The sequence below is a fragment of the Mytilus californianus genome, unplaced genomic scaffold, assembly GCF_021869535.1.
Source record: "Mytilus californianus isolate M0D057914Y unplaced genomic scaffold, xbMytCali1.0.p SCAF_6, whole genome shotgun sequence".
In the NCBI taxonomy this organism is placed as follows: Eukaryota; Metazoa; Mollusca; class Bivalvia; order Mytilida; family Mytilidae; genus Mytilus; species Mytilus californianus.
In genome coordinates, this window is record NW_026262712.1 from 118,477,780 (window position 1) to 118,621,958 (window position 144,179).

General features: G+C 33.1%; 1 protein-coding gene and 2 long non-coding RNA genes across 3 annotated transcripts; all 3 read left to right on the forward strand.

The window, feature by feature from the left end:
• Positions 1-26,988: 26,988 nt before the first annotated feature.
• Positions 26,989-77,056, forward strand: LOC127704959 (uncharacterized). The gene is made up of 2 exons (XR_007983590.1): positions 26,989-27,152; positions 75,771-77,056. It is a non-coding gene; the product is annotated as an uncharacterized LOC127704959 (long non-coding RNA).
• LOC127704958 (uncharacterized) lies at positions 41,904-47,389 on the forward strand. The gene is made up of 3 exons (XR_007983589.1): positions 41,904-41,972; positions 42,833-42,951; positions 46,594-47,389. It is a non-coding gene; the product is annotated as an uncharacterized LOC127704958 (long non-coding RNA).
• Positions 77,057-84,047: 6,991 nt separating the features above from the next.
• Positions 84,048-127,147, forward strand: LOC127706744 (gamma-aminobutyric acid type B receptor subunit 2-like). Its single transcript, XM_052211404.1, has 16 exons — positions 84,048-84,234; positions 100,676-100,813; positions 103,770-103,940; positions 105,583-105,690; positions 111,108-111,173; positions 112,147-112,344; positions 112,869-113,099; positions 114,332-114,392; positions 118,247-118,330; positions 119,470-119,620; positions 120,251-120,377; positions 122,773-122,880; positions 123,538-123,660; positions 125,493-125,825; positions 126,333-126,438; positions 127,137-127,147. The coding sequence occupies exons 1-16, from the start codon at positions 84,103-84,105 to the stop codon at positions 127,145-127,147; spliced, it is 2,148 nt and encodes a 715-aa protein (XP_052067364.1). The 5' UTR covers positions 84,048-84,102.
• The last annotated feature ends 17,032 nt before the right edge of the window (positions 127,148-144,179 follow it).

The window sequence follows — 144,179 nt, forward strand, 5'->3', positions numbered from 1 at the left end:
GTGTTGATGTTTTCAGACTTAATAATAATTTGCAAAATTTTAGATGTACTCTTTCAATTATGTTATTATTTCCATACTTCACAACCGTACATTAATATTGCTTTCACCATTTTATCAAATAATTTTAGCTGACTACATATAGAAAGATTATGTAGACGACCGATTCTTAACACTTCGTAAAGAGCCTTAGTAGCCTTTTCTACATTAAATTGTTTTGTTTTATTAAAATTGCCTGTTCTTGTTAGAACTATACCCAAGTAGTTAAATTCATCAACGATATCTAGTTTTTTTTTTTCATTAATGAAAAATTGAAAATTACATGATGGTCGTCTCCTTGAAAAAACCACGACCTTTGTTTTATCAACATTTACTTTTAGCCTTCATACATCTGTGTATTCTAGGAAGCAATCTAAAAGTTTTTGGAGTTCAGTTGCGGATTCGGCCATCAAAACAGTTTTATCACCATAAAGAATTATAAAAAGTTTTAAAAATATGTCAAGTTTTTCTTCAAGCTCTGTTAACACTGATTGTTGGCCCTCTATAATACAGGTTTGCAAAAATGAATCAAGATCATTTAAAAATAACGACAAAAGAAAAGGCGATAAATTTTCGCCTTGTCTAACCCCGTTACTACATGGGAAAAAATCAGAAATTGAATTGTTATATGAAATACATGACTGAGTACCTTAATATATATATTTACAATTACATTATACATACATCCATTCATACTATTTAAAAGCATTTTATACCACAGTGCAACTCTCCAAATCCTGTCAAACGCCTTTTCGAAGTCGACGAATGCGCAAAATATTTTTTTCTTTTTTAATTCTAAAATTTTAAACAATGAATGAAATACAAATAAATTATCAAATGTTGAATAACCCTTTCTTAAACCTTTAAAATCATACATTCTTCGAAGAAAAGATGTAGTCGCTCGCATTAAACTGCGGTAAAAAGTTTCCAAATACAACTCAAAATGGTAATAGGTCCAACATTTTTGGGGTCTAACTTTCTACCTTTATTTTTGTCAACAGGCTTAATGTAACTAATTAGCCAACTGTCAGGAATAATACCAGTGCAAAATATAACGTTAAATAATTTTTCGTATAATTCAATGAATAAACCAGCTGTCGACTTCATATATTCATTTATTATACGATCGTCCCCAAAGGTTTGTCATTTTTCAGGTTTTTAATGCCCTTAAGAATTTTGAAATTCTCGTGTTTAAATTTTCATTAAGCCTATGAACATCCTTTGGGTTTAGAGTTGAAATATTTACATTTTCTTCATCATCTGGGCCGGCGTTTTTGAAAAAATCGAAAAATTTGGTAATAGGGATGTCGGGTTTGTCTCTTTTTTTCTTCTTTTGAGTTATTGGATCTCAATATGTTTATTTTTTTTAGCCATTTTTCTTCTATGTGCAATAATTGCTTTATCTAAAGTCTTTTTATATTTTTTCTCCGAAGATTTCATAATTTGGCAGTTTTGTTCTGATCTATTGTTCTTAAATTTCCTTTTGAGCTTACGATAATTTTGGCAAGTAAATTTACAATCACTGTCAAACCAATCTTTATCCACTTTTACTGGCTTGTTTTTAGATTTCTTCGAACCACTAGTTTTAGTAACCCAAAATGTAGCCCTGGCAGAGTCCAAAAATAAGTCACACATGTCATTAACAATCAGGTTCAATTCATTTTTGTTCTTATTTGCTTTAACTTTATCAACCTCGTCAATTAGAGCGATAACCTCTTCCACATCTGTCCTATTTTTGAGATCACCCCCCAGTTTTTGATGGGGTTCGTGTTGCTTAGTCTTTAGTTTTCTATGTTGTGTCATCTGTTCTATTATTTGTCTATTTGTCTTTTTATTTTTGGCCATGGCGTTGTCAGTTTGTTTTCGATCTATGAGTTTGACTGTCCCTCTGGTATCTTTCGTCCCTCTTGAAAATCCAAAGTTTTATCATTGACCCATTTTTTTATATTTTCTGGACGGTTACGTGTATCTGTTCCAGCATTTAAACACTGATTACTTTCAACAGCTTGTTTAGTGCTCGCCAAAGTTATTTCTAATTGGGAATGAACATCAGAATATAAAGTGGAAAAATCAAGTACATGAAAATAAGTAAAATATTTTAACAACTCAGCACTACTTATACAATAATCTATAATACTGCTATTTCTACAGTTAATTTACCATACTGTCTATCGTCCCTAATTCTACCACTTACAATAAATAAATTGTTTCCTTTGCATAAATCTAACAATCGTTTCTCGTATCCATTGATTGAAATTCTGGATAGTTCAATCTTTTTTTAGCAACAGAACAATTTAGACACAAAATATTTATATCACTTCTAAAATGTACATTTTTTGAAGTCTTTAAAGTATCACTATAGTTCGAAGTTACATCTGTCAAATGTTGGTTATGCTCTCCATGGAATTCCTATAGGTGAGTTGATTCACTACTTGGACTTGACCCAGATCTTTGTCGTTTGTAAGGTCGACCGTTAGAATTTGCTGGGTCATCATTATGTCTCTGAACCCTCCATTCGGATGCCCTCTGTGCTGATCATCTATACTGGTATTAGTTTGTTCTGTGATAACCTGATAACGAATTGTTCTCCGTCAATAAATAATTTGTCCCGTACGTTAAGTAAGATGTTGTAGGATTACCTACAGACAATTGATTTTGATATGTTACCTAGAATTCATCTGATTACCTAAAGCTGCATGATCATGGGAAATTGTAGGCTCCTCAACCTATACCATAACGTCCCTAAATATACATGATTACAAATATATCAAGGAATTTTCATATGTTAAAAACAGGCAGAAGACACCAAAGGGACAATAAAACAAAATCATAAATCGAAAACAATACCTTTTAGAATAATATTATGTCGACAAATCTTACTGTATATGAGGTTTTATATGAATAAAAGGGACCTATGTAAATGATAATTGTTACTTTGTAACATGACAATGCTGTTTTATAAATCTGTTGCAATTAAAGCTCTTTCCGAACTATCTAATCAACAGTAATGATACATATCTAGTTGTGAATTAATGTCGATAATCATGCTATTTGATAAATACATTTGATTTTATTCTTTGAAAGACAGTTTTAAAACAGTTAAACGCATATCCATAGTAGAGCAAGCATAATTAAATGTTTTACACCACTTAAGGTAAGAGGTACGTAAATGGCTTGTGCAGCGATTTTTAAAAATGTAATAATAAATGCAAGCAAAAATTTCTGAAGTTTCAGTATAATATATGAACTTTGGTGTTCATTGTTTATTTTTATCAAAGCGACGGTAAATGGTAATTTTCGTGCAACGTTTTTGCAATTTCTACTTCACATGTTTTTGTGCTTAAAGCTTATTATTCACCATGTTTCGTATAAATTGGTGAAAAGCAACATGTAAAGCTATTTTGATTTGTTTTGGTTTTTTTTCGCTCATCTTGAAATTGCAATTCTGCTTCCCGTTCGTCCTTTTTCAAGGCACCTCTCCCCTTTTACGATTTCTTATTCAATCTTTTTTCGTCTTCCCTCTACCTCTTAGCTTGTACTTTCAGCTTCTATTTATAGAACGCATTGCGGACGTGAAAGAAGCACTGTAAACAACGGTTTTGATAGTATTAGCATGAATATCAAATCAAGAACATTAAATTGTTTTTCTCTTTAATGTCGAAAATTGAATAGTGTTTCAGTAGTTTTTGGAGACGAATTTATTTCTTTTAATGAGGGTAGGAATGCCCTTTACCATCAAGCGTCAAACGGTCATTTTCGGCTACCGTTAGCGTCAAATTGGTTAGAAAGTTATCGTGATTCGTCAAAGTATCCTTATCGTGATTCATCAGAGGTCTCAAATAATTAACCGTTACCGTTATTTTTGGAAAGAATTTAACGTGATTCGTCAAAATCAGTCGATTATTTTACCGTCATAAAGAAAGTGTTCATTTTATCGTCATTCACCAAAAATTAAGAGATAACTGTATTGTATTTGAAGCTTTGCGGACGTCCATCGGTAGTTGTACTGTCGCAAATACCCGTTTACCTGTCTCCGCTACGCGTCGCCAGGTAAACTAAATTTGCGACAGTACAACTACCGATGGACGTCCGCAAACCTTCAAATACAATACAGTTATCTTTATTCTAATGCAAAACAAGTACATAGTTCGATTCCAATAATTATTTTAGTGTAAAATTTTCATTAAAGAAAATTCCGCGAAAAGATGTTATCTTCTTTGGCCCCTAAACTAAGTGACGTCATATGAATGCTTCCGGCGTCAAACGTAAACATCGGGCGTTTTCTGGCTTCTTGGCCGCTTCAAAATGTAATAAAATTTGATAAAAAGAAGATTTCTAGATGCAACATGTGAGTTTTATTGTTATTATTGTAGAAATTACAAGTCAATACATTCCGCAATTCAAAATGTCGGCTTCCTTAGTTACAGACAAGGAGATAGAGAATTTTACGCTTGCTGTCATCCAATCAGAACCATTGCTACAAACTAATTGCATTAGAGTTATCATTAACGTCATTTGGCCAGATTTTTTACCGTTATTCGTTATGAAGGTACCCCCATTCCGACCCTCTTTTATGGAACTGTATAAATTTACGTTGGAATTTCAAGATATGAAATGAAATTAAAAAAAAATCCAACGTTATAGTATGAGTTTTAATTTATCATATTGGTGCATATTGGATCATATTGCGTGCATATCCCTTTGAGCGCCGAGACGTTGTTTTTTCACATTGTTACGTTGCCATACCTATTTGAATGACGTTACTATAAACGATACGTAACGTAACGTCAACACATTACCTACAAGCACATGCACGTTATCCTCGTTAATCGATTAATTGGACATCTCATACATTCGGGGAAATTTCCAACATCCTCGGGACTAACTTTTAAACTTGAGTACACGTAGCGAACCTTGCGTATGTTCAGTGATTTTTTTTATTTTCGGGTTAGAAATCGAAGTTATTTTATTTCGTTTCAATTTCTTTTTCTAGAACACTATAAAAAAAACCGACAAAGGGATTCAAAAGACGAGCAGTGTTCTCAATTTCTTCATAGTTGGCGCGTGTCTGGTATTTTCTAAAGCACCGTCGATAAAAAGTCCGACTTAACACTTTGCACATCACCACAAAAATCCGGATATATTTTTTTTATATAGCCTGAACTGATATTTTTTTTTTTTGATATTCAAGTCAATATTTTACATGTCAAAGGCATGCGAAGTTCTATTAATTTCGCTAATTCTTTATTTTTTTATGCAATATTTGATGTCTAAATTTTATGTTTATCTGTGGTTCAAACTGTCTTGACCTTTTTATGGAGTAAGCCGATTTTTACAGATAATATTTAAGTGTTATGAACTTTAGTCCAGTAAAAAACACAATTATAGGTACAGGTTTAAGAAATCCTTTGTTGTGTTATGTACATGTCCGACTTAAATCAGTTTTGTTATTAAATGAGGCCTGTCGATAAAATTATTTTCTATTTCTTGTTGCGATCATTGACATCGAAAATCTGATATAAATCCCTTTTTCATGTGTGTGATTTAGGCAGATGATGAGAAGAAACTATCTAATCATAGAGACACACTCTTTTTACAAGAGTTTATTAAGGAATTTCGGTAAAATCGATATGGCCCCAAATGCTGTAACTATTTTACTTCCATTGCTTCCTACTTTATGATGTAGTAACTATTTTTCAAAACTAGTACATGGTTAGTTTGAAGTATGAAATAAAAGAGGTAATGGTACCAATAGTTTACCCCAATCATAATTACGGACGATGTACTTTCCTTTTGACTGTTTTATTCTTTAAGTTTTTGAATTTGATTTGATACATGCACAAACATAATCACAAACTGGTTACTTTAAAAACCCTTCTCCAATTTTAAAAAGAGATGCGGTCTCGGTATAAATGAGACTGTAACTCCAGGACACAAACAATTAACAAAGATATATAGAGGTCAACTTACAGTCTTAAAAGATAGTCAGACATTATACGATATTTCAAACACTAAAAGGCAAAAGTATACATAGGTTGTGAATAAATCATTAGAGACCACTAAAATTTGCTATCAGCATTCATTTCCTAAATCAAAATATAGCAGTCGGATATAAACGAACACAACCGCTTGGATTTTTTAAGCCAAACGAAACATTTCTTACAACACTGTGGTCTTGGAATTACAAGAAAGGTATCATTATATTTTTTTATACTTGTATCTCTTTTTCTTAGCTGTATTTGATTATCTTGATCTTTTTCATATATAGTCATACGAAGTAGTTAGATTAGACCTAGTAACGGAAAAACAAAGAATTCAAAGTGATGACATACATGTAGTTTAATAGTTTTAATGGATCAGATGGACTGAAAAAATCTACATGCTGTTAATTACTTCTGTATATGAACAAGTTCGTATATCAATTTTGTGTGTTGGATTTGAATTTTCAATACTAGTATTAGCTTGTATGTAACTTTTGCATAGAATCATGCACTGCCGTCCGTGTTTATATTGTTGTTTTTTTTCTTTAGCTACCGTTAAACAATTTTGGTATGCAAAGTGTATGCCATGATCAAGTATTAGAATGATAAATAAAAAATTCAGGGTATGATTTGGCTTTTCGCAGAAATTTTTTTAGAAGACATTGTCGAAATTATTGATAAGTTTAATATTTTGGTATTTTTAATACTGATGAAGTCAACATATGTTTAACCCAACAGCAAATGGGTAAGTTTCTCAAGAAATATGTTGGGAAAAATAGTGCATTCAAAAAGAGATATTCCCGAATTCGACCGACTTTATCTGCCGAGCTAGCCTTCTAAATTTGAACAAACAGTTTTTATCGAATATATTTACAGAAATCAAACTGTAATAGCAATTATCGAACGATTTGCAATCTGTAACACTTTACATTGTGAAAATCGGTAAAAAAATCAATGGTTTTACTGCAAAACGTTATCAGTAATTTCAAGTACCTGCCACTTTTATACGCATAAACGTCACAAACAGCACCAGTTTTGATGACGTCATTTGGATAAACTTTACAATTTGAAAATAAAATAACAATTGTTTTTTTTACAGTCAACCATGTGAACTAATTTCACTAAGTTAATTTGATAAATAAAGGCATAAAAAGTCTATAATTGGAGTACAGCGTGTGTAAAAATTTGCACGTTACATCTAAATCGGTTTTCAATGCACGAAAATGCTAAATATTTGGGACTTATAGGGTTAATTTTGATAAACAGAACAAAGTCAGTTATTATTCTTCAAAACTATAATGGTTTCAGCAGTGAAATGATGTTCTTTAAATACATTTTTAATGGTTTGTGGGTTCTGCTAAAAAGCGACAAAAATGTCGTTTTGGCATGCTAGCGGTAAACGACAAAAATGTCGTTTTGGCGCCGAAAGGGTTAAGCGTGTGTTCAAATTTTACTCAATTTTGTGTTCACGGCCCACATCAACATTGAATTTTCTTTTTTTTTTTAAGTCTCTGATCTGACAAAACATATCATGTACAATAACTACACCCGTTGGTAAATGTTGATGAAGTGCATTGAGTACAGTTCCATCGTACTTTTTTTTTCGTTTCGTTCTGACATCTTGAAAATATTTTTGTTCTGGTTTAAGGGAGATAACTCTCATAACAACGAACGTAATGTTTCCCGTTTTCCGCTAGAAGTGCTTATTTACGGTCCTCTCACCTTAATTAGTTTCTGTTTTTATTTATTGTGATATTCATTTTGTCAAAGTTAAGCTTTCATGATTATTTGTATATGTTACTTGTTACACAGTTTTAGTTGTAGCGTTTCAGGATTGTATTTTTTATTTTTGTTCATTTGATCCCATGAATAATCATACCACAATCTCTCATTATTTTACCGAGATCACAATTTGTTTAGGCTGGCATATTTTATCGAAATAGTCATTTGACGTACTGTTTCACAATACTAATTGCTTATAATAAAATCAAGCTTATACAGACTTGTTCTATTGTTTTCACATCAACTGTTGCCTTTGTATGCCTGGACTTGTGACATTTGAACTTTGGTTTACTGACGTACTATTTCCATTCTAGCAATGTCACACAGAGTAAATAATTCTTCAAATGCTTACAACTCTTAAAAAGACAAACTATACCCTAATCAATTTCAATGTCACATCAGTCATTGATTGGTAGATTGTTTCAAATTAAACTAATCATCAATTATATGCAAACAATTATGCTTTACAAACATGAATTCGATTACAATTTCGATTGTTCGAAATTTGTAAGTTGAATATTATGTTTTTCAAATTACAAAAATCTACATCACTATAAGATGAAGTGATATTGCTGATGTCAAAATGTATTCTATTAGCAGATAATACAAATGTAAATTAATTAGAGTTGCATGCCTTTGTCAAAATGTATATAAATTTAGTACTATGTCATTGATATATCTTTTAAAAAATAAATCCTTTTTAATGCATTAACTCTGTTCAAGGTCTTATCATCTGCGGTAATAACATGTAAAGCTCAACATATTATACGTTTTACAATCAAACATTACGGGAAAATAGGAATTCATTGAAAAGGGATTAAAAGTTCTTACTGATATATAAGTAATGGAAAAGAAGGCATATGATGTTTACAATCATGATATGAAATTCCCACGCATGCGTGACGAACAAACTAAAGGCAAAAATTCCCACACATACGTGACGAACAAACTAAAGGCAGATTAACAGAGATTTCATCGGTTTCTTTCTATAGTTATAGATGACACATGGTTGATACAATTTTTCATTGACAATAAACCTTGTTTCCTTTTTAACTGAAATATATGCATGCCATAGCCACAGGAAGATGCAAGTGACTACACAAGAGTTGAAAGTGTGACATAAATACTAGTTTTCAGCCATGCATCATCATCAATTTAAAAAAAGAGACCTAAATATGTGGCATTTCTGCTTGTCTATGCATTTTTGATTGCAAATGCGCAAGGATAACGTTGAATGCAAGAATTAATTGCGCAGAGGTTGATTTAGCGAAAGTTTATCAGAAATATATCTGAATCTAAAAAAAAAACAATATTTCGAGCCATCCGGAAAAGCACTTGTTGATTTAGATTTTTTTAAAACCTATAGTATTTCTAAAGAAAATACACATGCATGCTTCTAATGTTTAAGTTTATGTAAGTATACAAGGAGTAGGAACAATGCAGCCATGCTGTAGTAGTGTTTGCAAGATACGAATTAATTTTTATAGGGTTTTTTTCACATTGTGTACTTTCGTATCTATATATTACTTAATTTATGGTTCTACGGAAGGTTTTGTTTATGTCTTTATGTTTTACTTTACTGTACTAGATTATATTTACTATAAACTACACAAACGTTTTTTATCGGCGTCTGTCTAAGATCTAATTATATGTCTATTTGGATTTTTTTTAACTTAGCTATGTTTTATGTCTAAGATGCATATGTTTGCACAATTTTTGCTGTTGGATCCCAATTTATATTTACGTTAACTTATTGTGTCTGTTTGGGTTGCTAATGTCATTTTAATAGAACTATATACAACTGCAATACAAGTGGGCGGTTTAGCTAGCAAACAAACCGGGTTTAACCCATTTTTGTTTCAGGAATATAGCTGTTCGTTTCGTTGGTTGATATAGTCGAGCGTTTGGCTTTATCAGCTTTAATGGAATCGCCCTTTTGAATTTACCATGGAGTCCGTTATTTTTGTTATTTCATTTTTAGAACACGGTATATCGCATCAACGGTGGTTCGGTAATGCCATACTTACTTACTTACTGCCCTTTTACGACATTGGCTAGGGTATATTGTAAGTTACATTTTCTACATAAGGAAATGCATGTACCAAGTAAGGAATATGACAGTTGTTTTCCATTCGTTTGATGTTTTAGAGCTTTTGATTTTTCCATTTTATAAAGAACTTTCCATTTTGAATTTCCCTTTGAGTTCGGTATTTTTGTTATTTTACTTTTTACAACTTATGAATAGGTAGTGGACGCTACAAGAGAAATTATAATTTGTCATAGGTCTCAGTTTTGAGTGGTCAAACTCGCAAAAAATCAAATAACAGACATTGATATTTAACATACCTCGTCTATGATGTGTCCTTCGTTTCATGTTCTATTGGATATATGAGACACAAGTTGTTTTCTTATAATCTTTGGAATCTTGTATGAACTGTACTGCAGATGGAGGCAAGTAGGCTAGCTGTGATGCTCAAATGAATATCAAATTAACATTTTGTTCGACCTTATTCAAATTCCTGTAATTACTACTTGAATTGGTTTATTTGTATTTAGAATCAATGTTATTTAGACTAAAAATTTTCCTTGATCCTTTGATTAAAATGTATATGTTAGAAATATTTATCTAGAAGAATCAATGTATATATAATATTCATAATGAGTAATAGTAATGTAGAAAGCAGATAAGTCAAATATTTAGATTTTTTGGAAATGGTTTTGTGAATGTGATTGAAAACGTTCAAGTTCTAGTATATACAACGATGCATTTGAAATGATCAAAAACAGGTATTAAATAAACAACAATCAAAGACAACAGAAGCTTGGAGCAATACAATTTGTTTTATTAGGTTTTTGATTTTCAAATATTTTGGTGTCGACCATAACTGAAGTGAAATAAACTATTAAAATGAAATACGCGTCCGTTGCATTAAAAATTAGAACCGTTAATGTTATTCCTGCAATGCTGAGAGTAATATCAAGTTACACGTCCGGAGACTCTGAGATAATCCCCTTTTTTTTTTTTTCCTTTTTTTTTGGGGGGGGGGGGGAGGGGGAGGGTGTCTTGTTGCTCAGTCTTTATCTTTATATGTTGCGTTAATGTATAATCTTGTTTGTCTTAGATCGTTTATCGTTTTTTTTTTGCCATTGCAGCGTCACTGATGAGTCTCTTGTACACGAAACGCGCGTGTGGGCGTGCAATATTTTAGTCCTGGTATCTATAATGAGTTTATTATCAATAGGAAAAATCAAATTCCAAGGAAATGATATTCTACAAAATTATGTTTTTAATCTGCAGACTGAATACCTTTTCAAAATATACAATAAATCAGAATCAATGTTTTTGTGTGTGTGTGTGTGTGTTACTTCTTTACATTTTCAAGTGGAAAACGGATGATATCGGCAATCAAGAACCAACATGTCACACATATTTAATGTCATATCTGAATTTATATATTTTCCATGCATTAAGAGATGAAATCGTATATTCAAGGATAAAATGATACACCGAAAACCCATCTGTTTCATTAGAACGGTCATTAGAACCAACCATATGTCAAAAAAGCAGTTCTAATTAGACAAATAAGAAATATTTATCATACCGTACTTTCCTGTCACATACACACACTCATTTAGTATTTGTTTCAACAGATTCACGTCAACTGGCAAGACGTTTTTGATATGCATTCCTTATTATATTTTACTGTGTGTCCTGGTTTTTTACAGTTATTCATGTTCTATTACTATACAATAAAGTTTTAATCTAGACTAATGATACTATGTTTTCTGTACCTTCAAGTAATTTAGAAGTAAAACGTAATGTCAACAACATAATAATAGTTAATGTGCCTTCCCAAAGTCCTGAAGTTCATCGGGTGATGTGTTTGTTATAGTGTTTTTTTTTTTTTTTTTGGTCTACAAAATTAAATGTTTTTTTGTGGCAGATACGTTTTGGTATGGTAAACTCATCAACAAGTCGAGACTTTTCCTTTTTCATTTCCCACCACTCGGTAAATACTATTTCTGGTGGAATGATTTATAAAAAATTTTAATCATCAGTTGATAAATTTAGAAAATATTAAAAATAACTAGGTTCCAAGCTCCCTCAGGTAAAGTTGGTCTTCGATCAATTTGTCTATTCTTTTAAGATCCAATTTTGGTCATATAGCTGCTCATGTATTCAAATATTAATACATCCTTGACTTTAGGGGTTTGACCTTTCTTGATAAAGGTAAATCAACCCGGGTTTGTAGTTGAGCAACACGACGGGTGCCACATGTGGAGCAGGGTGTGCTCCCGAATTAGACTTATCCCCGGGTTTGTAGTTATTATTAGTTATCAAAGGTACCAGGATTATAATTTAATACGCCAGACGCGCGTTTCGTCTACATAAGACTCATCAGTGACGCTCAGATCAAATAGTTATAAAGCCAAACAAGTTATAAAACATACAGATGAATTCAATTTGAAATTTGGTTTTTGCATTTATCGTTCAAGAGTAATTTTCTGCATGTGATGGTATATATGATCGCTAGATTGTTTAATTTGTGTTTTTTTAAATTTTTTCACCGTTTAGGTTTGTTAATATATTAGAAATCAGCTCCTGGTGGTTTGATCTCTTTATAAACCCAATCACTGGTTAAAACTTACTATATCTAGCCAGTACAATGTCATTATGTTATCACTATTTATTCCCTAATGAATCAAATTCGATGTAAGAACTCATTACTATTAGTAAAATATTTTTCTAATTAGATAAAAGCTTTGTAAAAACCCATAAATTGGCAAGTGTTATGAACTAATGTTTTTCATTCGTAATTTTTACCAGATGGCATTCTTGCTACGTACATTGATGACAAACATGGATTTGTAGCACTGGGTTGATACCACTTTTCTTGGACTACTAGTCATCGAGGGTATCAGTAATCAGCGTTTCGGTATTCTGATATGATTTATAATATACTTTTCTTAAATCCTCAGTTGATATACTAGTATTCAGAAATGATTAGAAACTAAGATTCCAGCTCCAACAGGCAACGTTGACCTAGGGTGGCTTTGTTCTCTCCCTTTAATGTCCCTTTTTATCATAAAGCTCCTTAAAAGTATTTACACATCCTTGGATTTTAATGTTTAGGGGTTCCCGGTAAAGCTTAATCTAGAAACTTCATTGTTAAAATGCTGTTGATTTTACAAGGTTTGCTTTTTAGTATTTTATTCTTGATATTTTGGCATTTATTAATATTTCTATGTGCGTCTGTCTCGTTTTGTGCTACATATGGAAAGCTGAATGTGATCTTATGTATAATCACGCTAAAAGTACATTTTCTTGTAGATTCAAGATTGATCGTTAATATTTCTATAAAATCAATCGATGCATGCAATTGTTCTATCTATCGATTTTTCCAAAGGAAATTTTTGATAAAATTATTTAAATGTGACAATGTTTTGTTTGAATATTCAATTAAAAAACATTAAAAGATAAGAGTGAATACCAAAGAGGGCGCAGGGCGTTTGAGACTTTTTATCTGACAGGACATTTGCGCTGCTTCCCCGCTAAAATAACCTCTAGTCGTTTAACCTTAACTAGAAAAAAACCGCGCGAGCGCGGCTTGAAGACTACTTGAAATGCTTATGGTGATACACAGCTTGGGTTCGTGTTTCTCAAACTGTTTTTATGCACTGATGCATTATGTTGATAGTTTTGATTAGTTTGTCAGTTCTCCTTCCATAGGAGTTTGTATGTCCAATTAGTAGCTTCTGTCTCGGTGTTACACAGGTGCTCCAAGAACGGAGGAAATAACTCAGAGAAGAAGAAGACAACCTAGTGGTGCTAGTTTGTAGTATTTTTTTTTTCGAAATTCGAGTCAAGTTCTGTCTCTGTGTGATGCGGGTGCTCCAAGAACGGAGGAAATAACTAACAGAAGACAATCTAGAACTCTCTGATGATTTAAAACATTTCTTCAGTGGTGCGAGTTTGTAGTATTTTTTTTATTCGAGTAGTGCGAGTTCTGTCTCTGTGAGACACGGTGCTCCGAGAAAGGAGGAATTTTCTAAGAGAAGAAGAAAACAATCTATTGATTAAACACATTTCTTCGAGTTTGTTATATTTTTTTTTTTTTTTTTTTTTTCAGTGTTGCCAGTTTCATAAAGTGATGCAAGTTGTAATAATTAGTGAGAGTGTTTGAGTGGTGCGAGTTGTCATAAATTGAATACAAAACCATTTCCGCCTGCTTACAAAACGTAAACGGTAAGGAACCAGCTACGGAACTTTATTTGGGGTTTAATTAATCAAGCTAAGCTAATTAAAGCAATTACTATATGAAGTTATAAAATACATTACATACACTAACTATTTATTATAATATGATACTTCAGACGAATGTCGCCACGGGGACAAACCGGCTAAAACATTTTGGGCTACAAAAAGTCGAATGAGCATGCGCGAATTTGGATATTTTCTCAAAAATGGCGTTTTCTGCGGAAACATTTATACGTCATATCACAAATATTTCCGACTTTGTATGGTTTCAGAGGAGTTGCGGCTCAATGAAATCGATCTCTTCCTTTAGAAGTATAGATGAGTTGTAATCATTGTGTCAAATGAAAATTTCTTTGACGTTTGTTAGTTCACATTTAGGAAGTTATGAAACCTGGACTTGTTTCAATTTGTGAAGACCAAAATTCAATGTATAAAACGACGGATGTTTACGTTGAAGAAAGTATCATTGTTGTTATTTTGTAATTTCCATGATAATTACATGTTCTAAATTTGCAGAGTTTCTAACATAAAATGACATACCATTTATTTTTTATTTCCATCAATATCAGAGGAACAGTCATCCGACAGAAAACCATTCAATTAGATATATTGATTAGACAGCACAGAAGCTTAGAATTGAAAGAACTTTGTTTTAAATATTGGACAACCACCAGTTAGGCCAGATTACATGAGCCGTTCATTCTGTGGGCTACAGTCAGGTATCAACTGAGTCAGACATGTGATTAATGTTCGTGTCCTATATGTTTTTAAAATATTAACTTTTACCTCTCTACATATATATGTATTGTGTTGTTGTTTGGACATTTATTGACTATTAAACTTCTGATAATATGACTCCGCCTGGTCAAAACCTACGTTCACAGAGCTAATATAATGAAGAAGGAAATTAAAACAAAAAACACCGAAGTTGTCATAGTGCTAATGTCTATTTAAATCGCAAACGTATCGCAAATACATAAATCAGTTCCACAGACACTACAACACTTGACTCCTCTGAGAAACTAGACATGCAGTCAAAGATAAACAACAACGAACGAAACATGGTCTAGATAGTCCAGTTTTAGAAACAAAAAGGATTTGGGGTATCCATCCATTACAAAATCAGTGCATGCTCAGCAAAAATCACACAAAAAGCAAAGGAACTGCGCTTTTATATTTGTTCTTCATCTGAAAGTTACGTACAATGAGGCCTTCAACATGCAGCAAAACAAAATCTCACCTCATTGCAAGTTTAAGACGGCCCGTGTACCGGTTTGAGCGAAAATCTTTGCAAATAAATTCGGGTAGACTTTGTAAGATGTAACACCACTAGAAAGTCTGAAAAGAGCATACACTAAATGTGTTCGGGTTGCTGTCTGATTGTCATTAACTGAATGGCAGGTTTTGAGATAGCACCGATCTTATTCTACTTTAATTAATTAAGAATTATGTAGGGTTCTAGAACCTTTTGATGCGCCTATGACGTCTTTAGAAAAATACTTTCGTAATAATTCTTGCGTTGTGAATTTTGGCTTGCATCTTTATTTGTGTGTTTCATAATAACAATTTATGATTGATTGACTAGTAAACAAAGGTCAATTATGGAGATTTTAAAACTTATTTAACTACTATGTTATTGGACTATTTTCATTGTGTAGTTCAATCCTTTAATGACAATTAATTGCATCACAAAGCTTATTGATGCATGATTCGGAAAAACCTCTTTCAACTAAATGTCGATAATTTTAACGAATCATAGTTATATATGTAGTAAGATATAATCAGTTGTAACCATCTTGAAATTGAGAATAAAATATAAAGTTTCACATTTATAGTAAATATATCGTATCAGCGCGCACACTTACCGAAATAATCTAATCTTTTAAAGACGATTCAATGCATTTAGCTTACTAAAAATGAAACATAAAAGGTAAGAACTTCTTTGTAAAATGACCTTCATTTGAAATAGATCTTAAGGTCGGAAAACATGTAATATTATAATGATTATAGCAATAGAATTATCTTCAATTTTCATAATCTTCTGTTTTAAAGGTGACAACATGTTAGGATCATAGATACATCTTGCATTCATATAGTACACCATAGATTACTGATCTTCACTGTTGATAAGGAAGTTCCTAAATAAAGGCAACAGTAGTATACCGCTGTTCGAAATTCATAAATCGATTGAGAAAAAACAAATCCGGGTTACAAACTAAAACTGAGGGAAACACCTCAAATATAAGAGGAGAGCAAAGACACAACAGAAACACTAAAATGCAACACACACAGAAACGAACTATAAGATTACAATAGCCATTTTCCTGACTTGGTACAGGACATTTTAAGAAGAAAATGGTGGGTGGAACCTGGTTTTGTGGCTAGCCAAACCTCCCGCTTTAATGGCAATGTTACATATAACATTAAAATGACAACATTACATGACAAGACTACAATACAAATAAATGGAAGAACATACAGGACAGAGAAACACACAAATAAACAATACAATAGAACATTACGACAAGCTAATAGTTATGAAAGGTGCAAGGCCTAAAGATGAAGAGCATTGATGACCCAAAATTCCAAAACGTTGTGCCAAATACGGATAGGTTATCTGCCTGGGAAAAGAAAATATAGTATTTAGAATAATTCATATTTTTGCAAACAGTAAATTTATAAAATATAAAAATGATCATATAATTGATATACATGTTAACACCGAAGAGGTGACTAACTACAGAATACAAATGAATACGTAAAACAACCTAGATCAGCACATAAAAACAGCACAGCCGAACAACGCATTGTATTTCAGCCGAATAGATCGACGCACACACGTGACGTCACATGTAAATATCTAAATATTTCCAAAAAATAGGATAGAGTTCAAGATTAGGTTTGTAATACTGATATTACATGTATTTAATAACAATGAAAATTACAATACTTATTAATATAAAATTGTGTTAGTAATTAGATAATTAGTTGTATTATCTAGCTATGTCGGTATTTCTTCTAAATCAAACTGAAAACCAATTACATAGTGTAAGTTTAGTTGACCCAAAATAAAATCTTATAAATCAACTGGGTGATAAATTATCTTTACACTCACACACAAATAGAACAGAAAAAAGTAAGAATTACAACTACAAACGATTAGATATTTGATAATAACAAATATAACATCAAAACTAGATACAAGAATTTTGGATAGCAAAATACCGTGACACGTCTTATAGCAATGCGAATTCACACTCAGCAAAACGGTCACAATCGGGAATAGGTCACGTTCGGTACTTAAAAGATCAGACGACGTAATGGCAAACCACAATCTAAGACGTGGTAAAAATGTCCTTAGTTAGTTTGGACAAAGACACATCGTATGGATCAACCAATTCGTGATGGTGTCCATAAAATTTACGGAGTGTCATTTTTAATCTTTCCTCCTCATAACTTTGTTGGAGCAGTTTTTGCGTAAGCAGCATACTCCTGTATATGAAGTTCGTATAGTGTGAACATGCACGAGCATAACGTATCAACTGAGATATGTAAACACCATACGAAGGGGCAAAGGGTATGTTACTGCTGAGAAATGGGAAATTGATAATTGGGAAGTTGAAATCGTCTCGTTTGTCATAGATTTTAGTGTGAAGTCGTCCATATGTGTCAATATTGAGGAAAAGATCAAGGTATGAAACAGTCCTTCTAGTATCAGTAGTATCCTTAATTTCAAGTTCACTGGGATACATGAGATGTAAGTATTGGCTGAAATATGGGTTATTCAATGATAGGACATCATCAATATATCTATAGGTAAAATTAAAGAATTTCGCAGTGTGCTTTTTCTTTTTGTCTTTTTGAATAAATTCTGCTTCATACGAGTAAAAAAAAAACAAATCGGCCAGTAGGGGTGTACAATTAGTACCCATTGGAATACCGAATGTCTGTTAAAATATCAATCCTCCAAACTCAACAAATAAATTGTCGATCAAAAAGTCCAGCATTTTGATAATATCATCTTTCAACTGAGCATGGGGAATAGTAGTGTAAAACGTAGAAAAATCAAAAGTCTTTATGTTGCTGCAAAATTGCAAAGATTGTGATCAAAGATTAAGCAGTAGATCTTTCTAATTTTTGAGAATCCACATCTGGTTAACACCACTGGTAGAATATATCTCATCACAATATTTTTGAAGGCCATCTTTAACTGTAGAAAGTATAGTAGTCAGTACTTTGGTCGAACATTTTGATGATCCAGCTATGTATCGTTCTTTATATGGAGTTTTGTGAAGTTTTGGTATCCAGTATAATGACGGTAAATTTTCTTCGTTTTCTTTGATGTTGATACCAAAAGAAAGAAGGACAGATTTGTGATTTTGTACAATTTCATCCTTGGTAAATAATGTTAAAGAATATGTAGGATTACCAGTTGTTCTATTTATTCCAAGCTCTGTTGTGAGACATTGCAAATAATGGTTTTCACATATGAAGACAATATTATTGGAGGCTTTATCTGCTGGAACAACGACATATGTGTCATGCAAAGAGGATAAAGCATCCACAACCTCCGGATTCTTGAAAGGGTTAGCAACCCTTGTGCTCATAGTACTTCGTAGTTTCTGAATGTACTTCTGAATGCATGATCGAATAGTTTTGATCCATTCAGACAAAGTGTCCAGTTCTGGTTCGTCTGGTTTCGTCCATTTTTCTTGCATAGTCCTCAACTGCATCCATCAGTAACATGAAGATCTTTTTCCAGTTGATGGGCTGGGGAATTCTATATTTTGGTCCCTTGGCTAACAACTCTCTTAGTTGTTCATTAGTAAAATAACCAGCTGGACTATAACTGTATTGCGACGATGCACATGAGGAATCCGGAGGCTTGGATTTCACATGTTTGAGGTTAAAGGCCTCTAAAACCCTCTTGTGGTTGAAAATCTTGGATGCAATAGACTTGGTGTAAGTATAAGAAATTACAGGTGTAGCTTTATTTTTGAAGTAATCAGGTATAGTTTTTTGTACAGATTTCTGGTGGAAAATATTGATAGCATCTAAACCTTTATTGGCGAATTCTACCTTAAAAAAAAATTACGTTTTTCCTCATTTTTGGATGTAGTCGATACGGGTTTGAATAGTCTATGGTTAGCAATGTCCATGATTATTGCAACTAATTTATACAAACCAGAACCAGAATCAATAACTGAAGTATTTACGGCCTCTTGAAATATTAAAAAAACGTTTAGACAATGGAATGGAGTATAATTTAGTTCTGAGATGGTGAATTCCTAAAAGTTTTTAAACAGACGTTAACAGACTATCAATTTAAGCTAAGAATATAGGATAAGCAGTTCAAAAAGATAGCCAGAAATGGACCGTATTTAAAGATAAGATTCAAAATAGTAAAAAGGCAAAGAACTGTACTACAAACATAAGCTTCTCTTTTCCAAGTGTAAATACATGTAGTAGTACTACGTGTTTTATTTACATTTTACATTTATTTAAATCTGCTATACATTGATTGAGTAAAATATAATGATATATCTTACTTCACAATGTTAGACTACAAAACACTCTGTATCATGGTTATGATGTAACTTTTGTGGAGTTTGACATCAGTTCTGAAAAGGTTTCATGGAAGCAATTATGCGTTTTTCAACAGAGAATGACTCGTCTATGAGATGTTCTTCCTTCATGAAATATTATTAAAAAAATGTTCATTAGTATCAGAAACACATGATTCTATTCGATCAATACTTCAATGTGGTTTTTGAATGCAAAACAACATTTGATAAACATGCTTGTAAAATATGTAATAAGTATCACCAACTAATCTAATATATTGAACTAAAGTATTTCACCGTTTTTTGTTCCTTCTTGTTTAACGATCTCTATAAAGCAACAGACATATACAGCATAGTGTAATACATTAAAAATACTTAAGAATTGAATGATTCTTTTTTAATTCTAACACTGAATAACCCGCATAGCGGGTTATTTAAAAGTGTGCACCACATTTTTGAGGTTATTTCGAATAGACTGAAAAAAATATTAAAATCGTTTCTTATAATTTAATTTTAAATTTAATTTTTAAGGAGTAAACCATGGAAAAATGTTGATGACGTCACAGTCACATGACAAAATCATGTCTATGAGCTGATAGACAAAAACTTTCAGCCAATCAGAAGACGTGTTACATCCAAAATTAAATTATGGGAGTATTACGAGTGATAGAAAATATTTTCTTTGTTTTCTTATGCGCTTTTCTGACGTTGTAATGAGACTCAAGTGCTGTCACCAATGTTGGATTGATTAAGATATACAATTTGATATTGGAACACATCGCGATGTTTGTAGCCAAATAGTACAGATTACAATGAAACATACAAGTAATGTAATGATTTCATCACAATTACCAAATGAGACTTATGAACGGATTTGTAATTGCAGGAGTAACACTACAATTGCTATATGTGTAGCAGGATCTGCTTGCCTATCCGGAGCACCTCTGTATACCACGTTTTTGTGGGCTTCGTGTTGCTCTGTCTTCATATTTGTATGATATACATATATATTATCAATCGAATATTTTTAGTGACTCGTTAACACTTGATCAGATGTATATTTGTATTTGCTCAGTTTGCACGCCAATACTGTTGTGTTTAGCTTTTTGTAGGTCAAAATCAGCATATCGCACAGGGAATACAGCATGTTATTAAAATACATTCTAGAAATCCCCAATTTTACATTATTCATGCCAAAGTTGTTGATTAATAATATAACAATTGTAGCCTTTGTCAATATGCTTCTGTTATGTCGATATAACCTCGTATCGACCTCATACAGAGGTTATAATTGTATACTATAGTGTTTTATGGACTTTTTGTTCTACTCACGAGTAATTTCCCTTCGGTATCTTCTGTCTCTTTTTCAAATATTTGCACCAATTAACGGTTCTTGATTGCCCTGTAGTATCTTTTCTTATTGTTTCATTGAAGACACATTTTCTTTCCCTACACAACATGCTTTTTTCTCCGATGGAAGTATTACGATGTCTTTTCATGTCGATTCTATTTCAGCACCGACCTATTTGATTAAATGTTTAATTATTCTTGTCTAGATGATGCATGCAAAACTCGCTGCTGGAAAAATCTTTGCATCAGGTTTGCTTTATATTTAAAACTTATAACCATGCATATGCATATAGTGAATATCTTCTTCATTTCATTAGTGAAACTCTCATGAAGAATTTAATTTGAAAAAAAATCACATGACAGATGATTCGGGATTAAATCACATGTACATCATGTGAGATGATAATGATGTACTGGTGTTTAACGTCCAGTGGAAAATATTACATGAATATCATGACGATACAATATCAACTCTGCTTTGTATTTGACCGACAAGACGAGACGGATTTTAAACTTGATTTTGATTTTGGGTATTTCGTGCGTATCAGTTTTTATTGATGGAGGATTTTAAACGTGATAGTTCACAAGATAACAATCAGAAGAAGACACGACAGCTGACCCGGACACCGAACCGACCTGACTTTGCAGTTACTCTTATATGCCGCTTAAAAGTGAACAATGTGCAAGTATAAAGTTCGATTTTATCTTAAGATAGATTGCATTATCTGGAGTGAACGCATGTAGGGCAAAATGCCTAATAAGTAAATATTTACTCCGGAATAGATTAATTATCTGTGTTCAAAATAAGTGTCGTTAATCTAGTTTTTCGAAAGGTTTCAATGGTGACAGTCTTGTTAAAATACTTTTAAGAAAACCAAATATGCATAAATCAAATAATGAAAGATCTTGTTTGACTACATGTAAGTGTAAAAATCATCAAGGTTTCAACAATTCTTTTATGTTGGGGCTTCTGTATTCTTTCTATGAGTGAAATTTTATTGGACAGAACAAAGTCTCCGCAAGCAGAAAATGTAATTTCTGAAAGTCATTTCATAACGCTTCTGAAATTACTTATGGATGAGCGAAAATATCGTGAACAGTTGGAAAACGTTGTTCAACGACTCCAACAGGAATTAACCAGTCAAGTGGTCAGCTTAGGTCAATGCGATTGTAAAAATACAAAATAAAAAGAGAAATTAAAAAATATAATACTGAACAATTGAAAACTGAAAAATGCGATGAAGGCGTAATTTTTCGCATGACTAAAGATGTTATCGAAATGTAGATTTATCTTTTTTCCATTTGTTGAGCCCACGAAAGATTTTAGAATTGAATAAGAAAAGGTGCATTCCCTGATCCGTGGAAAGCAAACACAGAATATGAGAAAATGCAATATTATTAGCTTATTAACAGTCATCTTTTTCAATAATTCAAATCTTAACTTTTTTCTTACTTTGTTAGAAAAATTCTGTTATTCTTCTTGAATGCTATCTAAATACTAGTCAACAGATTGAGAAATAAAAGGTTGGAGGGTTAATTGCGGTTTTATAAAAATTGGTATAACCCCGTTGCAATTTTTTAATGACAGGTCTTTGATACCGTTTTTATTTTTTTCTATTCATCTTGAAGTCGGGGAGAGTTGGAGCGTTACATATTGCATAACATCTACCTATTGGCAAAGACTTTATCTTGATCTCTATAGGTGTCATTGTTTACTTGAGTAGTTGGCTTGCTGTCATATGAACGTATAACCAATATTGAGGATTTATAAATAATAAATACTAGTATACAAATAAGCCATTTTTTGCTACTTTCACTAAATATATAAAATTGTCTTAAATCTCAATAAGCATGTAGTTTCTTAACAAAAATTAATAAGAAATAAAAGTCAATTTTTTTTTAAGTTGAATATACTACTATATATATAAACAAGTCTAAATTGAAAACAACGTTCAAACCTATGATTGCGTTGGATAAAAACCGCAATTTTTATACGTGTGCATGCAAAACAAATTTCTTATATAACATTATAGAGATACATAAAAGTTGTGCAATGCGTATACGAATCCCTCAAAAACCCGGACTACGCTCTGATACCCAGGAATGGGCAGCAAATGATTTATTCAACGATTTTGCAAACTACGGTTACTGTACAATGGATTCAATGAAGTTAGAAATATTCAACCTCCAGGCCACTGGTTTATTGACCTATTGAATCGTATAGTGTTGATTCGGACATAGCTGAATTAAAACATTATTCCTGTAGTAGTACTATCAGCGTCAATTACTATTGAATGACTATTTGTTATTGGTTTAGTTCCAATTAAACATATACCATTGTTCCTTCATTTATAATGTACATCTGTTTATCATCACAACGGTGTATTGGTTGATAGAGTTGTTTGAAGGCTCATAATTTAATGGTAAAACATTATTGAATAAATAAGAACGTAGACTATCCATAATCGTAGTCAATATAGTGATAGGTAAGTGTACAATTTCTATAATCAACATTCATTAATCAAAATTCTTCATCGAAACCTTCTCTTTTGATGTTGATTAAATTGTTATATGAAAAAGCTTATAGAAAAATATTCGTTGAATGAATGCAAGATTGAGATACATGATTAAAAACTCCATCAAAGCATGTCTAGTATTTGAAACACGAAATAGTCTTCTAAATTGTAAACATATCACTAAATAATACTTTGATATAGTAGTCGGTCGGTAATCTTTCAGACGTCTTGTCTTCTGATAAGTATTAGCAACAAACAGATTTCACCTTTCTCCTTATATATATATATCAATTTTACAAAACAATCAATTATTTAATGAAATTATCAGTTGTTTATGCATGATTACTTCATGTATTTTTTCTTTAACATTTCCAGTTACTTAAACTTTAAGAGGGTTTCATTTAGTTTATTGTACTTTACAGCTTTCTGCTGATATAATCAGCATTAACGAAGGTTATGTACGCAAAGTGCGCGAAAACAAATGGTTCATCGTTGTAGGCGAATGCATAATGTTCTATTGGTAATGGAAAAGGGGCGGGGGATAGAATATCAATTTATGTAAGGAACAGCTACTTTATTGCTGTTCTTCATCTTGAAGTGTTTTTAAGGAGCAATCGAACGATTGTGGTTTTCTCTTACAACGGATAATGACTATTCCATATTGAGTTATATCAAAACATCATTATGTAATGTCAAAACCATATTATGTAAAGACAAAATAACATCAAGTAATAATAAAACAACATAACGTAATATCAGAGTACCACATAAGACAGCTGTGGCGTTCCATAGTTATGGATTATCATATACTTAGAGTAAATAACTTATAATTTTTACAGTTTGATAAAAGCATTAAATTTACGTGAATTCCGTATTTTCCGAATTGGTGCTTAGCGGGCTGATATGAAAAATTTATTACGCTTCTAGCTATTATCACATGCCTATCCGTAACGTTATCGCATGTTCTGATATGCTGTCCTTCTTTCGCTTTGGAAACAAAGCCATGTTCTAATTACAATAAAATATGGGCTGCACGTGATTGACGTCATAATTGAAATTGCAACGTCAGTTGTATTTTGAACAACGCCGGAGGTCGAAATAGATAGTTTTGTCGGTGTTGCTCGCTAGGAAATTAAATAAAATCATTATAAAAGTAAGTTTACGTTTATATATTATTTTTTTTATCGTTCAACTGTTTATTTTCTATAACGTTTTTGGTTCATCAAATCAAAATGACTGCCATTTGGATGTGTATTATAGTTCCGCTTCGAAGTACAAAAGTTCTTAATATTCCTATCAGAATCGAAATAATTCTATCATGCCATGCTTTATTCTAATCTTAACATGGGATAGGCATTATATTTGTCAATATCTTTATACCGAGCGTTAGCATGTTAAAATGAGCATAAAGCATGGCATGAAAGAATCATTTCTTAAGCATTCCGGCGTTACTCGGTCGATTCCAGAAAATACACCTCAATAGTACGTTTTCAGTGAAAAACATAACAAAGTAGGGTACAAAACAATTATTATAGGAAACAGCAAAATATATTATGTAAAATGCAAAAAAAAAACAAAAAACAAAACAAACCAATGATACAATAAATGCATTTTTTCAAAGTTTCCGGCATAATTAAGAGAGTAACTTTACAAATGTTGACTTTTCCAAACAGTGTTCATTATGTTTTGTTGAATTGTTTTTTATCGTCAATATAAAAATATATTATACTGTTGTTTTCCCCTCTGTTGAGGCATATGAAAGAAAGATTTCATATCGGATGTATAACTTTTCACTTTTTGAACTTCTACTTGAGAACCACTTAAAAGGATCAATATATAATTTTTTCTCCATTGTTGAAGCATATGATAAAAAGATCATAACATGTAATTTTTCATATCAGATGTTTTATCAGCCCTCGAGCCTTCGGCTCTTGGGCTGATAATACATCTGATATGAAAAATGCCATGTAATCATCTGATCTAAATACGTAAACATTGGTTTTCATACATGTACAAAATCTCCTTATTTATAGATATATATTAGAAACCAATATTTCAGGGAAAATATAGGCTATATACGAAATAAATGAAAGAATTGATTACTTATATGAATGAAAAATGTAACGTTTATTGTTGCTTATACAAGAACAATTAGTATGAAATTACAAAACAAATTACAAAGTAAGCCGTTATCTAACTAGGCCACAACGCTCCCTGGAACTAATCGTATTCATTTTCATTTTAAAACGAATACAAAAATGTCTTCCTTTCATTGAGAACATAATCAGTATTTTAATTTAACATTTACAAGGTATCATGAAATATCATTACTACTAGAAAATCAATGTAATTACCGTTTAAATTCCTTATAATTAGAAAACTGAGCTTCTTCATGTTATAGCTTACATCACTGCTATTATACTAGGAATTTAGATATCAAAATAGTTCCTGCAAAAGAGAGGCAAAAGACCAAAAGGACATTCAAACTCATCAATCGAAAATAAGTAACAACGCCATAACAGACAATTGGAACATATCCGGCGTCATCTGTGAAACAGATATTCCATAAACCGCCAACAAACCATTTTATTTAGTAAATATGATTTTATAAATAAAAATAGATACACAACATGTATCATGTAAATAAGCATGTCAGTGAGGATCCTGCTCTCCATCGGGATTCGTATTGCTTATTTTTTTTTTTTTTTATATAATTCATTCGATTGAATGTTATCTTTTTGTCTTTTCTCTTTGATTTCTTTCATTGTTCAACTTTTATTTAATCTTTACATGACACCCGATGAACATGTAAACGTCATGTCAATATTTATTCAAATATAAAAGTTAAGGACACATAAGCTAACAAACTATTTGAAACCTGAATGAATGGTTTCAGACTAAGAATAATTAAGATTCTTGAATTGTATGTTTCAGCTTACAGAATCAGGCGAGGTTAACACCACAAAGTGAAACGTTTTTGTGCGTTTTTGACGATATTTGAAAGCAACTGTTTTGTTCCAATACTATAATGGTCGCAATACATCGAACTATTGATATTTGTTTGTCATACAAATATAAAAATCCAGCCTTGTATCTTTCCGACATTTATACTAGGTGCAAGGACATCAAAATAGAAATTCTCAAATCTAAAAGAGAAAAAGCAATTAAATCGTTGCTTTTATTGATTGTTTTAAAAAATACGGAGTTTTACGGGTAACCAGCATATCTATTTAGTTGGATTAAAACAGTCAAATTTCATTTCTGTCATACATAGAATGAAAAAAATAACATATGATATTTATGTACAGAATCATGTAACAAATCTATATAAACCAGTATGAACATCTGCGAGACACGTACATCTGAATATCAATATATATATAATGCTGACAAAGTTTGACAGTTTTCATCGCATAAAAATATGCCACCTGATATCAAAGAATTTATATATTGACAGTTTTCACGTGACAGTTGTAATCCTAAATCAGAAGTTGCAACTGTCGTAAAAACGAAGACGACACGACAAGCATTGATCATAATTTACAAAACATAATATATAAATGCAATTGGAATAATGAATCATATCTAAAACGAGAGAAGTTAGAAAGACTATATAATTCTCAGTACGCTAGTACCGATCACACGTCTCATTGTTTGTCTGAAGGTAAGTTGTGTCTATTTTATGTGAAGAACCACTAATTCGGGCACGGTTAGAAAGAACATATACGAAACTGGTACATATTTTAAACAAAATAGGTTACACGATTAGCTGTTTGTTTGTAATTAAGTACAACACTTGGGTAATTTTGATTTCAAATGAAGATTTAAATACTTGGGATGACTATAGATCCCTTGTTGAAACTCTTTTTAATAGTAAATAAAATTGAGTATGGAAATGGGGAATATGTCAAAGAGGCAACAAGCCGACCAAAGAGCAGACAACATCATATTTATCAAATTGAAATAGAATGACATGTCTTCTTGCTGCTTGATCAGAAGTAAATGCAGATAGAGGTAAATTCTAGGAACCAGTCCACTCGTAAATGCAGTTACAGATAAGTTCTAGGAAACAGTTCACTCGTAAATGCAGTTAGAGGCAAGTTCTAGGAACCAGTTCACACGTTAATGCAGTTAGAGGTAAATTCTAGGAACCAGTCCACTCGTAAATGCAGTTAGAGGTAAATACTAGGAACCAGTCCACTCGTAAATGCAGTTAGAGGTAAAATCCACTCGTAAATGCAGTAAGAGGTAAATTCTAGGAACCACTCCACTTGTAAATGCAGTTAGAGGTAAATTCTTTAATGAAGAGAGGCGAAAGATACAAAAGGGACATTCAAACTCATAAGTCTCAACTGTATACATAAGTTCTTGTATATTTCAATGTATCAATGGGAGACTCTTAGGTATGGGCTTGCAAAGCATGATTTTTCTATATAAAAATAAGAAGATGTGGTATTAATGAGACAACTATCTACCACAAACCAAATGACGTAGATGCAAGCAATAAATAGGCCACCGCAAGGCCTTCAACAATAAGCAAAACCCACACCGGTTAGCAAGTTATAAAAGGACCGACATGAAAAAATTTGAAAACAATTCAAACGAGAAAACAAATGGCATGATCAATTTACAAATGAACACACGAAAGACAAATATAATAGACAGCAATCATCCACTTTGACAAAAATGATTTGGCTGAAGCAAACCTGTCCTGCTGTGACCAAAAGAAAACGTCAGTTATATATTACTTGCAGATAGATATGCTTTTTAAGATAAACTAATCATATTATGAACTGACTGTTCTAATTATAACATATTTGTTCGTATTCCATTAACACAGTATTGGATATGCCTTACATCACCACAACTTCTAATAAGTATTTCATAAATGTCTATATACTAGTATACATTATGTTTACCACATCTTAGTTTGAGGCCTCTTTTTAACATTTGATGGTCTATATCATGTATTGGCTACAAACTCCGTCAAATATTATTTAAATCTCGACTTCTAATAAGTGTTCTGTCAACACTGAGTGTTTGGGTTTGAATCCTGCACATTGCAAGGTCATTAGGATTGACAGTTTTCCTGTTGAAGGTCAGTGGTTCTCTCTGGAAACCCCTGCTTCCTCCTCTAATAAAATGTGACAGCCATGAAATAGCCAAATGTGCTTACAAATGCTTCAAACATGATTAATCATTGTAATAAGTGTTCCACAACTCACATTTTTTTTGTATTCTTGTCTTTCATTTCTGCTTATGTACTTTGTCTATAGAGTGTCTATATGCCATTTTGTTTTTTCTTTATTGAAATAGTTATTTGTGTTTATAGTGATTAAGATTATATCACAATGTTGACTGCTGTAACCTAATTTTTGACAATTTTACCTATTATATTTAAATAAGAAGATGTGGTATGAGTGCCTTTAAGACAACTATCCTTCCAAGTCACATTGTGTAAAAAGTAAACAATTATAGGTCAAAGTTAGTGCTATATCTATTTGTTTTGCTCACACATTGTTGTCAATATAATGCAATTCTCTGCGACTATCATAAATCTATAATATCTATCTATAAAACCAGGTTTAATCCACCATTTTCTACATAAGGAAATGTATGTACCAAGTCAGAAATATGACAGTTGTTTTTTTTTTTTTTTACTTTTCTCTGTCCTTTAAACTAGTTCCCTTACTACTATAAATTTGATTTACTTAATTTTTTTGTAATAAAGCATATAAACATTTTGAAATTAATCTTTTATTAGTGTGAAAAAAATCTTCGCATATTTTAGATAAAATTACGTGCTTTTAATGGTCTTTTCAAATCGATTGACAGTAATGACTCTCTACACATCACAAAAAAATCTTTTTAGTTTTGGGGGTGAACTGACGAAATCGGATTGCAAGCAGAATAGCATATTGCTATATAAATATATATATATATATATCAGTGATATTGATCTAGAGTACGTAGTTAAGACATAATTCATATATTCCTTGGAGTAAACTAACGCTTCAAAGTTATCAATATAATTACAATATAGTAGCACGATAATTGAAAATGCTCTTTGTCGGTTCTATCATTTTTATTCATAATAGTTTAAGATCGTACTGAACGTGTATTGCATGCTCTTACAATCTGTCGATACTATATTATAGATTTGCACAAATTCAGGCTTCTCTCAGACTGCCAATGGGAAAACTTTCAACAACTAACTATATGACGTGTATTTAAACATTTATAGGTCATTCTACGGTCTTTAACAAAAAGCAAAACCCATACTATATAGTAAGCTTTAAAAGATCACGGCGTGACAAAACGTAAACAATTCCATGCCCTTTCCAACTGATTTTTACAGCGTTCATATTTGTTTTTGTTAAACCACTGTCCACACTGTTAGGGAGTGTCAAGTGCTCACGGACATGGTGAACAGCCAAATTCATTTAATCACTGTCCCCATTGTTTGGGAGTTTTAAGCGCTCATGGACATGGTGAACAGCCAAACTCATGCAATCGAGTTGTTGTCGTTAATTTCTGTCTGTCATAATGGTTTTTCCTTTATAATTGTTGTAGTATGAATTAGGCCTACTATTCTATATTGGTTATATTCATAGTTGAAGGCCGTACAATGACCGGTAACGCACATTTATCCTTTGGTCATTAATGATGGATAGTTGTCTCATAGACAATCGTAGTTTATCTTTATATGTATCGTATCAAGCTCTTGATATAATTGTCTGTGGGATAGACATTTTTTTTTCATGTCATGGAATAAAAATTCATTTATAATAGTAGTTCCAAACGGAAGAAATCTCATGGAATGCTATTATTACTGAAAAAAAAAATTGCAATCTTTGTGCCTAACGGAATTAAGGGTAATGAAAATTTATTTCGAAAGGAAGATATATCATAGCATTGTTTATTACAAGATTTGCAGAGAAACTTCTATAAAGTGAAACAAATATACGTTGACATTTGTTGTTATAGAAAAGAGATTTGTATATATTAGGGCATCAGTAGTTTACCAATGTTCAAATGTCATAAATCGATTAAGAAGACAAATCAAGTTACAAACAAAAACTAAATTAATCCCATAAAAAACAGTGATTAAAATTGAGAATGGAAATGGGGAATGTGTCAAAGAGACAACAACCCGACCATAGAACAGACAACAGCAGAAGGTCACCAACAGGTTTTCAATGTAGCGAGAAATTCCCGCACCCGGAGGCGTCCTTCAGCTGGCCCCTAAACAAATATATATACTAGTTCAGTGATAATGAACGCCATAATAAACTCATTACTTATTTTCTATAGTAAAAGAGGATTTGTGGTTAGGTGTACAGAGGTTCCTCTACAGATTATGGTAGAATAATGTAATGAACTTAAATGAAACTATTTATGTCATGTGTTGACGTCACTTACATTGTTATCGCTATTATCTTATCAGATTAGGCGATTACCACTGTTTTCTCCTCCTGCATGTTATCAATCTGTTTTGAAATCGCATTATCACTGTATACAAAAGTTTGACACATCCAACTCGCAATAGAATTACACAAATAAAATACTTTCATTGAAATACTTGTTGATAAAAAGAGCTGTCCCTTTTTCAGATGTTTAACAGGTGTTTTTGATCTGCTTGTTCTACTATGAGTTAAGGCAATTACCTCACTAGCGTCACTACGGCGGGTGCATAAAATGCCTGATATCTTAATGCCTGATATCCGTACCGACATTAAAAGTATTGAAATTGTATCCTAGACATGTAATACGAAACAAATGTAATACTTTAAAGATAGACAAGGTTCCTTATGAGAAAAGTATTAGGGTCAATATCCCCTGAATCCCCAATATCTCTTTGTTTCTATAACCACTTCTTTCCAATGTTTGGTAGGATTAGGCGTTTACTAGCATGTTAAACAGCCGCAATTAAGGAATCCAATGGCAGTCGTTGATTGTCGTATGTAATGATTGTTTTTCGTTTGTAATTGATTTAGTATAAATTAGGCCATTATTTTTTTTAATTGTTTCACATTATGTTATTCTGGGTCCGTTTATAGCTTACAATATTATGTGTGGTTTTCTAAATATTGAAGGCCAAACAATAACCTGTAACAGATTTTTGCCCTTTGGTCATTAATGGAATGCTATCTCATTGGCAATCGTACCATAATTCTTATCTTTACACGTATAGTATTTAGCTCTTGATATGATTGTCTTTGCTAGACATAGTGCGGTTTGTGCTGTTTATAATTTAGTTCCAAAGTGAAGAAATATTCTTGGATACATTTCACAGTATTAGTTTTGTTCTTTACGAAATAAAAAGTATAGAATATGTGTTCCAACAGGAACAGGTATTCTCTAATTTTTGCACTATTTTCCCATTTCCCAACCAATTGTGAAAAAATTGATTTCTTCACTAGTGAAATAACTGTTCTCTGCAAATGATTAGTCGAAATTTAATTATGTCGTCAAATTTTCTTGGTTTTTTTCTGAAATTCCTATTGTGACGTCATGAAAAAAGGCGACCATACTGTTTAATATACTTAATAAGGTTGCATTTCGAATTTATGGATCTAAGCTGATAGATGTGTGATAAGGAAAATCATAGAAAGTGTTATAATATGAAGCTAAGAAGATGTAGTATGATTACAAATGAGACAACTATACACTATTGGCCAAATGAGGTATAAGTGAACAATGTGTATTGGTTAGACTGCAGAAACCTTTTACTAATATTTCATCACCTACATTACAACCTGTATAATACGTGTTTTTATATTCTTAATAGAAGGATTTGTCTAAATTAAAAGATTCAATGGTTGCCGTTCAGTTTTTTTTTTTCATCTTTTTTTTTTTGTAAAAGTGTATGTCTTCAAAAAAATGTTCATGAAAATGTACGTGATACATTGTGGAGGAATCATTATTTACTTCTATAATTCCGGAGTCATCATGTACTTCTATGATATAGGCAGATTAACATTAATGGGATATCAGACTTAATGAATATCATAGATTACTACCTAAACATTGGTTTTTCCTACATGTACACCATCTCCTTATTTATAGATATATATTAGAAACTAATATATCAGGGAAAATATATGTACGAAAACAAATGAAAGAATTAATTACTTATATGAATGAAAAATGTAACGTTTATTGTTGCTTATACAAGAACAATAAGTATGAAGTTACACAACAAATTACAAAGTAAGCCATTATCTTACTATGCCACAACGCTCCACGGAACTTATCGTATTCATTTTCATTTTAAAACGAATACAAAAATGTCTTCCTTTCTTTGAGGACATAACCAGTATTTTAATTTAACATTTACAAGGTATCATGAAATATCATTACTACCAGAAAATCAATGTAATTACCGTTTAAATTCCTTATAATTAGAAAAATGAGCTTCTTCATGTTATAGCTTACATCACTGCTATTATCATGATTATACTATGAATTTAGATATCAAAATAGTTCCTGCAAAAGAGAGGCGAAAGACCAAAAGGACATTCAAACTCATCAATCGAAAATAAATAACAACGCCATGACAGACAATAGGAACATATCCGGCGTCATCTGTGAAACAGATATTCCATAAACAGCCAACCAACTATCTTTATTAAGTAAATATAATTTTATAAATAAAAAAAGATACACAGAATGTGTCATGTAAATAAGCATGTCAGTGCGGATCCTACTCTCCATCGGGATTCGTATTGCTTAATGTTTATTTTTTTTTTTAAATTCATTCGATTGAAGTTATCTATTGGTCCTTTTCCTTGATGTTGTTAATTGTTCAGCTTTTATTTAATCTTTACATGACACCCGATGAGCATGTATACGTCATGTCAATATTTATTCAAATATAAAAGTTAGGAACACATAAGCTAACAAACTATCTGAAACCTGAATGAATGGTTTTAGACTAAGAATGATTAAAAGTCCTGAATTGTATGTTTCAGTCTGAAGAATCAGGCGAGGTTAACACCATAAAGTGAAACGTTTTTGTGCGTTTTATGGCGATATTTGAAAGCAACTGGTTTGTTCCAATACTACAATGGTCGCAATACATCGAACTATTAATATTTGTTTGTCATACAAATAAACAAAATCGAGGCATTGTATCTTTCCGACATTTATACTAGGTGCAAGGACATCAAAATAGAAATTCTCAAATCTAAAATAGAAAAAGCAATTTAATCGTTGTTTTTATTTATTGTTTTAAAAATACGGAGTTCTTACGGGTAACCAGCATATCTATTTAGTTGGGTTAAAACAGTAAAATTTCATTTCTGTCATACATAGAATGAAAATAATAACATAGGATATTTATGTACAGAATCGTCTACCAAATCTGTATAAACCAGTATGAACATCTGCGAAACACGTACATCTGAATATCAATATATATATATAATGCTAAAAATGTTTGAAAGTTTCATCACATAAAAATATGCCACCTGATATCAAAGAATTTACAAATATGTATTGACAGTTGTCACGTGACAGTTGTAATCCTAATTCATACAACTGTCGTAATAGCGAAGACGACACGACAAGCATTGATCATAATTTACAAAACATAATATATAAATGCAATTGGAATAATAAATCATATCTAAAACGAGAGAAGTTAGAAAGACTATATAATTCTTAGTTCGCTAGTACCGATCACACTTCTAATTGTTTGTCTGAAGGTAAGTTGTGTCTATTATAGGTGTAGAACCACTAATTCGGGCACGGTTAGAAAGAACATATACGAAACTGGTACATATTTTAAACAAAATAGGTTATACGATTAGCTGTTTCTTTGTAAATAAGTACAGCACTTGGGTAAATTTGGTTTCAAATGAAGACTTAAATATTTGGAATGACTATAGAACCCTTGTTGAAACTCTTTTTAATAGTTAAACATCTTTTATCAAATTGAAATAGAATGACATATCTTGCTTGTTCCCTGATCAGAAGTACATGTTATAATGTGTTACAAAACTTTAGGAACCAGTCCACTCGTAAATGCAGTTAGAGGTAAGTTCTAGGAACAAGTCCACTAGTAAATGTAGTTAGAGGTAAAATCTAGGAACCAGTCCACTCGTAAATGCAGTTAGAGGTAAATTCCAGGAACCAGTCAACTCGAAAATGCAGTTAGAGGCAAATTCCAGGAACCAGTACCCTCGTAAATGCAGTTAGAGGTAAATTCTAAGTCCACTCGTAAATGCAGTTAGAGGTAAATTCTATTTTTCAGCACAGGCAATGATAAGTTACAGTTTTTACATGAAATGACTGTCACTTTATTTAAACTTGAAGACACAATAGTTATGAATGATTGAAATTTCAGAGCTTAATATAGAAAGCAATGGGGACTATGAATTAGTGGTTTTGTTTCTTTTTATAAGAAAGACAAATATAATAGACAGCAATCATCCACTTTGACAAAAGTAATTTGATTGAAGCAAACCTGTCCTGTTGTGATCAAAAGAAAACGTCAGTTATATATTACTTGCAGATAGATATGCTTTTTAAGATAAATGAATCATATTATGAACTGTTCTAATTATAACATATTTGTTCGTATTCCATTAACACAGTATTGGATATGCCTTACATGACCACAACTTCTAACAAATATTGAAATATGTGACATTAATGTCTATAAACTAGTATACATTATGTTTACCACATCTTAGTTTGAGGCCTCTTTTTAACATTTGATGGTCTATACCATGTATTGGCTACAAACTCCATCAAATATTATTTAAATCTCGACTTCTAATAAGTGTTCTGTCAACACTGAGTGTTTGGGTTTGAATCCTGCACATTGCAAGGTCATTAGGATTGACAGTTTTCCTGTTGAAGGTCAGTGGTTCTCTCTGGAAACCCCTGCTTCCTCCTCCAATAAAATGTGACAGCCATGAAATAGCCAAATGTGCTTACAAATGCTTCAAACATGATTAATCATTGTAATAAGTGTTCCACAACTCACATTTTTTTTGTATTCTTGTCTTTCATTTCTGCTTATGTACTTTGTCTATAGAGTGTCTATATGCCATTTTGTTTTTTCTTTATTGAAATAGTTATTTGTGTTTATAGTGATTAAGATTATATCACAATGTTGACTGCTGTAACCTAATTTTTGACAATTTTACCTATTATATTTAAATAAGAAGATGTGGTATGAGTGCCATTAAGACAACTATCCATCCAAGTCGCATTGTGTAAAAAGTAAACAATTATAGGTCAAAGTTAGTGTTATAGCTTTTTGTTTTGCTCACACATTGTTGTCAATATAATGGAATTCTATGCGACTATCATACATCTATAATATCTATCTATAAAACCAGGTTTAATCCACCATTTTCTACATAAGGAAATGTATGTACCAAGTCAGGAATATGACAGTTGTTTTTTGTTTGTTTTTTTTTTACTTTTCTCTGTCCTTTAAACTAGTTCCCTTACTACTATAAATTTGATTTACTTAATTTTTTTGTAATAAAGCATATAAACATTTTAAAATTAATCTTTTATTATTGTGAAAAAAATCTTCGCATAACTTAGTTAAAATTACGTGCTTTTAATGGTCTTTTCAAATCGATTGACAGTAATGACTCTCTACACATCACAAAAAAATCTTTTTAGTTTTGGGGTGAACTGACGAAATCGGATTGCAAGCAGAATAGCATATTGCTATATAAATATATATATATATATCAGTAATATTGATCTAGAGTACGTAGTTAAGACATAATTCATATATTCCCTGGAGTAATCTAACGCTTCAAAGTTATCAATATAATTACAATATAGTAGCACGATAATTGAAAATGCTCTTTGTCGGTTCTATCATTTTTATTTATAATAGTTTAAGATCGTACTGAACATGTATTGCATGCTCTTACAATCTGTCGATACTATATTCTGGATTTGCACAAATTCAGGCTTCTCTCAGACTGCCAATGGGAAAACTTTCAACAACTAACTATTTGACGTATATTTAAACATTTATAGGTCATTCTACGGTCTTTAACAAAAAGCAAAACCCATACTATATAGTAAGCTTTAAAAGATCATGGCGTGACAAAACGTAAACAATTCCATGCCCTTTCCAACTGATTTTTACAGCGTTCATATTTGTTTTTGTTAAACCACTGTCCACACTGTTAGGGAGTGTCAAGTGCTCACGGACATGGTGAACAGCCAAATTCATTTAATCACTGTCCCCATTGTTTGGGAGTTTTAAGCGCTCATGGACATGGTGAACAGCCAAACTCATGCAATCGAGTTGTTGTCGTTAATTTCTGTCTGTCATAATGGTTTTTTGTTTATAATTGTTGTAGTATGAATTAGGCCTACTATTCTATATTGGTTATGTGCATAGTTGAAGGCCGTACGATGACCGGTAACGCACATTTGTCCTTTGGTCATTAATGATGGATAGTTGTCTCATAGACAATCGTAGTTTATCTTTATATGTATCGTATCAAGCTCTTGATATAATTGTCTGTGGGATAGACATTTTTTTTTCATGTCATGGAATAGAAATTCATTTATAATAGTAGTTCCAAACCTCATGGAATGCTATTATTACTGAAAAAAAAATTGCAATCTTTGTTCCTAACGGAATTAAGGGTAATGAAAATTTATTTCGAAAGGAAGATATATCATAGCATGGTTTATTACAAGATTTGCAGAGAAACTTGTATAAAGTGAACGAATATACGTTGACATTTGTTTGAAACAAATATACGTTGACATTTGTTTGAAACAAATATACGTTGACATTTGTTGTTATAGAAAAGCGATTTGTATATATTAGGGCATCAGTAGTTTACCAATGTTCAAATGTCATAAATCGATTAAGAAGACAAATCAAGTTACAAATAAAAACTAAATGAATCCCATTAAAAACAGTGATTACTTATTTTCTATAGTAAAAGAGGATTTGTGGTTAGGTGTACAGAGGTTTCTCTACAGATTACGGTAGAATAATGTTATGAACTTAAATAAAACTATTTATGTCATGTGTTGACGTCACTTACATTGTTATCGCTATTATCTCTTCTTATCAGATTAGGCGATTACCACTGTTTTCTCCTGCTGCATGTTATCAATCTGTTTTGAAATCGCATTATCTGATCATAAACAAAAGTTTGACACATCCGACTCGCAATAAAATTACACAAATAAAATACTTTCATTGAAATCCTTGTGGATAAAAAGAGCTGTCCCTTTATCAGATGTTTAACAGGTGTTTTTGGTCTGCTTGTTCTACTATGAGTTAAGTCGATTACCTCACTAACGTCACTACGGCGGGTGCAAAAAATGCCTGAAATCCTAATGCCTGATATCCGTACCGACATTAAAAGTATTGAAATTGTATCCTAGACATGTAATACGAAACAAATGTAATACTTTAAAGATAGACAAGATTCCTTATGAGAAAAGTATTAGGGTCAATATCCCCTGAATCCCCACTATCCCTTTGTTGCTGATACCACCTCTTTCCAGTGTTTGGGAGGATTAGGCGTTTACTAGCATGTTAAACAGCCACAATTAAGGAATCCAATGGCAGTCGTTGATTGCTGTACTAGGGCAAAAATGCCACACATGTGTCACGCATGTACCTAAAAACGCATGTGTCACAGGTGTGTCACATGCGTGATACACATGTTTCTTGCCACGCATGTGAATCATGCGTGATACACATGCGTTCACATGCGTAATACACGCATGTGAATCGCATGTGTCAGAAAAACACCTGTGTCACGCATGTGTTGGAATACGCATGTGACACATGCGATATTTGCATGTGTAACACATGTATAGTCAAACGCATGTGTTACACAGGAAAATTTTGTTGATGTGAATTCAAGTTAAATTTTTCACGTGAATTTTACGTTAAATTTGTGAAATTCACATGAAAAAAAGTTAATTGTGTCCAAGCAGAAAAAAATTAACATCAAAATTAAAACTTGTTTATTAACATCTAATACCTTGTAAGTTATTTATTCCATTGAAAATCTTATTTTACTTTTAAAAAATTTATTTTCACAGGATACCCCCCTTTTTTTGAATGATCAATGCATTTAAATGGGGAAACATAATTGGAACCCCCCTTTTATCCTGTGTTGGGACCCTCCCCCTTTTAAAAATGGCTGGATCAGCCCCTGATTATCCTTAATTGTCACCATAATAAATGGTATTTTATCCAATCAGCTTAGGAAAATAATCGCAGGAAAAAAAAGGCAAAGTAAATAAAATTGCAATAATTGTCAGATATGGGTCCAGGATCCTGAAAAAAAAGTGACACTAGACTTGTAAAAAGTCTCTCTCTATATATAATTCCTAAAGGGAGTAGGCCAGGGGATTCTGTGAATCATCCCCCTTCCCCCATAAAATGTTCTTCTTATTTGAACAATTAAAAGTTTAATCTTTAAACATTTATTTTAATTAAGATTTTCATTGGTATTTCTTTTAATACATATACATAGGTAAAAGAATTATGCGTTTATATTGGGAGAATTTGGTGTTAGTTGCAGATCTTTTGATCTTCACCACTTTGAAAAAAATGATTTAGAACTTGGAATATCTAGATGTGTTGTGTTGTGTTTTTGTTATTATTGTTTGAATAACTTTCTAAAAGGTGTGTTACAATAATCTTACATCTCTTTTTATTCCTATATGGATATCTGCCAACTATCTTGGACAAAAGACAGACAGATACACCCAGTAGATATATTTAAGTCTTAGGTGCTTCATACAGTTATGGAACTAAATTATACATTTGTATATTTTATTTAGTATTTTCTTATTTGTAACCCTTGTGTTACAAAAATGACTGATTGTATGTAACATTGACATTGGGTTGTACAAGTGTAAATTTAAAAATTACCTGGTTTGGTAGTTCAAACAAACGTGACCAATTAACATTGTCAATACTTGATTGTTGACCATTCTGATTATCTGTCCAAGTACAAAACTATGCTAACAAGATAATACACATGAGCATATAGAAAGTACTTGAAAAGTTTCAGAGTGTTTGGGGTAGTCTGTCATGTTCAATACGGCTCATAAGATAAAGGGGAAAGCAACACTATTATCGTGTTTAAATCACGACAAACAATAGTCACTACATACTTTCGTCCCTTTAATTTTTAGGCTTATACAATGTACAGAATAATATACCATTATAACTTTATCATACATTTCTTCATCTTTGGTGTGGAATAAAAGCAAAGGACATAATTACCTGCTTATATTTTACTTGTGTTTCAAGCAAGCATTTGGTGGGTTGAGAGGGGTTTACTGTAACGGCGGTTATAAACTTACATAGGCGGATCCAGGGGGGCCTGGGGGCCCGGGCCCCCCTTTCGTGGGAAAAATTTGGTTGATTATATAGGGAATCACTGAAGCATGACTGGAGCGGCCCCCCTTAGGTCAGTCAGCGGGCCCCCCTTATGAAAAGTTCTGGATCCGCCACTGACTTACCACCACCCACGTGCCACCACATCAGTGTCCTGCAGGCACTTGCCCGCAGGTGGTGTCAAAAGTTACATGTGCTTGTGTTTTTTCAAAGTTCATAAAATGTGGAACAAATGTCCTCAATTTCTCAATTCTATTTATAAGGGGAACATAAATATCAATGATCAGTGTTGGAGCTGGGACTATTGTATAATAGTCTCCATAATAGTCCCAGGTTGGAGGCATTAATGTCATTAATACCATTGTGAGGGTACTACTGGAAAGAAGTTGTTTAAGAATAGATCAACCAAGGATTTGTTTATTGGATCAACGGTGATAACATTTTAAAACTGTGATACCCAAACAACCTTGGTATGAAATACTGGACAGAAATTCCCAGTAACCGTTGGGCTTAACATTACACAAAAACTAAGGATTGTGCCATTGACGGATCCAGAAATTTTCATAAGGGGGCCCACTGACTGCTAAAGAGGGGGCCTCCCTAGTCATGCATCAGTGATTCCCAATATAATAGATCAAATTTTTCCCACAAAAAGGGGAGGGGCAGGGTGCTCTTAATCCGCCTTTATGTGCAACACGAACCTCCAAAATACATGGGTGAACTCAAGTATTGTGAATGATAAAGTTAGGAACTTTCTGCTCAACATGTGGCAACCTAGGTTTGAGTATACATGTAATTGCCAAATTAAGTAAGTAATACTTTGATTTGATTCGCCATATTGGCAAACATGTGAAGATAAGATCTGGTGAGCTTTTCGTCGAATATCACGAGGAGATAGTGTTAAAAATATTTGCATAGTTCGTGAGTTGAAAATTATAAAACAAAATATATTGTTTAACCTTGGACAAAAAGATCAAGTCCAAAACTGGCTGTTATTTGTGTAGTCTACCTTAATCTTGAAGAGTATGCAATTCTAAATCAAGGAGGCGGTAGGCAATTTCCTAATAATATTACAAAAGAACTTGTCACAGATTCTTAACTAAACGTCTATCAGATTAGTAAAATTTCTAATTCACTGACATCTGTTGGACATAGATACTCAAATTGCAGAATCTTATTAGTAATAAAAAAAATCTGTGTTTTCTGTGACATCATTTTGAAAAATATATGTTTATATTTTATTTATTACACTCTAACTGTCTAACATTTAATTCTCCTCTGATTAGAGTAATTATCGTTTGTCAATTTTCCAAACTTCCCATGCCCCCCTCAGCAGAGTTATTTTATTCTGAATGGAACAAAATGTGAATGAGTTATAAATAATATATAAATGATTGATTATTCTTTATTTAGTTTTTTTTTATTCTCAATTCTTCCAGAGACATGTATATGCTCTGAGAATAATGTCTTTGCATAATTCTTCATAATTAAGTATACTCAATTATTCTCTATGATCCTTCTTTCTATATTTTTGCTTTTCAACTATCTATATATTTTTTTGTGTCCTTATTTAAATCCCCATTCTTGATTCCAGACTAACTCTCATATATATATACGTAAATGTACGAAAGCTTGGCACGTCGAATACGGAAACCCGGAAATCTTTTCACCGTTGCCGTTTTTATACTATGACGCAAAATCCATGGACGCTCGTCTGCTGCTGAATTCATGTTTTACTTTTTAAAAAGAATGGACAAAGATAGTCAGATAGTTGATACAAAGACCTTTGATTTTTCAAACTGATGGATCAAAAAGTTATTATCAACAGATATATTGAAATGGGTTAGTAACTTACATTGTCGATTAACTGAATCCGGGGAACGAAGCAATACATTAGAAAGTCAACGCAACGAAAGTGTTTCGTTTTGATGGATTACGTACCAACTTATTGTACTTGGAAAGCGCAATGAAATGTAAATACTGTTTTCTCCCTTTCAGCTGTACATTGTATTTCAACAAATGGACAGAGGAGTTGACTATTAATAGTGACTGATAATAGACTGGAGTAACCTAGGGTCCAATGACTCCATGCCTGACAGTCCATGTGTACATGTATGTCAACAGCCAATTCTAAGTAACCTTAAACATATATATACAAAAGACCTAAAATAATAGTATTTGCATCTATGGGAGACTTATATGTCACTGTTGTCACAGAGTGTTGTGTGGCTTCATTACTAATTAGAGACTAATCAGATTATCCTTTACTTTAGGTTCAAATATTATGTACATGTACTCAATGATTATGACTTGCCTTCATTAACTTGTAATAATTATGATGCAGGATCCAACAAAAGTATATTTTTTTTACCTACATTTTATGCGTCAGTCTCGCTGATTTTTTAAGTACCTTGTAAATGTATATGGATATATGTATGAATTTAGTTGTAATACTTAGTTTTGAGTCTTGCACATATATACATCATTGTACATTGTCATAGAAGTTAAAATTACTTTGATCGCTGTCAGACAATGACAGAGTGTTTTGAACATTGCTTCATAATGTTGATCAGATTACCTTATTTAATTAATAAAATGTTATTGTCACAGATTGAAATTTTTAGTATTTTATTAATAAGGTCTTACAATGTATGGTAGGATTGTCAATGAGAAAACATTCCATTAGTCAAAGAGGATGTAAAAAAATTTAGGTCACTGTATGACCTTCAACAATGAACAAAACCATACTATATAGTCAGCTGTAAAAGATCCTGACAAAGTGAGCAACAATCCAATCCAGAAAACTAGTGATGTTCCAATTACCATGTGCAGTATTGGTTATAATATAAAAATATCACTTGTTTTCTCTCTCTTTACCAAGGGATAACTGTATTCCTAATTTATTCTTATTGGAAAGCAGACTGCATCAGGTTAAGATTTTATATGATAGTCACAGGAATTTTAATTTTCAGAATTATCTCCTCAGATGTAAGTGGAAGGGAAGCTATATACATTATATGTTTAAATGAAATTAACAACAGGATTAGATATTGAGGAGATCCTATAGCTACAGTATATATAAATGTAACTGGTATGTATTTGTTACAGTATTTAATTTCCAAATGGTATAACAAAAATACTGAATTCCAAGGCAATTTCAAAAAAATCGTAAGGTTCCGCAGAACCCAGTGTCTCGCCTACTTTTGCTGTTAATTGCATCATTTTCTCATCACTTGGCGTCCGTCTTCGTCCTTTAACTTTTACAAAAATCTTCTCTGAAACTATTGGGCCAAATAAAACCAAACTTGGCCTAAATCATCCTTAGGGTATCTAGTTTAAAAAATGTATCCTTTGACCCTGGCCATCAACCAAGATGACCAATATTGCTAAAAATAGAACATGGGGGTAAAATGCAGTTTTTGGCTTCTATCTTTGAAACCAAAGCATTTAGAGCAAATCTGACACGGGGTAAAACTGTTCATCAGGTGAATATCTATCTCTGTTGAATTTTCAGACGCATCAGACAACCCGCTGTTGGGTTGCTGCCCCTGTATTGGTAATTTTAAGAAATTTTTTTTCAATTTTTATACGACCACAAAAAATTATTGGTATCACTTTGTCGTCGTCGTCGCCCAAAGACACTTGGTTTCCGGACAATAACTTTAGTATTAGTAAATAGAAATCTATGAAATTTAAACATAAGGTTTATTACCACAAAAGGAAGGTTGGGATTGATTTTGGGGGTTATGGTTCCAACAGTTTAGGAATTAGGGGCCCAAATAAAATATAAGCATTTTTCTAGTTTCATAACAATAACTTGTGGAACAGTGTATGGATCTCTCTGAAATTATACTACAAGTTTCCATACCACAAAGAGATGGTTAGGATTGGCTTTGGGGGGTTATTGCTCAAACCATTTAGGAATTGGGGGCAAAAAAGTGAGAAAAAACAAGGGTGTCCTGGTTAATGGACAATTACTTAAGTACAAATTACAGTGTAAGGGAGGTAATTCAAATACATCTTGGAAATTTGAATTGAAATTATGACCATAACTGATGGAAAGAATTTTTTTTGGGAAAAAGGGGGGGGGGGGGGACAATTTTTTCTCCTCAAGATTTCAGAAATCAAAATCAAAAAGAAAATCCTTCAATTTTTTTTTTTTTTTGAAAAAAAGGGGGTGGAGGTCAATTCGCAACTGCATAGTGTATTACACATAAGCAAAATTTTGAATATAAATTCAAATCATATAACCAATTCTAAGTTCTTTGACTACAGTTATTCTGTGTCAGAAACCTATTATGTGTCAAATATTGAATTACAATCCAAATTCAGACCTGTATCAAGCGCAAATATTGTGTCCATATTTGCCCAAACTGTTCAGGGTTGGACCTCTGTGGTCATATCCAGCTGCGCTCGGCAAAGCAATTTATTGGTTATTATCTTGAACATTATAATAGAGATAAACTGTAAACAGCAATAATGTTCAGCAAAATAAGATTCACAAATAAGTCAACAGGATCAAAATGGTCAATTGACCCCATAAGGAGTTATTGCACTTTAAAGTCAAATTTAACAATTTTTTCGTAAATTTTTGTAATCTTTTACAAAAGTCTTTTCCTGAAACAACTGAGACAAATTTAACCAAACTTGGCCATAATAAGCATTAGGGTATCTAGTTTAAAAATAGAACATAGGGGGAAAAATGCAGTTTTTGACTTATATCTTTGAAACTAAAGCAAAAGTATATCGGTTGCATTATTTCATGCATCAATTGTAAAATAAAAAAAATATCAGGTGAGCGACACAGGCTCCTTGGAGCTTTTAGTTGGTATTGTAATTTAAATGAGGTTAAGACATGTAAGAAAGGGGCTTGAAAAATGAGGAATTGTGTTTCTACAAGCACTTAGTAATCTAGATCTATAATACTAAAATAACAAGGTCCAATTTGTGAGCCGGCATGACATAAAAATGACGATTCAAAGAATTCAACTTTATTTATAACTTATATATATAGGACAATGGTGTTGATTAAAAATTACACCATTCCAGGCCCATTTGTTTTCCACATAATTATTACTACAGATAATTAACAAGTTCTGGGTCGAAGGGTTCAAAAAGAAAGATTTTGAAAGCAGAGAAAACTGTGCACCTAATGACCAGCATGACATTATTAGATGACAAAACGAAAAATCTTAAAATCCAGGCTAAAAATAAGGCTAAGGTACTTTGCTTCAGTCACGACACCATGATGTCCCGGGAGTATTCTAGTATATATTATATATACAGGTAATGTGTAGTACACATGCATGAATAGAGTTAGTTTTCATTATTACGGTAATTTATGTTGATAAAAATGAGAATATGTAGTATTATTGCCAATGAGACAACTATCCACCAGAGTCCAAATGACTGAATATTAGCAACTATAGATCACTGTATGAACAGCTTTCAACAATGAGCAAAACTGATACTGCATCTAGCAAGCTATAAAAGGTCCTGAAATGACAGATGTAATACAATTCCAATTTATGTAAAAGACATTAAACGAAAAATAAATATGATAAACAACAACTATTATATTCCACTCCAGTTGTTCACACGATATATATATATATATATGTAAGTTTGGTAAATCATTGGAGATTAAATTGATGTTATCATTTTTTGCCTGATTGGTAAGCCAATATTTGATGTATGTTTTACAAAAAATATATGCTGTTTTTGTCTCGCTTGACGGAGTCAAAAAGCGAGGCATAGGTATGCTGTTTCTGGCGTTGGTGACGACAGCGGCGTCAACAATGTATTAGTTTCTGATTAGGTCTAGTTTATAGTGAACCACAAGTAGTAAGTCGAAGATATTTGGTATGCAGTTGTATTAGTATTGGCACATCTCATTACCATGGAGATTATTTGGCCCCGCCCCCTCAGTTATGGTTTATTGACTTAATTTGAAATTCTTGCTTAGTCTTCATGTATTAGTTTGTGATTAGGTCAGTTTATGGAGAACCACTAGTGGTAAGTTAATTATGATTGGTATGCAGTTGTATAAGCATTGGCATATCTCATTTCAATGGAGATTATTTGGCCCCACCCTCTCAGTCATGGTTTATTGACTTTTAAATTTTTGCTTAGTTTTCATGTATTAGTTTGTGACTAGGTCAGTTTATGGGGAACCACTAGTGGTAAGTTCATGATAATTGGTATGCAGTTGAATACGCATTGGCATATCTCATTTCCATGAAGATTATTTGGCCCTGCCCCCTCAGTCATGGTCTATTGACTTTGAAACTTTTGCTTAGTTTTCATGTATTAGTTTGTGATTAGGTCGGCTTATGGGAAACCACTAGTGGTAAGTCAATGATATTTGGTATGCAGTTGTATTAGCATTGGCACATCTCATTACCATGAAGATTATTTGCCCCCCCCCCCTCAGTTATCGTTTATTGACTTTAAAATTTTCTTAGTTTACATGTATTAGTTTGTGTTTAGGTTTTTTAAAGGGAACTACTTATGATAAGTCAATGGTATTTGGTATGCGTTGTATTAGCATTGGCACATCTACTTTCCATGGAGATTGTTTAGCCATGTACCTTTAGTCATGGTTCATTGACTTTGAATATTTGCAAATCTTACATGTTAAAGTGTTGCTATTTTAATTTCAACATTTGCATTATCGAAATTACTAAAAAGCGAGACATATCTCTGTGATTACAGTTTATTTTTTTTATTACAGCAACTGTATTCCAAGAGTCTGATGGCTGATAATGTATTACAGGATTTTATCATTCAAGCAACATCTTAGAAGGATAAGTGCAAATGTATGAAGGAAGCCTTGGGTACAAATAGCAATTCCAGCAATTACATGCAGGAGAGAACTCTTAAACATTACTAACAGACATGTAGTCATTATATGGGAGTGGTGTATTTAAGAAATCTAAAACACATGAAATTAAATATTGTGTATATTATTTCAACCACAAGTACTCTCAGAATATAATACAATTCAAATTCAAATTATTGTGTCAACATGACAATTATAGTCTAAAAATGGAAAATGCATGTTTATACTGAATTTTATATAAATATTTGAAATAACAAGAATTTTTAGTCTATTGTGCAGCCAAACTTTGAGATCTTCTAATGGTATATGCCTGTTGTTTGTCAACATTTGTTTTCGTTTTGCCTTAACCTTATTAAGATTGGTGTTGAAATGAAAAAAACTGAAATACATATATGAAATAAGAAGGAAATGGTTGTAAATAACAGCAAGACTTTCAATATGGTATATGTCATGATCTACTTAATTAACCAGAGTCTATACCAATCAAAGAGCTTCCATCAACACCAAATTCTTTAAATATTTTTTTTTATTAGGATGAGACTTTAGACAACCACTGAAAAGGTTCCTGGCTTGAAACAGGCACATGAATATGTGGCAGGGTGAACTACTTTTTTTCCTAAAAACTTTCAAAAGAAAAATTGGCATCTTTTGCAAGTGAGACAATTTCCACAATGTGATTGCATTGTCTCATCACTGATAACCACAAAATGACTTGTACAAACATATTAAAAATGAAATACACATCAGTGCATACATATTCTATAAATGAATCACCAATCCTTACATCACTTTTAAAAAAAGTATTGAGACTTGACCATAACCGAAAAAATTCTAGGAGTGAACTAAGGTGACCTGGATATTTGCTTGCCTTCTTTGTTTTATTGCATCCTATCTCTTGCATTGGAGATATTGTGAGTTGGGAGTTGATAGATAAATATTTTTTGTATTGTTTAGGATCAAGAAAGTAAAATATAATGGAAGTATGAACACATAGTCAAGACCAAGAAGAATATTTATATATATCAAAATAGAACGTGTACTAGATTAGCATTAACTTATCTAAAATATGCTCAAATACTGTGAATTTGTGTGATTGATGCTCAATTCACCTTAATTTCGTTTTAGAAAAATTAACATGAAAGCTTGATTCACGTTAGCTTCACATGAAACATTTAACATGAATTTCACCTTAAAGCTCAATTCACATTAATTGCACATGGGTTTCATGTATAAGCTTGTTTGAGGTGATTCTCACAAGAAATTTACTAGCACAAAATTTGCCTGTGTATATATATAGAAAACACATGTATAACGCATGTGTTACAAAACGCATGTAATTCACTTGAGAACTAAGATACATGTCAACAATCATGGTAATTGGACTAATAGGAGGACATTTTGAAAAATATTTAATACAGGCACCATGCCTTTTAAATGCAGTAATCACGCATGTATCACAGGTGTATTTCCTTACGCATGTTATTCACATGTGAAACGCATGATCACATGTGTGTATCATGCGTATCACATGTGTTTTCCACACATGTATCACATGCGTGGCATGAAACGTCTCTTTCACATGCGTGTGACACACATGTGAAACGCATGTGTCACGCATGTACACATGTGTGGCATTTTTGCCAGTGTATGTAATGATTGTTTTTCGTTTGTAATTGATTTAGTATAAATTAGGCCATTATTTGTTTTAATTGTTTCACATTATGTTATTCCGGGTCCGTTTATAGCTTACAATATTATGTGTGGTTTTCTAAATATTGAAGGCCAAACAATAACCTGTAACAGATTTTTGCCCTTTGGTCATTAATAGGATGCTATCTCATTGGCAATCGTACCATAATTCTTATCTTTACACGTATAGTATTTAGCTCTTGATATGATTGTCTTTGCTAGACATAGTGCGGTTTGTGCGGTTTATAATTTAGTTCCTAAGTGAAGAAATATTCTTGAATACATTTCACAGTATTAGTTTTGTTCTTTACGAAATAAAAAGTATAGAATATGTGTTCCAACAGGAACAGGTATTCTCTAATTTTTGCACTATTTTCCCATTTCCCAACCAATTGTGAAAAAATTGTTTTCTTCACTAGTGAAATAACTGTTCTCTGCAAATGATTAGTCGAAATTTAATTATGTTGTCAAATTTTTTTGTTTTTTTTCTGAAATTCCTATTGTGACGTCATGAAAAAAGGCGACCATACTGTTTAATATACTTAATAAGGTTGCATTTCGAATTCATGGATCTAAGCTGAAAGATGTGTGATAAGCAAAATCATAGAAAGTGTTATAATATGAAGCTTAGAAGATGTGGTATGATTACAAATGAGACAACTATACACTATTGGCCAAATGACGTATAAGTGAACAACTATACACTATTGGCCAAATGACGTATAAGTTAACAACTATACACTATTGGCCAAATGACGTATAAGTGAACAACTATACACTATTGGCCAAATGACGTATAAGTTAACAACTATACACTATTGGCCAAATGACGTATAAGTGAACAACGTGTATTGGTTAGACTGTAGAAACCTTTTACTGATATTTCATCACCTACATTACAACCTGTATAATACGTGTTTTATATTCTTAATAGAAGGATTTGTCTAAATTAAAAGATTCAATGGTTGCCGTTCAGTTTTTTTTTTATCTTTTTTTTTTGTAAAAGTGTAGGTCTTCAAAAATATGTACATGAAAATGTAAGTGATACATTGTGGAGGAATCATTATTTACCTCTATAATTCAGGAGTCATCATTTACTTCTATGATATAGGCAGATTAACATTAATGGGATATCAGACTTAATGAATATCATAGATTACTACCTAAACATTGGTTTTTCCTACATGTACACCATCTCCTTATTTATAGATATATATTAGAAACTAATATATCAGGGAAAATATATGTACGAAAACAAATGAAAGAATTAATTACTTATATGAATGAAAAATGTAACGTTTATTGTTGCTTATACAAGAACAATAAGTATGAAGTTACACAACAAATTACAAAGTAAGCCATTATCTTACTATGCCACAACGCTCCACGGAACTTATCGTATTCATTTTCATTTTAAAACGAATACAAAAATGTCTTTCTTTCTTTGAGGACATAACCAGTATTTTAATTTAACATTTACAAGGTATCATGAAATATCATTACTATCAGAAAATCAATGTAATTACCGTTTAAATTCCTTATAATTAGAAAAATGAGCTTCTTCATGTTATAGCTTACATCACTGCTATTATCATGATTATACTATGAATTTAGATATCAAAATAGTTCCTGCAAAAGAGAGGCGAAAGACCAAAAGGACATTCAAACTCATCAATCGAAAATAAATAACAACGCCATGACAGACAATAGGAACATATCCGGCGTCATCTGTGAAACAGATATTCCATAAACAGCCAACCAACTATCTTTATTAAGTAAATATAATTTTATAAATAAAAAAAGATACACAGAATGTGTCATGTAAATAAGCATGTCAGTGCGGATCCTACTCTCCATCGGGATTCGTATTGCTTAATGTTTTTTTTTTTTTTTAAATTCATTCGATTGAATGTTATCTATTGGTCCTTTTCCTTGATATTGTTAATTGTTCAGCTTTTATTTAATCTTTACATAACACCCGATGAGCATGTATACGTCATGTCAATATTTATTCAAATATAAAAGTTAAGAACACATAAGCTTACAAACTATCTGAAACCTGAATGAATGGTTTTAGACTAAGAATGATTAAAAGTCCTGAATTGTATGTTTCAGTCTGAAGAATCAGGCGAGGTTAACACCATAAAGTGAAACGTTTTTGTGCGTTTTATGGCGATATTTGAAAGCAACTGGTTTGTTCCAATACTACAATGGTTGCAATACATCGAACTATTAATATTTGTTTGTCATACAAATAAACAAAATCGAGGCATTGTATCTTTCCGACATTTATACTAGGTGCAAGGACATCAAAATAGAAATTCTCAAATCTAAAATAGAAAAAGCAATTTAATCGTTGTTTTTATTGATTGTTTTAAAAATACGGAGTTCTTACGGGTAACCAGCATATCTATTTAGTTGGGTTAAAACAGTAAAATTTCATTTCTGTCATACATAGGATGAAAATAATAACATAGGATATTTATGTACAGAATCGTCTACCAAATCTGTATAAACCAGTATGAACATCTGCGAGACACGTACATCTGAATATCAATATATATATATAATGCTAAAATGTTTGAAAGTTTCATCACATAAAAATATGCCACCTGATATCAAAGAATTTACAAATATGTATTGACAGTTGTCACGTGACAGTTGTAATCCTAAATCATACAACTGTCGTAATAGCGAAGACGACACGACAAGCATTGATCATAATTTACAAAACATAATATATAAATGCAATTGGAATAATAAATCATATCTAAAACGAGAGAAGTTAGAAAGACTATATAATTCTTAGTTCGCTAGTACCGATCACACTTCTAATTGTTTGTCTGAAGGTAAGTTGTGTCTATTATAGGTGTAGAACCACTAATTCGGGCACGGTTAGAAAGAACATATACGAAACTGGTACATATTTTAAACAAAATAGGTTATACGATTAGCTGTTTCTTTGTAAATAAGTACAGCACTTGGGTAATTTTGGTTTCAAATGAAGACTTAAATATTTGGAATGACTATAGAACCCTTGTTGAAACTCTTTTTAATAGTTAGACATCTTTTATCAAATTGAAATAGAATGACATATCTTGCTTGTTCCTTGATCAGAAGTACATGTTATAATGTGTTACAAAACTTTAGGAACCAGTCCACTCGTAAATGCAGTTAGAGGTAAGTTCTAGGAACCAGTCCACTCGTAAATGTAGTTAGAGGTAAATTCTAGGAACCAGTCCACTCGTAAATGCAGTTAGAGGTAAATTCCAGGAACCAGTCAACTCGAAAATGCAGTTAGATTTAAATTCCAGGAACCAGTACCCTCGTAAATGCAGTTAGAGGTAAATTCTAAGTCCACTCGTAAATGCAGTTAGAGGTAAATTCTATTTTTCAGCACAGGCAATGATAAGTTACAGTTTTTACATGAAATGACTGTCACTTTATTTAAACTTGAAGACACAATAGTTATGAATGATTGAAATTTCAGAGCTTAATATAGAAAGCAATGGGGACTATGAATTAGTGGTTTTGTTTCTTTTTATAAGAAAGACAAATATAATAGACAGCAATCATCCACTTTGACAAAAGTAATTTGATTGAAGCAAACCTGTCCTGTTGTGATCAAAAGAAAACGTCAGTTATATATTACTTGCAGATAGATATGCTTTTTAAGATAAATAAATCATATTATGAACTGACTGTTCTAATTATAACATATTTGTTCGTATTCCATTAACACAGTATTGGATATTCCTTACATGACCACAACTTCTAATAAGTATTTCATAAATGTCTATATACTAGTATACATTATGTTTACCACATCTTAGTTTGAGGCCTCTTTTGAACATTTGATGGTCTATATCATGTATTGGCTACAAACTCCGTCAAATATTATTTAAATCTCGACTTCTAATAAGTGTTCTGTCAACACTGAGTGTTTGGGTTTGAATCCTGCACATTGCAAGGTCATTAAGATTGACAGTTTTCCTGTTGAAGGTCAGCGGTTCTCTCTGGAAACCCCTGCTTCCTCCTCCAATAAAATTTGACAGCCATGAAATAGCCAAATGTGCTTACAAATGCTTCAAACATGATTAATCATTGTAATAAGTGTTCCACAACTCACATTTTTTTTGTATTCTTGTCTTTCATTTCTGCTTATGTACTTTGTCTATAGAGTGTCTATATGCCATTTTGTTTTTTCTTTATTGAAATAGTTATTTGTGTTTATAGTGATTAAGATTATATCACAATGTTGACTGCTGTAACCTAATTTTTGACAATTTTTATATTTAAATAAGAAGATGTGGTATGAGTGCCATTAAGACAACTATCCATCCAAGTCACATTGTGTAAAAAGTAAACAATTATAGGTCAAAGTTAGTGTTATATCTATTTGTTTTGCTCACACATTGTTGTCAATATAATGGAATTCTATGCGACTATCATACATCTACAATATCTATCTATAAAACCAGGTTTAATCGACCATTTTCTACATAAGGAAATGTATGTACCAAGTCAGGAATATGACAGTTGTTTTTTTTGTTTTTTTTTACTTTTCTCTGTCCTTTTAACTAGTTCCCTTACTACTATAAATTTGATTTACTTAATTTTTTTGTAATAAAGCATATAAACATTTTGAAATTAATCTTTTATTAGTGTGAAAAAAATCTTCGCATATTTTAGATAAAATTACGTGCTTTTAATGGTCTTTTCAAATCGATTGACAGTAATGACTCTCTACACATCACAAAAAAATCTTTTTAGTTTTGGGGGTGAACTGACGAAATCGGATTGTAAGCAGAATAGCATATTGCTATATAAATATATATATATATATCAGTGATATTGATCTAGAGTACGTAGTTAAGACATAATTCATATATTCCTTGGAGTAAACTAACGCTTCAAAGTTATCAATATAATTACAATATAGTAGCACGATAATTGAAAATGCTCTTTGTCGGTTCTATCATTTTTATTTATAATAGTTTAAGATCGTACTGAACGTGTATTGCATGCTCTTACAATCTGTCGATACTATATTCTAGATTTGCACAAATTCAGGCTTCTCTCAGACTGCCAATGGGAAACTTTCAACAACTAACTATATGACGTATATTTAAACATTTATAGGTCATTCTACGGTCTTTAACAAAAAGCAAAACCCATACTATATAGTAAGCTTTAAAAGATCACGGCGTGACAAAACGTAAACAATTCCATGCCCTTTCCAACTGATTTTTACAGCGTTCATATTTGTTTTTGTTAAACCACTGTCCACACTGTTAGGGAGTGTCAAGTGCTCACGGACATGGTGAACAGCCGAATTCATTTAATCACTGTCCCCATTGTTTGGGAGTTTTAAGCGCTCATGGACATGGTAAACAGCCAAACTCATGCAATCTAGTTGTTGCCGTTAATTTCTGTCTGTCATAATGGTTTTTTGTTTATAATTGTTGTAGTATGAATTAGGCCTACTATTCTATATTGGTTATGTTCATAGTTGAAGGCCGTACGATGACCGGTAATGCACATTTGTCCTTTGGTCATTAATGATGGATAGTTGTCTCATAGACAATCGTAGTTTATCTTTATATGTATCGTATCAAGCTCTTGATATAATTGTCTGTGGGATAGACATTTTTTTTTACGTCATGGAATAGAAATTCATTTATAATAGTAGTTCCAAACGGAAGAAATCTCATGGCATGCTATTATTACTGAAAAAAAAAATTGCAATCTTTGTGCCTAACGGAATTAAGGGTAATGAAAATTTATTTCGAAAGGAAGATATATCATAGCATTGTTTATTACAAGATTTGCAGAGAAACTTGTATAAAGTGAAACAAATATACGTTGACATTTGTTGTTATAGAAAAGAGATTGGTATATATTAGGGCATCAGTAGTTTACCAATCTTCTAATGTCATAAATCGATTAAGAAGACAAATCAAGTTACAAACAAAAACTAAATGAATCCCATTAAAAAACAGTGATTAAAATTGAGAATGGAAATGGGGAATGTGTCAAAGAGACAATTACCCGACCATAGAACAGACAACAGCAGAAGGTCACCAACAGGTCTTCAATGTAGCGAGAAATTCCCGCACCCGGAGGCGTCCTTCAGCTGGCCCCTAAACAAATATATATACTAGTTCAGTGATAATGAACGCCATACTAAACTCATTACTTATTTTCTATAGTAAAAGAGGATTTGTGGTTAGGTGTACAGAGATTTCTCTACAGATTACGGTAGAATAATGTAATGAACTTAAATAAAACTATTTATGTCATGTGTTGACGTCACTTACATTGTTATCGCTATTATCTCTTCTTATCAGATTAGGCGATTACCACTGTTTTCTCCTCCTGCATGTTATCAATCTGTTTTGAAATCGCATTATCTCACAGTATACAAAAGTTTTACACATCCGACTCGCAATAAAATTACACAACAAAATACTTTCATTGAAATCCTTGTGGATAAAAAGAGCTGTCCCTTTATCAGATGTTTAACAGGTGTTTTGGTCTGCTTAATCTACTATGAGTCAAGGCGATTACCTCACTAACGTTAACAAAAAGGGGCATACCTTTAGGGTAACACTTAATGCCCCCTTCGCATACGGCGGGTGCATAAAATGCCTGATATATTAATGACTGATATTCGTACCGACATTAAACGTATTGAAATTGTATCCTAGACATGTAATACGACAAAAATGTAATACTTTGAAGATAGCCAAGGTTCCTTATGAGAAAATAATTAGGGTCAATATCCCCTGAATCCCCAATATCCCTTTGTTTCTGTTACCACCTCTTTCCAATGTTTGGGAGAATAAGGCGTTTACTAGCATGTTAAACAGCCTCAATCAAGGAATCCAATGGCAGTCGTTGATTGCTCTATGTAATGATTGTTTTTCGTTTGTAATTGATTTAGTATAAATTAGGCCATTATTTTTTTTAATTGTTTCACATTATGTTATTCCGGGTCCGTTTATAGCTTACACTATTATGTGTTGGTGTTCTAAATATTGAAGGCCAAACAATAACCTGTAAAGATTTTAGCCCTTTGGTCATTAATGGGATGTTATCTCATTGGCAATCGTACAATAATTCTTATCTTTACACGTATCGTATTTAGCACTTCATATGATTGTCTTTGCTAGGAACATCACTGTCTCGTGTATTGATAAATTCAGTTGAAATAATTAATCAAGTAAAACAAACAAATGTTAACTTGTTGCGTATTTATCAACAAAACACCTGTCTGCAAAATTGATATGACCAAAGTATGTTGTTCACCTTTAGTTCAGATTGTGTTTACCTTTTGAAATATTTGAAAGTACGTATTTGATTTAATTGATGTTTTATAGATATCAAATTTATGTGTTTTCATGATTTGAAAAAAAAAACATATTAAACTACAAGAATACACGACGGCAGATGTCTTTCCTAAACTACTACCCGGTTGTTCGTCCCTTTGTTAAAAAAGTATAACAAAAATACCGAACTCCAAGGAAAATTCAAAAAAGGGGAGTCCATAAAAACTGAAAACATAAAACATTAGACTTTAATAACCAACGGAACGATGGAAAACAACTGCCATATTCCATACTTGGTACAGACATTTTCCGACAAAAATGGTGGGTTAACCTGGTTAAATAGCTGGCTAAATCTCCAACATGTTTGACTGTTGTTTATTGTAAATATAACTCTTAGTTATAATATTTTATCAAATGGTTAAGTAACCAAGAATTGAAATTATGTTGCTCAACTGCTTTTTAACCCTTGGTTACGTAACCCATAGTTACGTTTTAGTGACTTTCTATGGTCCTATAAACCTTTATGGTCGGTACATGTGATTATTTGTTAAGATCAAAACGCTTCAGAACGTCGCAGATCAATATTTAGTACAATAACAACGCAAACGTGACAAATAGCACCTTTTGTTTTGTAACTTTATATATAAATTAAGCGTTCATCGTTAACGATACATGCATTGGTGGCCTTGGACTGTTTTCTGCTTTTTGGTCGGGTTGTTGTCTCTTTGACACATTTCCTGTTTCCATTCTCAATTTTATTATCATCTTACTCAAACATGCCATAATTTTGCTTTACAATTTTTTATTGGCATAGAAGGAAACACAATATATAAAGATCTTGATTTGATTAGGTGAAGAAGGTATAAACTTTTACTTGAACAACCGGGGCCTGATTTTTAAATGTAGAAAGGCAATACAATAGTTTGATATTTGTTTATTTTCTCAGAATATCAAGAAATCATTGTCAAATGTTCATTAACACCATACCCTTGTTATGCATAATAACGATCGTTTTTCAAAGAAGTACCGCGGGTGTAGTATATCAGTCTTTTGTCATCTCGAGTTGGACAAATGAACTGTACGCCTGTGCGCTCGAACTCCATGGGGAAATACAACAAACAAAATAATTATGGTTTAAAATGCTGAAATTGTCTTTTCGATGAAGAAATCAGAAACATGGTTAAGATGACAAAGTAGTGATCATTAAAACTGATTAGTTTGAAATTGGATAAATGCCGTTAACGTTGGTGTACAATGTCATTATTTGGAATTAATTGACTTTTTAGAATCTGTTTTTTCATTACCACATGTTGGAATTTCTAAATGCAAATACCAAAGAAAGACATCTTCATATTGATCAAAATAGACATAAGAAATAAATGATTGATACATATTTTGATAAAGCTTATGAACATCAATTCTGTTTCCGCAGACGTATTCAAGTAATGCAAAAGTTGGATTTATCAACATTGAGAAAAACGCGATACTAACTTTTTTCAATTTCCAACCACTTGAAACTGTCCAGAAAAAACAGGGACTATCACATAAATAATTTAAAAATTACATTAATATTTGCTAACTGTTTTTGATGACACGACTACAGATATCGTGTACCCTAGGTCGGAATGACAAAATCATGGGACAAAGGAACATATCTTAAACTTCCTTAATTCAGATCATGGATATTGTTTATAAAAGACAACGCAATCGCAAGTCTCATGGCAATCGCATTACTCGCACAACGAATTTAACATCGTTCTAATTTTTCACGTGATAATCTTTTATCTTTATTAACAAACAATGGTACACATCACTTATTATGCAAAATGTATTCATTGTTAACGCAGATCACACGATGCCAGAAACAGCACGCTTAAGTATAGTTTCTGCGACGAGAAAAAAAACCTGTTGTCATTTCAAATTTGATTTATCTTTATCTCACTAAATCTATATGATTTAACTCAAACCATTAATAACATAATTAAAATGTGACGAAACATTTCCTTTTACAAATGAACATCTTTGGGATATCCATTATGCATCTTTGGGGATGTCCGTTATACATATTTGGATGTCCATTATACATCTTTCTAGGGTTTATTATACATCTTTATAGGGTTTATTATACATCTTTAGGGTGCCAATTATACATCTTTGAGATGTCTATTATACATCTTTGGGGTGTCCATTATAATCTTTGGGATGTCCATTGTACATCTTTAGAGGGTTTATTTTACATCTTTGGGGTGCCCATTATACACCTTTGGGATGTCCATTATACTTCTTTGGGGTGCCCATTATGCATTATTGGGTTTGCAGTATACATCTTTGGGATGTCTTTCATACATCTTTGGGGTGCCCATTATACATATTTGGAATGTCTATTATACATCTGTGGGGTTTCTATTATACATCTTTGGTCTGTCCATTACATATCGTGGATCTGTTTAATTATACATCTTTGGGATGTCCATTATACATCTTCGGGGTGTCTAGTATACATCTTTGGGATGTCCATTATACATCTTCGGGGTGTCTAGTATACATCTTTGGGATGTCCATTAAACATCTTCGGGGTGTCTATAATACATCGCTGGGATGTCCATCATACATCTTCGGGGTGTCTATAATACATCTTTGGGCTGTCCGTTATATATCGGTGGGGTGTCCTTTATACATCTTCAGGGTGTCTAGTATACATCTTTGGGCTGTCCGTTATACATCGGTGGGGTGTCCATTATACATCTTCGGGGTGTTTGGTATACATCTTTGGGCTGTCCGTTATACATCGGTGGGGTGTCCATTATACATCTTCGAGGTGTCTAGTATACATCTTTGGAATGTCCATTATACATCTTCGTGTTGTCTAGTATACATCGGTGGGATGTCCATTATACATCTTTGGGATGTCCATTAAACATCTTCGGGGTGTCTAGTATATATCGGTGGGGTGTCCATTATTTATCTTTGGGATGTCCATTATACATCTTTAGGATGTCCATCATATATCTTCGGGGTGTCTAGTATACATCTTTGGGATGTCCATTAAACATCTTTGCAGTGTCTATAATACATCTTTGGGCTGTCCGTTATACATCGGTGGGGTGTCAATTATACATCTTCGGGGTGTCTAGTATACATCTTAGGGATGTCCATCATACATCTTCGTGTTGTCTAGTATACATCGGTGGGATGTCCATTATACATCTTTGGGATGTCCATTAAACATCTTCGGGGTGTCTAGTATATATCGGTGGGGTGTCCATTATTTATCTTTGGGATGTCCATTATACATCTTTAGGATGTCCATCATACATCTTCGGGGTGTCTAGTATACATCTTTGGGATGTCCATTATACATCTTCGGGGTGTCTAATATACATCGGTGGGATGTCCAGTATACATCTTTGGGATGTCCATTATACATCTTCGGGGTGTCTAGTATACATCGGTGGGGTGTCCATTATACATCTTTTGGGAGTCCATTATATATGTTTGGGGTGTCCATTATACATCTTTGGGATGTCCATTATACATCTTTGAGATGTCCATCATACATCTTCAGGGTGTCTAGTATACATCTTTGGGATGTCCATTATACATCGATGGGATGTCCATCATACATCTACGGGGTGTCTAGTATACATCGGTGGGGTGTCCATTATACATCTTTTGGGAGTCAATTATATATGTTTGGGGTGTCCATTATACATCTTTGGGGTGTCTATTATACATCTTTGGGATGTCCATTATACATCTTTAGGGTGTCTAGTATACATCTTTGGGATGTCCAGTATACATCTTTGGGATGTCCATTATACATCTTCGGGGTGTCTAGTATACATCGGTGGGGTGTCCATTATACATCTTTTGGGAGTCCATTATATATGTTTGGGGTGTCCATTATACATCTTCGGGGTGTCTATTATACATCTTTGGGATGTCCATTATACATCTTCAGGGTGTCTAGTATAAATTTTTTGGATGTCCATTATACATCGATGGGATGTCCATTATACATCTTCGGGGTGTCTAGTATACATCGGTGGGGTGTCCATTATACATCTTTGGGATGTCCATCATACATCTTCAGGGTGTCTAGTATACATCTTTGGGATGTCCATTATACATCTTAGGGATGTCCATTTTACATCTTAGGGATGTCCATTATACATCTTTGGGGTTTCTAGTATACATCTTTGGGATGTCCATTATACATCTTCGGGGTTTCTAGTATAAATCTTTGGGATGTCCATTATACATCTTCGGGGTGTCTAGTATACATCGGTAGGATGTCCATTATACATCTTCAGGGTGTCTAGTATACATCGGTGGGATGTTGATTATACATTTTCAGGGTGTCTAGTATACATCGGTGGGATGTCCATTATACATCGATGGGATGTCCATCATACATCTTCGGGGTTTCTAGTATACATCTTTGGGATGTCCATTATACATCTTTGGGATGTCCATCATACATCTTCGGGGTGTCTAGTATACATCTTTGGGATGTCCATCATACATCTTCGGGGTGTCTTGTATACATCGGTGGGATGTCCATCATACATCTTCGGGGTGTCTAGTATACATCGGTGGGGTGTCCATTATACATCTTTGGGATGTCCATTATACATCTTCGGGGTGTCTAGTATACATCGGTCGGGTGTCCATTATACATCTTCGGGATATCCATTATACATCTTTGGGATGTCCATTACACATCTTCAGGGTGTCTAGTATATATCGGTAGGATGTCCATTTTACATCTTCGGGGTGTCTAGTATACATCGGTGGGATGTCCATTAAACATCTTCGGGGTGTCTAGTATACATCGGTGGGATGTCCATTATACATCTTTGGGATGTCCATTATACATCTTCGGGGTGTCTATTATACATCGATGGGATGTCCATTATACATTTTTGGGATGTCCATTATACATCTTCAGGGTATCTAGTATACATCGGTAGGGTATCCATTATACATCTTTTGGGAGTCCATTATACATGTTTTGGGTGTCCATTATACATCTTTGCGATGTCCATCATACATCTTCGGGTTGTCCATTATACATCTTCGGGGTGTCTAGTATACATCTTTGGGATGTTCATTTTACATCTTCGAGGTGTCTAGTATACATCGGTAGGATGTCCATTATACATTTTATGGATGTCCATTATACATCTTTGGGTTGTCCATCATACATCTTCGGGGTGTCTAGAATACATCTTTGGGATGTCCATTTTACATCTTCGGGGTGTCTAGTATACATCAGTAGGATGTCCATTATACATTTTTGGGATGTCCATTATACATCTTTGGGATGTCCATTATACATCTTTAGGATGTCCATCATACATCTTCGGGGTGTCTATTAAACATCTTCGGGTTGTCCATTATACATCTTCAGAGGTGCTCATTATACATCTTTGGAATGTCCATTTTACATCTTCGGGGTGTCTAGAATACATCGGTAGGATGTCCATTATACATTTTTGGGATGTCCATTATACATCTTTGGGATGTCCATCATACATCTTCGGGGTATCTAGTATACATCGGTGGGATGTCCATTATACATCTTTAGGATGTCCATTATACCTCTTCGGGGTATCAAGTATACATCGGTGGGATGTCTATTAAACATCTTTGGGATGTCCATTATACATCTTCGGGGTATCTAGTATACATCGGTTAGATGTCCATTATACATATTTAGGATGTCCATTATACATGTACCTCTTCGGGGTATCTAGTATACATCGGTGGGATGTCCATTATATATCTTTGGGATGTCCATTATACATCTTCGGGGTGTCTATTATACATCTTCAGAGGTGCTCATTATACATCTTTGGAATGTCCATTGTACATCTTCGGGGTGTCTATTATACATCGATGGGATGTCCATTATACTTTTTTGGGAGGTCCATTATACATCTTCGGGGTGTCTATTATACATCGATGGGATGTCCATTATACATTTTCGGGATGTCCATTATAAATCTTTGGGGTATCTAGTATACATCGGTAGGGTATCCATTATACATCTTTTGGGAGTCCATTATACATGTTTGGGGTGTCCATTATACATCTTTGGGATGTCCATTATACATCTTTGGGATGTCCATCATATATTTTCGGGGTGTCTTGTATACATCTTTGGGATGTCCATTTTACCTCTTCTGGGTGTCTAGTATACATCTTTGGGATGTCCATTATACCTCTTCGGGGTGTCTAGTATACATCTTTGGGATGTCCATTATACATCTTCGGGGTGTCTAGTATACATCAGTGGGGTGTTCATTATACATCTTTGGGATGCCAATTTTACATTTTCGGAGTGTCTAGTATACATCGGTGGGGTATCCATTATACATCTTTTGGGAGTCCATTATATATGTTTGGGGTGTCCATTATACATCTTTGGGATGTCCATTATACATCTTTGGGATGTCCATCATACATCTTCGGGGTGTCTAGTATACATCTTTGGGATGTCCATTTTACATCTTAGGGATGTCCATTATACATCTTTGGGATGTCCATCATACATCTTCAGGGTGTCTAGTATACATCTTTGGGATGTCCATCATACATCTTCTGGGTGTCTAGTATACATCGCTGGGATGACCATTATACATCTTCAGGGTGTCTGGTATACATCTTTGGGATGTCCATTATACATCGATGGGATGTCCATCATACATCATCAGGGTGTCTAGTATACATCTTTGGGATGTCAATCATACATCTTCGGGGTGTCTAGTATACATCGGTGGGAGGTCCATTCTTCATCTTTGGGATGTCCATTTTACATTTTCAGAGTGTCTAGTATACATCGGTGGGATGTCCATTATACATCTTTTTGATGTCCATTATACATCTTCGGGGTGTCTAGTATACATCGGTGGGGTGTCCATTATACATCTTTGGGATGTCCATTATACATCTTCGGGGTGTCTAGTATACATCGGTGGGGTGTCCATTATACATCTTTGGGATGTCCATTATACATCTTCGGGTTGTCTAGTATATATCGGTAGGATGTCCATTTTACATCTTCGGGGTGTCTAGTATACATCGGTAGGATGTCCATTATATATTTTTGGGATGTCCATTATACATCTTCAGGGTATCTAGTATACATCGGTAGGGTATCCATTATACATCTTTTGGGAGTCCATTATACATGTTTGGGGTGTCCATTATACATCTTTGGGATGTCTATCATACATCTTCGGGTTGTCCATTATACATCTTCGGGATGTCTAGTATACATCTTTGGGATGTCCATTTTACATCTTCGGAGTGTCTAGTATAAGTCGGTAGGATGTCCATTATACATTTTTGGGATGTCCATTATACATCTTCAGGGTATGTAGTATACATCGGTAGCGTATCCATTATACATCTTTTGGGAGTCCATTATACATGTTTGGGGTGTCCATTATACATCATTGGGATGTCCATCATACATCTTCGGGTTGTCCATTATACATCTTCTGGGTGTCTAGTATATATCGGTGGGATGTCCATTATACATCCTCGGGGTGTCTAGTATACATCGGTGGGATGTCCATTATACATCTTTGGGATGTCCATTATACATCTCCGGGGTGTCTATTATACATCGATGGGATGTCCATTATACATTTTTGGGATGTCCATTATACATCTTCAGGGTATCTAGTATACATCGGTAGGGTATCCATTATACATCTTTTGGGAGTCCATTATACATGTTTTGGGTGTCCATTATACATCTTTGGGATGTCCATCATACATCTTCGGGTTGTCCATTATACATCTTCGGGGTGTCTAGTATACATCTTTGGGATGTCCATTTTAAAAATTCGGGGTGTCTAGTATACATCGGTAGGATGTCCATTATACATTTTTGGGATGTCCATTATACGTCTTTGGGATGTCCATCATACATCTTCGAAGTTTCTAGAATACATCTTTGGGATGTCCATTTTACATCTTCGGGGTGTCTAGTATACATCGGTAGGATGTCCATTATACATTTTTGGGATGTCCATTATACATCTTTAGGATGTCCATCATACATCTTCGGTGTGTCTAGTATACATCTTCGGGTTGTCCATTATACATCTTCGGGGTGTCTAGTATACATCTTTGGGATGTCCATTTTACATCTTCGGGGTGTCTAGAATACATCGGTAGGATGTCCATTATACATTTTTGGGATGTCCATTATACATCTTTGGGATGTCCATTATACATCTTCGGGGTATCTAGTATACATCGGTGGGATGTCCATTATACATCTTTAGGATGTCCATTATACCTCTTCGGGGTATCTAGTATTCATCGGTGGAATGTCCATTAAACATCTTTGATATGTCCATTATACATCTTCGGTGAATCTAGTATACATCGGTGGGATGTCCATTATACATCTTTAGGATGTCCATTATACCTCTTCGGAGTATCTAGTATACATCGGTGGGATGTCCATTATACATGTTTGGGGTGTCCATTATACATCTTTGGGATGTCCATTATATGTTTTTGGGATGTCCATCATACATCTTCGGGGTGTCTAGTATACATTTTTGGGATGTCCATTTTATCTCTTCGGGGTGTCTAGTATACATCTTTGGGATGTCCATTATACCTCTTCGGGGTGTCTAGTATACATCTTTGGGATGTCCATTATACATCTTCGGGGTGTCTAGTATACATCAGTGGGGTTTCCATTATACATCTTTGGGATGCCAATTTTACAATTTCGGAGTGTCTAGTATACATCGGTTGGGTATCCATTATACATCTTTTGGGAGTCCATTATATATGTTTGGGGTGTCCATTATACATCTTTGGGATGTCCATTATACATCTTCGGGGTGTCTAGTATACATCTTTGGGATGTCCATTTTACATCTTAGGGATGTCCATTATACATCTTTGGGATGTCCATCATACATCTTTAGGGTGTCTAGTATACATCTTTGGGATGTCCATCATACATCTTCTGGGTGTCTAGTATACATCGCTGGGATGACCATTATACATCTTCAGAGTGTCTAGTATACATCTTTGGGATGTCCACTATACATCGATGGGATGTCCATCATACATCTTGAGGGTGTCTAGTATACATCTTTGGGATGTCAATCATACATCTTCGGGGTGTCTAGTATACATCGGTGGGAGGTCCATTCTTCATCTTTGGGATGTCCATTATACATTTTCGAAGTGTCTAGTATACATCGGTGGGATGTCCATTATACATCTTTGGGATGTCCATTATACATCTTCGGAGTGTCTAGTATACATCGGTGGGGTGTCCATTATACATCTTTGGGATGTCCATTATACATCTTCGGGGTGTCTAGTATACATCGGTGGGGTGTCCATTATACATCTTTGGGATGTCCATTATACATCTTCGGGGTGTCTAGTATATATCGGTAGGATGTCCATTTTACATCTTCGGGGTGTCTAGTATACATCGGTAGGATGTCCACTATATATTTTTGGGATGTCCATTATACATCTTCAGGGTATCTAGTATACATCGGTAGGGTATCCATTATACCTCTTTTAAGAGTCCATTATTCATGTTTGGGGTGTCCATTAGACATCTTTGGGATGTCCATCATACATCTTCGGGTTGTCCATTATACATCTTCGGGGTGTCTAGTATACATCTTTGGGATGTCCATTTTACATCTTCGGAGTGTCTAGTATACATCGGTAGGATGTCCATTATACATTTTTGGGATGTCCATTATACATCTTCAAGGTGTCTAGTATACATCTTTGGGATGTTCATTATATATCTTTGGGATGTCCATTATACATCTTCGGGGTGTCTATTATACATCTTCAAAGGTGCTCATTATACATCTTTGGAATGTCCATTGTACATCTTCAGGGTGTCTATTATACATCGATGGGATGTCCATTATACATCTTTGGGATGTCCATTATACATCTTCGGGGTGTCTAGTTATACATCGATGGGATGTCCATTATACATTTTTGGGATGTCCATTATACATCTTTGAGGTATCTAGTATACATCGGTAGGGTATCCATTATACATCTTTTGGGAGTCCATTTTACATGTTTGGGGTGTCCATTATACATCTTTGGGATGTCCATTATACATCTTTGGGATGTCCATCATACATCTTCGGGGTGTCTAGTATACATCTTTGGGATGTCCATTATACCTCTTCGGGGTGTCTAGTATACATCAGTGGGGTGTCCATTATACAGCTTTGGGATGTCCATTATACATCTTTGGGATGTTCATTATACATCTTCGGGGTGTCTGGTATACATCTTTGGGATGTCCATTATACATCTTTGGGGTGTCCATTATACATCTTTGGGATGTCCATTATACCTCTTTGGGGTGTCTAATACACATCGATGGGATGTCCATTATACATTATTGGGATGTCCATTATACATCTTCAGGGTATCTTGTATACATCGGTAGGGTATCCATTATACATCTTTTGGGTGTCCATTATATATCTTTGGGATGTCCATCATACATCTTCGGGTTGTCCATTATACATCTTCGGGGTGTCTAGTATACATCTTTGGGATGTCCATTTTACATGTTCGGGGTGTCTAGTATACATCGGTAGGATGTTCATTATACATTTTTGGGATGTCCATTATACATCTTCGGGGTATCTAGTATACATCGGTGGGATGTCCATTATACATCTTTAGGATGTCCATTATACATCTCCCGGGTGTCTAGTATACATCTTTGGGATGTCCATTATATATCTTTGGGATGTCCATTATATATCTTCGGGTTGTCTATTATACATCTTCAGAGGTGCTCATTATACATCTTTGGAATGTCCATTGTACATCTTCGGGGTGTCTATTATACATCGATGGGATGTCCATTATACATTTTTGGGATGTCCATTATACATCTTTGGGGTATCTAGTATACATCGGTAGGGTATCCATTATACATCTTTTGGGAGTCCATTATACATGTTTGGGGTGTCCATTATACATCTTTTGGGAGTCCATTATACATGTTTGGGGTGGCCATTATACATCTTTGGGATGTCCATTATACATCTTTGGAATGTCCATCATATATCTTCGGGGTGTCTAGTATACATCTTTGGGATGTCCATTATACCTCTTCGGGGTGTCTAGTATACATCTTTGGGATGTCCATTATACATCTTCTGGGTGTCTAGTATACATCAGTGGGGTGTCCATTATAATTCTTTTGGATGCCAATTTTACATTTTCGGAATGTCTAGTATACATCGGTGGGATGTCCATTAAACATCTTTGGGATGTCCATTATACATCTTCGGGGTGTTTAATATACATCGGTGGGGTGTCCATTATACATCTTTGGGATGTCAATTATACATCTTCGGGATGTCTAGTATACATCGGTGGGATGTCCATTTTACATCTTAGGGATGTCCATTAAACATCTTCGGGTGTCTAGTATACATCTTTGGGATGTCCATTATACATCTTCGGGGTGTCTAGTATACATCTTTAAAATGCCCATTATACATCTTTGGAATGTCCATTATAGATCTTCGGGATGTCTAGTATACATTCGTGGGATGTTCTATATAAATCTTTGGGATGTCCATTATACACCTTCGGGGTGTCTAATATACATCGGTGGGGTGTCCATTTTACACCCTTGGAGTATCTATTATACAGCTTTGGGATGTCCATTATACATCTTTGGGATTTCCATTATACATCTTCGGGGTTTCTAGTATACATCTTTGGGATGTCCATTATACCTCTTCGGGGTGTCTAGTATACATCTTTGGGATGTCCATTATACATCTTCGGGGTGTCTAGTATACATCTTTGGGATGTCCATTATACATCTTCGGGGTGTCTAGTATACATCGGTGGGATGTCCATCATACATCTTCGGGGTGTCTAGTATACATCTTTGGGATGTCCATTATACATCTTTGGGATGTCCATTTTACATCTTCGGGGTGTCTAGTATACATCGGTAGGATGTCCATTATACATTTTTGGGATTTCCATTATACATCTTCGGGGTATATAGTATACATCGGTGGGATGTCTATTATACATTTTTGGGATGTCCATTATACATCTTCGGAGTGTCTAGTATACATCTTTGGGATGTCCATTATATATCTTTGGGATGTCCATTATACATCTTCGGGGTGTCTATTATACATCTTCAGAGGTGCTCATTATACATCTTTGGAATGTCCATTGTACATCTTCGGGGTGTCTATTATACATCGATGGGATGTCCATTATACATCTTTGGGATGTCCATTATACATTTTCGGGGTGTCTAGTTATACATCGATGGGATGTCCATTATACATTTTTGGGATGTCCATTATACATTTTTGGGATGTCCATTATACATTTTTGGGATGTCCATTATACATCTTTGGGGTATCTAGTATACATCGGTAGGGTATCCATTATACATCTTTTGGGAGTCCATTATACATGTTTGGGGTGTCCATTATACATCTTTGGGATGTCTATTATATATCTTTGGGATGTCCATCATACATCTTCGGGGTGTCTAGTATACATCTTTGGGATGTCCATTATACCTCTTCGAGGTGTCTAGTATACATCTTTGGGATGTCCATTATACATCTTCGGGGTGTCTAGTATACATCAGTGAGGTGTCCATTATACATCTTTGGGATACCCATCATACATCTTTGGGATGTCCATCATACATCTTCGGGGTGTCTATTATACTTCGGTGGGTCGTCCATTATACATCTTTGGGATGTCCATTATACACCTTCGGGGTGTCTAGTATACATCGGTGGGGTGTCCATTATACATCTTTTGGAGTATCTATTATACAGATTTGGGATGTCCATTATACATCTTCGGGGTATCTAGTATACATCGGTGGGATGTCCATTATACATCTTTAGGATGTCCATTATACATCTCCCGGGTGTCTAGTATACATCTTTGGGATGTCCATTATATATCTTTGGGATGTCCATTATATATCTTCGGGTTGTCTATTATACATCTTCAGAGGTGCTCATTATACATCTTTGGAATGTCCATTGTACATCTTCGGGGTGTCTATTATACATCGATGGGATGTCCATTATACATTTTTGGGATGTCCATTATACATCTTTGGGGTATCTAGTATACATCGGTAGGGTATCCATTATACATCTTTTGGGAGTCCATTATACATGTTTGGGGTGTCCATTATACATCTTTTGGGAGTCCATTATACATGTTTGGGGTGGCCATTATACATCTTTGGGATGTCCATTATACATCTTTGGAATGTCCATCATATATCTTCGGGGTGTCTAGTATACATCTTTGGGATGTCCATTATACCTCTTCGGGGTGTCTAGTATACATCTTTGGGATGTCCATTATACATCTTCTGGGTGTCTAGTATACATCAGTGGGGTGTCCATTATAATTCTTTTGGATGCCAATTTTACATTTTCGGAGTATCTAGTATACATCGGTGGGATGTCCATTAAACATCTTTGGGATGTCCATTATACATCTTCGGGGTGTTTAATATACATCGGTGGGGTGTCCATTATACATCTTTGGGATGTCAATTATACATCTTCGGGATGTCTAGTATACATCGGTGGGATGTCCATTTTACATCTTAGGGATGTCCATTAAACATCTTCGGGTGTCTAGTATACATCTTTGGGATGTCCATTATACATCTTCGGGGTGTCTAGTATACATCTTTAAAATGCCCATTATACATCTTTGGAATGTCCATTATAGATCTTCGGGATGTCTAGTATACATTCGTGGGATGTTCTATATAAATCTTTGGGATGTCCATTATACACCTTCGGGGTGTCTAATATACATCGGTGGGGTGTCCATTTTACACCCTTGGAGTATCTATTATACAGCTTTGGGATGTCCATTATACATCTTTGGGATTTCCATTATACATCTTCGGGGTTTCTAGTATACATCTTTGGGATGTCCATTATACCTCTTCGGGGTGTCTAGTATACATCTTTGGGATGTCCATTATACATCTTCGGGGTGTCTAGTATACATCTTTGGGATCACCATTATACATCTTCGGGGTGTCTAGTATACATCGGTGGGATGTCCATCATACATCTTCGGGGTGTCTAGTATACATCTTTGGGATGTCCATTATACATCTTTGGGATGTCCATTTTACATCTTCGGGGTGTCTAGTATACATCGGTAGGATGTCCATTATACATTTTTGGGATTTCCATTATACATCTTCGGGGTATATAGTATACATCGGTGGGATGTCTATTATACATTTTTGGGATGTCCATTATACATCTTCGGAGTGTCTAGTATACATCTTTGGGATGTCCATTATATATCTTTGGGATGTCCATTATACATCTTCGGGGTGTCTATTATACATCTTCAGAGGTGCTCATTATACATCTTTGGAATGTCCATTGTACATCTTCGGGGTGTCTATTATACATCGATGGGATGTCCATTATACATCTTTGGGATGTCCATTATACATTTTCGGGGTGTCTAGTTATACATCGATGGGATGTCCATTATACATTTTTGGGATGTCCATTATACATTTTTGGGATGTCCATTATACATTTTTGGGATGTCCATTATACATCTTTGGGGTATCTAGTATACATCGGTAGGGTATCCATTATACATCTTTTGGGAGTCCATTATACATGTTTGGGGTGTCCATTATACATCTTTGGGATGTCTATTATATATCTTTGGGATGTCCATCATACATCTTCGGGGTGTCTAGTATACATCTTTGGGATGTCCATTATACCTCTTCGAGGTGTCTAGTATACATCTTTGGGATGTCCATTATACATCTTCGGGGTGTCTAGTATACATCAGTGAGGTGTCCATTATACATCTTTGGGATACCCATCATACATCTTTGGGATGTCCATCATACATCTTCGGGGTGTCTATTATACTTCGGTGGGTCGTCCATTATACATCTTTGGGATGTCCATTATACACTTTCGGGGTGTCTAGTATACATCGGTGGGGTGTCCATTATACATCTTTTGGAGTATCTATTATACAGATTTGGGATGTCCATTATACATCTTCGGGGTTTCTAGCATACATCCTTGGGACGTCCATTATAATCTTTGGAACGTCCATTATACATCTTTGGGTTGTCCATTATACATCTTCGGGGTGTCTAGTATACATCGATGGGATGTCAATTGTACATCTTTTGGAGTATCTATTATACATCGATGGGATGTCCATTATACATCTTTGGGATGTCCATTATACATCTTCGGGGTGTCTATTATACATCTTCAGAGGTGCTCATTATACATCTTTGGAATGTCCATTGTACATCTTCGGGGTGTCTACCATACATCGATGGGATATCCATTATACATCTTTGGGATGTCCATTATACATCTTCGGGGTGTCTAGTATACATCGATGGGATGTCCATTATACATTTTTGGGATGTCCATTATACATCTTCAGGGTATCTAGTATACGTCGGTAGGGTATCCATTATACATCTTTTGGGAGTCCATTATACATGTTTGGGGTGTCCATTATACATCTTTGGGATGTCCATCATACATCTTCGGGGTGTTTAGTATACATCGGTGGGATGTCCATTATACATCTTTGGGATGTCCATTATACCTCTTCGGGGTGTCTAGTATACATCGGTGGGATGTCCATTTTACATCTTAGGGATGTCGATTAAACATCTTCGGGGTGTCTAGTATAAATCTTTGGGATGTCCATTATACATCTTCGGGTTGTCTAGTCTACATCTTTAAAATGCCCATTATACATCTTTGGAATGTCCATTATAGATCTTCGGGATGTCTAGTATATATCCGAGGGATGTCCTATATAAATCTTTGGGTTGTCCATTATACACCTTCGGGGTGTCTAGTATACATCAGTGGGGTGTCCATTATACATCTTTGGGATGCCAATTTTACATTTTCGGGGTGTCTAGTATACATCGTAGGGAGGTCCATTACAAATCTTTTGGGATGTCCATTATACATCTTCGGGGTGTTTAGTGTACATCGGTGGGGTGTCCATTATACATCTTTGGGATGTCCATTTTACATCTTCGGGGTGTCTAGTATACATTTTTACGGATGTCCATTATACATCTTTAAAATGCCCATTAAACATCTTTGGAATGTCCATTTTACGTTTTCGGGGTGTCTAGTATACATCGGTGGGAGGTCCATTACACATCTTTTGGGAGTCCATTATACATGTTTGGGGTGTCCATTATACATCTTTGGGATGTCCATTATACATCTTTGGGATGTCCATCATACATCTTCGGGGTGTCTAGTATACATCTTTGGGATGTCCATTATACATCTTTGGGATGTCCATTATACATCTTCGGGTTGTCTAGTATACATCAGTGGGGTGTCGATTATACATCTTTGGGATGCCAATTTTACATTTTCGGGGTGTCTAGTATATATCGGTGGGATGTCCTTTATACATCTTTGGGATGTCCATTATTCATCTTTTGACTGTCCATTACACATCTTTTGGGATGTCCATTATACATCTTCGGGGTGTTTAGTATACATCGGTGGGGTGTCCATTATACATCTTTGGGATGTCCATTATACATCTTCAGGGTGTCTAGTATACATCTTCGGGATGTCTAGTATACATCGGTGGGATGTCCATTTTACATCTTAGGGATGTCCATTATACAACTTCGGGGTTTCTAGTATACATCGGTGGGGTGTCTATTATACATCTTTAAAATGCCCATTATACATCTTTGGAATGTCCGTTATAGATCTTCGGGATGTCTAGTATATATTCGTGGAATGTCCTATATAAATCTTTGTGATGTCCATTATACATCTTCGGGGTGTCTAGTATGCATCTGTGGGGTGTCCATTATACATCTTTGGGATGTCCATTATACATCTTTGGGATGACCATTATACATCTTCGGGGTGTCTAGTATACATCTTTGGGATGTCCATTATACATCTTTGGGATGTCCATTATACATCTTCGGGGTGTCTATTATACATTGGTGGGTCGTCCATTATGCATCTTTGGGATGTCCATTAAACACCTTCGGGGTGTCTAGTATACATCGGTGGGGTGTCCATTATACATCTTTTGGGTGTCCATTATACATCCTTGGAGTATCTATTATACAGATTTGGGATGTCCATTATACATCTTCGGGGTTTCTAGTATACATCTTTGGGATGTCGATTATACATCTGTGGGATGTCAATTATACATCTTCTGGGTGTCAAGTATACATCTTTGGGATGTCCAGCATACATCGTCGCTGTGTCTAGTATACATCTTTGGGATGTCCATTATACATCTTCGTGGTGTCCATTATACATCTTTGGGATGTCCATTATACATTTTCGGGAGTCTAGTATACATCTTTGGGCTGTCCATTATACATCTGTGGGATGTCTATTATACATCTTCGTGATGTCCATTATAAATCCTTGGGATGTCCATTATACATCTTTGGAATGTCCATACATCATACATCTTCGGGGTGTCTATTATACATCGGTGGGATGTCCATTCTACATCTTTGGGATGTCCATTATACATCTTCGAGGTGTCTAGTATACATCGGTGGGGTGTCCATTATACATCTTTGGGATGTCCATCATACATCTTCGGGGTGTCTAGTATACATCAGTGGGATGTCCATTCTACATCTTTGGGATGTTCATTATACATCTTCGGGGTGTTTAGTATACATCGGTGGGGTGTCCATTATACATCTTTGGGATGTCCATTATTCATCCTTGGAGTGTCTATTATACATCTTTGGGCTGTTCATTATACATCTTAGGGGTGTCCATTCTACATCTTTTGGGATGTAAAAATTAGAAGATGTGGTATGATTGCCAATGAGATCATTCTCTATCAGAGACCAAATGACATACAAGTTAACAACTATAGGTCAACGAACGGCTTTCAACAATCAGCAAATCTAAACCGTATAGACTTAGGACAGGCACATAAGGAATGTCGTGGGAATAAACATGTTTGCTTGCGCTAAACCCTCCCCCTAACCTTGGACAGTTGTGTAGTAGTACGAAATAAGAATAAACTATAATAACAATTGAAAAGGACTTAAAAGATCAGATCGATACAAAGAACATAAAAAGTCTAACAAAAACACAAAAGACACAGCGTACAGGTCTGAAAGTACTCGCAGTTATTGAAAGATTGTTCAAAACTACAAACAACTAATAAAAAATCACGATTCAACGACTGAAATATCAATGAGTACACATCCAAAGGATTTAGTATAAAGACGGTATTAACAGTCAGAGAAAAACATGACCATGTACAAAGCCAAAATATAGGTATCGACAGATTACAGAACCGTGAATGTACATATGTGTATAACAATACAAATTTATTTTGGTTTGAATTTACTGATAAAGAAATCAATATTTATACTGAAAAAACAATATTTAAACAGTTAATTACAGTGTTGAACTGGTAACTTTTTAGAATAAGTGATGTCCTAGGTTTTGTTTTTAAGGTCTTATAAGGTCATACATCTGCACCTAATCATATTATTATTTCTTTCGGACAACTAAAATGTGCTGAAAACACCGATTGCCATATTCAAATCAACATTCGTAGATCTTTACGACAAATATTAAGCGTTCATCCGTTATGCATGACATATATTTAATATTCTACTTATTAGATAACACGCCATGAATTATTATTTATTGTTCGGAAAAGCGTTCTTCTATATTTTTGTTCAGGTTTCAGTGAGCTATATTTACTTCGCATCACGATAAAAACCAGGAACACAAATCTTATGAATGAACAAAAAGGATGTAAAGGACATCCCAAAGCTGTAGGGTATGCGTCAATGATACAAATACGACAAGATAGTTGTATGTCCTATTAAAAAATAAACATGTAAAAATCTCGGATTCATCTCTGGTCTTATTAAAACTATGCATTAATTTAACAAACTATATCGAACAAACTGAAGAATATACAGTAAATAACAAAGAGCTGACTATATATCAGCATCATGGAAAAGAAAATGCACAATGGGAAAGGAAAACTGTTCCGTTTCGTATGAAAATTACCATCAAACTTTCTTTTACTTAGATTTTAAGGAGTACATCAGTCATATTTGATACTTGATGTAGAAAGACAACACTTAATCAGAATACCAATCACTTGGCAGTAAACTTTATCCCACAAATAGAATAGGGGGGAATCGTGTATATGAATGTGTAGTAAGGAAATATCTGTCATTTATGTAATAGATTTTACTGTTAACAATAGAAAATCATTTATTTGTAATATTTTATTTCTTTGTCTGCATCCGTTATCCATCAAATATTAACAGATAATTTTTTAAAGGCTCTCTTTTCCTAGATAGTAAATAAATTAATCATACAGTTTATTAATTTTAAGTATTTATCCAACTTAATGTTTTTTTCTGTATTCTCAAGATTGCATTGCAGAGTAAAGCTTGTAAATAATTTAGAATTTCATCTAATCGATATAATGGAAAACAAATTGTTTTCTAATATTAAAATGTATTTCAGGGTAATGACATACTTATCACTACAGCTTGTTATTAACGTACAGGCATCTTGTGGCTTCATGAATGTTGGAAGTCTATTTTTCTATCTATATCCTAGGGCAAAAAAACATCTGTTCTAAAGACAAAATTATATTCAAACAATACCCCCGTTGATAGAAAAATGCATGCATTTCATTCAGTTTGTACAAACTGAGCATTATCCAAAACCATTAATAAAAAATTAAAAATAACAAATAATAAATGTGAGTTCTATTGTTATGTGGTATTGTTGTATAATCAGACAAACTATTTATCTATGATAAAAATAAAAATAGTATTTTCTACAACACCTAATTACATTTGTTTTCATCTAGAGGATGAGATTAGTTCAGTAATCAGCGTTTTTGGCTAAAGGAGGAGATTAGTTCAGTAATCAGCGTTTTTAGCTAGAGGAGGAGATTAGTTCAGTAATCAGCGTTTTCAGCTAGAAGAGGATATTAGTTTAGTGATCAGCGTTTTCAGCCAGAGGAGGAAATTAGTTCAGTAATCAGCGTTTTCAGTTAGAGGAGGAGATTAGTTTAGTAATCAGCTTATTCAGCTAGAGGAGGAGATTAGTTCAGTAATCAGCGTTGTACATGTAACTGGCACAGGCAATCTTAAATTCAAGATTCAATTGTATGTGTACGACTACAGCCACCTAAATCTGTTACAAAACGATCGCCTACATTCTTCACTTTTATTACTAATTCTACATTAAAGAACTGTTCTAGCTTACTAAAATGGTAAATTTCAACCATCACATAATGTACGACAATCAATAATTAGAAACAATGTATAGGACACATGTTTAACACTTACGAGGTCATCTCTAAAACAAAACAATCATTACAGTATATATACTGAAACATAGGATTTTTAAAAAGAAAGAAAATAACGAAACAAAGCACGTGTGAAATGTGAGTGAATTTCTTGAAGTTATTTAACACTGTGTACTTCTCTGAAAAGCAAATAGTTGATATCAGAGTCCATAGGTGAAATCCTAGAAGAATAAAGTTAATGAAGATTGTGAGGAGTTGCGAGAGTTGTGTTTGCCGTTTTTCACGCCTTACGGAAATTTTTCACGCAAGATTAACAAGAAATCGTGTTTAACCTTAACAAATACTTAAACCTATCACAATGCTGTAGTCTTCGACACGGATTTTTTTTATTGAGTCTCAGAAAAACAGCAGTAGAACAATTATCACACTTTTTGCAACAATATTCCAAGAAGTGTCTGATAAATGTAAACAATTGAGATATTGGTTTTATATGTATACAGTAGATATATTAAGATTTAGCTTTCTATGATATGCAACTTTTTTTAAAAAGTTTTTTGAACTATCTAAAGTGTCAACATGCTTTGTCTGTTTTTTTGTCAAAGACTCAAACTTTGACCCAAAGATTTAGGTAGGGCTATATGTGGAATCCTTAGCCAATAATGAGTTTCTAAAGGATATTTACTGCAGTTATACAAGATCCAACGACACTCACAATTCAAATATAAACAGCTGTATATAGTGTACGCTTCGAATTGGTAATAGAATTGTGTGATTTCATTTAATATTGCTTTAAGGCCTTCCGCAAAAAGTTCAATTTATAATGTGTAACTTGTTAGAGTCCAACATGTCCAACATAAATTAATACTCAATGTTTGATTGCAGTTAGTTTTGCATAAAGCTTTCATCGAACTGTTTGCTGTGTTTATAGTACGTTTTTTTTCTATTTGAAGTCTCATCTTTTCTTAAATCAGGAACTTTTGAAACACCCAAGTTAATCCCTCGTTTTGTTTCACAGGGGATGCATGTCCATATTTGCTATGATAATATTTCGATTAGTGCGCTATTTCTACGGGTAACAGTCGTGTCTTTTTTTGTCCACTAAAGAAAAACACAGTTATAATTTTCAAACGTTCACACTCGGATAACTTTTAGGATTAAACAATTTACAAGTCAAGATGGTTAATGAATTTTGTCGATGTCTTAGGGTTAAGCAAGAAATATTTACAGTTCCGTTTTTTTTTCATGCCATTCATTGGATATGATTCATCAACGATATGCATTTTGTATATCGTGCAACGCATGCCCATCACAAAACTTCTTTAATGATGTAAACAACAAATGTCTCATTTATAATTGGCTTATTTTAAAAACAAAATTGCAAGCCTTAACGACGCAAATTCTAGACCAAAAATTCCATCACCAAAAGACTTTGAACAAGATCCATGAATATGTCACGAATAAAAAATTACATTTGATCCAAGGTGACCCTTTCGGTATTAAAAAGATACTTTGATTCTCTCGATAGAACAGACTTCTTTGCAAAACAAATTGATGGTTTAACTTTACGAAAGTTATAAAGAATGTCTGGGGAATAGTGCAGAATATTTTCTCTTCAAAACAGGAAAATATGTTCTGTATATTCTTATAGAAAGCAGACGTTTTTACATGCCACAAAGGTTTGGCATGCCACAAAACCAGGTTCAACCCACCATTTTTTTTCTTAAAATGTCCTGTACCAAGTCAGGAAAATGACCATTGTTATATTATAGTTCGTTTCTCTGTGTGTTACATTTTAATGTTGTGTTTTTGTTGTGTCGTTGTTCTCCTCTTATATTTGATGCGTTTCCCTCAGTTTTAGTTTGTAACCCGGATTTGTTTTTATCTCTATCGATTTATGAGTTTCGAACTGCGGTATACTACTGTTGCCTTTATTTACCTTACATAATGTTAAAATAAATTATTAGAAAAAAAAACGGAACGAGACATGATCGTACGGTGACCTATAGTTGCTTAAATCCACGTCATTTTGACTCTGTTAGATGGGTGTTTCATTGGCAATCTTACAATATCTCCTTATTTGACATGAGCTGACGGGCGACAATGGCAAAAATACAAATAGCGACTTCTTTCAGTAACGGAATTATTTGACTAAAAATCACCGGCATCCGAATACATTTCTTACGTCTTTGGAAAAATAAGATTTGGATTTATTTTCAATTTCATCACAATTCCTTGGAATATTAATATTACGCCCTACTTTTTCTTATATATATTTATATATATTTACATCCCGAACAATCATCATCATCATAATTTTCCTCCTATAGCTATAGGAGATTGACAAAACACCACATACATATAATCTGTACAATTATAAAGTTTTGAATACATTATATGAGAATGTCAGTTAATATTTTGGATGGAAAATTTTTACAGGCTACAGTATTTTAGAAGGGAAATTATTTGTTAAGAACTACCAAACAATACTCTGGTGTTTGAATGCCCCAGAAATCTTCCTGATTGCCAAGTAGAAAACATGAAATGCTCTCGTCTAATACTGAAAACAGTCTGTATATGAAATTTCACTAATCAATTCAGTTAATCAATTATATAACAAGAGTCTCTGTGTTTGTAGTTCTGTGCACATACTGATTTGATGGTTCTGGGTATCTTGAACAAAGTGTCCACACAGTTTGCAGTTTCCTCTAGTCGGGGGATAAGCCAGAGGTTTAGCTACATGTTTCACTCACTGTTAAAAGTCTGCCAGTTATTTTAGCATATCGGTCTCAGTCAATCTTTGAAATCTGATAAAATCCAAGATCCAGTAGCGGCTTAGGCAAAATAAGCATATCGACCCTTTTTAAATGAATGCTGAATATCTACCGTTCTTAATATCCCGAGAAGCTTGAACACATTTACATTGATAGCAACTAGTTTGAATAAATGGTCCGTTTCATTTCTGTAGCATATAAGATGACATACTTTAGCGGAATAACTCAAATCTCCTTTTAAGTGAATAATCGTAAATAGAATTCAACAGAATTTGAGACCTTTGTGGTGAAGTACCGATATACACTACATCATCAGCAAATGATGAGGTACTTGTATCAATATTTGAAATGTTCGCTGTACCAACTAATTCTAGCTTATTTGATAGGTCACTAATGTGAACCAAGTAAATAAGAGTCGATAGTACACCACCTTGTCTAACACCTTGCTGGACTTGGAAGGGTACTAATACGTGTTCATTGACGTAAACGGCACTTTATCGCTATAATAATCAGAAATCACTTGTAGAAGTTTACAATCCTTTGATGTGTTTGAGCTTTTGATTTTGCCATTTGATAAGGGACTTTCCGATTTGAATTTTCCTTGGATTTCGGTATTTTTGTTATTTTACTTTTTATTCCGAGTCGGAACATTTTTTAAATAAGACCACTATGCCACGCCGTATCAAACACACGGGAACTGTCCAAAAATGCAATGTACACTTTGCATCCTAATTCTTAAAGGTTATAGATAGTTTTTAAAAGTTGACGGAGGCAGAACTACAACTAAGATCATTCAGAAAACCTTGTTATTGTGAATTATGGAACGAACCATTTTCCAAAGAGGGTAATAGACGCTTCTTTACGACAGTTTTGAACAACTTATAAAGAATAGCAATAGCGATGTAGAACAATAGTTTCGAATTCATACATAATTATTTTCCTTCCTTGGAGAAGGCCACTATTTATATTATATGACTTGAGTGTGCAATCTACAACTTCAGTCACATAGACATTAAAATTACTGTCAAATTTAGCGTTTTCGGTTGGTGTATAGACGTCAGCATAAAAGTCAGCAAAACCATTCGAAATATCTTCAGGAGATTTACACTGTCGGTTGTGAGGTAGTATTTCCGGAATTTGATTGGTTTTACGGCTTTTTTGGTGTGATATTTAGCGCCGTAAGAGTCTAACATCATACTGGGCAGTGTCGTCGATTACAAGCAAGTTTTATCCATATCAGTGTTGTATGCAGAACGTTGACGATTCCGAATTTCGTTTTTCGCAGATTTGTTTTTAACGTAGGAAAGAAAGGACACCCATCAGTTTCTGCCATCAATTTCTTTTGAGCTTTCTGAGCTTGTTTTACTTCAGGTAAACAAACGGCTAAGTTTTTAGATTAAAGATATTAGAAACTAGTGTTTATGTTGTTTTTTACAGATGTTTTTGAGGATCTCCATATATAGACTTATCAAGATAACATACACAACAGTTTAACTCTCAAAGAAATACATGCATTCATTTTCACATTACATGACATATACAGGTACAAATACGTAACTCTTTCTTGCTCATTTTATATTTCATATTATAATCCACCATTTTTTACATAAGGAAGTGCCTATATCAAGTCATGAATATGACAGTTGTTTTTCATTCGTTTGATGTGTTTGCCATGAAATAAGGGCATTCCCGTTTTGAATTTTCCTTGGAGTTCGGTATTTTTGTTATTTTACTTTTTATCAGTTTTCTTGCGATATAAAAAATGATATAAGTTTTAAATGCTATGATAAAAATGCATGATTTATGAAGCAAAATATGCTAGAATATATCAAATTCAATCAAATTTACCGTTTGTGAAAGGATGAAAAGCGTGTAAAACGACTCTAAAACACATTTCAGTGATGAAATCGAGGAAAATGTTATCTCTTTTTTTAAAATTCATTATTTGATTTACTACTGATACATATTTTTGTCTTTTGCGATTCTCTCTATATATCTCTTTTGTTCTCTCTCTCTCTCTCTCTCTCTCTCTCTCTCTCTCTCTCTCTCTCTCTCTCTCTCTCACATTTTTTGATTCGAGCGTCACTGATGAGTCTTTTGTAGACGAAATGCGCGTCTGGCGTCAATATAAAATTTCAATCCTGGTATCTATGATGAGTTTATTTACAACCACTGGGTCGATACCACTGCGGGTGGAGTTTTAATTTCCCGAGGGTATCACCAGCCCTGTAGTCAGCACTTCTGTGTTGACTTGAGTTATCATTGATATGTTCATAATTATAAATTAACTGTTAACAAAACTTTGAATTTTTGAAATACTAAGGCTTTTCTCCCTCAGGAATAGATTACCTTAGCTGTATTTGGCAAAACTTTTAGGAATTTTTGGTCCTCAATGCTCTTCAACTTTGTACTTTATTTGGCCTTTTTATCATTTTTTTTATTCGAGCGTCACTGATGAGTCTTTTGTAGACGAACCGCACGTCTGGTGTAAATATAAAATTTCAATCCTGGTATCTATGATGAGTTTATTTACAACCACTGGGTCGATACCACTACTGGTGGAGTTTTAAATTCCCCGAGGGTATCTCCAGCCCAGTAGTCAGCACTTCTGTGTTGACTTGAGTTATCATTGATATGTTCATAATTATAGATTAACTGCTAGCAAAACGTTGAATTTTTGAAATACTAAGGCTTTTCTACCTCAGGAATAGATTACCTTAGCTGTATTTGGCAAAACTTTTAGGAATTTTTGGTCCTCAATGCTCTTCAACTTTGTACTTTATTTGGCCTTTTTAACATATTTTGATTCGAGCGTCACTGATGAGTCTTTTGTAGACGAAACGCACGTCTGGCGTAAATATAAAATTTTAATCCTGGTATCTATGATGAATTTATTTATGTCACATGTGGAGCAGGATATGCTTACCCTTCCGGAGAACCTTAGACCACCGCCAGTTTTTGATGGGGTTCGTGTTGCTCAGTCTTTAGTTTTCTATGTTATTTTTTCTGTACTGTTATTTGTCTTTTTTTTTAACCATGGCGTTGTCAGTCTGTTTTCAACTTATGAGTTTGAATTTCCCTTTGGTATCTTTTGCCTCTCTTCTAATCTCTTAAGGTACAAAAAGACAATCGATACTTTTCAATTACTTATTTTTTTATCCATTTAAGGAAACAGTATAAAAAAACTATTCTGTTTATCACAATATAATATTCATAATTCAATATAAAACCAAGTTTCTTTCTTTTTACATCCATTGTTGTTGTTGCAAAATAGGCAAAAACGTCAAAACCTTGGCCAAATTGTGCACATGTTTTTCTTATGCGATGGTTAATGAAAATATGCAAATCCTTTGTCCTAAGAGTATTTAACTCATTCTTACTCGATAGTCTATGCATATTTATACAATTTATTTCGTGATTTAATCTATTATCTGTAGCACGTTTAATGTTTTTGTCACAATTCTGAATGATAATACAATTATGATCCATCGATATTCATAGCTCTCCTTATTAGATTTGTATATATGAACAGTTAATAATTCTTCAATGTATGACCACAAAGATTTGTGTCGTTAGTGAGACAGCTAAATCAAAAATCAAAAAGAACATCTTCTGATGAAAATACCGACTTCATAGATTTTAGTCTTAAAACAGTAATTTTTCAATTTAGTTATTTGTTTTTGTGCTTTGTACCAATCTGACGAGTCAAGCCCTTAGTTGTTATCAACACAACACAACACAACAAAAGATTCGCAGTCAACACCAAATTTTAAATGAGCAAACATATTAAAATGTGAGCAGAGGACCTTAGGTAACCATGTCCTAGTCAATTAAGATGGGAGTCGAGTGCACTCGCACGAGCGGGGTTCGAACTCACAACCTCAGTATTGACTGGCTAGTGATTACAGTAGTAACTACTTAAACCACTCGGCCACCGAGGCCCCTAATTCATTATGATGTACATGGGAGGTGTCCATTGTTATTCTGTGGTTTACATGTTGCAATGTACTATTATATCATTCATTAATGTATTTCTCTGTCCTGAGTGTTCTTGCGTTTATTTGTACTGTATTCCTGTCACGTAATGTTGTCATTTTATCGATATTTTTTACATTGCCATATAAGCGGGAAGTTTGGCCAGCCATAAAACCAGGTTCAACCCTTCATTTTTTCTTAAAATGTCCTGTAACAAGTCAGGAATATGGCAGTTGTTATCAAATAGTACGTAGGGCAATTTTATACTTATTTGGACAACAAACGATACGACATAACACATTATTCAACCGAAACCATAACAAAAACATCAAAAAATAAAACCATGAATGTTGTGTGTACAAAATACCGAGACACTTCGTATAGCAATGTAAATTCACTCTCGGTATAACAGTCATATTCGGGAATAGGTCACGTTCGGTTCTCAGCAGACAGACGACATAGATGTTAAACCACAATCTAAGACGTGGTATAAATGTCATTAGTTAGTTTAGACACAGACACATCGTATAGATACTAAACCGTCAAACTGTAATTAATGTATTTAATTGCAATCAGCTTAGTTTATCCTAAGATCACGGGAATTGGAAAGCGTACAACATGTATTGGCAATTTTCATGTAACTCTTTTTCTACGATTGAGTATAATTATTTCTTAAACTATTCTGTTTCAAAATGCTATTTTTGAAAAGGGTTCAAGAGATTTACATTTGTTATATATAATAAAAGAAAGATAGATGGGACAGCTTCAATGAGATTAACAAATATAAAATACTTGTACAAATGATATTAGTGTGTGTTATATACACGACACACACATTAGTCAGATTTATGTAAAACAATAATATGTGACTAATTAATCCAAGAAAATGAAAACTGTAGATGGCTATTTTATTTCATTTTCATATGAGCATGATGATGCAAACCATCATGATTATTTAATTATCTAATATGGAACGATTTGTACAAAACGCTTTAAACAGCAGTGCGAATATAAAATCTTCGTATTAAAGTAAGCAGTTCGATTGGATGTTAGGAATCTAGGATTGAGGTATTGATCTATATTAATATATCTATATTACATCAATGTGTTAAATCATTTCTTTGAAGATGTTGTTGCTGAGTCTACTGGTATTGTTTTTATCAACACCATCATACCGCGCTACCAAGACTTTGTATGTTGCCGGATTGTTAGAAATGTCAGATCATTGGTGGAGTAAATATGCCAAATTTTTGCCTACTTTGTTCAGATCCGCTGCGGACGAAATATCAAATCGAACGGACATTTTGGACGGATATGAATTACAATTTGTATATGGTGATACTAAGGTAAGATATATTGAAATAAGCTAAATGTATTTTTATGTTATCAGTTGAAGATATTTTGTGATTATAAAACAAGCGAGAAAACGTCTAAGAAATGTTGTTACGATATCTTTATGGGAATTTTTTTCTTGTTCTGCTCGCAAATGAAGTTTCTTCAAGTAGGTCTAAATTGTACTGAGCATTATATTATCGATTTAATTTTACAAACTATCTGTTCCAAAACATACTTCTGGGGCTTTTTCATGTGTTTTTTTTCTATTGGTCATAAACATTTCTTGAAGCTATTAAATTATCAAACATCAAATATATGTAGAGTTGTCTCATTGGCACTCATACCACATCTTCTTATATCTATTGAATGAATAGACTTAACTATTACATGTTATATGTTAGACTTAACTATTACATATTATATGTTCTGTGAACAGTTTCTCGTGTTCGAAAATAACATAGGAATAAAATGTGTTTACTCTCCGAAAATAAACAGAAAATCTTAACAATATATTATTTTTAATAGCTATGTAAAGATATTTATGATAAAATAGTTATTTGGCAAACAGTTGTTACTTACAAAATATATTTTTGACAACGTCAAAGTAAACCCACACCTAAATCGTATAAATGTATTAACGAAATAACACAAGCACCTTAAAACCGAATAACTTGAAACATTTTAAGGTTTATAGAAAATCAACAGAAGTAAATCAAGTACAAAACGGTTTAATTGAATATGTTTATACGATCATTTGTCTACATCAAGATAAGGTACTGTAGTCAGTATAAATATTTCCTCAGATTGAAACAAAGCAATCGTCGTCTGAATCCTATTATGATGTATTTCCCATTTGGTAAAAACACAAATTAAAGTTTAAAAGCTATATATCATTAATATTTGATTGAGACATAAAACGTTATATAGGAATCGAATTTAAGTACATGAAGAGTAACTCTGTGTTCGATTGTTTTTTTTTTTTTTTTTTTTTTTTTTTTTTTATAGACAAGCAACTTAGATAAATAAAGCATCCCCTTTTTTGGATATAGAACATTTCAATAAAAACAATTTAGTTTTAGAAATTAATCCCTATATTTCCATTGGAATTAAACCATGGATTTTTTTACTTTGTAATATCCCCAATTCTGTACTGCCGGATTTGATAAGAATTGCTCATAGATTGAGTTCAAACTATACAAGCAATGTAATCACAGTACTACTAAGATAATTTTGATAACAATTATTTAACAGCAAAAAAACATGAGAAATAGTGGAGATACAACACTAAATAATATTTCTCTCTGAACTAACTAGATGAATAAGCCATTTTAATTTATTGGGATTGTAGTGATAGAACAGTGTAGTATAGTACTTCTGACAAAAACTCGAAGAGTGTAGAAATCTCGTATAATAGTTGTATAGGAAGATAGATCATTGCACTTGGGTCTCAAATATATAGCTTTCTCCATTTTTTTTAAAAGTGGACATATAACACTAAAATATTCACACGACGAAATCTGTAGATTTATCTCTAGTTTGAAACCAACACATTCTCCAGTTTGAAACAAACATATTCAGTAAAACATATCTGCAGACTCAAATTAATACAATAAAAAATGAAATCTAAGGCCGAACAAACACGGTCAGCGTCAACGGTAAAAACATACTGGATATTGATTGTTTCTTAATACTTACGAAAATACTTAAATATAAAGTAACATATTCATCATATGCTATTTTATTACAATGATGTTTACAAAACTAAAATATATAAGATTAACGGAGGTTTAGAGAAATGAAAAGGCAGGCAACTCCACGTTCCTGATTTTAATAATGCTATTGATTATACTTTTAATTATAGTACTATTATTTTTTCCTATACGAAAGCCAAAAATGTAATTAATTTATCTTTCATATCTTTCATTAATAAGCTTTCAACAAATGAGTTCATCAATATAGACGAGAATCACCAATCAAAATGCAACAGTTGAAATGTGCAAGGCGATGCAGAGCTTGTCTCATTAGTAGGAGGCGTGCTTGTCGCTGTTGAAGATTTCTTCCCCGATGGTATCAATAGTCCAATAGTCAGCACTTCTGTGTTGACGTGAATTATCATTGATATGATCATAATCATAAATCAACCGGTTACATTCCTGAATTCTTCGAAATATTAAAGATATTCTACCCCAGGAATATATTACCTTAGCTGTATTACCAAAACCTTTCGGAATTTTGGGTCCTCAATGATCCTGATCTTCGGACTTTATTTGACCTCTTAAAACTTTTTTTATTTGAGCGTCGATGACGAGCCCTTGTAAACAAAACGCGCGTCTTGCGTACAAAATTTTAATCCTGGTATCTATGATGAGTTTCTTTATAACCACATGGTCGATGCCACTGCTGGTGGAGGTTGCCTCCCCGAGGGTATCATCAACCCAGTAGTTAGCACTTTTGTGTTGAAATGAATTATCATTGATATGGTCTTCGTAAAAAATTAACTGTTTACAAAACTTTGTATATTACGAAAAACTAAGGATCCTACCCCAGAAATAGATAACCTTGGCTGTATTTGACAAAACCTGTCGGAATTAGGGGTCCTCAATGCTCTCCAACTTTGTACTTTATTTGGGCTTTTTAAATTTTTGATTCGATTGTCATTCATGAGCCATTTGTAGACGAAACGCGCGTAAGACCTACATAATTTTAATCCTGGTATCTATGATGAGTTTATTTGCAATGATCTCAATAACGAAAGGCAACAGTAATTTTGTGGTTTAAATCTCGTAAATCCATTAAGAACATACAAATCAATATAAAAAACAAAACCTAAATGAATCTCACAACTCATAAAGGAGCAGCAAGACCGAGTACATGGAAAGGGTAAGCGTCTCCTGATAAACATTCATTATCCGCCATGCCAGTCTAAACAGCGTCAAAATGTCAAGAATCCAATCGGTATTATATTATTTATTTATGTGTATCTCTGTCCTGAGTGTTCTTGCGTTTATGTGCACTGTATTCCTGTCACGTAATAGTATCATTTTAGCGGTATTTCTAACATTGCCATAAAAGCGAGAGGTTTGGCTAGCCATAAAACCAGTTCAACCCACCATTTTTTTCTTAAAATGTCCTGTACCAAGTCAGGAGTATGGTAGTTGTTATCAAATAGTCCGTTTCTATGTATGTTGGCGTTTGCTTTTGTTGCAGTTCAGTGTTTCTTTTGTTCCGTTGTTTTCCTCTTAAAGTTGATTTGTTTTCCTCGGTTTTGGTTTGTGATCCGGATTTGTTTTCGCTTAATCGATTTATGACTATTGAACAGCGGTATACTACTGTTGCCTTTATTTATGTCCAGATCAGTCGTCTCGTCTGTATCTAAAGATCTAAGAACGCGAAAACATTTCTGAGACACAAACAACTTATCGGTCAACCAATTCGTTATGATGACCGTAAAACTTGTGTAGGGTCCATTTTAGACGTTCCGCCTCATAATCCTGTTGCGTCAGAAGCAGGAGGTGTATGTCGGTGGTGTTTAGATTTAAACAAATTGTTCAATGATAACTCTTAACTTGGTATGTTGGCATGTAACAGGTACTAGATATCGGATGAGGTACAAGCAAATTACATCAACGAATACATGAAACGGATAACAGGAATTACCAAAAATATTGGACAGTTTACAATCGAATTATTACTACACAATAGGGTCTACACACGACAAGGTAAAAGGCACTATAATTGTGTGTACAGAGAAATAGGAAATCATAGATACGAGGTGTTTACGGTGAACCAAAATGAAATTTAGTAATCTAAACATGCCGCATAGAACCCTCATAAAATTTGGGAGAATAGGGGAGTGGGGTATTAGTTGCAGTGGATGGGTATAACCTGTATCATTCTATAAACAGGGTGATGAAATAATGTATATATGTTAGAATAGCGTTGAAAATAGGAGACGCAATGCGGTCGTAAACATTTTTTTTTTATTTCATTTTTATACAGACTTTTCCATAATGAAATGGTATTTTGTAGTAATTTTATATATCACATTTTAGTAATTGTTGCAAACATTTGTGATTCCCAGTACCCTTGAAACTTTGTTTGGTTTTTTTGTTTTTTGTTTTTGTTTTTGTTGGTTTTCTTTTAGGTTCAAGTCTTATTTTAATTTTTGATCTTGACGGAGTATCGGTAAGTTTTGACATTACTAAAAATGATTAGATCCAGACTGCCGATAGTCATTACGTTAGATTTATAGATTTTTTGAATATTTTTGTCATAGTAACGATAGACATAATTTACAAAATATATATGTAACTCATTATGTCTTTGATTTGTCCTTTGTAGTCATTGGGGGTTGAAAATAAAATCTTGTGATGTTTGGTACATTCTTACACAATTACGGGGCCTTGTACAGATTGATTAATGCATTTTTTGTATCTGTACATCTTTTCAACATTTCAACTTATATATTCAAATTGTTATCTAATAGGCTTCAATTTGAATCATCATAAATTAATACCCATGTGATTTCAAATGATAAATTACTCTGACGAAGAACGATAATAGATATGGGTTTACATGTTGCCTCCGTTATCACTTCAAGTTGTCTCAGTCATCACGTAACGCGGGAAGTGCAAATGAACTAAATAGATTATTCATTGTTTCAGATGGTTTGAGTTTAATATAGTCTCTAAGCTAAGACATTCTTGTTAATCAGTAATTGAATTATTATATTAATCAATGTGTTGAATAAGTTGTGCATTTGTATTAATAAGATTATAACGATAGAAAGATTTGTTTCTACCTAAGGAATACCATACCCGAAACATCATACTCCAATGTTTCTCACTGATATAATGTATAGATAAATATCGAATAATTTTTAAACTAAGCATATACTAATCAACAAAATAAACGATAAACTACTTTAGAAATCAAAATTTTTTTTCAATACTAAAAACACATCAAAATAAGAACCTAGCTCAAACAAGAAGATCACTAACAGTATGGCAAACACAATAAAATGTGTTAAATCTGAAGACGTTGAAAAAAATGACGGATGGATGAAAATATTAATACGCAACGTTATTTTTGCGGGATAAGACTGGTGTTAATATGACATCCAATTGACACAACAGCTTTGCATCTTTAATTCATAGTTCCATTTAATGAATTGACAAAAAAAGATAGGAAAGATACCAAGGGTTGTCTCTTTTGCATTCCGAGAGAACGTCTGCTAAAGAGTCCAAATTACATAAGTATCATCTGGAGATTTGGCCAGACATTCGCCTTCTTAAATTTATTTTGTATTTGTTTTTTTTTTTGTTTTTTTATTTTTTGTTTTTTTTCAAAATGAAACATGACAATTACATAATACAGTATAAGGCACAATGTATAAACATTACGAAACATTTCTAAAGTTGATTAGGATATAAATAAACATATTGCTATTGATTTGGTTAATTAAATGCTTCTTCTAAAAATTGCCACTTCTGATTAATCATATTGTGTGTTCTTACATCTACATTTGTATATACATACATGTATTATATATAGAATTTAATTACCACTAAAGAAAAACCTCAAAAACTCCGAAAAAAACACTTTTTTTTGGCACTAAAGGACAAGGAAAAATCATAATTGTTCATCTAATTTATTATGAATGGCCAAACATTGTGTACAATATTACATTCCCAAAAAATATGAAACACCTTTTCTCTGATTTCTGATAAAACATAACACTGTTCATTTTCTTTTAATTTGCATTTAGATAAAATTAAAAATACACGGTAGTTTCCGATGAACAATTGTCAAATGGTAATTTTGTCAAAACGAATTTCTCGTTGTTATGAAAAGCATAAAGTTGATAGTATTCAAATCTTAAATCTGAATACTAGTATCTAAATCTATTTTGCATTTATTACGAAAAGATAAACCCAGTACTACATACTTTCGCAGGTGTTGGTTCGTCCAAGGGTTGCGAATGATGTACCTTCTGCTGATACAAGGTTAATACGGATATGAATTAATCGCAAATTCTTTTCATTATGCTGTGACATCATCTGTTGTATACGATTATACAGGAGATCGACCGTACTGCCTGTCTGCCTTAAAAGTCTCAAAAGTGTAGATATTGTCAGCCAGCTGTATGCGTCCTTATCTGTACCTTTTAATGATTACACATTGGCAAAATATTTTTTTATAGAGGACACAACAAATAATGACATCAAATGATTTAAAATCCTACATGTACATGCAAATGCAGTAATAATTTGATAGCCATAATAAAGATTCCAAAAATGAATATTTCTGGGTAAAAAATTTAATACTTGAAATAAATAATGTTAAAACAGATATGGCAACTTTAATTACCAGTCAAAAGATGTGATGTGCAATATAGATTTCCTAGATACTTTCTCCCAGAGAAATAATAAAGAAAAGTTTAAGAGCATAGCTGTACTTAAAGTCCATTGAGTTCTATAAATTTCAATAGTAAATAAGGAAAAAAATCCAAATATCATTTACGGTATCTGGATTTCCGTACCATATTTCTGTTGACAATTTGTGCCAGAATTGTTTGTCAATAAATACAAAAGTTTGTCTTTAGTTTCCCAATCAAGCATATACAGAGGGAGGTACAGTTGATGAATACAGAAAGCCATTCAATTATCGCTAGCAGTACCGTTCACTCAAATGTAAATAAAAGACCATTGACCAATATCATTTCCCTTTTTACTTCAATTATGTATTTTTGGAATAATCAATAGTATCACTAACCAGTTGCTGTCACTTGCAGTTAAACATTTTCATTTCCGTTTATTATCTTGATAATGAAATTTTAACATTAGATCAAATGGACAAATTAATTGCTTGGGCAAAATTTCTGAAATTAATTTTCACTGTTCGAACACTATATATATAAATATGTAATGCAATATAAACGATGTAATTTAAAAATATGAATTTAAATAATTTATTTTTGGAGATTTAAAGAAATTAAACAGACTATATGATATATATGGTACACTTGAAAGTAATTAATTTTTAAAGCAGACAGCCCTATTGTATACATTTTACCTTTTTCATGTATTATCTTGATCGTATTCATAGGTTGATCTTACATCTTCAAATTATGAATAGACATCCCCCAACGATGAAGGATTGTCATTAGAAGTATTGGTTTTTGATTATCAATATAGATTAAAGTTTGTATTAGGTTTTGGATTTCGAATCTTTTGGTCTCGAGTTTCACTGAAGAGACATTGACTGATGAAATTCGCATCTTATGAAATAAATTTTATACATTTAATTAAATACACTTTCATTTTCGTCTCAGATTTTTCATTAAAAAATATCAGCTCAATAATAATTGCAACATGATTAAGTAAAGAATAAATTATTGAATAGATACAGACCAATTAAAGTTTTACGTTACTGACTATCAATTTGGACAGACAATACATTTATTTGTGAACCGCTTTAGAGATATCAGTCGGAAAAGGCAAAGAACGATGAAAACGCTCTATATGTTTAGTATTCTTTCAAAGAAGGACTAAACAATATCATTGACTATCATTTTTTTTCATAAATACACCGATATATAGATATAAGAAGATGTGGTATGAGTGCCAATGAGACAACTCTCCATCCAAGTCAAAATTTATAAAAGAAAACCATTATAGGTCACAGTACGGTCTTCAACACGGAGCCTTGGCTAACATCGAACAGTAAGCTAAAAAGGGCCCCAAAAATTTCTAGTGTAAAACCATTCAAACGGGAAAACCAACGGTCTAATCTATATAAAAAACGAGAAACGAGAAACACTTATGAACCACATCAACAAACGACAACTACTGAACATCAGATTCCTGACTTAGGACAGGCGCAAACAAATGCAGCGGGTTTAAACGTTTTAATGGTATATTTTCCATTCTTATTCCTATTTGTTAAATGCTGTTTGATGCTTTTGCTGTCTTGTGTGTTCATAGTTGGTTGATACAAACTTTCTGTGACATTAAAAAAATGCGATAATCCATTTTTGTTCTTGTTGCTGTGTATTTCGTTTTTGAACCATCGTTTGTTCTAAATTCAACTTTTTTAATATATCTAATTAACTTCTTCGTTTTCAATGGTATCTTTGGCAAGCATAAATAAAGATTCACCAGAAAGACTAATTGTCATTTTTTAAAAAAATATATTACTTACTCTAGTTCCCAAATGGATTATTCTGTTCAGCTTAAATTAGCAGCTGATTCGAATTTAATAAAAATAGGACAATGACTATAAAAATATAAAATTACAAATGTTCTGAACACAAGGCTTTCAAACTAAACTGAATGCACTGATAAAGTCAAACATGAAAACATCATGAATAAATAATGGAATTGTAGGTTGGTGATGGAAATAGCTTGAATCCCATATTTTCTTAACGAAAATGTTGAGTTACATTAAGTTGCAAGATTCTTTTGTACATGACAGTTTTTGACTGGTTTAATTTATTTGTCACAAAACAAATACAGTTTACGCAAAGCAAAAACTATGAATGTAAATTCTAATTGTATTAAACTATAATTACAAAAATAATCAATGTCAATATTAGGAACGTTCGGTCCGAGATAATAAAACCCACATATTAAAGGTAATATATTTCTGTTTTGCTGTAGTACCCATAAGGTATTGAAGCCTATCCAAACAGGCAATCGTACATCTTAATGAAAGGAAGGAACTTACCTATGGTGTAAAAATCTTTAAATCATAATACTAACTAAACCTAACATCTTCCCTTGTTCATTATTGGCGGCCAAGAAAGACCTTTCTTAAACAATGACCCATTTTCAACTGTAGGGGTTAAATAAATAACAACAAAGTATTAACAAAACTATTGAACTCCCAGGTTTATTAAAAAAAGAGGGAGTCCATAAAACCTAACAAAAATCAACGTGTAGCCCCGCCCCTTTGAATAAGTCAATCACAAAAAGTAAGGGCTAATTGACTTTTGATTTATTTCACATAAGAGTTATTTTCAAAATGTTATCAAATTTTAGTTAAGTACTTACGTAACTACTGTTATAAATGTCCATCGATTTTGTTAGGTAAACGATAGAGATTTATTCTTATGCAAAAATTCGCTCAGACATGTCAGAAGGACATAAATACAGGCAGTTTTTCAAGTTTAAGGTATGATCTCCATCAAAATAATCAAACATATATAATTCATACGGAGCAATATCGTCAAAGTCTAGCTTACAAGTTCTTGCAACAATCAATAGTCTTCCAACATACACACACACACACATATATATATATATATATATATATTTATATATATATTAATAGAGATGCGAAAGATACCAAAGAGACATCGGAATTTCATCGATAGTATTCGATATAGCATGAAATTTAGATTGATTCGATCAAACATATGTGATAATATTGTCAAATGGATCGAATGTCATGTTTGCTTAATATCACTACAGAAAAATCTTTAAAACAGTGACAGTGTGTAATGCCTTCCAAGGACTACTTACTATCTACAGAAATGGGAAACCTAGATACACATTCCTTGTTTTAGGTCATGAAAAACCTTACTTTTATGAAGAACAACACTGATTCCAACAACAATTACACCGAAGATGACATCATAAAATGTTGGACGTTTTGATCAACAAAATATTTGTTAAGTTTTATGGTCTGATATTTCAGCAGACAGTCGATATTTCATTGGATACTAATTGCGCATCCCTTCTGGCAAAGTTTTTATTTGTTGTTATTGGCTTTGAACTAGCTGTCAGCAACTGCGAATACTCTCAGATCTGGGCCCTCGGTCATAAAACTTTGCTCAGTACTCGGAGTACAAAATTTGTGCTCGAAACACCAAATCCAGTATTTTGATTGGTTAATCTCTGAGTCTGAATACAATAATCGTGCTCGAAAGTTTCATGACCGCAAGTCTTTTTTGTTGTGAGGGATGTATAAATTCCCTATCACGCCAGGTCTTTGTTTTTGTTAGATTTGTAACTGCTTGTTATCGATCTGATGAGTTAAGCCCTTTTCAACTAATTTTTATAGTTATCATGTTGTGCCATTACATCACAGTCCTATGTTAGAGGAGGGTTGGTGCCTTTAAACAGGTTTAACCCCGCCACATTCGTTATGTCCCAAATCAGGAGTCTGTAGTTCAGTGGTTGTCGTTGGTTCATGTCTGACATATTTGTTTTTCGAATATTATTCTGTTATGAATTAGGCCGTTAGTTTTCTCAATTGAATTGTTTCATGTTTTTCATGCCGAGGCAGTTTTTAGCCGACGATACGGTATGGGTTTTTCCTCATTGTTGAAGGCCATACGGTTGCGTATAATGGTTTACATCCACTTCATTTGAACTTTGGTGGATAGTTGTCGTATTGGCAAGAACCACATCTCCTTATCTTTATACTGTTTTTAGTCTCATATGCAGCAAAGTTCACACAGAAGCTTCTCAAAGACAAATAGAAAAAGCATATCGCTTTCAGATATAAATGATGTTCTTGTCACTCAATAAACCACATTTCAATGAGTGCTTACATGCTTACATTTCACATATCCAAGTGAACTTGAGATTAGGGATACTACCGAAAGTTGAAGGTCTGCTTCTTATCTTGATCTTTTCCTCGATGTTAACAAAGATGGCCGACTTCGAACTAGAATTTGTGATAAAATTTATTATCATCCCATCGTTTTTCGTTTTTTGACATGGCAATGTTAGTTTGTTTTCAACTTACGAGTTTGAATATCCCTTTGGTATCTTTCGTCTTTCTTTTACCCATTTCTCAGCAGTAAATTGCTCTCTCCACCATCGTATGACTTTTACGTAACTCAGTTAATACGTTAGAAAACCAAAGGATATGAGATATCCATCCATGACACAAAATCAGTACATGCACAGCTAAAACACACAAAAAGCAAAGGAACAGCGCTTTTATTGCTGTTCTTCATCTCAAAGTCACAGTGAGGCCTTCAACTGTCACAGTGAGGCATTCAACTGTCACAGTGAGGCGTGTATGTTTACACTATACGGACATCATTAAAAGGGGTGTGTTCTTTACACGAAAACTGTTGCAACAAAGGTTCCGAGAAAGAACGACTGAAATCATAGATTTACGGTCAACATCACGAATTGGTTGACCGATACGATGTGTCGGTATGTCAACACAACAGCGACATGTTTTTGCTGTATTATATCTTTAGATATCACTACAGTCGTCTGGTCTGTAATGTTACCAATTGTTTCTTATTCCCGATTGTGACATTTTGACTTATTGTGAATTTACATGGCGGGCGATGGATGCATAGCAAGAGACTCTTATCCCCAGTTTTTGGTGGGTTTCGTGTTCCTCAGTCTTTAATTTTCTATGTTGTTTATTGTGTATTGTTGTTTGTCTGTTGGTCTTTTTCTTTTTTAGCCCTAGCGTTGTCAGTTTATTTCCGACTTGTAAGTTTGAATGTCCCTTTGGTATCTTTTGCCTCTCTTTTACCCTGTAGCCAAATCCGGTCTCCTTTTGGGTTTCATGCGATTCCCTCAGTTTTTGTTTGGTTCTTTGATTTGTCTCTTAATAATTGATTAACGATTAACATCGGTAAACTACTGCGCCTTAATGTACACGTATGAAAATGAATAACGTACTATGTGTATACAAAAATTATCAGGATCAACATATCTTAACTTATTTATCCATTTAAAAAAACATTTTAGAATTTTTCTTTTTCAATACTTTTCTGTGGTTTTCATTTCTAAATGTTGGTTTCCTTCGATTCTTATTAATCCCTTTTTCAGCTGTAAAACAAGTATCATTTTAGTAAAATCATTGTTTATTTGATCGTTTAATCTTGATGGCTCTACATAATACATCCATTTCATGTAAAATTATTTTCTTTTATTCGCTAGAGTATCATTAGCAAATATATATCACAATTTTTGTCTTTTGTTGTATCAAAACCTTCGAGGCAAATTCAATCAGTCCTGCCCATGAAGTATTATAGAATGGTTATATACAGCATCTCTGAAGGGACATTAATTGACGAAATGCGCATCGCAGGACAAGATCATATAAAACTTGAAAATCCAACAGCCTAAACGTGTATGAACTTACATAACATATCAACTGATGGAATCATCGAATGGTGATGTAAAAGTTTTTAACTTGATTATACGTTTTAACAGAAAATAGCAAGTCTTCCGTTCTTACAATTCAAACTTTAATGACAATGTTTTCTGAATTGTTTTTTTCAATTCTGTCCTCTTCTCTATCGTGATATCACAAAATGCAACTTATCATCGAATTTTAACTTGGAATGAGTAACGCAACGGATGTAACTAGAGGATTAGGAACTGCATACCCGTACGGAGCATTTTAGTTCTCCTTGATTTTGGTGAGGTTAGTGTTACCCAATCTTTCGTTTACTGTATATTGATAAGTGGACTGTTCCTTATCATTTTGACTCTTTTCTTTACTGCAGTGGTGTTGTCTGCTTTTATTCGACTCGTGATATTTGGTATATCCTACCATTTTTTATGTTACCATCGCAGTCAGGCGTGACTGCATTTTTGAATACCGCCTATAGCCAATTAAATACTCCTTTCGGGTGGAGTTGTACTCATTAGACATAGTACCATTGAAATTTTGTATACCCCGGGATACCCTTGGGTATTTAACGAAATATGAGAATCATGTCAATGATTTCATTGACCTATGTATGTTAAAAATAAGCGGACCACATATAGAAACATTTTTCAAAACGTTTCATAGGAAGGGTTTGCTCGAGTGGCACATTTTCGTCGTTTGTATGTTTAAATAATAGATGTACATATCTTCTAACGCTTATTCAGCACAAGTGTGTAAACGCAAAAAAATCATTTCAATAAGCCTACACAAAAGTTCTGTCAAAGATCAAATCAAATATTTATACATAAAATCTGATTTCAATAAAACACTTCTGATATATTTGATGTGTCTCGTTTCTCAGCATTTCAAACCTACATCGTCGTACCTAATGTATATTAATTTCCAGGTACGGGTTTTTAAATGTCAACAGAGGTTTAAATTACGCACGATATCCGACAATAGACGTTTTTTATTGATGTTCGAATTCGTCTATCTATCTATAAATATCAAGAAAAAGATTCGGATATGATCATACAGTAAACGTTCAATAGTATTCTTAATGTGAAGGTCAATGCGGTACAAAAGATGCAAACATTCGCTGAAAGAGCATTATCAATATATGGGTTGTCTGAACGTGAAATTAAAGAACTTGGCAACATTTTTTTACATTTCGTCTTGGGGACGGTTTTGTACAAATTCTGCTTCATATTGTAAACAAAAGACGGCCAGTTGGTGTCACAATTATATCCTATTGGAATACAAACAGTTTGTTGGAATATCAATTCACGAAAATCGACAAATAGGTTATTGAAACTAGTATTTGTCAAATTTGGAGTTCGATATGTTTGCTGTTTTACTTTTTACCCCTTCACATATATCTGTATATGTAGTTATAAACAAAATTTAAAAAGAAGAGAGGCGGAAGATACCAAAAAGGGATATTCAAACTCATAAGTCTAACTGACAAAGCCATGCCAAATAATAAAAACGATTAAAAGACTAACAACAGGCTACAAAACACAACATAGAAAACTAAAGACTGAGTAAAACGAACCCCACCAAAAACCGGCGTGATCTCAAATTTAAATATTTTATTCATTTGAAAGATTCACGATGCAGATTGCGACATGAAATATTCTCATTATTATTGGAGATAAATGTCAATATTTTTCAAATGAGTAATACTATCATATGATATGGCAAAAGCATCAAAATGTATGGAAATGTTTTTTCACGTTTCTTTCTTAATATTCAAAATCGCACCATATTCTAGCTTACAATAATTGCCTGTACATTACAACTTCTTCTATGTTCTTTTTTTATTACTATTCAACTGATCGAGATTACAGGGGGGTGGGGGGGGGGGGGGGGGGGGGGGTTGAATGCCAAAAACACTTAACACAACCTACTGCTTACGCCTGTGTATGGACCTGTCCCATGTCAAAAACTTCGTTAATTGCAGCCCTACGAAATGCCAATGTATTAAGGGAATTTGGAGTTGAGGTCGATTTCCGATAATATCTGCTTAATGTAATCACTTCTTGTTTTAATTCGTCGCGATTCGTTGCTGATCTTTTGTTCATTAGTTTTTATCGATATTTGTGTCATTGGCAAAACATCTTTACTGTATTTTGGCCTATTGCATAATTATTATGCTTGTGGAATACATGTACAGAACAGTTCAGTAATTTGTTGAGTCGTCATGTGCTATCGCTTTGACTTATACATGAAATCTCCTTTTATTTTTACGATAGCCCATTATAAAGCTCCTTGTGTAAATCCCTGTAGTTATCAATCTGCAGCGGTCGGGAACATTGATATCGGTCGTGTAAATCGCTGTAGTTATCATGATAGAGCGGTCAAGAACATTGATATCGGTCGTGTAAATCCCTGTAGTTATCATGATAGAGCGGTCGAGAACATTGATATCGGTCGTGTAAATCCCTGTAGTTATCAAGATAGAGCGGTCGAGAACATTGATATCGGTCGTGTAAATCCCTGTAGTAATCATGATAGAGCGGTCGAGAACATTTATATCGGTCGTGTAAATCCCTGTAGTTATCATGATAGAGCGGTCAAGAACATTGATATCGGTCGTGTACATCCCTGTAGTTATCATGATAGAGCGGTCGAGAACATTGATATCGGTCGTGTAAATCCCTGTAGTTATCAAGATAGAGCGGTCGAGAACATTGATATCGGTCGTGCAAATCCCTGTACTTATCAATCTGCAGCGGTCGAGAACATTGATATCGGTCGTGTAAATCCCTGTAGTTATCATGATAGAGCAGTCGAGAACATTGATATCGGTCGTGTAAATCGCTGTAGTTATCATGATAGAGCTGTCGAGAACATTGATATCGGTCGTTTAAATCCCTCTAGTTATCAATCTGCAGCGGCCGAGAACATTGCTTTCGGTCGTGTAAATCCCTGTAGTTATCAAAATAGAGCGGTCGAGAACTTTGCTATCGGTCGTGTAAATCCCTGTATTTATCAATCTGCAGTGGTCGAGAACATTGATATCGGCCGTGTAAATTGATGTAGTTATCAAGATGCAGTGGTCGAGAACATTGATATTGGTGGTGTAAATCCCTGGAGTTATCAAGATAGAGCGGTCGAGAACATTGATATCGGTCGTGTAAATCCCTGTAAATATCATGATAGAGCAGTCGAGAACATTGATATCGGTCGTGTAAATCCCTGTAGTTATCATGATAGAGCTGTCGAGAACATTGATATCGGTCGTGTGAATCCCTGTAGTTATCATGATAGAGCAGTCGAGAACATTGATATCGGTCGTGTAAATCCCTGTAGTTATTAAGATAGAGCGGTCAAGAACATTGATATCGGTCGTGTAAATCCCTGTTGTTATCATGATAGAGCTGTCGAGAACATTGACATCGGTCGTGTAAATCCCTGTAGTTATCAATCTGCAGCGGTCGAGAACATTGATATCGGTCGTGTAAATCCCTGTAGTTATCAAGATAGAGCGGTCGAGAACATTGATATCGGTCGTGTAAATCCCTGTAGTTATCAAGATAGAGCGGTCGAGAACATTGATATCGGTCGTGTAAATCCCTGTAGTTATCATGATAGAGCGGTCGAGAACATTGATATCGGTCGTGTAAATCCCTGTAGTTATCAAGATAGAGCGGTCGAGAACATTGATATCGGTCGTGTAAATCCCTGTAGTTATTAAGATAGAGCGGTCGAGAACATTGATATCGGTCGTGTAAATCCCTGTAGTTATTTAGATAGAGCGGTCGAGAACGTTGATATCGGTCGTGTAAATCCCTGTAGTTATCAAGATAGAGGTTTAATTATCGTGTAAACTAAATGATTGCATTCACATAATAATCAAATTTCAATAAATAGAAGCGAGATCAAATGTATTTTTCTTAATCCAGGAAAGGGAAGTACATATGTCTAAAATAATTATTGATTTTTCAGAATCGTAGAATTATCATATTACTGACAATGTCCTTTGCACATGATGACAATAAATAATTTCAAGTTGAAGCAACCTAGACACTAAAACAATAAAGAGATGTAGTATGATTGTCAATGAGACAACGATACACCTGAGACACACGACGAGGATGTAAAACAACGATAGAGCACTGTGTACTCAACAATGAGCAAAACGCATACAGTATAGTACGCATGCACATATATTCATACATAAAATAATTACATGAAAAACGGTGAAATAAGTAAAACATAACTAGAATTATACATATTAAGAAGGACAGAATAATAATATAAATGACAATAGTAATAATAAGAAAGACATTAACACATTTGTTTATGTCCTAGGGTAAAGAAGGTTTGGCAGGGAAAGTCTTAAATGAAGTATTGTCTGCGTCTCCGACAAAAATAGCAGTGTTTGGACCTCAGATGTCTGACGAAGTGAAACTTGCGGGAGCTATCACACCATTCTACAATATAATTCAGGTAAATAAGACTGGTTACAACTATCATGATATTATACTAAGTGATTTAGGTAAAACTGACTGGCGGCAACTTTCATTATATTCTACAATATAATTCAGGTAAATGATAAAAACATTTCATAAAAAAATTCGTGCATCCGAAGCGGTTTTCTGGATTTATCTTCATCAGGAACGCTCAATCTCAAATATCTTATAGTCATCAGTGATGTAAAAATACACAACAACGTTAGGAGATACATGTATATATGACCAAAAGAGATCACCCTGGAAAGAATTACACAATTCATCAACAGTCAACTTTGCCTGAGTGAATTAAAAATTCCTTAATTTATTATTGGGTAATTTTAAAAATTAACCTGTAAACTTTGTTAAAATCGAAGCACTTACTAGTAAGTTGATGATACCCCCAGAGTCAAACATTTCATCTGCAGTGGTATATATCCAATGCTACACACATTCCATCTGCAGTGGTATAGACCCAGTGCTACAAACATTCCTTCTGCAGTGGTATATACCCATTGCTAGTATGAAAATAACACTTTATAAATTTCATCAAAGGTCAATTTTGCCTGATGTAGTTGGAACCTTAGTTTCTACGTTATTTCTTAATTTATTAACCGAGAGGGTTTTTTTTTATCTAATAGACCGGCGGCAGCTAACATAAAATTCTACAAAATAATTCCGATAAAAGAGAGAATGTTTCTGGCTAGAGCCTTCCAATCACTCTACAAAATAGTTGAAGTAAATATTAGTGTGATACTAACATTATATGAATGTTTCATAAGAATCCGTAATCTTGACAATCACGAGGCACTCCCATGTCAAATTCTATTACCATATAAAATACAACAGCTATGACTGCACCGATATGGTTCATCATCTATCCGTGACAATTTTAAAACCATGCACAGAAAAACAAACGAAAAGCTTAATACTATAATTTCATGGTTGTAGCCTAAAAATTTAATTTTAAGAATTGAATATGCCTTTTATAATTTTATAGGGTTGTAAAAGCGTTGATTGTTTGCATATTTTAATTAGAAGCGCTTCCATGCTTCATAAAAAATGTGCTTCTGTCAACGCATTTAAACCTTAATAAAATTATAAAATAAAGCATTCAATTCTAAAATAAAGGAAATATGTCTATCTGCAAAGTAAAGGCTAGATAAATGTATTGAAACAGCGAAGATTATTTAATCAGTGATTTTTTATTTTTTTTTTATATTGAAAAATATTTAGCTTTAAATTCTATCTGCAGGTCAAGTGTACACACATTTGTTATGGATTGTTATATGTATGCATCGTGTACGACCTGCGGTTAAACAAACTTCGTCGATGTCTCAACATTTCGCTGTAACAAATATGCTACTTGCTGCTTAGACAAAAAGATGAATGGACAGATATTTAACCAATCAACTATTGCCTTATAATAGACAGATATTTAACCAATCAAATATTGCCTTATAATAGACAGATATTCAACCAATCTACTTTTGCCTTATAATAGACAGATATTTAACCAATCAAATATTGCCTTATAATAGACAGATATTCAACCAATCAACTTTTGCCTTATAATAGACAGATATTTAGCCAATCAACTATTGCCTTATGCATCAAACTAAATTTAACTAAAAAAAATTTTTAAAGTTTCAGTTAATACAAATGTACCATATGCATTTTTTTCGTATAGCAGCTTATTGGCAGTTAAATCTTATTTGTATCAATCCATTAAAATAAATTAATATTTAATAACTAATCATCATGATCATAGAATTATCCTCGGTGACGTATTAAATAAATAACATTATATAGAATCTTAAATTCCGTTAACAAAACAGTTTCAGAGACTAAATACATTTTCATTTAAAGATAACTGTTCATTTTTATTCCGAAATCAATATGATTCAATGAATTTTTAATATCTTTGAAATTGAAAAATGTCATTTCGTGATATGATTTGTAATTAAACAAACAGAAATCTATCGTTATGTACGAATTTCACTGTTGCGTAATTACAACATGTTAAATACTGACATGTTATACATTATTGTTAGTACCGGTATGGCTCTAGATTTACAATAAAACATTCGTTACCTTCAGACAGGATGATAAGTATTGATTAAACATTGTCAGTCCATGCATTACAAGTGTTAAGCGATGGCTGTAATCTTTGTGTTAAGTGATGGCTGTAATCTTTATTGCTATAAGAGATAGCAGGACAAGTATTTGAACATATATAATGTATTTCTTTGATATTTTTACTGGTAAAAGGTAAACAAAGATAATGCAATTAAGTGTTCAATAACTCATAACAATTATATTTTAGTGTTTCCGTTAAGTCTGATACATGATTGATTGGTCTTTGTCAGTAAACTTTGTCTACGAATGAACATACAAATGTGGTACACAAAGATAGATCATTAAACATAAGCTATAAGTGTTGAAGCGCGGGAGTAGTGTCTCAGTAAGAAATTATATTTGCATTATGAAGATTTCAGTACTGAAAGTATGACATTCAAACACAGTTTACCCTATTTATTTTGGAAACCGATTATTAATTTATTTTAGTACAATGACTATTTTTACAATTAGATAAGTACGCACGATTTCTGCATGTATGTCTGACTTCAGAACAACTGTTTGGCCGTTCGTATTTAGCTTGACAAATCTTTAATTTCGAGCGATTGTGAATCCAAACAAAATTGTTACTAAGAGGTGTCAATTTAACTATAGGGAATGTGATTCAGTGTCTTCCAGAATCACGTTTGTGAGCAGCCTTAACCCAGTACTATACTCGTAATATGACAAAATTAGTCAGATAGCACATTGTTGATTTGAATAGAATTTGTAAGTTATTAAAAAAAAATTGTGTCGATATATTTTGTATTTTACATTAAATGTAAGTGTTTTTATTGATAAACTTTTCATGGTCTTTACAATGTTTATGTATTTAGATGAATTTCGTAGCAAAAACATCTACCACGAAAGACAGATCTGTATATCCAACCTTATATTCCACCAATTACATAGAAGATGACCTAAATCCATTACGTATAGCTTTAATGAAATATTTTGGATGGAACAGGGTGGCAACCTTGGCGTATAATGATGATACATTTACATCAGTAAGTATCCACTTACGTATGAAATTTATAACGTATTTCATTTTTTACATCACTGGGTCTATACTAAGGGTATCATCAGCTCAGTATTTACTACTTCGGTACTGACATGATTTATAACAAATCATTCTAAAATTGTCCGATAATATATTAAGAAATTATAAGAAACTAAAGTTTCAACTCCCTCAGGCAAAGTTGACCTTAGACGGCTTTGGCTATTTTTTAAAGTCCTTTTTGATCATAAAGCTCTTTAATTGTTTCGGTTCTTATACATCCTTGGCTTTCAAATGTTTAGCTTTGAGCTTTCCTGATGAAGGTAAATCAATAAAAGCGCTTCGGACGCATGAAATTTATAATGTGTTGTTTACATTTTTTCTCTTACTTTGGGTCTTTATATCCATGTACGAGATAGATAATTAACAGAACCTCATTATTCATCAATTCAGACAAAAGACTAACCAGAACGAGAACAAGTGTTCAGCAAAAGTCACCTATAACCACTGCATAGCTCAATGTTCTGGTTTTAAAAATCTGATAAATGACAAACTGCAACGTTAATTACTAAGAGATTGAATTATTTATCCACATAAACCTTAGTCTATTGAACATTTCTGACTTGAAAAAGTAGAATATAAAATGTTCTTGTTCTTGTTCACGAAACTAAACCAATACTTTAACAAGATCCGGAAGGTGTTTCAGGCTAGGGTAAATCATGTTTGGTGGATAGTTGTCTACAATTGGCAGTTATAACCCATCTCCTTGTCTTTAAACTGATGTATTGTAGATGGAATGTATATATCAATTAAACAGCAAACCAACTAGCCATATAACCAGAAGAAATCTAGAGGTCATTATACGGCCGTGAATAATAGACAGCAAAATGGTTAAGACAACACCGTAAACAAAAGGAGATGAGTGGTATACGTCAATGAGACAGCAACCGAGTGATACAAATACCAACCGACAAATAAAAGGTCACAAAACAGTGTCAAAGAAGCAAATATATATGGCAAGAACTAAATACTAAACCAGTTGATTTAAAACTATTCCATACTACACTCTTATATCGATGGCTTTTCTTTAGATTATTATCATCTTAATACTATCTACACCAAAGACGACATTATGTCATTCATTTTGTATGTGATTATTATAATGAATGCCTGTAAGTAGAAACACTGTGTTTAAGAACAAAAATATTAATAAAGTTAATTATATCTTTTCTATGTCTTTCCACCAAAACATTGCGTTCATCATTTGAGGTCCAAAGACTTTGTCCTCTGCAAGAAGTCATTGAACTATTGGAAATGTTTTAATATTATAAACAATGTTATTCATTACTTTTTTGAAATTTCAATACGTAAACTTTTTCACGCTTGGGATAATTCCCGAATCGAATGATAATTAAACCTTACGGCCAATATGAGTTTTTACTGTAAACTATTATCGCAGGTGATATAATAAGCTATCAAGTTGGGGTTCTAGGAAAGAGTGGGATAATTGTACTTAATTTTAACAACAAAAGCACAGAATGTAGCGATTGAAATATCTCTTGACGATTTCACTCGGCAAAAAATACATTTATTTTTGTCGAATGCCGTTTACCCACCCACCTGCATTAAATTTCTGTTGTTTACAATTGTAGCAAATCGACGAGTTTCACCAGGCCTTAATAGACAATAATATGACACTTATTACATCTGGGATCATCACAGACCTCAGGAACGTAGAAAATCATATCACAAGGCTCAAGGTGGGTCAGTAATATGTAAAAAATAATATCACAAGGCTCAAAGTGGGTCAGTACTATGTAGAAAATCATATCACCAGGCCAAAGGTTGGTCAGTACTATGTAGAAAATCATATCACCAGGCTCAAGGATGGTCAGTACTATGTAGAAAATCATATCAGCAGGCTCAAGGTGGGTCAGTAATATGTGGAAAATCATCTCACCAGGCTCAAGATCGGTCAGTGATATGTAGAAAATCATATCACCAGGCTCAGGGTTGGTCAGTCATATGTAGAAAATCATATCACCAGGCTCAAGGTTGGTCAGTACTATGAAGAAAATCATATCACCAGGCTCAAGGATGGTCAGTAATATGTAGAAAATCATATCACCAGGCTTAAGGTTGGTCAGTAACATATAGAAAATCATATCACCAGACTCAACGTTGGTCAGTAATATGTAGAAAATCATATCACCACGCTCAAGGTGGGTCAGTAATATGTAGAAAATCATCTCACCAGGTTCAAGATGGGTCAGTGATATGTAGAAAATCATATCACCAGCTTCAAGCTTGGTCAGTGATATGTATAAAATCATATCACCAGGCTCAAGGTTGGTCAGTACTATGAAGAAAATCATATCACTAGGCTCAAGGATGGTCAGTAATATGTAGAAAATCATATCACCAGACTCAACGTTGGTCAGTAATATGTAGAAAATCATATCATCAGGCTCAAGGTGGGTCAGTTATATGTAGAAAATCATATCACCAGGCTCACGGTTGGTCATTGATATGTAGAAAATCATATCACCAGGCTCATGGTGGGTCAGTGATATGTAGAAAATGATATCACCAGGCTCAAGGTGGGTCAGTAATATGTAGAAAATCATATCACCAGACTCGAGGTGGGTCAGTAATATGTAGAAAATCATATCACCAGGCTCAAGGTTGGTCACTGATATGTAGAAAATGATATCACCTAGATCAAAGTGGGTCAGTGATATGAAGAAAATCATATCACCAAGCTCATGGTGGGTCAGTAATATGTAGAAAACCATATCACCAGACTCATGGTGGGTCATTAACATGTAACAAATCATATCACCGGGCTCACGGTTGGTCACTGATATGTAGAAAATGATATCACCAGGCTCAAGGTGGGTCATTGATATGTAGAAAATCATATAACCAGGCTCAAGGTGGGTCAGTAATATGTAGAAAATCATATCACCAGGCTCAAGGTTGGTCACTGATACGTAGAAAATCATACCACCAGGCTCAAGGTGGGTCAGTAATATGTAGAAAATCATATCAACAGGCTCAAGGTGGGTCATTGATATGTAGAAAATGATATCACCAGGCTCAAGGTGGGTCAGCAATATGTAGAAAATCATATCACCAGGCTCAAGGTGCGTCAGTAATATGTAGAAAATCATATCAGCAGGCCAAAGGTTGGTCATTTATTTGTAGAAAATCTAATCACCTGGCTCAAGGTGGGTCAGTAATATGTAAAAAATAATATCACAAGGCTCAAGGTTATTCATTGATATGTATTAAATCATATCACCAGGCTCAAGGAGGGTTAGTACTATGTAGAAAATCACATCACCAGACTCACGGTTGGTCAGTTATAATATTTGCATAGAAGTGTTATCATTTATCAGCAAAACGTTCAGGTTTTGAAAATTAAACCACAAACACAAGATCATATAATGATTTATATTGCCATACTATCATGTTATTAAACGTTCTTTGCAAGAGAAAAGAACAAGTTACTGCGAGCAACGAAATCTATATTAGAGTTTTGTCTCATTTATACTAAGGAGTATAGGGAAAATTTTTTTTTTTAATTTGGACGAGGATAGCCAGGAAGAATTTAACCAGGTTGTGTTTAGCAAATTTAACCTAAAGTGTTAATAAAAGCTAAATGAAACGATGTCAGATCGTCGCTAATATATCCAATAACAAGAGGGAAGATGAAAACGCAGTAGTAGGCAAGGGCTTTGTCGATCTACCTACGTCATCAAAGGTTAATGCTAGTCCCTAAACCGCCGCCAGCGTTAGAGGAGGCTACAACCGTTGCTTACACATACCAAAATGATGCTTTTGGTGTCAGAAAATTTTAATTACAGCGTGATTGTTATCCTCATAACCTTGTTCTCACATGTGATTGTTATCCTCATAACCTTGTTCTCACATGTGAGTGTTATCCTCATAACCTTGTTCTCACATATGATTGTTATCCTCATTACCTTGTTCTCACATGTGATTGTTATCCTCATTACCTTGTTCTCACATGTGATTGTTATCCTCATTACCTTGTTCTCACATGTGATTGTTATCCTCATAACCTTGTTCTCACATGTGATTGTTATCCTCATTACCTTGTTCTCACATGTGATTGTTATCCTCATTACCTTGTTCTCACATGTGATTGTTATCATCATAACCTTGTTCTCACATATGAGTGTTATCATCATAACCTTTCTCACATGTGATTGTTATCATCGTTACCTTGTTCTCACATATGAGTGTTATCATCATTACCTTGTTCTCACATATGATTGTTATCATCATTACCTTGTTCTCACATGTGATTGTTATCATCATTACCTTGTTCTCACATATGATTGTTATCATCATTACCTTGTTCTCACATATGATTGTTATCCTCATAACCTTGTTCTCACATATGAGTGTTATCATCATAAACTTGTTCTCACATGTGATTGTTATCATCATAACCTTGTTCTCACATATGAGTGTTATCATCATTACCTTGTTCTCACATATGATTGTTATCATCATAACCTTGTTCTCACATATGAGTGTTATCCTCATAACCTTGTTCTCACATATGAGTGTTATCATCATTACCTTGTTCTCACATATGATTGTTATCCTCATAACCTTGTTCTCACATGTGATTGTTATCATCATAACCAGTGTTTATCCACCAGTTTCTACATAATATACTATTTTCAATCAGTTTATATTCTATCACCACATTTTCCGCAAGGTGCTGTAACTACACTGTCCTCAACAATGAAACTATACATGTCTTAATGTAATCCTGTCTGAAAAATCTCAGAAATAATCCCTCAAACTCTTATTTCACATTTGCATGTTAATTCTTGTTTTAGGCAGATGCTGTATTAAAATAAATGCAAACGGTTAGAGTCGTATGCGTTAGACGTACATTTTGGTTCTGAAATATCCGGAGATTCATTCATTTTTGAAAACATCACGATTCCTTTCGTTATTAGACGTACATGTCGGTTCGGAGCTATTCGGAGATTCATTCATTGCTGAAAACATCACAATTCCTTTCGTCATTAGTTGATAAAAGATCAAGGAAACTAATAAATAAATTAATGAAGAAATGTTATTTGGTGAAATAAAAAAAGAAATAGTATTCAAGTGCTGTTGGAGGTTGTTTTCGTTATGTCTAAAAAATAATCATGTTGATTTGTTTCTACTGGCCGAGGACCTGTAAGCGTCAGTTACTAGTTACCGTCACCATGCATTTTATGTAATGGAAGCATTGCGAACATTCAGCATACTGCTATTATCATTAAGACAATGACATGTCGAGTGTTTTGTTTTTGTAACACGTCGTGGGAAGAAACGCGTGCGGGGACATGACGTCATCACTTTTTGTCGTCCTCGATTTTGGAAAACTTGCCGTTTTTAAACAAATTATATATCAAAGCTTGCTTTAGAATACAAATTTCTTTAATTTAAATCAAAACAAGTTTAATACCGGTACTTTAAAAATCATATTCTATGCTCCCTTTCAATACAGTGTACTGTGTTTGTCTCAAGTGACACAATTCATGGTCAGATCAGATTTAGCCAATGGAAGAAAAGGTTAAGAATTTTTGGACGCAATGACTACATTTTTGGTTTATTTAACGAATCTACTTCTCTTCTAAATATCAAATGGCAGATACGACATTAATATTCATATTAACTATGATTAAAGAGGGTAGGAATGCCCAGTAATGTCAGGCGTCAAACAGTCATTTTTGCCTACCGTTAGCGTCAAATTGGTTAAAATTTTATCGTGATTCGTCAAAATATCCTTAGCGTGATTCGTCAGGGGTCTCAAATGATTATCCGTTACCGTTATTTTTGGAAAGAATTTAACGTGTTTTGTCAAAATCAGTCGATTTTTTTATCGTCATAAAGGACATGTACATTTTATCGTCATGCACCATAAATTACCGTTAACTTCATTTGGCAAGATTGTTTACCGTTATTTGTCATGAAGGTACCCCCCATTACGATCCTCACTAAATGGTCAGATAATAAGTGACGGTAACTGGTCCTCGTAACCATAAAATTTCTCCACAAAAATGGCACACTTGCAAACCGCTTTTCATTGTTTACAAGATGATTTAAAGTCCGTGTATGTGGTATTTGATATAACTTTTGGTAACCCTTTTGATGTTAAAAAATATTTTCAAAGAGAGTCCCAGTAACAATATATCCGAAAAAAACAAAGAATTATTGACGGTAACTGGTACTGAACCAGTATGGTACATTTTCAAATTCTTTCGTCAACGTATTTTTTTTTTAAATATTTGTTTTTCCTGTTTGCTTCAAAATGCTTAGTTATTATTATTATTGTTGTTGTTGTTATTATTATTATTATTATTATTATTATTAGGTGATTCTCATTATTAATGTCATATGATGCTTCAAATTTAACAAAAAGAAGATGAATATGTTTTATATACTTGAATGGCTAAGTTTTACTATAAAACAAGTGTACGGGAACTGTTTTGTAAAGTAAAATCCTAAACTTACAAAAAGGTACTGTAAATGAACTATTTTTTTCTCATACTCTAATTCGGCGGTATAACTTCGTATCACTATGCAGTGAGCTTAACTACGAAACCCCTCTTTAGAACTTCGGCCACCGCACAGAGCAAGTGTGAGGAAAAACTCGTGATGAACGAATGTAAACACGTGCACCGAAAGGTAATAAAATTAATTAATTCTTAAAGAATAAATGAAATACACCAAATCATTACCAACCGTTTTGGAAAAGTTTAATTAACAAATGGGAAGGCATGGAAAATATGAAAACAAAATAACATTGCTCTATCAATTCACTTTTTTTTGCACGTACGCCATGATTCTGTGTTGATTGTTTATCAATGTCACGATCCGGTAAACTTCGGCAACAAACTCGGAAGTTACTTAGCTTGCGATCAGGATCAACAATCAATGAGCAACATATTATGTATCGATTATACGTTATAGATTCATAAAAAATGTTTCAAAAAAAAACGTGCAAAAAGAACTCAGTTTAGTATATATGCATGCATTGGTTCAATAATGTCTTTAACATTATGATAACAAGAAACCAGCTTCATATTTTTCAAAGTTTTATTAAAACCACACGCTAACAAGCTTTCTAAATATTTTACAGCAATATGATTCCAGAGTAATTGTTGGTGCCTTCCGAAGCTCAGCTGCGAGAATTATTTTCTGTGAGGTAGGATGGCTTGTTCATTGGGCATATAAGAACAAACAAAATTGATATAAGAAAAATATTGCCGATCTTGTAATGAATTCTGAGTTGAAATTGTTTTACAAATTAATGATTTCTCTCCAAATTAGAAAGTTAGTTGTATGGTAAGTATTAAAAAAGCTATTTGGGTTAGGCAATTATACATCTGGCGATCATTTGATTTCTGAATGAAATGTTTTTTTCTTTCAAACCATGGAACATTCAAACAAATACCAATTATTTATGTTTTTTCATTGTTGTATTTTTTCATTTGTCTTTATGTCATTTTTATTGCAATTATTTTTTTTTATATGTCATTCTTATTACAATTTTTTTTTTTTTGATACTTTTATTATACAAATAACTTTCCCGTTTGTTTGGGTTTTTTTTTATATTAACATGAAAAGAATAAACTAGTAAGAATGTCGGCATAAAATGCTCTCTTTTATGATCATCAAATTGATTATATATTTAGCTTTGTTTCAAATAATCCTTTTTAGCAAGCGTTATGGGACATAAGTTAACAAACCATATAATAGAGACTTCGTGAAAAGCAAACTAATTAGTTTATAAAGGTCACGAGCAATCAAGCATTCCACTTATCTTTTTTATTGCAAATATATTTCTCCCGCGTTTTATTGTGATTACCTTCGATCGACTAAACTCAAACGTAATATAGATAAATTTTATATTAAAGTTGTCGTGCCTATCATATTAGAAATTCTTAATCAATGCATAATGTATACATACAGATACTTTTAACTTCCCCCAGTGTTTTCTGATTTCGCTGACTTTGTTGTGCCTAGGAGTCTGTTCTCCGAGATCGGCTATATTTGATTTTCACCCTTTTTAAGTGTAATATGTTATAGTTCTGTGCTTTTTCTTTTCTTTTATATCATTTTATTTATACAATACAAGTATCAAACATATTGCACTGATGTTACTTGTTCCTTTTTAGGTATATAAGCAAAAGCTCTACGGAAAACGATACACCTGGATACTAACTGGTGCTTCAATGTACAGGAACTGGATAAAAAATGCAGATGTAAAAGATCTTCCCTGTACTAAAGCTAACTTATACGAAGCAGCCGATCACATGATAACACTGGACCAAAATCAACTCAGTTCAGAAAACACAGTTACTCTCTCCGGTCGGGTAAGCTACATATTATTATTATTATACTGTCTCATGATTTAGATGATATTGTTATGGTTTACGTGGCTTGTTCAGTTGTTGTTTCAATAAAGTGATGTATATTCCTTAACGTCTGTTTATTTTCGAACTACGTAAAGAAGAACTCCTGGTAATTTTAATGCATATCTGAAAGTTACAGTAGAAATATATACATTTGTCGTTCAGGTATCGATAACGATATTTCCAATGGTAATCACACACATGATCACCTAATAGTAATGATTTTAAAAAGAACAAATTTCAAAATTTCAAAATTTACCTTAATCAATTTCCCATATAAGTACATAAATAGTTTTACCTAATATGATGATGATGATGATGATGATGATGATGATGATGATGATGATGATGATGACGATGATGACGATGATGATGATGATGATGATGATGATGACGACGACAATGCTGCTGCTGCTGCTGATGATGATTTGAAGTGTCAAACATGAATGAAAATGCATTATTATAATCAGTTTTTTTTTCAACAGACACCGGCGGAGTATGATTCGTGGATGAAAAGTGAGGCATCTAATACTGCGTACAGTCTAACAAGATCCCATCCCTGGATATATGATGCCGTCTGGGCTTTAGCACTAGGCCTCAACAATAGTCTGAAATATTTAAACGGCAGTAAACTGGAAGATTTTAGCTATGACAGGTCTGACATAAGAGAAAGTATCATAAAAGGCATGGATGAAGTTAGTTTTGATGGAGTATCAGTGAGTTTGAGATTTTTTAAGATAATTTTATACGACTAAAGATCATTTCTGTCTAAAAATATTTAAGTCTCAAGGTAAAGGGCGAGCGAAAACTTTCGAACATATCAAAACGAACAAAATTACATCAGTAGTCATAAACAGTTGACGTTTTAATACAAAATCAAACATGGTTGAGGCGAAATTTGATGTGTCTAGGTAATTAAGTATGAATGTGTTACATATTCATGTTCAATTTTGGAAAAATAAGGGTAAATATAGATTGAACTCTACATTCAAAGAATGATATGTAACTAGTAAATCTACGGTGAATAATATGCGAATTTTCAATAAAAACATTAATTTTATTATATTTACGCTACGTGGTAACTAAAATAAAGTGCATTGCCCAGTTATCTGAATGGAATGTTTATACCAATGTCGTGATTTACAGATTAAGTTGTGTATGTGTATTATGAGGTACCAGATTACTTCATTTTAATATTATTGATAATACAGAAGCATAAAGCTCATATGTTTATTGTATTCCATTCTGACGTACTTTAAAATTCAACATTAAATCCGACGACATTTAAAGGAGTGCATTTTTTCAAAATTTATCTTATTCTTCTTCCCCTTCCTGAGCACATGAGATCAGTCCCCGGTTGTTGTTGCTCAGTCTATAGATTTATATGTTGTGTTTTGGAGAATGTTGTGTGTTTTTTCGTCTTTTTTCGATTTTTGCCATGGCGTTGTCAGTTTGTCTTTGATAACCACGCATTTCTTTTCAAAGGATATTTAGTTTTTTTCTTGCTGAAGAGCGGAAATATTTAGTGACTTGTTTCATGTTTTGTTAGAATATTCTGATTCAATATTGTGATGATCGCTTGATTTTTGTGACATACTATATAACGATATTATAAAATAAAACTTAAAACACTTGTTAAAATGTCTTAAAGTTTGTAAGTTTTTGTTTAAGTTTGACATTTCGAAAGGTTGGGATAGAAGTATTATATTAATCAAGCTGTTTTATGTTTAATGACGGGGAGTTTTGTAATAAAATTCAAAAAGTCTGTTAAAAAAACTATCTGGAAATTTATTGATATGAGCACTTTCCATTATTTGATATTCTGTATATACAGCTGTTGTGGTACAGTAACTATAAACAATAGGTCGAATGAGTTTAGTTGTTCAGTCATTTAGAATATATTCCATTTCAAGAAACACCCGTACAATAACAAGGACATGTATTGTAGGGACCAGTATCCTTCAAGGATGGAAGGCGTATAGGACAATCGTTTATACAACTAAATAAAGGTAATGTACTCTTTTCTCTCTCTATCAGTCCTTAACCCTAACCACCACGTGCTAAGCGAAGGAACAGCTGCAGTGACTGCTTATTTTGTAATCATCGATTTCACCCTGTCAGAGATTGTTTCAAGATAGGATAAAACTTCACTAATGCAAGCTGATCAAGGCGGATAATGGTATTATTTCAGATTAGGAAAAAATAATACCGATATTAATATCTTTAAGCGGATTTGTATATATACCGTTTATGTTTGTATTTTGGTCGTTTTTCTTTTTTATCTATTTTTATTGCTTGCATCTCATATATGCTAGTGAACTGATAAAGGAAACAACCCAAACTAGAAAGTCTGCTTCAAATGTTGATACTTTCCTCGATATTGTCACAGATCGAACGACTCCAAATGAGAATCTATGACAAACGTGATGAGTTCAACTTTCCAATTGTCAACTTCACATTTCTCAACAGTAGCATATCCTCTGTTCCATCGTATGGCTTACACTAATTTCAATTTATACGTCACGGTTTTGCATGTTCACACTATACTGATTTAATTGACAGGAGTGTGCTCCGGACACACAAACTGCTCCACCTGGGTTAAGATGAAAAACGACTGAAATCGACACTACAGGTTTCCGTCACCATAAGATTTTTTTTACCGATTAGATATGTCTGTGTCTCAACTCAATACCGACACGTTTTCGTTGTCGGAGATTTAAAGTTACGAGAAAGACCGTCTGATCTATAACTAACTGAATGTGTCCTATTGCCTATTGAATCATTTTGCCTCAATGTGAAATTAAATGACAGATAATACATGTATAAGAAGCTTACCTTGTGGACGCACCCGGTCCTTTTTTGAGTTCGTGCGATTCTCTTAGTTTTGTATGTGTATCTTCCTGTTGCCTCTAATATCCGTATATGTGTTCAAACAGGAATAAGAGCAAAAATGAGTGAATTCGACAATACATAAGTTTTACGGTCACCGTACAATTTGTTGACGGATACGATGTGTCTGTGTCTCAAATCACTACCGACATGTTTTCTGAGATCTTCAAATACCCCCAAAAAATCGTCCAATACATAAACTTACTGATTGTGTCCTGTAGCAATTTTATTATTTTGCCTGCGTGTGGATTCACATGACGGGTGATGCTTTTCTCTTAGTTTTTATGTTTTACCCTGCGTTGTATCTTCTAAATGAATTTGTGAGATTTGAACATCGGTAAACTACTGTTCTCTCTAAAATATGTATATTATATTTGTCTTCATATTATCCTGTTGTTTGAACCCCCTAAGGGGTTCACGCCTATATATTGATGAGTTTTGGAAGCTTCTATGGGCCATTCGATATCATCGGAAAGATGATTCTCGGAATGTCTCGAAAATTATCGATCATTTAGACAGGTAGTTATCTATGTTTTTGATACGGTCCCTCTATTGATATGTTACCACGTGATATTGTATTAATATTTCGACAATCAAATTAAAGTTATTTGTAGATCGGAAAGTGAAAAAAATAAATAATAGATTGCAGTAAGAAAGCCATTTATATATTCCAACCTATTTGCTTTTGACAGAACATATGTGTTTTTTTTTGAAAGTATTAAATATGAAGTAAAATGATATTGCAATTGTATAATTTATGTTTTGAGACGGTCCTTGTACACGTTGTTTGTGTAGTATCAGAAGTCCATTACTAGAGTATTGGACTTCTGGTAGTATTTAATACAACGTGCTATTGTGCATTGTGACAATAAACATGGGAATAATATACTGACATTAAATTATGTCCCAGAATAAACTACTTTACATATCTGTAATTCCATCGTAGCCTGAGCAAATGTCGGAAAGCAAGAAGAAAATGAACAAAACAATATTACTGTTCAAATATTTATCTTAGGTCGGAAAAAAAAGAGAATTAAACAAAACGATATTCTACCTAAAATAGTTATTTTCGTTAATAGATACTAACAGACCAATTATTAAAGTTTTAACTGAAACTAAATTTAGCATTAATATAATATAATTAATAATGTTATATTATTATCATCCCGCGGGTTTTAAGAGTGAATACATTTATAAAAAGCATATGCAACATATGAGTACCAATTATCAGGAATGAATGCAAATAAATTAGCATCTAATGTTTAAACTGTAGGGAATGAAAAAAAATAGTAGCATGGTTACAATTCTTAACAATTTTGAATCCTTGCATTTCACAAAAAACGTAATTAATATTTTACAATAATATTAATGACTACGTATACGTTACTAATTTTATACCGTTTACGTATGGTTTTATAAGTCTCTGCTTATATATGGTATAGAAATAACATAGAAAGTAAGACTTGAACAAGAGATTGATTTGATAAAAAAAATTGCCATTAGTAAATACTTGACGTTTGTGTTTATTGATAGTATATCTTAAATTTCCGAAAAAAGATTTATTAACAGCTAGGAATGTAAGTTAATTAAATTTTAATTCTTTTTTTAATGGTTCAACTTTATAGCATCTTAATCTTTGCAACGATTGTGCTTTTTTGAATATTGTATGCATTGTGTTGTCAAGCTACTCTACAAACGTCTTGCCGTTTTTTTACATAATAATACTATTATTATTACACCCAGTCTTCCACACAAAACAACAAAATTGGATTTAAAATATGGTTTGACAACAATATCGGTTTGCGTTGACACAAATTTCGGATTGAATGGCAATGAATCCGGAGTCAAACCACTTGAGGTAGGCAGTTTGACATCCGAATTCAACTAACATTAGATTTGAACCTAGAATAAATATACATGATGACGCAAATGAATATATCCAGAATATATATTTAGATTAATTACCCTAGCTGTTTTTGGCAAAAGCTTTCGGAATTTTGGGTCCTCATTGCTCCTAAACCTTGTTGTATATTTGGCCTTTTTTTCACTTTTTTTATTCGAGCGTCACTGGTGAGTCTTTTGTAGTCGAAACGCGCGGCTGGCGTACAAAACTTTAATCCTGACCACGTGTTAATGATGAGTTTATTGATTTTTACCAAAATTATAAACTTTTTATATATAAATTGGTTCTTTTGAGTGCATGTTCGTGTATTCACAACTCTTATAAAAACAAGATATTTTTCAAAACTATGTTTTCCTGTCGAATTTTTAAATTGATTTAAGTTACTTCAGAAAATCCTTAAGATTTGAAATGATTTATCGGACCAAAATAATTGTCAGTATATAAGAGGTCTTAATGAAGCTGGTGTGTTACTCTCAAGAACAAAATACGAAATCTTCTTATAATTTTTGTCACAGAGTTACACTTCACATGGAAATTGGACTTCAATTTCTGTATACAACTTCTTCCACGTGTACAGACAACTTCAATGAGTATAAGAATAATTTAAAGCATCCAGGAAATAAAATATGAAGATATGAAAGATAAACTAAACGCATCCAGATTATTAAGCAAATTGATTGCTGAATTTTATATCTTGATTGGTCTGTGCAATTTGCTTTAGACATCCGGTTTGCAGAAATTGAGAATTGCAATAGAATTAGGTCTTTGTACATAAAACACGGAGAAAAAATAATGTACACTCCGAAGTAATAAATAAAATAGTCAGGCCGCAAAAGGTAGTTTCAAATGGTAGCTGTATACAATTTTCTATTTACAACTAAAATCCAATATTGCTTTCAATTGACTTCTTGTGCAAGAATCTACACAAAATTACATATTTTCAATAAAGGTGTTTAAACAAAAGCAAAAAGAAAAAATCAGCAACAATTTTTTGATGACCAGGCAGCGGGGTCGGGTTCACGTATTGCTTTTCTTTTTTTAAAGAAAGCAGCTTGTTTTTATATTTGACAGGAGACAACAGAACTGATGCTGGTCGTTTCGATCCAGACATAGGAAGTATCACGTGGGATATAAATCCATCGTCGTTATGGTCAGGTAAGGATTCAATCCTAAAGTATTTGAAGCAATTATTTATATTGCAGACAGGTTAAGAATCAAATGGGATTCTGTAATTTTATCTCTTGGTGCTAATATTCAAAGCGCTAAAACATAATCTATAGATTAACCTGGCTTTGAATACGACTTCATATTGTTTTAACGTTGTTTTTTTTTTTTTCGTTAAGGCGAACTACACGAATAAAAGAAAATTTCTAAAATATTTTCCATTTCAGAAGGTTATTGTGTAATGTTTTCATAAGCGTACACACACCGTTGCGACTGATTAATGTCTTAAACAATGGAAACCATCAGCCAGTAGCTAAAAAAAACTATTCTATAGATCAAATACAGTTGGGTTAAAATTATATCCATAGATTGTAATAAAGAAAAACCAGGCTTATAATTAATACTTCTACATAAGACTCACCTCGGCGCTCTAATTAAAATAATTTGAAGGCAAAGTAAATTATGATGTTGAAGACCTTTTAAAACCAAAAATACACAACAAGTTTTGCCAATTCCAGTTAAGTCTATCTAAGTGTGAGCGTAGAAAACTTAGTTCTTGTTATTTGTTTGAACGTTTCCTGAACATCAAATTCACCCAACGAAATTTACCCGCATCAATTATATTTCATAAAACAATATCTTTAATAAATGGGTTCTTTCTTTGAGAATACATTAAGTATTTTCCTTTGAATTATTCGTTTTAATTTTGAAACTATATTCTATAGTTCACTGCCTGTCTCATCATACATCAATCGGTGCAGAGGGCTTCGTGTTCTCTGTTTTATAAGTCACACTAATGTTTTTTTTTTGGGTTTTTTTTTCATCTGCTACATGCGCAAAGAAGAAGTGAATAAAGTGTTACACGTGTTACGTGATTTCAAACCTACTGGTCTCTATGACTAGTGAGGAATTGAATTGAAACTCTTATATAATTATGAAAATAATAAAGTGTCTAAGGGACAACAGCAAACGTGAAATAACCCTGAAGGTCTTGTATTACGATAAATTCGAATACACCTTTTCAATGTAGCATTTCCCAACAAATGAAACGGTATTTTGAAATTCAAAATGTAATTATAGTAGATCAATACTTCTATGAAATGTACATGCATTCTATTATTATTCACTAGGTAATAAAATTCCGAAGGATGGCTCTAAAACACAAACAGAACTGCTCGCATCTTCCATAGCTGCGGTTATCATCCTTGGAATTTTAACATCCTTTGGATTAATTGGTGCAATAGGACTTCTTATTTTCAACATTTTCTATAGAAAAAACAGGTACCAGTTTAATTATTTAAATCGAATGTCAAAAACTATCGACTTCATGAAGTTAGTATGCGGAAAAATATAACAATATTATTCATATTTTGTACATGTTAAGCAATTGTTTTCTCAGATTGATCAAGATCCTGACAAACAAATACATTAGAAAATAAATCATACATTAAGGACACATAAAAAACATTACTCTGCGATCAAAATATGATTAAAGGGAGGTTAAGGGCAAATGTAAATTTGTCTGCAGTTCAAAGACACATACAACTAAAGAATGTTAAAAGGTCGACATACAATCGTAAACAATAGTCAGGTGTCTATTTAATATGCCAAACTCTAAATACAAGTTCTGTTGACTATTTGGCTATTGCAAACATTTCTGTTTGATAAATATTGATGCCTTGGCATATGTTCATGTACGTTAAGAGGAAATATATATTTCCGATCGCTGATATATGTTAAGAAATGAAATGCCCAGTTAAACTAAGCAATTTGTTGTAATTGAAAAGTTATCCTTTCCTTGCCAAAATGTTTGGAACAAGTAGAAAGCAAGTATATTGGCATCATCATTATACAACCAAAATAGCTTTAGAAATATTTTCAATATTAAAGAATAAAAATAATTTGTTATAGGCATATCAAGATGTCGAGTCCAAAAATTAACAACATAATCATATGTGGTGGTATCATTATGTTCATGTCTGTGTATGTATCTATGACGGAATATCTTAACCTGGTTGAGAATGGAGCACTCTGTATGGTAAATATGATTATTAAACACAACATGAATTAGTAGAGAAATAGGAAATTAGAGAAAATATAAGTTCAATCTTCAGCACAGACACAGTGGAATATGATCTGTTTACTCTTTCGGAGCACATTAGATCATCCCCAATCTTCGGTTTGGTTTGTGTTGCTAAGTCTTTGGGTTTTCTTTGTAGTGTTTCGTTTACTTGTTTGTATTTTCGTCGTCTTACCATGGCGTTATCAGTTTTTATTTCGACTTGTGAATTTTAAATGTCCCTCTGGTATAAGAGAAGCAAAATATACAAAAGGGACATTCAAACTCATAAGTCGAAAATAAACTGACAATGCCATGGCAAAAAAAGAAAAAGACAAAAAGACAAAAATCAGTTCACAACACAACATAGAAAACTAAGGACTGAGCAACACGAACCCTTACCAAAAAAATAATGTCTAACGCCTCTTTCTGCAGCATTTACGGTTTTAAAGAGAATAACGGGATATCAATGTGTTGATAGACAAATAATCATGCTAAACTAAACTTGCTTTATCAGTTTTGGATGAGCATTTTCATCCCGAAAGATGACGATATCAGCAAAGAGTTTCCATATCCATTGTCATACTGTTCTATGTTATATTCAAAAGTAATATGCATTGGTTTTGTATGAAATTGAAAAGAATGTCCAAATTTCGATGTTATATATATTCAAACAAGTCTTTTCTGACGCTTTGCTATTGCATGTGTAAAATATAAGTCGAGGAGAAACTGACATCGCCATGTAAAAAATCGAAAAACAAAGAATGACAAACAACATTCCACAAAACACTACATAAAAAACCACAAAATTAACAACACGAAACCCTTCAAAAGCCGGGTATGATCTCAGGTGCTCCGGAAAGGGTATGCACATTCTGCTCCACCTAGGACATCCGTCGTGTTATTCCAATAACATAAGTTGATAAATAATATCAATTGATTAGGCATCAAGCAATAGTGGATTTTTCATTAACTGATTTAACCCTAAGACGACATCACCGAATTAGTAAGCAATCGGTTATATTAATTTGTCTATCTCTAAAACTTGAGCGAATGAGAAATTTTGAATCACAACAAACACAAAGACCAAAACTGAAAGCTACCAAAGGGACGGTTTGTATTGCTTTAATCTTGATCCTTGTTATCATTATTAGCAATAGTAGTAGTAGTGAAAGTCTTAGATCTATAATATTGTCTGATCATTTAAGTGATTGTTGATTCATAGATCAACCAAAACCCATTTAAGATATTGATTTCATGTATAAAAATAAGAAGATAATATGTTCCCATTAACGTCCCATTGTGAATCCTAAACAAAGTTCATTAACTCAAAAAATGTACGTAGTGTTGGATTTTATAGTAACTGATCTTTGAACATTGTTGCCAATATAATGGAATTTTATGCCATTGTCATACAAAAGAGAGGTTTAGCTAGCTATAAAACCAATAAAAATCCACCATTTTCTACATAAGGAAATGCCTGTACCAACTCTTTACTTTAAATTAACACATGAGCTGTCGTTTTCATCTAGTTAAGTTCTCTCTTATACCAGTACCTCTTTTTTATCATTATATTGACAAATTGGTTCCCGTGAGTATTTAATAGTTGATCTTTTGAACATATAACCTGATATAATGTTGCAATGAAATTAGTAGAAAACATTTTTTGGTTCAAATTTGAGAAAGATAAAGATATAGTTGGTCAGAAGCGTGATAGCCCTGTTTACTTGAAACGACTATAAGAAAGTGCGTTCGATGCAAAAATCAAAATAATTAACTGGTCCTCTGTATCACTTGCTTTGACGTTCATCGGAGGTTTGATTATAAGTCGTTAATGCATTATATATTCTTCTTATTCTAATGATATTTAGCAAACTTCGGTCAAAATCATGCTCCGTCGACAAATCTTCTAAGAGCTAGGCATTAAAGTGGTCTTTACTTTAAGTTTTTCGTTTGTTATGCACCACCTAGGGGCAGTATGTTTTTCGGTCTGTGCGTCCGTACGTTCGTCCGTCCGTCCGTCCCGCTTCAGGTTAAAGTTTTTGGTCAAGTCAGGTTAAATTTTTGGTCAATGTAGTTTTTGCTGAAGTGGAAGTCCAATCAACTTGAAACTTAGTACACATGGTCCTTATGATATGATCTTTCTCATTTTAATGCCAAATTAGAGTTTTCACCCCAATTTCACGGTCCACTGAACATAGAAAACGATAGTGCGAGTGGGGCATCCATGTACTATGGACACATTCTTGTTAAATGTATAAGATGAAAATATGTTTAACTAATGAAAGACCGGAAAAAATATACGATAAGGAAACATTTGTTTAAATGTAATTCAATGTTTTTTCAGAATTATTCTTAACTAATTATTTTTCAGTTAAGCTCATGGTTCTTAGCAGTAGGATTTACCTCAGCATTTGGTGCATTGTTCTCAAAGACATGGAGGGTTCATGTCTTATTTCATAATAATAGTATCAAGAAGAAGGTTTGTTTATTGAACATTTTAAGCATAGATGACACTTATTCTTTTTATTTTGTTTTAAGGTTATCAAGCAAAATATCAAGGAAAGTCATCAAAACTTTTGTAAAAAAAGGTGAAATGATTAAAGAGGGACGAATGATACCAGAGGGACTTTCAAACTCATAGATCGAAAACAAACTGATAACGCCATGGCCAAAAATAAAAAGACAAACAGACAAATAATAGTACAGATGACACAACATAGAAAACTAACGACTAAGCAACACGAACCCCACCAAAAACTGTGTGTATACTTTTTCTATAAACTGCATTAATCATTAAATGCCTGTACCAAGTCACGAATATGACAGTTGATTTCCATTTGTTTGATGTGTTTGATATTGTTTGGCATTTTTTTTATTTTACTTTTTACTAGACAATAAGGGCAATTTCAGTTGAATTCAATGTAACACATGATGGGGGTTAGATAATGTATGTATGCTTCAATGATAAGATGAGTTTGCATTCTCTGTCTGTTGCTTTAGTTAAGATCATGTTTATTTCCATTTGAATTAACCAAAATGATCCTTATTTTAATTTTAATTCTAGTGTTTGAAGACGCTGTATGTATAATGGACTTAATTTTAGTCAGGTAGTTAACATAATCTCTTTCGTCTTCAGGTCATAAAAGATATTCAGTTGTTTGCAGTGTGTGGTGTATTGATGGCTATAGATCTGTCAATATTGGTACCGTGGACGCTATTCTTTTCTCTTACACGGAAAGAGGTTGTTGTTACAATTGAGGTACACTCATTTAATTTAAGTATATTGAGATGCATGTACATGTGTATTATATGATGGTTTTGGGACTCAATAATGCCTGAAAATGGAATCTAATTTGCACAATACTTGCATGACGTTGTACCTTACCTAATATAAAAGTTTAACAAACAACACTCCACAAAACATTTGAATAAAACTGGAGTTCGAGGATTACCACTCTCAATACAGAAGGAATGAACTCGGGTGTTCTTAAAGGATCTAAATATCTTTTTGTGAACTAGTTTGCCAGTTTCTGTCTTATTTTAGGTTTACCCAGCATTTCCAGTATCATATACTTTCAAATATTAATAAAGGAGCTGTAGATTATACGATAATGGGACAACAACAAAACGCCACAAATAACAAAAGACATCTAAAAATTAACACACATTATTAAACAATAGACAAGTGTGCATGCAATATGTCAAACTGTAAAACCTAAAAGTCAACAATAGTTGTGAGCATATTTATTTTAGACAATCAAAGATCTGTTTAGCGGGAGGGATTGTGGTTGATTTTCGTATGATAAAGACATAATCTAATGATCAGTGTAATTGAGGTCTGGAGCTGGCATGTCAATAACTGTTAGTAGTCCTTTGTTCATTTATCTTGATCATTGCCATTTGACTTAGTTTCTTCTGCTACCAATTCTAATCTCGGACTCGTTCTTCTTTTAAAAAGATTTTTACTCTGCGTATGTATATGTGTTTGCTAATTGCACATTGGCTAGAGGTAAAGGAGGAGGATTGAGATCTTACAAAACATGTTTAACCCCGCCGCATTTTTAATGTTGGTTCACTTGTATGATTCGGAGTTTAGTGTAGCGTCCATATAGCTGAACAAGTATGCATTGTGGTTTAATTATGTGTCATATTCCCGTATATGCCTGTTATACCGAGTGTGAATTTGCATTGCTATACGACGTGTCTCGGTATTTTGTACATCAAACATTCATGTATTTATTTTTGATGCTTCTGTTATGTTTTCGGTTGGATAATTTATTATGTCTTATTGTTTGTAGTCCAAATAATTATAAATTGCCTTTCCATAACATCATTGTCATGAAAATTGTTTGGACGAATAATGTGAAAATAATTGTATAAAGTTCGAGATTGCATGTTAGTTACGTAAGCGCGTCACTGTTTTTGATTTCCTGTGGTGTCTGTCGTGGATGGAATATGTTCGTTGTTGTTCTGCGGTTTGCATGCTGTGTCGACTATTATATTATGTATGTGTGCTATATTTCTGTCACGTAGTGTTGTCATTGTAGTGATATTTTTTTACATTGTCATAAAGCGGGAGGTTTGGTTAGCCATTAAACCAGGTTCAACCCACCATTTTTTCTTAAAATGTCCTGTACCAAGTCAGGAATATGGCAGTTGTTATCTAATAGTTCGTTTCTATGTATGTTGGCGTTTGTTTTTGTTACACTTCAGTGTTCCTGTTGTTCCTTTGTTGTCTTCTTATAGTTGATGTGTTTCACTCGGTTTTAGTTTGTAACCCGGAATTGTTTCCTCTCAATCGATTTATGACTTTTGAACACCGGTATACTACTGTCGCCTTTATTTAGGTTCGAGCTGAAACCCGCCTCCGGGTGCAAGATTTTCTCAATGCGTTCAAGTCCCAAAGGTGGCTTTAAGCTTCTCTATTCTATTAAATTCCCCAAATAACAAAAACATGACTAACTTTAATATGTTATTCAAATATTGATGAAGTCTTCAGAGGGGATCTATACAATATTTAACCTGATCAACTTTTTTTGTAACAACTCATTTCAGAGTTGATTGTATACTTTTTGTTTTTAATGTTTACAGGATGAAGAAAATGACATAACACACAAAGAAATTTATACTGTATGTACAAGTTCTACACAGGTCTACTGGTTATGTGTCCAGTATGTTTACAAAGGTCTTCTGTTAGCCTTTGGTACATTCCTAGCGTGGGAAACAAGAAAAGTAGAGGTTCCTGCCTTAAACGATTCCAAGTTAATTGGATTCTGTGTTTATAACATTGTGGTGGTTTGCCTTATTGGAGTTCCATTAAATCATATACTTGATGACGAACAGAAGACAGCAAGATTTGTTCTGATGAATTGCTTTGTTATGTTCTGTACAGCTTTAGTTTTATGCATACTTTTTATTCCCAAGGTAATTATCATTTACATTTCTGTGGATATATTTATTAATAGAACGATAATGTTTTTATATTTGCAGTTTATAAGAATGCATGAAAATAGTTAGATAAAAAGTGTTTGCATTTCTATTTTGGAAAAATTTCAGTTATTAAGATATCACATGTTTCCATATACAAACACTATAATTTTGTTTTGGAAATATACAATATTTGTTGATGTCCTATTCAAACATCCGTTTTTAAATCGATAAAAAGTGTTTGTCGTAGCAAATTATATTATTTATTTAGAATCATAAAAAAAATCCCTATAATCTGTATCTGTGTTTATACCATTAATGCATTATGCCGAATTTTGATCCTTTCAGAAATTGACCTCAAGCGTTCTTGAGAGGCAACATTGATATTTAGATAAAACGTATTTTAAATAATTTTTTGACATTTTAGTTTTTTTGTTTGTGCTTCTATTGGCGCATACCTGATATTTCCTTTTATTCAAAGTATTCTATTCTTTTATTTATTAGTTGAAACTTAGAAACGAGACTGACAATATAAAATTTGTTCCATCACTAAATGCCAAGATAACATCAACAGTGAGACCAAGTCAGCAAACTAAAGTACCGTCTTCAGGTAATACACTTTACAAATGTATGATTCCTGCAGATGGTCGGTTGTTCCCTCAAGGCACTCCGGCCATTTCCGCCAATAAAAATAGACCGCCACGAAGAAGCTAAGAGTGCTAAAAACACCAATCAATCAAGCAAATGAATGACATAAAGCTTTATATATTGAATGACACTGTATACAAATTCATAATATATCAAATGTTAAATAATAGCATTTTACTATGTTTCCTATTAATCGTTATTGGCCAAAATACCTTACGTGGTTTTTTTTTTATTGCGAGTGTACCAAATAACATTAACGTTACCTATTTTCCTGCAACAAATGCACATTTCAAAACAGAATATCTTTTCACTGAAGCTGAAGATAGAAATATTTGAAAATCTGAATCTTATGCATTGAAGAACTGCTAGACCAAACAGGACCAAAAATATAGCCGAACCCGGATAAGGAATCTGAGCAGTGCACGAGGGAGATGCATTCCCTAATTTAAAATGATTTCCAAGTATTTGTAACAGCAAATGTCCATTCAAATAATATCCGTATGTCTTTGCAAAACTGGCTACTTGGTTTGGTGATATCCTCGAGGACTAACAGCCGAGGTACCTACCCAGATATATGATATGTTATGTTTTTTAAGATGTGTTATATATATTTAAAACAAAGCAAGGACATATTTCTTACAAAATGCCATTCTGACTTAGATCAAAACTAAAAAAAAGTGATATAAACGATGCCAGAGATATTCTGTGACAGCACATGCACATTCTCGTTGGTGGTTCTCAAACCAGTAAGTTTAAATTTGCACAATTTCACGTTGAGTAGCAATAAAAGTCATGAAATCAAGTGGAGGTACACCTGCGTCTGTTTGAAATTTTCAGAGAAATTTTAAAGGGTTCAGCGTCTTCACATTCACGTATATTATACGTGGAATATTAACAACAAGCCATGTTGTTGCTAAAGATAATAAAATTATGCATAAAATGAAGAAATATTAACATAAAACGTATCATATATCAATATAGAGAAAATAATTGCTATTGAAAATTTAATTATAGTTCACAAAAATATTTTAACTAATCTCAGACATGATTTATTTAAAAAAAATACTTTGAGTGTCAAATAATTTGAATATAATTTTGTAAGTGCTGATATGAAGCTTGTATAAAGAATGGCAAAACATGTATATATATAATTGGAATTAAAGAATGGTAAACAATGAATAAGACGTTACGATGTATACAAATATGAATAAAAATTTCACACTTTATTTTAGGTAGCAATCCAGATGAAAAATACCGTGCTTCGGAACAAACAAAAAACGGTCATGTAAGTACATCGAATTGTTATTGAAATATATTCATATATTAACTTATATTATAGCAAAATAAATAAGGACTGAAAATACCAGTGCAGGTAGCTTGCGGTTGCAACAAAAACCACTTGTCGAGATTTGAATATTTGTAAACTACTGTCGCATACATTTATAATAACCACATCCGACGGATCAAATGGTATTGCTTAACACACTTTGGAACATAAAATGAAGTTTTCAAATCAGACTAATGAGATAATTTTAAGATAGATCATTACTCCTCCTAAACGTTTTGTCTTTAAATTTGAATAAAATGTATGTGCATACAGGAAAATAATATCTTAGTTTTATATTTTAGACAAATGTTGAAGAGACTAATTCAGCCTTACGAGGACAAGCACTCTCACCAAATCCGACCACGGATACTGTTCTCCAGTCATTTGTAGCAGAAAACTCGACAACCGTTTGATGATATTGTGTTTCCCCCGGTTTTAGTTGTTTTACCCGGATTTATTTTTGTTAAATCGAATTATGACTATTGATCAGAGGTATATTACTATTGCCTATATTGTTGCCTACCGCCGTTGTTTTCATTTTTACATTTTCTTGTTGATTTTTTAAAGATCTATTTTTTAAAATGATGACTTTATATTACATATGTATTATTTTACTAGTTAGTTTTCGACAGTCAGCATTTTACAAATTACAAATTACCTAAACGGTGCTTTAAAAATAATTTAAATTTAAGATAGCTGAAAGATAAACACGCCTTCAAAATGGATTTATATGAATATCATTAATGTTGATGTATGTTTAATTGACTATTGTCTCGTGCATGTATTCGTCGATGTGATGTTTGAACACTTCATTCAAAGAATCGCTTCTACAATTGTGTTAAGAGAGGTTCCAAGTGGTGAAGATACAGTCATTCCTTCGAATATTTTATAGACGCTATCACAAGTTGGTTGCCCTGTTATAGAATATCTGTCTAACAGGTGACGACGGATATGTTTGAATTGTCAAAACTACAATCCTGTCCTCTCTTGTTGCCATGTTTGTATCTCAAATTACAATAGTATAGATAAACACGTGTTTTTTGTTTTTTGTTTTTTGTTGTTAGGGGGGGGTGGTATATTTCCATGTTATTTTGAAGAGATTATCTATCTGTTTTCCAAAGCTTTACACGACAGACGTGTGAGAAAGATTGGTCAATTATTACTTACCAAAAAATCAAATAAGTAATTATACTCCATTAAAATAAGCAATCAATCAAAAACCAGTTGTCTATAAAAAAGAATGTGTTATGAGTATTAATACTTAAGACTAATATGCTAGATTTTAATGTTTGCATGACATTTTTTTTAAACTAGTATCATGATATATTTTCAATAAACATGATGAAAACTATAATATTTGTGTCTTTATCCTATTGTTCTTTTGCATATTCATACATTGTACATGTTATATTGGTAATTTGTATTTATTTCGCTGTTTTGTTTGTATAAAGGCAACAGTTTAGGATTTTTTAACTAATAACATATTTCCGGGTTTAATTTGATGCATCACATGTGATATTCATCTTTTTAAAATGTTTTATTTTTAATATATTGTTACATGTTTGTCATTGGATTAAAGATAATAACTTGGAATTTTGTTATCGTTTCAAATGAGGTAAACCTATTCACACTGCAGCCTGGATGGAAACACAAGTACAAGGATGTATCTTAACTGTGTTTCTGTATTAAGTCATTCCGTAATTCGTTTTCAATCGTCCTTGTACTACGCTGACGTCAACTTATTAATCGACCCTCTATTTTGAAAATAAATATGCACCAAAATTTGAACCTAATAATTATTGGACTGTACTGTTTGGTGTAATCATCGTTGTGACAGGCAACAAGACAGCATGACCGACAAACAACTAGCCAACACGACCGATAGGCAACTAACCAGTATGTCCGACACACAATAAGCTTGCATGGCTATCATTATCATGTAGAAAAGTTATAGATACGTGGGAAATGTTTTGCATTTGACCTACGTATGACCTTATTTCAGTTCCGAAACTTTGAAATAGCAATTATATTTTAGATACACATTTATTTCTCCTTTTTTTTTCTAAAAACGCAAAATTTTCTGATTTTGCCAATTGCACAAATTTGATGTACTGACACCCTTATAAATTATGTCATTTCACTAAGCCTTTGTGTGCAACAAAAAATACTTGGGGTTACGCAAGGAAAATTGAAAACTAGTTTGCATTTACTGTAGCTCTGCCGGGAGCAGATTTTATCTTCCTTGTCTTGTAAACATTTCTCATTTTCCTTAAAATGAGAAATGTTTACAAGACAAGGAAGATAAAATGCTTTAAAAATTCGCACAATTTTGTAACCTTAATGTATCGGTATCATGTCTACATGGGAAAACACATACATTTATACTTGATTCCAGATTTTACATGTTGGGAGAGAGCAAATTGTTTATCATTTACTAATGGCAAAACGTTATGATTTTGGAAAAATTACTCTTTATTTCTATTTCATTATCAATTTGAGTAAAAGTTAGTTTTATACAAGTATGTTGATACACAATACTGTCCCTAAAAGGTCGTTTACGCATTGTCTCTCAACATACGACAAAATATGGGAAAAAAACTATTGATTGCATCATGTTTATCATAATATATCTTTTTTTTTACACAAATTAATCAATTTAATTGCACCTTTACTGTTAACAATTTACTCAATCTACAGCTTCAATTAAGTATCTCTGTAATTTAGTTATTGGATATCTAGGGAAAATATTCAAAAAAGTATATCTATAAAGTTTGGTATATTAATACATTAGAACAGTTCAACATAATAAAATATTTACCGGAATACGGTACGTTTCTTCACCTTTATTGTATATGATTTTATTAACGATTCACTGAACCACGAAATTGATGATGACCTTTGGTAACATGACTCTTCATCAATTTATTTTTGCCGACAATAGCTAATTGTGAAAACACGACTTAATTGTAAAAGAAGTCTTAGTTGCTGAGGTAAGAATGTTTTTGTTTTCACACATTATATGCACTACTTCATTTTTTTAATTATTAAATGTTAATTTCTATGATCAAGGATCGAAAGTACACGTGGTCTTCAAATTATACATGTATGCAGTAACGTTGCCTCATGTTGTGTAATCATCTTGATCTCCTGCTCATAATAATTTTGCATCGTGAACAGGAATAAACATATTTAATACATTACTAATTCAGTGTAGCTATAATCATGATAATAAATTGTCATAGAGACCACAGTAAATTTCGAATTTCAGTTAATGCACACAGTACAAACAAGTAAAAGTCTGAAATGGCCTATATCTGTACTCGACTGTATTGATTTTTGCTCCACCAGTCTGAATTTGTCTCAAATTTACTTGATATTAATCGACTGTAGTCTGAACCATACTTAACAATCTGAACTTATACTCTACCTTTACTCGACCAGTATTTAACCATTTTGTAAGTATCTGGACCATACTTGACGTAGTCTTAACCATTCTCGACCAGTCTGAACCATACTCCACCAAGTCTAAACCAACCTATAAACCTATTTCTGTAACTATCTATTGTATTTCATCAAATTAGAATCTATTTTTAACAACAGGTATTTCCCTTGGCCAGAAAATTGAACAGCAATTTGATATCAAAATGTACTTAATATAGCATTGAAACTAAAATTTCACAATAAACATACTCAATCATCAACACTTACAATGTATATAACTAATGAAATAAAAATAAAACAAGATGAATAAAGGAAGTAATTTCTGGCCGGATTAAAACAATATCATGAAATAAATAAAGTTTTCGGTTAAATGAATTTTTATATATGTTGTGTACAAATTGTAATGTTTTTTGTACAAGCTATCAGTATTTTGTGAATCTCTTTACATAATTAGATAAAATAAGCACAGTGTCTTTGGTTAAGCTTATCACTGCTTTATTTCCACAACTACATGCCGCAGCCTTGCACATAATATACTGACACAGAGTTTATATAAAAACACTAAAATGTATTTTGTGGACATAGAATTTGGTATTAGTCAAAAAATAAAAATATAATCTAAACCAATCAGGTGTCCTTATTTGTAGTTTTATGACATAAAAGACATTGCTTAATGTTAGGTTGAAGTATACAAATTTGTGAGTAAATCATCGAATTGATCAAGGAAATTGATTTGCAAAAATATGGAATAGGACATTACCATGAGTAACCTAACCGTGGAAGACGAACATGTTCAAATTGCCTTCCCAGTTCTTCTTTTTTTGTAATTTGCCTCGTTGTATATACAATACTTAAATTACCTTATCATTAGAAAATAATACATTCTGGAGAAGAAAATGGAAAATATGTAACGTGTTTACATTGTAAATCTACCGCTTTAACTAAAAAAATATTGATTTTTTTTAGAGGCCAGTTGAATGAAGATTTTATAAAATTGAACTGAGCTTTCATGTTTCAATAGTCGAAGGTTGAAACAATTGGAAGTAAAAAAATCGTCGATTGAATACAGCCATGATTAACTTACTGTCCATTTCTTCCTTCTGTTTTCCATGATACAATACACTAGAACTGGTGTGCTCAAAGTCACTGGGTATATAGTATATACACTGCCAAAATCAGATACTATTTCGCTGCATTCCTTAGCCTCTGTCATTTTTGGATGAAAAAGTTTTATAAAATACAATATAGCACATAAGACTTTCATTCTAAACAAAAAAGCTACTATCAAAACCATAATTGTTGAAATCAAAGTCTTTCTTAACATTATACTCAATCAACAAATCCAGTTTCCTCGATAGAAATATGGGGCGATCAACACAAAACTGTTACCACTGAAAATAGAGGCAGCAGGGAAACAAGTTACCACAATGAAAACTAAAGCTCATTTCGTGTGAACGTCCTTGACAGTCGGATATGATATCAAAATGTTCAGAACGGGTTAGCATACTCTGCTTCACATACAGCCAACATAATAATAAATCAGTGATATGAAAAATCCGTTGATAGGGCGGAATTCAATTCTAGGAGAACTTGTTTTGAATCATTTGCAACATAATATCATATAGTAATAAATCAGTGATATGAAAAATCTGTTAATAGGGCGGAATTCAATTCTAGGAGAACTTGTTTTGAACCATTTGCAACATAATATCATATAGTAATAAATCAGTAATATGACAAATCCGTTGATAGGGCGGAATTCAATTCTAGGAGAACTTGTTTTGAACCATTTGCAACATAATATCATATAGTAATAAATCAGTGATATGACAAATCCGTTGATAGGGCGGAATTCAATTATAGGAGAACTTGTTTTGAACCATTTGCAAAATAATATCATATAGTAATAAAACAGTGATGTGACAAATCTGTTGATAGGGCGGAATGCAATTCTAGGAGAATTTGTTTTGAACCATTTGCAACATAATATCATATACTTGTAGTAATTAATCAGTGATGTGAAAAATCCGTTGATAGGGCGGAATTCAATTCTAGGAGAACTTGTTTTGAACCATTTGCAACATAATATCATATAGTAATAAACCAGTGATGTGAAAAATCCGTTGATAGGGCGGAATGCAATTCTAGGAGAACTTTTTTTGAACCATTTGCAACATAATATCATATATTAGTAGTAATAAACCAGTGATGTGAAAAATCCGTTGATAGGGCGGAATTCAATTCTACGAGAACTTGTTTTGAACCATTTGCAACATAATATCATATAGTAATAAATCAGTGATGTGACAAATCCGTTGATAGGACGGAATTCAATTCTAGGAGAACTTGTTTTGAACCATTTGCAACATAATATCATATAGTAATAAATCAGTGATGTAAAAAATCCGTTGATAGGACGGAATACAATTCTAGGAGAACTTGTTTTGAACCATTTGCAACATAATATCATATAGTAATAAATCAGTGATGTGAAAAATCCGTTGATAGGGCGGAATTCAATTCTAGGAGAACTTGTTTTGAACCATTTGCAACATAATATCATATAGTAATAATCAGTGATGTGAAAAATCCGTTGATAGGGCGGAATTCAATTCTAGGAGAACTTGTTTTGAACCATTTGCAACATAATATCATATAGTAATAAACCAGTGATGTGAAAAATCCGTTGAAAGGGCGGAATGCAATTCTAGGAGAACTTGTTTTGAACCATTTGCAACATAATATCATATAGTAATAAATCAGTGATGTGAAAAATCTGTTGATAGGACGGAATTCAATTCTAGGAGAACTTGTTTTGAACCATTTGCAACATAATATCATATAGTAATAAATCAGTAATGTGAAAAATCCGTTGATAGGGCGGAATTCAATTCCAAGAAAACTTGTTTTAAACCATTTGCATCATAATATCATATAGTAATAAATCAGTGATGTAAAAAATCTGTTTATAGGGCGGAATTCAAGTCTAGGAGAACTTGTTTTGAACCATTTGCAACATAATATCATATAGTAATAAATCAGTGATGTAAAAAATCTGTTGATAGGGCGAAATGCAATTCTAGGAAAACTTCTTTTGTACAATTTGCAACATAATATCATATAGTAATAAATCAGTGATACGAAAAATCCGTTGATGGGGCGGAATGCAATTCTAGGAGAGAACTTGTTTTGAACCATTTGCAACATAATATCATATAGTAATAAATCAGTGATGTGCAAAATCCGTTGATAGGGCGGAATTCAGTTCTAGGAGAACTTGTTTTGAACCATTTGCAACATAATATCATATACTAGTAGTAATAAACCAGTGATGTGAAAAATCCGTTGATAGGGCGGAATGCAATTCTAAAACAACTTGTTTTGAACCATTTGCTACATAATATCATATAGTAATAAACCAGTGATATGAAAAATCCGTTGATAGGGCGGAATGCAATTCTAGGAGAACTTGTTTTGAACAATTTGCAACATAATATCATATAGTAATAAATCAGTGATACGAAAAATCCGTTGATGGGGCGGAATGCAATTCTAGGAAAACTTGTTTTGTACAATTTGCAACATAATATCATATAGTAATAAATCAGTGATACGAAAAATCCGTTGATGGGGCGGAATGCAATTCTAGGAGAGAACTTGTTTTGAACCATTTGCAACATAATATCATATAGTAATAAATCAGTGATGTGAAAAATCCGTTGATAGGGCGGAATGCAATTCTAGGAGAACTAGTTTTGAACCATTTGCAACATAATATCATATAGTAATAAATCAGTGATGTGAAAAATCCGTTGATAGGGCGGAATGCAATTCTAAGACAAATTGTTTTGAAACATTTGCAACATAATATCATATACTAGTAGTAATAAACCAGTGATGTGAAAAATCCGTTGATAGGGCGGAATTCAATTCTAGGAGAACTTGTTTTGAACCATTTGCAACATAATATCATATAGTAATAAATCAGTAATGTGAAAAATCCGTTGATAGGGCGGAATTCAATTCCAAGAAAACTTGTTTTAAACCATTTGCATCATAATATCATATAGTAATAAATCAGTGATGTAAAAAATCTGTTTATAGGGCGGAATTCAAGTCTAGGAGAACTTGTTTTGAACCATTTGCAACATAATATCATATAGTAATAAATCAGTGATGTGAAAAATCTGTTGATAGGGCGGAATGCAATTCTAGGAGAACTTGTTTTGAACCATTTGCAACATAATATCATATAGTAATAAATCAGTGATGTGCAAAATCCGTTGATAGGGCGGAATTCAGTTCTAGGAGAACTTGTTTTGAACCATTTGCAACATAATATCATATACTAGTAGTAATAAACCAGTGATGTGAAAAATCCGTTGATAGGGCGGAATGCAATTCTAAAACAACTTGTTTTGAACCATTTGCTACATAATATCATATAGTAATAAACCAGTGATGTGAAAAATCCGTTGATAGGGCGGAATGCAATTCTAGGAGAACTTGTTTTGAACCATTTGCAACATAATATCATATACTAGTAGTAATAAACCAGTAATGTGAAAAATCCGTTGATAGGGCGGAATGGAATTCTAGGAGAACTTGTTTTGAACCATTTGCAAAACACCCATCTCATACAATATCAATAACAACCAAAGGAAATCTGGAATAATGATACATCTCATGTATTTGTATTTCGCGTACACATAACTAAAGGTATGACCATTATCCTAGTTAAACAGGTTCCAGATATTGACAGCAGAAAAGTTTTTATCTTTGTCAAATAAAGTATGTGTTCGATGTCTTAATGTTTACATAATTCAGTATTGTATAAATATAATATTGATCAAATTGAGAATGGAAATGGGGAATGTGTCAAAGAGACAACGACCCGACCATAGAGCAGACAACAGCCGAAGGCCACCAATGGGTCTTCAATGCAACGAGAAACTCCCGCACCCGGAGGCGTCCTTCAGCTGGCCCCTAAACAAATATGTTTACTAGTTCAGTGATAATGGACGTCATACTAAACTCCAAATTATACACAGGAAACTAAAATTTAAAATGATACAAGACTAACAAAGGCCAGAGGCTCCTGAGTTGGGACAGGCGCAAAAATGCGGCGGGGTTAAACATGTTTTTTGAGATCTCAACCCTCCCCCTATACCTCTAGCTAATGTAGTAAAAACAAACGCACAACAGTACGCACAGTAAAACTCAGTATAAGAGAAGTCCGAGTCCGATGTCAGAATAGGGAACAAAAGAAAATAAACAAAATGACAATTATACATAAATAACAACAGACTACTAGCAGTTACTGACATGCCAGCTCCAGACCTCAATTAAACTGATTGAAAGATTATGTCTTCATCATATGAATATCAGGCACAATCCCTCCTGTTAAGGGTTTAGTATTATACCGTCATAAAATATATGAGAAGAACATAACCCGTGTCATGCCAACAACTGGTTTTAGAATTCGAATAAATGTGTTTAATTCCGATGCAAAGACCCTATAAGTGAATCAATATTAAAGCCAAAATATGCAATCTTTAATGACCTGACAACAGTATCGTAACTATATCCCTTCTTAATAAGTCTGTTTAAAGGTTTTGTTAGCTTTTGAGATGAATACTGACATTTTTGTGCTTTGTAAAGAATATTACCATAAAAGATTGGATGTGAAATACCCGAACGTATAAGATGTCTGCACGTTGAGTTATATTTACGAATGATGTCCTTGTACCGATGATAAAATTTAGTAAATGTTTTGACTAGTTTATGATATCGAAAACCCTGGTGTAATAATTTTTCAGTAATACATAAATTTCTCTCGCTAAAATCTAATACGTTGTTACATACATGAGCGAATCGTACAAGTTGAGATATATAAACACCATAAGATGGTGACAAGGGAACGTCACCATCTAAAAATGGATAATTAACGATAGGAAATGAAAAATCATCTCTTTTATCATAAATTTTTGTATTAAGCTTCCCGTTAATGATATAGATATCAAGATCGAGGAAAGGACAGTGGTCATTGTTAGTATTAGCTTTATTTAAAGTAAGTTCAACAGGATAAATTTCTTTAGTATACATACTGAAGTCGTCATTATTGAGAGCCAATATATCATCCAAATATCTAAAAGCATTGTTAAATTTTTGTATCAGATGTTGTTTCGATGGGTCTTTGCTGATTTTAGTCATAAATTGTAACTCATAACAATACAAAAACAGGTCCGCAATAAGTTAGTCCCCATTGGAATTCCGATAACTTGACGATATACGGAATCTCCAAAGCGAACAAAAATGTTATCAAGTAAAAATTCAAGGGCAGATATAGTATCAAAGCATGTCCAATTGACATAGCTCTTTTGTTTGTTGCTACTAAAAAAAATGACCTAAAAGAGTTTGAACATATGTATTCGCATTCTGACTTTTTAAATGCCCATTTAATTAGTTGTGTGAATTTTGTCTTAATAAGAATATGAGGCAAAGTGGTATATAGGGTAGAAAAATCAAAACTTTGAACAGATTCAAAATCACCAATATATGCATGTAATTTATCAAGTACTTCCAATGAGTTTTTGACACTCCAAAAGTAATTAATTCCACTATTTTCAAAGGCCTTATTTGAACAATTTATTATCAGGTTTTTGATTGTACCAAGTGTACTAGTAAGTAGAATAGACAATTTAGTAGTGGAACAATGACTTGAAGACGAAATAAATCTATATTTGTAAGGTGATTTGTGTAGCTTCGGAAGCCAGTACATAGTTGGGACTTTCATTGTATTTGGTTCTGCTTGTAAAGGAGTAGCTAATAGTTTATGTTTGTTACAGATATCGTTTTCTAAAAATGAAGTCAGTTGGAATGTTGGTGAATTCGTGATTTCTTTTTGCAGAACCTCAATGTAAAATTTACGTCAAACTATAATGATATTATTAGCAGCTTTATCAGCCGGGACAAAAACAAATTCCTTGGCTAGTTCTTTTAGTTTATGTTTGATACGAGAAATAGGATTTTTATGGTTGTTGTTAAGAGTAAAATTTTCTTTAAAATGTTGTATACTAGTACGTATATCAACTATCTTCATTACCGAATTAAAAAAAGAGTCCAAAGATTTTTTGTCAGCTTTTTCCCGTTTTATCCATTTCAAACAGTAAGCACGAAGTGAGTCGTGGATGATATTACGACACTCATTCCAATTAATAATTGACGGGGGGCGATATTTAGGTCCTTTACTGAGGAATGATTTTAACTCTCGGTCGCGAACGATGTTAAGGTCTCCTGTTATAACATGGGAAATGGGGCCATAAGTGTATTCGGAATTACTACAATTACATGACGTAGGTGTATTTTCACTAATATTTACATCTTTGGCCTATTTTCCCTTATATTAGCATTACCTCTATTCTGTATCGTACGTAATAGTGGTCTATATTGCCTTATATTAGCATTACCTCTATTCTGTATCGTACGTAAAGAATCTACTGTGTCTTTATGTTTACATATTTCAGTGTAAATATCATAGTGATATATTTTCCCTTATATTAGAATTACCTCTATTCTGTATCGTACGTAAAGAATCTACTGTGTCTTTATGTTTACATATTTCAGTATAAATATCATAGTGATATATTTTCCCTTATGATTAGAATTACCTCTATTCTGTATCGTACGTAAAGAATCTAATGTGTCTTTTATTTGATCTGCCACCATTTTAATCATCCGAATGTGATTTGTGTTTGTTTGTGTAATATTTTTCATTGCTATAAATAGAAAATTATTTAAATTTAAAAACCTAAAGCATACATACTATCATACTTCACCTTTTCTCACTTGTAAATTTAGAAGCAAATTTATAGCTCCATACTGTATGTTTCTATATAATATTTCTATATAAAGAGAGGCATAAAATACCTAAATGTCATTCAAAAATCTTAATCAACTAAAACGCGACAACACCATGAACACCATTGTAAAAACACGTGGAATAACAAAAGACTAATAACACTACATACAAAACTAAACACTTAATTAAATTATTATAGTATGCTTTTATTTGTCTTTGGAAATTATTACTTTTACTGTTTTGTCTGTTTTTTGGTAATATCCATTTGACATGGATCGGTACTTATACATCCCGTCATTGTGTTATTGTGCTATGGTAAATTTTGTATTCTTGTCTTTCGTTTTTGCTAATGTGCGTTGTCTATATGCCTTTTTGTTTTCTTTGTTGGCATATTTGTATGTTTTATAGTGTTTAAGATTATAATACAATGTTGACTGCTGTACCCCTATTTTTGACATTTGTACCTATTATGTCTGTTTGTTTTGTTCACACATCATTGTCAATATAATTGAATTTTATGTTACTGCCATACACGTGAGAGGTTATAAAACCAGGTTTAATCCACCATTTTCTACATAAGAAAATGCCTGTACCAAGTCAGGATTATGACAGTTGTTATCCATTCGCTTAATATGTTTGAGATTTTTATTTTGCCATTTGCCTAGGGACTTTCCGTTTAGAATTTTCCTCGGAGTTCGGTATTTTTGTTATTTTACTTTTTACATCAATAAAACATTTTGTGAAAAAAATTCAAAATTAGTGTGTTGTAGGGAGAATGCTTATCCAGAGTACATATTATCTTCTTTTTTTTTAATAATCATTATTGCCTAGGTGTTTCCTGCAGCTTTAATGTGTGCTTGTTCTCGATGATCTTCAGTTTCATTTCTTCTTGAGTTTTCAAAAAAATATCAGATTATATAAGGAATAATGATATATAAAATAAATGATTTTCTAATTTGAGTAAAAGGCAAAACGTGAACAGATTTTTCGATAAACAGGAATTGAACGTCTAATGGTGGCCTGTTTGTACGTACGTCATTTGAACTATAAACGTCTCAATGGTAATCAGACCACATCTCCTTATTTTATATAGAAGATACCATGTACAGTGCGATTTCAGCTTTTGATTCGTGTTAGAGGTCTTTTTGCTACGTTGCGATGAAAGACAGCAATAAAAGTTTTGTTCCCTATTTGAGGGTTTGTCAAATGAATGTATGGATTTTGTGTATTCGAATTATTATTCGCCATAACTCTAGCAGCGCTTGTATACGGTGTATGTATCTCTCTGTTTATGCGATATTCCAGAGCTTGTATTTAATATCATGATATCATTGATAAAGACGTGTTGCTAACAAGGAAGCTTTTAAACCAAGGATTCCAAATGATGAAATTATGGTCATCCCTTCGACAAATTTAATGGACACCATCACGAGTTTGGTTGATTGCTATATGGTACCTATGTTTCATAGATGACGACGGATATGTTCCAATTGCCGTAACCACAGTTCTGTCTTCTTTTCCTGGAAGGCGGCATCACCGAATTAGACTTGTCATAGATACTATACTTAAATGATGAGCAACACGACGGGTGCCACATATGGACAGGATCTGTTAAACCTTTTCTTTTTTGTGTTATGTATACAGTTGCTTATCTTTTGCTCGGTTTTCGTTGGTTTTTTTTTGTTTTTTTTGTTTTTTTTGCCGATACTGTTGTTTGTCATCGGCTTATGAGTTTGACTGTCCCTTTGATATTTTCCGCCTTTCTTTATTTTTCTTACATTCTTGTTCCTTTGATATATGCTGCAATTTTATCATCAGAAATAATATCTGTCCCAAAAACACCAAAGATAAGAGCACGAACATTATGTTGGTGCATGATAATGCATTTCTTCGATCTGTTCAATTTCTTTTTGTGTTTATTTCTAGATGATCATTTTCTTTTTGGTCGTCTTCGTCTGGTGTTTGATCGCCTTCATTTTGACCCAATATATATAAAAAATCTGAAGTTCTGTTTAAAGAGCTATTCTGATCTGATTGAGTAAAAGATACAGTTGATATATCACTTCTGGTACTTGGTCGTGCTTCCGTCAGGAATTATAAAACTGGGCTGATTTCAGCTCTAAAATATAACAATGATATTATCAATAGTGAGTCCGACAAAAACCGTTCTACATTAGCATAGACATAGTTTAATTAGACTTATAACCGGGTTTGTACTTACATGAGAAACTCGACGGGTGCCACATGTAGAGCAGGATCTGCTTACCCTTCTGGAGCACCTGATATAACCCCAAGTTGTTTTATGGGGTTCGTGTTGCTCAGTCTTTAGTTTTCTATGTTGTGTTTTGTGCACTATTGTTTGTCTATTGGTCTTTTTATGTTTTAGCTATGGCGTTGTCAGTTTATTTTCGACTTATGAGTTTGAATGTCCTTTTGGTATCTTTCGCTTCTTTTTTAAAACAGTCCACTAAAAAAAGACAGTATATTTCCTTTATAAGCTTATTGTTTAATCAACCACAAGTGATATTCCTCTTGTCGATCGCAGAACGGTTTCTTGAACAGTCGTTTTATTTGGGTTTTTATTAAAAAATAAGTTAAGGCAATGTTTAATGGGTGTTATAAAGTAAAACGATATAAAAAAAATAAAAAAATGTGAAATTTATCTATAGAAATCGTTGGACTAGAAATCTTCTGTTTTTGTTATGTATATTAAGAATAGATAAAGCTTGCACATGGAGCGTATATAACATAATTAGCGTTATGGTCAATAATTACGTTTCAAAAATAGTAAATGGGTAATTTTCAAAAAATGTCGAATTTTGAAATTGCAAAATTGATATAAAGTTACTAATTCAAACAACCCTCTTCATAAGCAAATCAAAACAAACAGTTCTTATGGAACAACATATAAAAAGATGCAATCTTGATAATATCATACAAGAATATATTGAAACATTTTTTGATAGTTGGTGCAATATTTTGTTTCTCCTGTTACCATGTTCAAAAGAAATTTCGGGTTATTAAGAAAAGGTTTCGATAAAATTTTAAGCTTGTTTTTCATAATCAATAAGATGATTTTCAAGAATAAAAACTTCTATATGTTTTCATTCTGTGAAAGGGTATATTATTTGTCAATTTTCCATGTTATACTGAAAAATGCCTCTAAAAATTGGTTTTCAAAGGTTATAAAATTAACCACTAGCAATGCAAGTCTAAGATAGTAATTCATTATGTTCAGCATTTTTTTTTCTCTTTCTAATAAACCCAAAATCAAGTAGTTCCCTTGCATGTTGGATTACTTTTGGCGTGATTTTATTGGTAACAGGAACGTACGTTAATGATATATCACCATATTAAGTTCTATCCTGTTACCCTTTTTGTCTATCCTGTTACCGGAAGCAGTATTGCAAATGCTAAATTACGAGATTAAGATGTTTTAACCTTTAGATGAGTTCAAACAACGAAACATTTTCTTATGTGTACAACTATGTAATTTTAAACTTTTTAAAGACGTTTCTGTCAAATATTGTCTATCCTGTTACTGTAACCATAGTAACAATAGTAACAGGATAGACATAACAGGATAGACACATTTCTTCATGTTTTTCTGTTGTGATTTTTGTTTCCAACAGGTTATTGTACTTCTTACAACTATAATATTGGTGTAATTAACAAATATGTTGGTAACAACATAGACATGATAAAAGGGTACCCACTATTATTTTTACTAAATGTCTTGAAATTTCTTTTCTCTACACTGTTATGCTAGAAACGTGCTGTGTTAATTTTTATTAAGTTGCTTTGCGCTTTTGAAATCAACACTGACTAGTTCAATATTCATAGGGAGAACAATGTAACGGTTGATTTAAGTAGCGGTAACAGGATGGACATGAACTTCGTGTACGCTGATTGAATTTAGTTTGCAAATCTAGATCAAATGTTACATAGAATAATAAAGAAGCAGCGATTTTTCGTTAGAGTTATTATTAACATTCTAAAAAGCTCCCTTTTGTAGATATCAAGGCGATCAGAAAGTAGGAAACAAATCATTTGAAATGTGTTACCCTGACAATGTCGCCCACAAATTACGGAAAAATCGGACTTAAATATAATACTCTAATTATATAATCTTATCAAAATAGATCTAAATGGTGTTTATTATTAATGTTCTGACTCATAAATTCTACCAACTTTCAATTAAGCATTTACAACTGCATTTTCCTTCAGAGATACATTCATTAACAAAGGTGTACTGAAAATTCGACATTGTTTTTAAATGACCCATATATCTGTCCTTAAGTAGACTTGAAATTAATAAAAAAAAAATACAAAAACCTTGTCTACATTACTCTTGTTTTTCTTCAAAATCTCAGCTCAAAAGTAAGACAATTGTATAATTGTTCAAATTTTGGGTTTAATTAACTATCAAAGCTTACTGAACAGGTCGAACTATCTTAAATATTTAAACTGAACTCTATGTGAGGGGGTGGGGCTTTTTTTAAATAATTCAAACAATTAAATTTTGGATGTAACGCGTCTTCTGATACGCGGGTTATTTAGTGTGCACCATATGTTTTTATATGATTTCTTCATAGACTATAATAAATAACGAAATAGAAACGAAATAAACGAAACGAAACGAAACGAAAAACTGACGAAACCAAACGAAAAATAACGAAACAAAAATATAACGAAACGAAGTGAAAAAAAAATCATTTCATATTATATACAAATACAACAGCCCTTTTTAACATTTATGCGGAAATGAAAAACAGGTGTGACAAAGGCCGTGTGTCAAACTGTCACTATTCAATGGAAACTTTAAAAGAATAAAATAGGGCAAAACAACATCAAAACCTCTTTTATCTTTCTCGAGCAAAATATCCTTCGATTCCCAAAACCTATAATAGTTAACTTATAAGAATAAAACCATCTTCAAAACTTCAAAGAATGCGAGGTCAAGGGCGGTAATTCCTTTGGTTTTTTTTTGCACCCTTCATATGTTGTTAATCGACTCGACTGATTAACTCGCTACCTCATGATATATATTGTAATTTGTCAGTTCCTTTTTGTC

Coding starts and splice junctions, on each gene's coding strand:
- LOC127706744 (XM_052211404.1), top strand. CDS start 84,103: ATGTCAGATCATTGGTGGAGTAAATATGCCAAATTTTTGCCTACTTTG. Junction 84,235..100,675: donor TTGTATATGGTGATACTAAG/GTAAGATATATT, acceptor TTTATGTCCTAG/GGTAAAGAAGGTTTGGCAGG. Junction 122,881..123,537: donor ATAATAGTATCAAGAAGAAG/GTTTGTTTATTG, acceptor TTTCGTCTTCAG/GTCATAAAAGATATTCAGTT.